We start from the raw sequence: 121,896 nt of genomic DNA on the forward strand, positions 1-121,896 counted from the left end.
CCAGGAAGCTAACCTGGCTATTCCAGGAAGTTGAATCCTTCCATATATTTTAACACTTGCTGGATGCAGGGATTAGAAGGGTCTCAGCATACAGTCTACTCTCCCCCCCCCCCAACTCATAACACTATGTATGCTTGGGGGGGGGGGTTTGGTAGTAATTACTTTGTCTTCCATCTCCCGGGGGGCAGGGTGGAATCCTGCTGACACCAATGCCTCTGCGAAAATGTACATACGAATGCACTGTTATGATCTGGAGTCTTTTACTTTGTTTCTGTTCCAATGCTATTTTTGTACTAGCGCTCTTTAAAATAACTTTTTTTTAATAAAAGAAAATCATTGTTATTCTCATGTTTCTATTCTCAGCTTCCCTGAAAGTTTTGTTTTGTTAATCTAAACAATGAAACATTGCAAGAAACAAAAAATAATAATACATCGTACCAAATCCTCTAGCGGTTCTGTGTTTTAAGGGACATGCTCCTTCATATGTTCATATGGTCTTGCTGTATGAAGTAGAGAGATCAAACCAATTCCATTTTCATTGTAATAACCTGTCCCAGGAGAATGCAGACTCTCAACGTAGCATATATGTGCCATATAAAGTATGAGCTGAAGGTTTGGTTATGGTTGTTTGTTTTAACTGATGCAGTAGAACAGCAGAGGAACTGACATACACCCACTAACAAATCATCTACTACTGTTTTATGAGGGTTGGCATACTGAAACAAACAGTTTCATAGTCTAATTATACCCTCCCTCAAGGAATAAACCTACAGGATCGGATCACATCTATTGGCCCTTGTGACAGCATAGCGAAATTAGCCATCAATTCAAAAGGGCATAGGAGCTGGACATAGCAGATGGCCAGTATGATTGTGCAGAACAAGGCTCAGAAATAAGTAATAAGGTGCAAAGCGTGAGACGGGCACAGGTATGCCAACATTCATCACAAATCTTAACCGTGTATTGTCAGCATCACAATCCCTCTTCAGTGTGGATCCCTCCATTATCCACAGATACTTCCTGTAGAAATGTAATGCAAAGGGAGGGAGACTCACATAGACAAATGGGTTCCATATATTTGCCGTGTTAGAAAAGCACAATGTTGACAACTCCTCCATTAGTCAACAACTCCAAGCCCAGAGTGAAGGACAGGGTAAGGCTGGACTACAGAATCACAACTGCATCCTGGCTCAATACCACGTCGTATTGGCATTACCAGTGATGTCATAGGCATAGCCTGATGCAGTCATGCTAAATTTCAACAAAGTCTATGTATCAAGATGCACAGTGTGAGACTGAAAACTTATGCTCCCGCATAATATAAAGCAAGAAATAAAAGAGAAAATGACAGAACGTTAGCAACGGAAAATAGGTCGCATGCACAAGAGTCTAGGCTGGGAACAGGGTTTGTAGTTCTTTAGCAGTAGTAACCTTTTTTTCCTGATAATGATTTGTAATCTTTTTAGACTTGTGTGCATGTGGTTTTGTATATTTCTACTTTTTTAATAAAAGAAATAAACTGTGCACAGGGAAACATTAAGCACACAACAAAAACAAAGTAAAAAAAATAAGCTCTGAGGACATCAGACTCAGAGAAGAGATACAAGGGTTTTGAATGAAGCACATGCTGAGATATAGAAGGAGTACAAGAACAAAGACAAGTAAAAAGAGGTGGGGGGAGAGGTAGGCTAGCCCAGAAAATCCAGCATGTCCAAATCAGTTATCTTAGACCCAGAGAAAATGCCCTTCAGGAAGACTTGGGACAACATGTTGTGGGTGGGAGAGTGGTAACATCAGCACTAAGTCCCTTTCCCGAAATTTTCAAATCTGCCCCCCCCCAACACAATTGGGGCAGCCCACAACAGTAGCAGTCAGGGATACTATCATGGCTGAACTTTGGGGAGCAGAGGTCCAGGGCCACGCTAGTAGGCAGAATGAGAAGGGGAATCTCCTAGCACAGCAGAGCTGTCTGTCTAGCTAGCTAGCTAGTGAAGAAGCACACATTACTATCTAAAGCATCATAATTGCTACCTTTCTAACTGCTCCACTGGTTATAGCCTCACACAGATTTCTGTTAGTCAGTCACCAGCACATGTATGCTAAACCTGATTCAGATGTGACTTACGTTAACTAAACTGGTGCTACTTAAAAGTGGTACAGTGGTACCTCAGGTTAAGTACTTAATTTGTTCTGGAGGTCAGTTCTTAACCTGAAACTGTTCTTAACCACTTTAGCTAACGGGGCCTCCCGCTGCCGCCGCGCTGCCGGAGCACGATTTCCGTTCTCATCCTGAAGCAAAGTTCTTAACCCGAGGTACTATTTCTGGGTTAGTGGAGTCTGTAACCTGAAGCGTCTGTAACCTGAAGTACCACTGTACACCTCTACTCTGAAGGGACCCAAAGCTTGATCTGTTTGCAGAGAGATTAGCGGAGTCTGTAACCTGAAGCGTATGTAACCTGAAGCATATGTAACCTGAGGTACCACTGTACAGCAACCACTAAGAAAAAAAGCCTCCAGCTCCAATTTACAAAGACAAGGGGAGAACAACAGCAAAACCAGTCAATCTTACATGCAGCACAAACTTGGGGCCAGTGCTCTTCAGGAATTAGGTGATCACTTGACCTTTTCAAAACTGGCCCAACCAGTTAATTAATAAACTTTCAGCAGGAAGTGGGTGAGGTGCACCTGCCAAGGTTGGTTTTCCAAAGCAGAGCCTCAGGCTACAGCCATACTATCTATTTAAAACACACAGCTTCCCCCCAAAGATCCTGGGAACTGTGCGTTGTTAAGGGTGCTGAGAATTGTAGCTCTGTGTATGTGTGTGAAAACTACACTTCCCAGGCTTCTTTGGGGGGAGAGCCATGTTCTTAAAATGTTTGGTGCGGATAAAAAAAACAACCTCAGACTGTGCCACAATCCTAGTATGCGCGCTGACTTACCTGAGAGTGAGTTCTACTTATTACAGTGGGAATTACTTCTGAGTAATAGGATTGCAATGCCAGTGACATTTGTACAGTACAATCCTCTGTGTGTCCACTTGGAAGCAAAGTGGCTTAAACCAGTCAGAGGTTTGCTGTGGAATCGGTGCTGCTCATGCACACACATGACATAATTGTCACCAAAAAGCCACTTTGTACTTAAAAAAGAAGAAGTTAACACAGATTTCCCTTTGCCGTGGAAAATCCATTTAAAGTAAAAACAAAAGCCTGTTTTGCATGCATGTTCACTGCTGTCGTGGAAGCTCTCTTTCTTTTTCTTTTGGTGGACAGTTTTATCATGTGTGTGGTGATGCTTTGGGAGGCAGTCCCTATTGGTTCACCCTTGCTTCTGTTTGCTCCTCACCTGAGCAGGACTGAGCCGTTTTTGCTTCCAGCAGCCCAAACAATACAACTATAGTAGTTCTTTAAACATATGATGCAGCACAAATGAGCATCTGCTGGTTTATTATTTTCCTTACGGGAGATGAGGTTTCCCAGAAAATAATGGTAGAAAGAATTGTAAAAAGAGATGTGGCCATATCTTGCATAAATAGCACCTGACTTGAAGATATTAATTAGATTTGTAAATAAATAAATAAATTTAAAAACCACATTTCTGTGCCTTGCCTCTAAATGATGCAAGGCAGTCAGGTTATTATATCTTAATTCAAACATGTCAGAGCCTTTTGAAAAAATATATACGCACATCTAAGAAAGGACAATCAGGATACACACCAAACACAATGCGTCTGATTTCCATTGGGTTTCCCTTATAATCTATCCACAGCCCCTTCCGAACTGAAAGCACCTGAAAGCACCAGCAATATCAGCCACAGAACAAAAGGTTAGACTTGCACTGCGGTAATATTACGTTGGCACTGCAGGCAGGCAGGCAGGCAGCTAGGCTGGTGCAAAGGTACAGGGCTGGGTGCTGCAGGACAGCTCACGTCTGTTCTCAGACGTACTGAATTCAATGGGATTTACTCGAGGTTGACTGAGCGTGCGCAGGACTGCAGCTTAAGCCAGTCAGGAGAACACCCCTCTCTATATTCTCACAGGAGACTCCGCTCGGTTCTCCGGCTGGGACATACGCAGAGACGCCTCAGAGGGGAAACAGACGCCCGGTTTGTGTTGGCTGCGACCCACACGACCTATTTCCCCCCGCCCCCTGCCCCACGAGAAGTCCCTTCACGAACCGCCCGCCCGGGTACCCCGTCCCCGGGCGCTCGCGCCGAGGCTGCCCGCCACTTCTGGGGCGCAATTCGCGCCGCTCGCTCCCTCGGGGGTCGAGGGGGCGGGGCCGTCCCGGCCGTCCCCTGCAGGGGGAGCCGGGTGGTCGCGTCGGGTTAGTCCCGCGGCGGCGGCGGCAGCAGCAGCAGCAGGTGCTGCGGCGGAGCAGCAGCCCTCGTTACCTTTACCTCAGGGAGAGGCGGAGCCGTAGGCGGGCTGTGGGTCAGGGGGCTGGGCTTTCAGGTTGCGAGGCGAGCGCTGGAAGAAAGGGCGAGACGAGCGAGGCCTCCCCACTCACCCCACCCCCTTCCCGAGAAAGGGAAGCCGGCCGCCTCCTGAGGAGAGCTGAGGCGACGCGCCACCGAAGAAGGAGAAGGCGCCGCCGCTGCGCAAGGGATTCGCCTCCTTCGGACCCTCCTTGCCGGGCGAGGGGGAAAACGCCGCCTCCAGGGCCGAAGGAGCCTGATGTGCGGCAACCGGGGCTGGCGAGAACCCGCGAGGAGCCAGGCGCCGGGTCCTCCCGCGAGCTGCAGCCGCAGTGACCTGAAAAGGACCTTTTTAAAAAAATAATACTTCGGCTAACCCTCGGCTCCAGGCCGCCCAGCGGAGTCTTGGTGGCCGGCGGGCGTGTGTGTAGGGAGCACGTCGACGGAGACGCGCGAAGGTTATCTGGGGAGGGAAGAAAGGCGGGCTGGGAGTGGCGGAGGATGGGCGCGCCTTGACGCGCGGGGAGGCAAAGGCGGGAGAGACCACCGCTGCCGCCGTCTCCGCGGCGAACCGGACCCTTATGTGCGTGTTGGCGGAGACTCCTGACGGGAAAGCCGCCTCCTCGGATCGCGCCGATCGCCACAGGGTTGCCGGCCATTGGATCGCAGCCGTCGCCGGTACGCGCGGCGCGCCGCCGCCGCCACCACCAGCAGCAACAGCACCGGCCCCTATCTTCTCTATGTGAGCTTCTCCGGATGGCGATAGACCGGCGACGAGAGGAGGGCGGCGGAGGAGGTGGAGGAGGGGGGCGGCAGCTACCCGAGGAGAACGGCTCTTTGCCGGCCGGGGAGGCGGACCCTGCGGCTGCTGCGGCGACGGCCGCCCCTCCTGCCGGGGGTCTGGCGGCGGAGATCCAGAGCCTGCCTCCGCCTCCGCCTCCTTCCGGGTCGTGCAACCCGCTGCTCTTGGATTACGATGGCTCGGTGCTGCCTCTCCTGGGCGGGCTGGGCGGCGGGCACCAGAAGACCCTCATCCTGCTCACCTGGATCCCGGCCCTGTTCATCGGCTTCAGCCAGTTCTCGGACAGTTTCCTCTTGGTGCAGCCTGTCTCTTGGTGCAAGGGCACGGATGGGCAGGGCAACTGGACGGGGCACCCGCACCTGCCCGCTGCTGCTCGGGGCCTCGCCACCAGCCCCAGCTACAACCACAGCAGCAGCTACAGCAGGGGGATGCTGGCGGCGCCAGAACTGCCCACCCCCGAGGGGAAGAACGACAGTTACTGTGACTGTAGCGAGAGGTATCACCGGATCTCGGCTGGCCTTCAGCAGAATATAGTCAGCAAGGTAAGCACTCATAATGTACATGCAGACGTCTGAAGCTGCCTTAAACTGCCCAGTAGCAGCTGGGTCAGGACTGAGACCTGTGACCCTTTTAACTGGGAGTGAACCTGGCACCTGCTGCATGCAGACTATTTGCCCTGCAACTGAGCTGTGCGCTGGAATGAGGCAAGAGGGTACAGTTTCAGTTGTAGAGCGGCAAAGGACTCCGGAGAGGGCATCTGGTGCAGGGATCAATTTATGCCCAGGTCTCAGTCCCTGAGTTGCGTTGCCATGCAAAACCACCTGGTTTAGATTGCAAAAAGTTGCCTTCTGCATGGAGGAGGCAATGTTTGGGCCAATGAGTGTCCAACAGCATGCAAAGTATGTAGTCCAGCCCCTCTGCTGAAATGCCAGCCCTGGTGAGCATGCCGAATAACTGTGTGGCGCTGGGGAGAAGGACATGTAAATGTTATGCTACTTGGGGAGAAGGCATTTTGGCAGTATCTTGTGTGGCCAATGCTGCCGTCTAAACTGGCCTTTGAATATGGGAAGCAATGAAGGGGAAAGGACCTCTGAGCAGATGCCCGGGTCTCTCTCTTTCAATGCAGCTCATCTCCTTGTGTTGAGGATTGAAGTTCTTTGATACTGTGTGTGAGAGTGTGGTGGAGATGATGTTGGGGTTGAGCAGCAGCGTGAATCAAGTGGAACCCATGAGTATAAACTTATTCTGAAGGGTGGGTTGGAATGCAGGAATATCTTTCCCTAGTGCATTCAGTGATGTCATGTAAGGACATCCCAGGGGTGTTGCTAGAGAAAAAGCAGGCCTAATCTTTATTGGCTCCAGACCATAAGATACTGCATTTGTTTTCATGGTCCTTTACAACTCCCAGTGACCCAATTTTAATACAAGTGGTTGCAACACCCTGCTTTTGAACAGCAACTGTGTTGGGTAAATGTTTTTCCCCCTGTGATAAAGTGTCTGTACTCTTACCCCCTGAATCACATGCTACTGAAACATTATTTTGCACTGCCCGTACAAGTGTGTCTAGATGTGGATTCCATTGTGTACATTTCTCAGTCAGGAGCTGCGGCCGTTGCTGACACCCATGATATTTCTGTAATGAATTACTCACAACAAATAGAGCATCCCTGTACAGTAATGTGACTTGAGGCATTTGCCAGTGGGAGGCAAGTTGGGACAAGGTTAGCTTACAATGTGAGGCAATTCAGTCCAGTAGGTCTTTCTTATGAGTAAATCTGCTTAGGGTTGTACTGTGTTGAGACAGCTTGCTATCCACAGTGCATGAGAAGAAAGCACTGGAGCTTTAGGGGTGCTAGAATAGCTCTTTTCTAGTTATGGTTGCAGCTGTATTTGCATGTAACACTAAACCATAGTTGGGTTTGTGCACTCTCAGCCCCTTATCCTCTGATGTGCTCATGTGAAGAAAATTGGAAGCTTTCACTTCCATTGTCAGCTAAATATGATAACTCATTATCCCCAAATTTGGATAAATTGTGGTTAGTGTTATCTAGTTTCACTGCTCTATAGTCAACTTCAACACGGTTACTGATCCTGGCTTCTTTTGCTAACCACCATTTCTTTCTTTCTTTTTTATAATTTTCCAATATTTACCCAATATTACCACAGTTTTGTCAATTATACAGATTCCAAATAACATCAATAATTCCAGTTAATTCAAAATTTATACAATTTAATCAAAGTGGTTTCCCATGCGCCTTGATCAGTGTTTTTTGTCCAGTTCTTATATGGCTGCGGTTCATATTTTTTATTACATTTCAGTTGGTATATTAATCATTAAGATATCAGCTGCATTTTTAGCAATTACTATGTGTGTTAATGCCTTATCTATCTTTCCATAGGATTTCAAATGCGGTGTGTGTCTGTCTGAATATGTCCAATTATAAAGTCCTTGGCCTTTGTCTGCTGTCCAGTTCTTAAAATTCCTCCAGTTGCTGTTGTCTCTCAGCGTAGCTGCGATGGGGCTATAATCCTGGAGAATCCTCAAAATATCTCATTAGCTCCCTCCCATCATGCTCTCATCTCACTGCTTGGTGCTTCCGGACAACAGCATACTCCAACAGTCCACTCTTTCTCACTATTCAGTCAACATCTAGAAATTCCCACAGCCTGAGAAAAAGGGATCCAACTTCTGCTGCAAGGGATCGTTTCTATTCTAGACATAACAAGAAACCACCGTTAGTTTAAAAGGGAGCTGAAAACTTCCAATCTCTTTGTGGCTGTGGCAGAGCAAGGATGGGGGAAGCTCATGCATTTAACACTAAACCATGGCTTGGCGTTGTGTGCAAGTCAGGCCTATAATCTGAAAATTGCTAGGGGCTGTGAGACCTCCTCTGGAGTGTGCACACATTTCTTTTGTATTTCAGTTTTTATTTCTTTCTGTCTTACATTTATATACCTCTTGATTCCCCCAAGGAGTTCAAGCTGGTGTTTATAGTTCTCCCCTACTCACAACAACCCTGTGAGGCAAGTCAGGCTGAGACACAGTGACTGGCCCAAGGTTACCCAGTGAGGTTCATGGCTGAGTGGGAATTCAAACCTTGGTCTTCCGGGTTGTAATCAAACACTCTAACCATTGCACCACACTGGCCCTAGTCAAACAGGCATTGCAGCATTTCTAAAACAATACCAAAAACCTGTTTATCAGAGCTGGAATGAGGATTAATGTTCTACACACCATGAGCAATAACTTCTCTTTCAATGACTTCTGTAACTCTCTGAGGCTGTAAGCTGGTGCTTGCGATGGTAGTCTGTCCCACTGGACTCTATGGGGCTTACTAATAAGTAGACTTGTGCAGGATTACACTGTGAATAAAATATCCTATTCTCTCATTTAAATGTATGTTAAACAGGTTGCTGTTTCATAAAGGCCACCAGCTGCAAAGCTCTGAGGTGAATAAACTGAAGTTATCAGCTGCATCATTCCCTCTATCTTGGTTGGTTCTGTATCTGTCATTATGGAATCAAATGGGGTTTGTCCAAAAACAGGATCGGAGCTTTTGCAAACTTGGAGAACTCATTGGAAGTGCATTACTTTTTGTGTCTGCCAAAGACCTATGCTGAGTGACTTTGAGGACATACAGAATAGTTCATGGTGCCTGAGCCATGAACTATTGAAGGTGTTAGTTTTGGGGGTGGGGTTGAAATGAGGCCTGCTTGAACCCCTAACAGTTTACAATATGCTGGAGAAGGGGACTAGGTTCTGAGGGATGCCATGATATTATGGCCACTTTCCAGAAGGGGTTGAAGAAAAGGACACCTTTTTCATTTCCACTCTCCAGAAACCTCACCCGACCTCTGTAGCAAATTTTTCAGGGTCATAGCTGGTGCCTGGTCCTTCTACAGCAGATGGAACTTGCAGGAAGGTGTGAAAGAAAGCTTTTCCCTTCTCTCCCATCTCGCTTCCTCCCACCCCACCCCCTGCACCCGCTCCTAGCCCTGATCAGCATTGCATGGTTCCTGTTGTAGGATGGCTGGACAGGAAGAGCATTATTGCCAAGGCTGGAGATACGCTGCAAGATTTTGTTGCAGATCCCCACTTGTATTTTCCATATTTACTAATTAGTGTAGGTGCCAGATCGCCCTTTGCCTTTGCAGACAACTCATTTGCCCTAATAATAGGTTTGGAGGGTACTTTCCTACCTATTGCCTTCCCAGTGTTACTGTAGTAAACAACTGCAGTGTAAAATGAAACTGTTACATCATCATCATCGTGGTAGTTCCCTTAATCCCAAACACCCAAAGCTCAGCAAAACTCATTCCTCCTGGAAACTCTGCGTTTGGATTAACTGTGCTGTGAACTAGGTATGCAGTAATCAAGTGACTACGGTCTTGCTTTCTCTTGCCACCAACACTGGCTGAAAACCGTTTCAGCTTCCCTTTAAAGCGTGTGAAGGGTCCATCATACCTGCTTTTAAAACAAAGGGTGTGTGTGGAAATGTGTGTATTGAGTAAGGCATCTTGATACTGTTACAGCCGCAATGTTTCCAAATGCCGTAATTGGCAGACGCCACATTCCTGCTAATCCTGCTAAACACTTTGCTAATCCAACTAATGATGCTGTTGTCTCCAGAGCCAGTGTGGTGTAGTGGTTAAGAGCGGTGGACTCGTAATCTGGTGAACTGGGTTTGATTCCCTGCTCCTCCACATGCAGCTGCTGGGTGACCCTGGGCTAGTCACCCTTCTCTGAAGTCTCTCAGCCCCACTCACCTCACAGAGTGTTTGTTGTGGGGGAGGAAGGGAAAGGAGAATGTTAGCCGCTTTCAAACTCCTTAGGGTAGTGATAAAGCGGGATATCAAATCCAAACTCTTCTTCTTCTTCTTCCATTGGCTAAACCATTAAAAAAATCACAGACGTGGTGCTTGCCAGCACAGTCATGGCAGAAAAAGATAGTTCCTTATTGACACTTATACTTATTATAAGGGATCCCCTCAAAGCCTTCATCAAATCACTACTCACCTCTCTATACACAGGTGTAAGAACATAAGAGCCTGCTGGATCAGGCCAATGGTCTATCTACTCCAGCATCCATATTACAGAGTTATAGCCAACCAAGTCGTACTCATAGTAGACTCATTGAAATTACAGTGGTGCCTCGCAAGACGAAAAGAATCCGTTCCGCGGGTCTTTTCGTCTTGCGGTTTTTTCGTCTTGCAAAGCAAGCCCATTGATGGATTAGCGCTATTAGCGCTATTGACAATTTAAGGGCTAAAAACGGCTTTTTAAGGCTTGGGGGATTAGCGGTTTTGCTGCTAAAATGCTTTTAGCAGCTTAGCGCTTCAGGAAAAGGGGTTTTGGAGCGGGGAAAAAATTCAAATTTTTTCGTCGTTTTTCGTCTTGCGAAGCAAGCCCATAGGGAAATTCGTCTTGCGAAGCGCCTCTGCAAATGGAAAACCCTTTCGTCTTGCGGGTTTTCCGTCTTGCGAGGCATTCGTCTTGCGGGGCACCACTGTAATAGATAGGTAATAATAACAATAATAAATCTCATCCCGGGGGGCGGAGGGAGGAAATGGCGCCTAGACGTTCTGTTGTGGTGACCATAACCTAGGTTTAAGGTGCCATTAGGCAATTAGCTTACCTATCTGAGTTTCTAGCACTGTGTGGATAAGACAGTCCTAAAGTAGCTTAACAAATACCCTGACTTGATATAAGACAGCTTTCTATGTTCTTAGCTTTTATAGCAAGGGTGAGGTGACTGGGGGCTCAAGCAGTTTTAGAAGATCTCTCTGTTCTGAGATCTTTCCTATCATCCTAATCCCAGATAAGGCTCTCTGAATGTGGTTACACTTTTTCCTTTGTCATTCCTCACTTATTTTAGGATTGCACCCAGGCATTCAGAACAGGTTCTTGAAGATGAGCCCTCCCACAAATTAAATTGTCACCTGCAGTCATTAAGGATTGAACATGATTAAAAAAAAAACCAAGTTACTCAAACAGATACATAGAAAAAGAGCTGACAATATGGTTTGGAACTGTCAATGGGTTTATTTAATCACAGGTCTAGGTTGAAGTCCTGACACTGCGTTATAACTCAAAGCTTGTAATGCGATGTGGCAGTAAATCTCTTGCTCTAGATTAATCTTGTCTGTGTTTCTTTAAAGAAACATTTAATTGTGTTTGGAATTACTTCTGAAACTTCATACCTTCCTTCGGCATTATATTCTTGGCCGAGGGAATGTGCTCATGGGGCATTGAAGGTTCTGGCTGTTAAACTATGCCTTTGGTTTGTAAGCCGCTTTGATCAGTATTAGAAAATGAGATGTATAAGCTAATTGCCAAATGGCACCTTAAACCTAGGTTATGGTCACCACAACGAAATGTTCTAGCCACTTTATTTCTTCTTGTTATTTGGATTTCATTTTTATACCACTTTATATTTTAAAGGAAACACCTCAAAGCAGTTTACAACACAATAAAACAAAATACAGAATAAAACAAATTCAAGCTTCAAGGAAAATAAGTGACATTTTGCTTTTCCTATATGAAATATACTCAGAGTTGAGTATGGATTTCATGCTCTTTATTCAGCTCATAGTAGTGAGGAATGAAAGTTCCCCCAAAATATCTGCTTTATATACATTATTTACACAATGGGTCGCACGTGATTGGCTAATTCTGGGATTCTCCTGTAGCCTAATCAGGTTGAGGATTCACTTCCACCTGGAGCTGGATTGGGTGGCTACTGTGGACCAATCATACTGCTGCATTGTTCTAGGACCAATCAGACTGCTACATTCTGAATCCTATTGTTCTAGGACCAATCAGACTGCTGCTTTTTGGATCCTATTCAACTCAGTACATAACACTATATTTATTCATCTACTTAATTTATATAACCTATTTACCTACTTAATTTATATAGCAGAAGTACTCTTGGAAGCCACTTAAGTCACAGCCACTTAAGCTACCTCACAGGGTCGTTGTAGAGATTAGCAGGTGGGATATAATTGTAGTAATAAGCTCTTCTGCTTACCTGTTTAAGAAGGCTGGAGAGACTAGCCAGATGTAGATGTCAGTCAATTGGACCCGTGCCAGCAGCAAAACACGTTTGGTGCCTGGCTAATTTCTAACACTGTTTGCGATTCATTTGGATGAAAAGTGACATAGAAAAGCAATAAATCAACTCTCAGAGACAAATTGTGTATTCATTAGAGCTAGCTATCCCACACAGGATTGCGGATTGATATCTTAGAGCAATGTAGAGGAAAGAGATGCTGTTATTTCTTCACTAGGAGTGAAATAGAATGACATAGGAAATATAACTGTGAAGAGATAGCAATCCATTGCTGTTGCTGTTCTACTTCTCAAGTCCAAACGTCTAGTGAGCCTAGGCCGTAGTCCTATATACACTTAGCTGGGAGTATGTCCCATTCAATTCAGTAGGACATACTTCTGAGTGATGTATAGAACTCTAGTGTGAGACCCACTGGGCATTATTATTACAGCCATGTATTTAATAAGCACTAGCCTGGTAAAGGTAAAGGGACCCCTGACCATTAGGTCTAGTCGTGACCGACTCTGGGGTTGAGGCACTCATCTTGCTTTATTGGCCGAGGGAGCCGGCGTACAGCTTCCGGGTCATGTGGCCAGCATGACGAAGCTGCTTCTGGCGAACCAGAGCAGCGCACAGAAACACCGTTTACCTTCCCACTGGAGTGGTACCTATTTATCTACTTGCACTTTGACGTGCTTTTGAACTGCTAGGTTGGCAGGAGCAGGGACCAAGCAACGGGAGCTCACCTGGTTGTGCGGATTTCAACCACCGACCTTCTTACTGGCAAGTCCTAGACTCTGTGGTTTAACCCACAGTAGCCATAGGCAAAAGAGAACTTGTATGAGTGAGTAGGGCGGTGGAGGAGTGATGGCACAATCTGGCCCTCTTCTGTGCCCAGCATAGAAACCAAGCAGCCTGCCTGAGAAGGAGATGTAGTGATCTGCTTCAGGAGGGATGGAGCTCTCTGTCCCATATCTTCCAGGAATCAGCAGGCTAGTGAACTTTACTTTTGCAGGCAGGCAACATTTTTTATTTTTGCTTATTTATAGGGCCTTATTAGATCACCAACAACAACTCTTAACAGCAGTGTATCCCACTAATGTACTTCATCAAATGAACTACTATATGGACCATTGAGGTCCTAGTACCGTTCATTGGGGTTAAATATATCAATCTATATTTTACAGAGTTGAAAATAATTTGGCATTGGGTACAGAAAGAAGATCTCTTCCTGCAGAACCTGCTGTCAGTCAGGGCAGCTGTTTAGAAGAATTGCACTTAAAAATAACAATAACCCAAAGAAGAATTGCATTAAAACAACAACAACCCCAAACTCCACTATTAAACATTTATTGAGTTCCAAGAGTACACTAGTTATTTCACAGATCATAGAATGACATGGTTCCTATCCATTGGGTTTACAATCTGAGCAACTACTCTATCATGATTGCATGACGGTGGTCGTCTTCTTCCTTCCCATAAATATTTATGGGAGAATTGGGGATTCTAATTAATTTAGAGCAACGGCATCCATTACTGCAAAATTACAGTTTTATCATATGCAAAGTAGGATTATAGATTAAGCAAATGGCTAATGACCATGAGGATGACAAGTCATATCTGTGTTGTTTTTTTAAAAAAAAGATTTAAAGAATTTTCCAGCTTTTACATGCATACGGTTATTGGCATGACAATAAGATGTATCAGTCTGAAGACATGGATTTACTGCTGAGTCCCCCTGAACACTTTGTTTTACCGTATTTGGTTCATTTCAGTCTTATTGACAGTGGGGAGCTACATGAAAGTTCATTTTATTTCAAGAGTGCTTACAGAGCTGGCACTAACTCTTTCAGGACAAAGTGCATATCAAAATATGTAATTTGTCATGCTTTGCATAGCACACATTCTAATGACTCAGTCCACAACTCAATTAAGCCTCAGTCCTGGGAATTAAAACTATTTGCAGCACTCTGTTGACTACATTTATTTGAAAGTCTCATTTATTACATTCTTTTCAGTCTTTTCTTTTTTTAAGCTAACATATAGTGAAATGGTCTTTAAAACTTCAGAGGACTCTGGCCATGTAGATTAGCTGGTCAAAGAAACCTTGTGTATTATTGCAGAGGATTCTGGGATGTGTTCTACAGCAGTGCTGTTCAATCTTGGGTCCCCGGATGTTATTGGACTACAACTCCCATCAACCTTGCCCATTGACTAAGCTGACTGGTGATGATGAGAGCTGTAGTTCTCCAACAATGGGGAACCCAAGGTGGAAGAATGCTGTTCAACAGCATTCTCAGTTTATGTAGGACAGTGGCGAGACAAAAGTGAGCTTCACAGGTGTGAATGAGCCTTGGAACCCACCCAATATTTTCCGGTAGTTATACCTTGCAGGAGAAGAAAAGCAGCGATGGAAGAAGCTTTTGTTCAGAAGATTACTGGAGGAGTAATGTGAGAGCATTACCAAGCATGCTTAAGATAATAACCTTAGTTATGTGGAAGTACATAGGTAGACAGAAATAAAACAGAATCCAGCAAATGGTTCTCTTGAACAAGCCCTCTTGAAGCTAATGGGAGATGGCCAACTTCTGTTCACTGAAATCACGTTTTGCATAGAGCAGGTGTTCATTCAGTTGCCTCCATTAGCGTAAAGAGCCTTTCCAGATAGCATAGTGTATCTTACATCAACCCTGTGACATAGGCCAGTTCTACCATCACTCCTGTTACATTTGGGAGCCTCCCCCCACAACAAATACTTAGCTGAAATTTGGACCAGAGACTTGGACCAACATGTAACCTCTAATGTATAACCAGTTCTAGTTAAGATAGAACATTCTCCTTGTGTAGGTCTGTTTCAGTGATTGAGAGTATGGAACCAACTGAGTGATAGTTTTGTCAGCACATTCAAGAACTGATAAGTCTTTTGGGCCAGTCACAGTATATTTAATAGGGAAAAATGTTTTCAGGTTTCGTGACTCCTAGAATCGTAGGAAGGGACCGCAGGGTTCATGAGCATCAGTTTAAGAGTCTCATGCTCTACCAACTGAGTTATCATTGCTATCTTGGCTTCAGAAAATTAGCTATGAATACCAAATGAAAATTAAAGTAGATATCCCATGTATGCTTTGGAGTGATTCGAATTCCTACAAGTTCACTGAGACTTACTTATGAGTGGACATACCAGATGGTTGTGCTGTAAAATGGCTTAAACTTGTCTGTCCCAGGATTACACAAAGCAGAAATCTCATAATTGGATTTCTCAAGCTGTTAGACCCTAACTTGCCTGAAAGAACCAATTCTCATCCAATTTTACTAAAGCTTCCCCTTTCTGGTCCCCTGGAAGCAATATGTTACTCATCACAGGTCACCAGGCAGCTAGCTTTTTCAAAACCTGGACTGACTAGATAGTTGTGTATGCCAAGGGCTATACCCATGATGGATAACTACCTAAGGATCCAGTTAATTCTGCACCTTCCACTGTTGTAGGAACATTGTTTGCTTGTCAGGGTACAAACATTTAGTGCAATCAAATGTTTAATGTTTTGTCTTTGTACCGGAATGTGCCCAGGCAACTGCTCAGAAAGCATTTAATTTCTGTGTAATTCAGTGGTCAGTCTTTTCCTCCTTCCTTTAATGGGGTCAGATTGTAAATATAGTGCTGGGTGATACAGCAGTATGGGTTTTTTTTAAGTGCAGTGTATGCCACGCAGCAATTATCACCCGTCTTCTTAAAATAGCCTTTTCTATTTCAGCTTGCACTTTGTATAAAGGTTTTGAGGAAAGACAGCAATTTTATCTCTTCCAAAACGTTCCTAAATAGGATCTAAATTTAGAAGATGTTGGAGTAAATGCCATTTTTTGGTCTTCAGGTTGTCCTTTTACCCTCATTTCTGGCTGCTTGGCTTTTGAAACAGTACTCTGTTCGCCCAACTCCCCCCAGTATAGTACATATGAACTCAATAATCATTTGTTGCAGGAGATTAAGGAATTTTAATACAAATGCAGCACTTCTGTTTTGGAAAAAAATCACATTTTTCTACCACTCAAAAGAATATTAATTAATTATGCTAACCTGTTGTCTTTCATGCCCCAATACCAATCAAATATTTATTGTGGTCAGCCAATGCTTAAAGAAAGGAGGAACTGTTAAAAATAATAATCTCAACCTCAGAAGAAGAAAAAGTGACAGGTTAAAAGCAGGCAACCATAGCAGGTCAAGGAGATATTACAACATTCAGATATATCACCACCTGATCAGTAATGGATTGGTTAGACCCCTTGAGGAAGATACTTAAAAGGGGTCCCTAATGATCAACTAGGGACTACCTCACGGGGGAGGGTAATTTATGCATTTTCTGACTCCTTGAAAGAATTTACAGTTTAAAAACAGCAATAACACATGGGAGACTGTTTCAGGCTTTAAATTATTACAAGAACAGCACCTGTCCTTGAAGGAAACTTTTGCAAAACTGCCACCTAGGATCTTGTAGGGTAAAATTATTCTTATCTGGGATGGCTTGAAAAGAGGACTAGACAAATCCACAGAGAATAAGGCTGGCAAAGGCTACTAGCCACGAAGGATATATGCCACTTCCATGGTTGAAGGCAGCAATGCTTCTGAATACCAGTTGCTCGAAAGCCAAGAAAGGGAGAATGCTCTTATATTTGAGTTTTCCATAGGCTTCTGGATGGCCACTGAGAAGAGGGTGCTGGACTAGAAGGGTCATTATCCTGAGCCAGCAGGCTCTGTGTTCTTAAAGCATGCCAACAAAACTGTTCTTCTGTACAGTGGTACCTCAGGTTAAGTACTTAATTCGTTCCGGAGGTCCGTTCCTAACCTGAAACTGTTCTTAACCTGAAGCACCACTTTAGCTAATGGGGCCACCTCCTGCTGCTGCGCCGCCAGATTTCTGTTCTCATCCTGAAGCAAAGTTCTTAACCTGAAGCACTATTTCTGGATTAGGAGAGTCTGTAACCTGAAGCGTATGTAACCTGAGGTACCACTGTACTTGGGTATTAGCAGCGGTGTAGCAACCCCCAGCACCTGGAGTGGATCAAACTTTTTATGTTTAGGGCAGCCACCGATTTCAGAGACAGGAAGTGGCTCCACCCCCCTGCAGCGCCCAAAACACCCAGCAACCGCCATACTGCCCTCAAGCTCTCCTGCTGCCCAGGATCCCAATCCTTGATGCACAGCAGCCACTGTGCTGCAGTACTGACCCCTGTGGTGCCCTACAGCCCCCACCACAGTGTGGACTGTCCCCCTGCCCCACTCCTGGCTAGCTACACTTCTCGGTATTGGGTACCGGTAGATATGGTTTACAGTGGTGCCCCGCAAGACGAATGCCTCGCAAGACGGAAAACCTGCAAGACGAAAGGGTTTTCCGTTTGCAGAGGCACTTCGCAAGACGAATTTCCCTATGGGCTTGCTTCGCAAGACGAAAATTGACGAAAATTTTTGGGGGGTTTTCCGCTCCAAAACCCCTTTTTCTGAAGCGCTAAGCTGCTAAAAGCATTTTAGCAGCAAAACCGCTAATCCCTTAAGCCTTAAAAAGCCGTTTTTAGCCCTTAAACTGCCAATAGCACTAATAGCGCTACTCCGCTACTGGGCTTGCTTCGCAAGAAGAAAAAACCGCAAGACGAAAAGACTCGCGGAATGGATTCTTTTCGTCTTGCGAGGCACCACTGTACATTTATTAGAGGCCAGCCAAGCCAGGCCCAGCAAGTGCAGTGAACATGGCCCAGATTGCACACCTCGTATGAGTTCTGTGGGCTGTATAAATGTTGCAGGTCAGGTGGAATAGTGCCTATGAAATCACTTCCACAGAAAAAAGAAGATCCTCAGCCCCACTGCTGTTTTTTCAACTTGGGTTTGTTTTGTTTTTGTACGTTTGAAGGTTGAGCACGATTCTGCACAGGAGAACTTGGATAGTACTCAACGCAAGCCATAGCATGCTCACTGTACCCTGCCCAGGGACAGTAGTTCTACCCATGCCATTTTGGGTTGGCTTTACCTTTTTCCAAAAACAAATTTAATCTAGTTATTTGAAGGCTCGGCTTTCTCTTTTGTTTTAAAATCCCATTATTTGAAGGCTCTGCTTTCTGTTTTTTAAAAAAATGTATATTTAAAAAAACCCAGTTATTTGAATGTTCTGCATCTGCCATACCTGTATTCACTGTTTTGTTTTGTTGTTTAAAAAGCAGCCAGTGGTGTTTTATCTGCCACTTCAAACATTAAGCCTCCCCCGACTCCATTGTGTAGGGATAGGATATTGTGTTACTGGAGCTGGAGGCATGCCAGGAAGAGAATGGAGACAATTATACTTATTTTTAAAAAAAAATGACTGGAAGGACTTGCTTCACTCCATTATGTGTTCCGTCCTTGGCACAATTGTTCTCTGCTGCACACAAAATTGTTCCTTCCTTCCCCACCCCCCTGCGCGAAACTGCATGGTTAATTAAACTTGTTAGTTTTCTGATTTCCAAAATATATCTGCAGTGAGCCTTGCTATATGCAGTTGGGAACTAAGAGAAGGCTGGGAGAAAACTCTGATTAAAAACTTGCTCCTATGGAGGAGAAGCTGCCTGCCACCCAATAGTGGATCACAGGGTCATTTCTAGTAGGCAGCCAATGACTTGCTGATTGCTAGGATTCTTATAAAGGCTGTTCATTTATTAGTTACATTAGGTAAGGTAAAAACTAAAGGACCCCTGGATGGTTAAGTCCAGTCAAAGGCGATTATGGGGTTGTGGCGCTCATCTTGTTTCAGGCCAAGGGAGCCGGCATTTGTCCACAGACAGCTTTCTAGGTCATGTGGCCAGCATGACTAAACCGCTTCTGGTGCAATGAGGCACTGTGATGGAAACCAGAGAGCATGGAAACGCCATTTACCTTCCCGCCACAGCGGTACCTATTTATCTACTTGCACTGGCATGCTTTCGAACTGCTAGGTTAGCAGGAATTAGGACAGAGCAATGGGAGCTCACCCCGTCGCACGGATTCAAACCTCTGACCTTCTGATGAGCAAGCCCAATAGGCTCAGTGGTTTAGAACACAGCACCACCTGCTCCCTCTATTAGTTACATTACATTGCATTCCACCTTTCCTCTCAAAGGAGGATATGTTGGACGAGGTGTACCTTGATCTGATCTAGTAGAGCACTTCTTGTGTTCTTGAGGAAGAGTGCATGCTAAGGATCACTGAACTCAGATCTCTAAACCGTTAAGGCAGTGTAGGGATACTTTATCCATCTGTCTGCACCTCAGGACTCTCCTTAGGACAGACCCACTCTCTGCAGGCCACACCCCTCATTGACCTTTTACATCACACTTCTGAGTGGTTTTTGCCTGGCTGGGATGTGTCTTTGAACTCTAATGCCTCTTTACTTGTCTGGATGGAGGCTGGATGTTTTGGGATTATCGTGAATGGATTTTGATGTGGAAGGGCTGTAGGACCAGCTCAGTTCTGGTGCTCCATCAGGGGTGGCTCAGGACATTTTGCTGCCTCTCACTTATAAATATGGGGCCCTCCTGCACCCATGCTGCCATGCCCCCCCCCCACTGCACTATTGTCTGCAATTGCACTCACACTGCTGCCACGATGCAGCAGCAAGGGTACAGCATGAGTGGGAAGGGCATGGGCCATGTGACAGCAATGCCAGTGGTGCGGGCAAAGCCGCAGTGCGGCTGGCAGTGGAGCAGTGGCTGGGATGAGGAGGCAGTTGGATCTGCCACCTGAGCATAGCTGTCAAATTACAGATTTGAAAATAAGGGTCCAGCAGCCTCAAAAATAAGGGATCAGCAGCCAAAATAAGGGATTTTAGTCAACCAGCTGAAATACGAAGTTAAAAGAGACCAGATAATTTGGGAGAGCAGCGCCGGTTTTTAGCCCTTCATTTCCAGAGGTTGCTGCTCAAGACACCAGCTAATGAAACACTGCAATTAAATAACTACAAGCAGCAGCCACTTTTTGTGCAAAACGAAGTCCAAGCTACGAAGATGCTGCTGCAGTTCTGTATCTTTTCTCTCGTGCTCCATCTGCAGCTCTCAGTTCCATCAAGTGGGGCAGGAGGAAGGGGGGGGGAATAGTGCCCAAAGTAAACCCGCAGATCAGACCATCTATGCTAGTCTACCACTACAAATCTATGGGGGAAGCGCTTGCGGTCCTTACTGCGCTTTCCCCCTCTATGGTTAGCCCTTGGAACACCTGCCCGCGCCTCCGCCTCCTCTCTCTGAACTGCTTTCTCTGTGGTTGCCCTCACTCTCCTCTCTAGGCTGCTCAGCAATTCATAGGCCGCGCCAGGCTGCCCATCTCATCCGGGTCCTTCAGTGGCGCAGCCACAGTACGGCCTAGTGGGAGCGGCGGCGGCAGTGACGGGCAGAGGGGAGGCCCCAGGCAGGGACGCTCAGTTCAGCAGCCGTGAGGAGCATGGCGGTGGAAGGACCCGAGGCTCCCACCATTCCCGGTGGGGAGGGGCTCCCGGGGGCCGAGGCTGGTGAGAGGAGGCCGGAGGGGGGCAGGCCGGCCAGCCAAGCAACACAGTTGGAGTTTCCCTCCTCCCTGGCTGGCAGGGAGGGAGGGAGGGAGGGAGAGGAGCTGCTTCCTTTGAAACCTGGGAAATTTAAGGGACATCATCAATAAGGGACAGCAGCGGGACACGGCGCTGGGATAAGGGAGTTTCCTGCCAAATCAGTTGACAGCTATGCGCCTGAGGCAAATTGCTTCACCTCGCCTCATTGAAGACTCCAGAGCTGCTCAGGGGCACAATGCTCTTGGATTCTAACCATATGTCTTTTTGTCATATGTCCCAGTTAGAGATTTTCTTGAAACACATAGGAGAGCCTGTCATTCTGACCTCTGCCCTTCCTTGCTTTAAGGTGGCACCATGTTGCTTAGAATGGTGCCACCCTTGATCATATTAGGGTGGTTGACATACTTAGGATACCTGACACCAACCTGGAGGTGTGCCGCTACTGCCAGAGCGGGCTAGTCAGCTATGGGGATGCCAGATCAGCTTCAGCCCTTTTGCCTCTGGTGAAAAGGCTGGGGTTAACCATGTTTCTGGAATTTGTTCAGCATATGCTTCCTTATATTGCCAAATGCAAGGAGTAAAGTCAACATCGGAGCTGCGGAAAAGCATGACTTTGCCTACTACTGGAGTACACAAATTGGTGGGGCTGGCAGCTTTGCCAAGGCTGTGTTGTGTATCCTCCTGCAACACCCCCCCCCCCCGGTGTCCACAGGAGAGAGACTCAAAATCTGCTGTAGATTGGCTGTGTGGCATTTAAATTGCTGAAACTTTGTGGCCAGGGGGGAATTCCATCGGTTACAATGTTATGAACTGTAACAAGAAGTAATATTATTAGGGCTGACAGAATGCCAAAGGGGCAGGTTATCTCATTAAATTGGTCTGCACATTTCTCTGCTGTGGCAAATAAACAAGTAAATTGAGATGGCAAATGACTTGAATTTCCGCTGTGCCTTTAAAAAAACAACAACCGCACACAACCCACTAGTAACAATGTCAAACAATTAAATATTATTTTAAAATATCTGGGAGGGTTTTCTTAAAATGCGGTGGTGGGAAATTAAATTCTGTTATGGTAACAGATTCCCTGCTTTTGTAGAGCTCTCTCCTCCCAGGCAATATAAAAATGCCTTTTTATATTGTTCTGTGATAGCTGAATCACTATTCTAACTTCATTAGATTTACAGTCAAATCTTGCGCACCTTTTCTTGGAAATATGTCCCATTATGTTCAGTGGAGTTTACTGCTGCTAGTAAGCGTGTTCTGATATTCCAGGAACTAACATTCAACTTAAACCCAACTTTGCACAAGGCAGTCTTGCTATGGGTGCAACAGGTCTTTCAAAGTCCAAGGCAGCCAGAGATCACCAGACTGGCAAAGGCTAGCGCAGAAAGAAGAAAGCCTTGTTTATGGTTGCGTCATAGCTCAGATCATGTTCTCCCTGGGCTGACTGATTGCAGGTATATGTGGGTGTTGTTGGCAGGACATTTTGAGAAGCCTTCAAGTTTCAAAGGTGAGATAAGAACGCTTTTGGAATAGCCCACTCAGCTCCATGAGTTTGGAGGGGTTATGATTGGAACAGAGGGAGCTTCTGAATAAGTACAGCCTCTTGGGGTGGATGAGAAAAAAATATAGCAGTAGGACCTTAGGAATGAGCTGCTTATAAACTCAAAGTTGGAATTTCAAAATGGAACCTGAGAGATTTGGACCACTGTGCCTAGCAATCCCCAGACTAGCGAGCCCTTCTTCAGACGGACTTTCCAGCGGGGACAAGCAATTAAGCTTCATTCAGAGGCAGAACCCACAGACACAACAAAGAAGCAACAGCAGAGAGTGAAAATATTTCTCATTGAAACTAAGCTTTTGTCCTGTGTGTTGCTATGTACATAGTGGTACGTGATTGGAAAATATTGAATGTAGGACAGCATGTGGCCATGAATCTGTTTCCTTTAAATAAAACCACACAAAGAAGGAAAGAAAGAAAAAGAAAGCTCTGCTGCATAGCTTTGCATTTCAAAATATTATTCAGTGGAATAGCCTAGAGGGAAATGAGCAACTGTGCTATGTCGTGATGGGAATGGCACCTGGCTGTTTTTGAGGGAATGAATGTGATATTGCACCCTCTGTTAAGGGTGGAAGCTAACAGGTCCCATGACACATGCAAGGCTTCGTTAAGGGGTTTCCTTTCAGGGTACAGGCTGGCGAGTTTGGGAATTTGGTTTGTGTTGATTGTGTACAGAACTAGGAGGCGTTAGATGCTCTGTCTGCACGGTCTCCCCTGGCTGCTTTGCTAGCATTCAATTCAGACATTTTTTAATAGCTGCCTTGGGGAAAGCCATTTACCTGCAAGCGGCTGCTGACAGTTCCAGAAAGGGCATTAATGGTGGCAGGAGCAGCCAACATAGGAAGCTATCTTTTGCAACCTACTTTTTGCTGAGTGCCAGCCAACACCCTGATGAGCTAAAGCAGGCATGGGAAGCTTTTTTCTCTTTGGAGGGTAACATTTGCTTGGCGGGGGCACTGTAATCTGTCAGAGGGTGCATGCTTAGTGGTGGGGTGTGGCAGGAGCCAGAACAGGGTTAGGCACCCCATTTTCTTCCTTCCTTCCTCTCTTTCTGCCACCTACTTTCCCTCTACAACAGCTGGAGTTTCTGAACCTTTTTCAGAGGCAGCCCCATGTATAATGCATTGCAGCAATGTAACTTGGAGGTTACCAGAGCATAGATGGCAGAAGTTGAGCTATCCCTGTCCAGCTGGGAAGCTGATGGAAGGCACGCCACACCACTGAGGCCACAAGTACCCCCCAGGCTGTGCACCCGCTCCTTCAGAGGGAGTGTAATAGTGTAATGCCATCAAGAACAGGCAACCACCCACCCATCTGGTCCAGGGAACCACCCACTCACAGTGTCTCAGGTCTTTTTTAGATTGATCTTCAGTTTATTGGCTCTCCTCCAGTTCATTACCAAGGCAAGTATGAGCTAGGAAAGTAACAAATGTCAGAAGTAATGCTCTCTCAGAAAAAAAGCAAGGTATAGCCCCCATGCTTGGAAATGTCTTTAGCAGCAGAATGCTGCAGCAGTAGCCAAAATGTTGTAGCTTCTACAGCAGGAGTCTGCAAACTTTTTCAGCCGTGGGCCAGTCCACCATCCCTCAGAACATGCGGTGGGCCAGACTATATATTTTTTTTTGGGGGGGGGAGGAAATATGAATGAATTCCTATGCCCCACACATAACCCAGAGATGCATTTTAAATAAAAGCACACGTTCTACTCATGTAAAAACACGCTGATTCCCAGACCATCCACAGGCCGGATTGAGAAGGCGATTGGGCCGCATCCAGCCCCCGGGCCTTAGGTTGCCTACCCCTGTTCTACAGGTACCTGATGTCTTCTTTCTATGTAATGTCTTGTTCAGAGATTTCCTATGTGAATCGGGCTAAATATGCCTCATATAATCATGCATGAATCATGCTGAAGCTTTTTTCATAAGTAGCTACCTAGCAACTCAGATCTACCTCTGACTACCTCTGAGGTTACATACGTAGTCCTCCTTTGATCTTCCAGCTCAGGTTCTGAAAACTATATCTGGGGAGGCCACATCAGGTTCCCCCATCTTTTTCATGTAGTTTGACTGTATGTACGGAGTTTAGAATCTCTTGTCATTTGCAGACCTCCTCATGCAGAAAACTGTGGTCAGGCTGTTCTTCTGTCATGAGAAGAGCTTTTGTGGAGAAACCCAGGGAAATCCTGTTAATGTGGTTTAGCCACTGTGCCTTGTGATACAGCAACTATGTGTTCCACATGCCTTCCAGCTAACATTTAGGCCTGGGAAAACGTTATCTCAGCTGTTTGAAGGCAGCAGAGGAACAGACACCCTGGTGCCGTATCCCGTTCATTCCCACTCTTGCAAAAACAAACAACAACAACAACAACAAAACCCTTAAAATAGCTTGTTGAGCAGGTTTGGATGATGAGGCTGAATATCAGACGAGTTTTCCTATCCTGCGTCATCTGTCCAAAACCTTTCTCAGAAAGTGTGATGCTCTGGTGATTATGCTTTTTAGCAGGATCTATTAAAAAGTGTTATTTATATAAGAACTTAAGAAACTGCCTTTATACTGAATCAAGCTATGACTCCGTCTGTATTCCAATATGTCTCCTGCTATTCCAACCTGGAGCAGACCTCCTGGGTTTCAATGAGAGGTCTTCCCCAACCCAACTACCTGAGAACCTTTGAACTGAAGGTGTTGTGGATCGAATCTGCATGTAAAGCAATGGCCCCTCAGACAGCACCGTGGTTTTTCATGGTGGTTTGTCTTCAGCACTGGCAGTGGAAGAGGAGTGCGGGGGGAGTGCACTGCCCCCAGCAGCGCGGTCCTGGTGGGTTGCCATCATGGCTGCTCCCCAGGATGCATGCCACGCTCCTGTGGGTGGCGCCCCATGCCAGCCCTGCCCCCGCCTTCTCTGTGCCCCACCCGGTGCCGGCACATGAAGCTCAGCCACTGGTCTTCAGAAGCACTTGTTGCAAATTAGAGATGGGGACAGCACTCTTGTGCTCAAGTCCTGCTTATGGGCTTCCAATAGCATCTGACCAGCCACTGTGAGAAAAGTATACAATTTATTTAAATAATGATGACAACAACAAGAACAAGAACAACAATAATTAGTTAGCCTTTGACCTAAACCAGCAGGTCTCTTCTTTTGATAAAACAAAGCTTGCTTAAGAGCAGGGTGGATAAAAAATATTTTTAAAAAAATTTCAATCGGGGTGTTGTTTTTTAATAATTGGATTTTAAAAATAAAATTCTTTTGGAGGAAAAATCTTTCTAAAGATAGTTTTCTATTTAAGTTACATTATAGTTAGAGGCAGGACTGAGACCTAGAGTTGTTTTGACATTCAGACCGTGCGAAGTCGCAAAAATTAGAATTAAATTGGGAAGACAATTGGAATTTTTTTTATTGGATTATGATTTGATATGCTAATTAGATGTTTTTATTGGAAAATTAGTAAACACTCTAACAAAAAAATAAAGGTACATTATAGTCCAAAGGCTAGTCATCAGGAAATAAGGATTTGTTTAAGTTTTTCATGTGTGCTAAAGCTCAGTCTAAGGTGTTTGTTTTTTTTAAAAAAAATGTTTAACCACATCAGTTAAAAAACATGAATACATATGCTATAAAGTTAATGTTTTAGTTAATAAATTGTTTAAGTTGTTATTAAGGAAATGATTATTTTTCTCCTTCCAATAAAGTATAGCTGAAAAGTTGTCCAAATATAAACAGTTAACTTATTAAACCTCACAATAATTTCATAATTATCTGTCTATGTATTTCTAATAGTATAACCAAATCAATACCGGTAATTTTTATATAATTGTAAAAACTACTCTGAAATTTATTAATCCAAAAATGAAACCTTCATCTGGTTGTAAATATTAAGATTATACCAGCAAGAATGAGTCTTTCTGTAAAAAAAAAAAGAGAAAAAAAGATTTAAATCAAGTCTTACTGACTAATGATTTAAATCATGATTTAAATTGTGATTTAAATCATGATTTAAATCTTGATTTAAAACAAATCCACCCTGTTTAAGGGGGGGGGAGTTAAATTGGATTTGAAAATCATGAATTAGGCCCTAGCTTCAATGTTAGGGCAGAATTCATTTTGTTAACTGCTAGATCAAAAATAGTCACTGATACCTAATGCAGAAGATGTTTTATTGGAACAGCTTATGATAGTAAGTGCATGAAAACTTTCCAGAACTTAAGTAAACCCAGCTTTTCTGAATGGATGATTACAGGTGACCAAGCCCTGGTGTATAATCTGGTATTCACAGCTACGTATGAAAAATACTCTGGAAAGGTGCTTTAAAAGCTTGCTCTCCAGATGTTGTGGGGCTCCAAGCTTCATCATATCCAGCCATCAGGGATGATGAGTGTTTGGCCCTCCTCTGATGGGTAGCTCACCAGCTACCCATGCTATAAGTAATTCTATTCAGGTGTATGAGTGCACATTTTAAATGCATCTTGTTTCCTTCTTCTTTTCTAGTGGGATCTTGTTTGTGATTCTGCCTGGAAAGTCCACATCGCAAAATTCTCCCTGCTTGTAGGATTAATCTTTGGCTACCTAATAACAGGATGTATAGCTGACTGGTAAGTGCAAATTCACACGGAGATTAAAAGCGATAAATATGTCTCTCTAAAGCATTATGAAACTGCTTTTCTCCCCCTTGAATGCTATTACCTCTTCCTTGGCATTCCACTTCAGTGCGTGTGTCACAAGCGCAGCGCATTTCACAACTGACTTGCTGTTGATTGATATTGTTGTTGTGGAAAATGAAGTCATTTTAAATTTTTAAAGAAGGTGCTTGAGATAACACGGGTGGCTTAACCTGATGTACTTGCACTAAAGCTGGCTGGCAGCCCAATTTTATTAAACTGCGGTAGCCTTGCAGAGGTGGCTGGACCAGCTTTCGGTCACTATGTAACAACATTTTTTTAAAAAAGGGAAGAAGATGGAGAGAGCAAGGAAAACAAAAGTGCTACTTAATCTGAAATGATACACAGTATTTCCCCAGTACAAAGATGTAATTCCTCCAGAGACACATAAATTTATTCCTGCCCAATCATGTAAGAGAAGAGAACACTGACATACAAATTATATACAAATCTGAATAGAAAAAATAGTTGTTTCTAATACTAATAAAAATTGCATTTTTACTTTTTATTTTTTATTTTTGGAAATTCTTGTGCTCTTCCTTCTTGCATCCCAATCCAAATTTAATTGTGCTTCAAAACAAAGTATTTTTACATGACCAGTTATGCAAGTATGCAGATGGAGATGTGTGTTCCATATAGAATTCCCACTCTCTGATGAGCATACCGGCGTGCATCAGATATGTGCCTTCAGTACCTGATTCTGCAAGTGATGCACATGGAAACTGATGACCCACATGGACCTACATAGTCAGGCATGTTTCATGATCAGTAAAATGAAAGGCTAACAACCTCTGGCACTACTGAATGCCCTGAACTTTATTTAAATAAAAAAGCCTTCCTAAATACATTGCATATTGGAAGTGAGCACATAGTTTTTCTTGCAACTTGTTGATACAGCTGAGAATCTTCCTAGCAGGTCTAGTTCCACGGAGAACAAAAAGAGTGAGGCAGTGGGTGGGAGGAGATGCAAAACACTGAATCTATGCTGCAGTCAGAAAAAATACCTCTCTTGGTCTTCAAACAAACAAATAAAACAAAAAAAGCTATTGTGGAAAATATTTCTCCAAGTGGTCTTACATACATGTAAACAGACCAAACTAAGAAATCCCTTGTTAGACCCCTGCTAGACCATCTTCCTGTTGCTTGGCAACCAGCAGAAACCAAGACTATGCTTTATTAAACATGTTCGCTACTTGAGGCTGGATTAGCTGTTAGGATTTTGATCTCATCTGGATAATGGCTGCAATCTATGGCACAGCGGTCATAGATAGCATCTCCACCTGCTTCTGCTTTGCTGGTTGGAAATAGTCATCCACACAGCAGGATCCTTAAGGAATAAGACACGTTATATAGATTATTGGAAGGATTTCTGTGTAGGGTTTTTGATTTCAAGGAGTGTTTCCTTTTAGCTTTGCTTTGTGGACTGAGAACTGGTGCGCAAGACGTGAATGGCACTAGAACAATTGTGTGTGTTGTGAGAGGTCTTTATTCTGAGATGTCTTGAAAAGAACAGCTCCAGTGTGTATCTTTGGCCATTTGAAAGGTACTAATGTAAAGCAATAGCGATTTCGAGAAATTCAATTTTAAGTAGGTGCTATCAGTGGCGGAGCTTCACGCTGGCTGGCACGCGTCCTGGGGGCGTGGCGCCTAGTGGAGGCAGGGGGGCAGCCGTGATGGCACCCCACCAGGATCGCGCTGCTGGGGGCGGTGCGCTCCCCCCGAACTCCTCTTCCTCCGCCACTGGGCACTGTGCATTTTGCTAGATAATAAGGACACCAAAATGTTTGTGAATGAAAAAGGGTTTGCTTTTATTCTAGCCCCCAAACCACCCTTCGAAACCAAATATTGATGAAACTGCTGAGTCTACAGTCAGGATTGGAGTATAAGAAATAAAAAAAGAACTCTAGAGAGCTTTCAGACACACCCAGTGGGTCTTTGTCCCCACCCCCCCACTGGAAAGCAGATCCTGATGCCTCATGACAGGAATGGGGGACCTGAGGCTCTCTGTGTTGTTGGACTGCAACTCCCATCAGCGCAGCCAGTACATTGTATAGCCAATGATTATGTTTGGTGGGAATTGTAGTCCAACAACATCTAGATCCGTGTTTGCCAAACTTGGGTCTCAAGCTGTTTTTGGACTACAGATCCCATCATCCCTAGCCACCAAGAGCTGTGGTTGGGGGATGATGGGAATTGTAGTCCAAAAAAATGGCTGGAGACCCAAGTTTGGGAAATACTGATAGATTGTCACAGGCCCCCTGCCCCTGACTTATAAGAAGCTGGCTTACCATTTGTTTATGGAGACAATTCAAGGAGCTGGCAAAGCCGTAATCAGCTTGGCACCAAGGATCAGCTGCTCCCATATGAGCCTTAGCACTCATCAATATTGTTATTGGAGACCCTTCTCTGGGTGCCCATTCTACAATGAACTTCACCTCTCCTTTCTATTCACCCTTTAACCCATGAAGAAACATGAACAGTATTAGGCTATCTAAGAGGAGTAGGTGGCATTTGGAGATGGGCACCCTGGTTGGAGATGGGCACCCCTCCCTAGGAACACCTGAGTGGAGCCTGCTGTTCTAAGAACATAGGTATATTATTTCAAAATGCAACACATATTGCTTGCAGACCTACTGTGTGATATTTCTCCTTAAGTATCTCCATAGAGAAATTTAAGAATCAAAGTTGTAGGGGGTTGGGGAATGTTGCATCCAGTGCAGAACTCTCATTTGAAAAATGGAGTATGGAATTTGAAATACATTTGGCTTTGTTCCTCTTTTTATTTCTGTAGGGTTGGTCGTCGGCCAGTGCTGCTCTTCTCTGTTCTATTCATTTTGATATTTGGACTATCTGTGGCCCTCTCCGTGAATGTGACGATGTTCAGCACACTCAGGTTTTTCGAAGGGTTTTGCCTGGCTGGAATAATCCTTTCGTTGTACGCACTGAGTAAGTATTGCTTTTGTAATGCATCCTGCCTACCTTAAGAAACGTATCTTCTTCCGTATGCCAGAATTTGTTGCAGACTGTGTTTCAACATTATGCAGAAAAAAAGAGAGATGAAATGTTAATTCAGCATGCATTTTCTTGTGTCGTGTTGTTGGGGAAACTAGACCGAATGCCTTGCATCTAGTGCATAACCACAGTATCAAGACAGAAGCAGTAGTAATGCAGTGTTTTCTTACTGAAATCTGTACTTCTCTATAAGAACATCAGCAGAACTCTGCTGGATCACTCCAAAGGTCCACCCAGGCCAACGGTGAGTCTCCACTTATGGCCGGTCAGGTGCCTCTGGAAGTTCACAGATATGGCATAATTATTTGTTTCCAGCATTCAATCATCTATGGTACCCTGTGTCTAATCATGAAAGCTTTCTTTGACTTCTCAGAAACTGATATACATTGAGAGAGACATTTTCCATGAATTTGCTAATGATGTTTTGTTTTTAAATGTCTGAGATCAGTGAGACCTCAATTAAAGTGAAAGCTGTGTGTTGATGCATTGGTTCATTATAAGGAGTTTCTGGTAATAATTTAGTACTGTTTCTTTATCTCAAGGAGGCCCTGAGTTGAAAAAGAAAGCCTCAGTATCAGTAGAGTGCAGGATTCTGCAATTATTAGCATGCAGTTGTTAATATTATTTTACCCTGCATGGCAAACCATCATCCTTAATAGAGTTTTACATGTTGTTGCAGGAAATGGGCGATTTGCTTCATTTGGATGTAACACTAAACTGTGGTTTAGCATTACCTGAACAAGCCCCAGGCTTGTGAGCTCCCTTACCCCCCCTCCTCTAGTACAGACACATTAAAAAAACAACCAGAATGCAACACTCTTTCGCTTGGTTAGAAATCACTCTTGTAAGTGGAGGAGGCTTTCTGCTGGTGGATGGGCATCTTTGGAACAAAGCCAATGTCAATAAAGTATGGGATATTTGCTTGTCTGTTTAAATATGCATACACTGCTTTTCCACCATAAAAGCCCTCAAGGCAGCTTGCAGAAACAATATTACACCATGCTCAAAGCATTATAGCATTTATCCAGAGATCTAATGTATTGAGCTTACCACGTTGAATAGAAAGGGATGGGGGTGGGGAAGAAATATTCCACCAAACAAGAATAATGCAGTTAATTTACAGTGCTGATACAAAATGCAATTGTGAAATTATATTATCTTTTATATTTAATCACCTGACACTGTAGCATTTCAATTTCTTTCACCATTTTTGGTGAATATGACTATTTTATAAGCTTAAGACCTATAATCTCCACTCAACAGAAATTGAAACTGAAATCTCATGGACTAATTGGTAGGATCCATATTTTGAGCCTTGTGTTTCTTCAGTGGCAGTCCCTTAATCACATGGCAAACCCATTCAGAAAATCAGCAGAGAGTTTTTTTGTTTGACAGGTTTTTTGTTCGCATTTAGATCCTCTCCACTTCCTTTGAACGCTTATGAACATCAAGTCTAAATTTGTACCTCTTAACCTCAACATGCATTGTTGCTGTGAATGCATTTTTGCTCTACCTTCACTTACCTGTCAGTGCCACTGCATTCAATGTAGCGTTCTTCTGCGTAGACTCTTATAGGCTTCTGCTTACTGTCACTCAAATGGCATGCAGTATACCGTACAAACATTGACGCCCAATAGTCTTGTGATTGGAGACAATAACATTTGGTGATGGCTAATGCTTTCAGAAAGAAAATCTTAATCTTTACTGCCATCCAGTAGCATAGTGTGGGGGGTGCAAGGGGGGCTGGCCGCACCGGGTGCAACATCTGGGGGGTAGGGTTAGGGGGCGCAAATCCACGGGTTAGGGGGTGCAAATTACTTGCCTTGCCCCGGGTGCTGACTACCCACGCTACGCCACTGCTGCCATCATAAAGAACAGGATTGAGAATCCTTTGCAAAGATACTCCGTTCGAGAAGAGTCAAGGCCAAATTAGTGAGCACCAGGGAGTTAGAACTGTCAAATCAGCCTTAAATCTGACAAGCAAGCATCCTCTGACTATGGGAGCCCTTGAGTCAAGGCTCAGCCAGTGGAAGAACTAATTGTGAAGAGTGTATCTAACCATGGGCAGATGCCTTTTTGCCCATTACCTAATGGCTAATGTGTCATATTTTCTTCTTAGAAGCCAAGGAAACTTCTCTCTCTCTCCTCCTTTCTTGTTTTTTAAAACTTCTAACAGGATCACCTAAGGACAGCAGTAGTTCTTAGCGAAATGGTGAAGTGTATAAATCTATGCAAGTGGAAATAATTTTCCATTTTTCAGGTAGATGCTCCTGTCATTTTTAACACCTACCTCGTTAAAATGCTGTGGTCCACCTCTGTGATGACCTTAACCTTAGAGCACAAAAGCATATACGCAGTGGCACAGATCTGCACACAGTTGCGGCATGTTCAGTAATTTCATGGATGGTCGAGCTAAAAATCATCTTGCAAAATTAGGAAGCATAGGCCAGAATAAGCAGGTGGCTGGACTCTGAAAATAATCTTGTTGTAGTAGAGAATTAAGTCGCCGTGCCTATTGAAAATGCTGTTGGGCTGCTTTAAAATGCGGCGAAGGAAAAATACGACGACAAAGTAACCTCTGCTGCAATTGAAACAGAGGTTTTCACATTATGATAAGCAGTCTGCTGAGCAGAGCTCTGACTGAGCTCTGACTGAGTTTGAAGATGGGAAGGGGGCTGCCACAGGTCTCCCTGCTACCACCGTGGTCTGTGTGTGCAAGGGGCAGAGGAAGATGCAGGAAGCCCTCCCTGAAAAGCAAATACTTTTAGTAGAGCAACTGTCATGGGCTGGAGAGGATGAGCTGGGGGGGGGGGGGGAGTGCACAATGGGGAGAGGATGAACCTGAGGGGGACCTAGTGGGTTGTGGGGTCATCCACTGGGGGGTGGGAGGGAATCAGAGACTGGTTTTTTCCCCTTTTTCATTTCATGGGTAGTGTTGGGTAATCGTGTTTAAGTGAATGTGTGCTTTATATAATTGATTTTAAAGGATTTCTCAGTTCCTCCCCTCACCTATGTCTGCTCAGTTGAGTTGGACCTTCACCTTTCCCACTCATAGCAGCTGTGAACATACCAGGGTGGTAGGGGCAACAGAACACAGTATCAATGATGGTGTGGGAAGCATTGGTTTTAATAGTGCTAGTAGGCGTTATCTGTCCAGAAACAGCCTCTCTTTGAAGAATGCGTGTGTTAGGTTGGGAAAAGAACTGTACGTTTCTCTCCTCTCCCCCACAGCCACCGAACCTCACGGACCTTTAGCCGGAATAGAATAAACACAAGGGGTACAAGACTATCTGGGGCCAAGGTCAAGGTTTTCAGGCTTGTTCAGTTTGTACAATTGATCTCTGCCATCTGCTGAGTCTCTAGAGCTTTGGCATTGCTGCTGCAGGAGGAGGAAAACAAAGGCACTCTGCTGTGGTTGGAGCAGAGCTCCAGACAGTAACACACACACCCCTGAAAAAAAGAAGGAAAACTTAAATTCCCCAGAGTGAGTCCAAGGATACTCTGAGAACTGAAGACGGCAGGCGCAGTTGTTTGGGCCCTGCTTCTAGTAGCCTCCCACTTGATCTATACAGAGTTGAAAAGAGACGTTGTGATGGTGCTTACCTGGTAAAGGGGGGAAAGAGAGGGAGCAGGAAGAGAGAGAGAGAAATGGGGATGGAGGAGAGAAGAGGCAGGTGGAAGCAGCTGTCTGAGGAGGGAATGGAAGAGGTCGCTTTCCGATCTGAAGTGGCCATGCATGCTGGCTCCAGTGCATCCAACCACCTCTAAAAGAAATACGGAAAAAGAATGAGAAAGGGACGTTTCATTCCCGTTTCTGCTGCTTGATAAGAAGGGGATAGGGGAATGGGTCCCTTTTTCTTTCAGTGGTGGGGGGTGGGGAAGAGAAATAAAAAAGGGATCCATTCTTATCAAACAGCCAGTGAGCAAGGATGGGAACGGATAGGTCCCTTGTCTCTCTCGCCTTCTCTCTCCTCCCCCACTCCTCACACAGGGAAAGAAGGGACCCTTTTATTCCCTTCCTGCCACTAAGATGATAAATGGGAGGATGGAGGAGCAAACAACCAGGCTAGTGTAAAGGGGGAAAGAAAATGGTACAGCGAGTTTCCTGGAGAGCATCTTGCCTGAAGCTCCCACAAACCCAGCAGCACCATTGGCCCCATGTGCCAACCCTTCTGGTGGATCTCAATGTTGGTCCAGTCTCAGGTCTTGAGAAGGTTTGTGTAGGTATAGGTGGTCCTGAAGGTAACCTGGCCTCAAACTATTTAGAGCAGTTTTCCCCAACCTGCTGCCCTTCAGGACTCCCCCCAGTCCTAGCCAGCAAGGACAAAGAGCATAAGAGTGTGCTGGATCACACCAGTGAGCCATCTAATCCATCATTGTGTTCTCATGGTAGCCAACCAGATGCTTGTGGGAAACCTGCAAGCATGACTTAAGTGCAAGAACACCCTCCCCACCTGTGCCTTCCAGCAAACTGGCATTAAGAAGCATCACTGAGAGCCATGAGAGCCAGTATGGTGTAGTGGTTAAGAGCGGTAGACTCATAATCTGGTGAACTGGGTTCGCGTCCCTGCTCCTCCACATGCAGCTGCTGGGTGACCTTGGGCTAGTCACACTTCTCTGAAGTCTCTCAGCCCCACTCACCTCACAGAGTGTTTGTTGTGGGGGAGGAAGGGAAAGGAGAATGTTGGCCGCTTTGAGACTCCTTAGGGTAGTGATAAAGCGGGATATCAAATCCAGACTCCTCCTCCTCCTCCTCCTCCTCCTCCTCCTCCTTCTCCTCCTCCTCCTCTTTCTCCTCCTCCTCCTCTTCTTCTTTTTCTTCTTCTTCTTCTTCTTCTTCACTGCCTCCAACTGTGGAGGCAGAGCATAACCATCATGGCTAGTAGCCTTTGATAGCCCTCCTCCATGAATTGGTCTAATTCTTTTTTCAAGCCATCTAGGTTGGTGGCCATCACTGCCTCCTGTGGGAGTGAACTCCATAGTTTAATGAAGCTGCACTTTCTTTGATCTCTCCTGCATCTTCCAACATTCAGCTTCATTGGACACCCATGAGTTCTAGTGTTTTGATAGGAGCTGTAGTCTCAAAATACGTATCGCACCAGTTTGGGGAAGGCTGTTTTAAGGACTTTAAAGGTGCTTTACAGAGCCTAGGACTTGCCAATCAGAAGGTCGGCGATTCAAATCCCCGTGACGGGGTGAGCTCCCGTTGCTCGGTCCCTGCTCCTGCCAACCTAACAGTTTGAAAGAATGTCAAAATGCAAGTAGACAAATAGGTACCACTCTGGCAGGAAGGTAAACAGCGTTTCCGTGCACTGCTCTGGTTCGCCAGAAGCGGCTTAGTCATGCTGGCCACATGACCCAGAAGCTGTACGCCAGCTCCCTCGGCCAATAAAGCGATATGAGCACCGCAACCCCAGAGTCAGCCATGACTGGACCTAATGGTCAGGGGTCCCTTTACCTTTACCTTACCAGAATTGTGATAGTAGCCATTGCTGCCAGTACAAAATAGTTGTTGTATGTTCTAATCAGTTGCCCTCCATGAGCAACAGGGCTGCCACAACCTGCAGCAGTTGAAGCTTTCAAACCACCTTGAAAAGCAGTCCCGTGTAGAACATGTTGCAGTAGTCTAATCTAGATGAAACCATAACATGAATTATTGTGAGTAGGTCCCAGATAGGGTCACAGCTGATGAATAAGCCACCTCAAGAAGACTATTCTTATGCTCTTACAAAGGCTTAGGCGAAAAAGGAGGAGGAGGAGGAGAAACCCACCAAAGGACAGTTGACAAATGTCTAATTCACTTTGCTTTTTGCCCTAATCTTGCTTGATGAGTTACTTTACCAAACATAATTCCTAGTTTTGGCATAGCTGCTAGCAGGCAGACCCTCCTGCCAGGATGTCTGCTCAGCAGATGGTAGCTTGGGTAGCAATGAATTAATCTGTCAGATTTGGTTTCACTCCGTTTTCTAATCTTAATGTTCGATTCAACCCACCCAAAAAATGCCTGCCCAAACATTTGTACACATTTTGATGTGGATTTAATTTTTCTTAATATAATACAGTTTTGTATGCTATTTTCACCAACGTGCACATTTCTGTATGCGTTGCTGTTGAACTGTGTTGCAAAATTCAGAGCAATACAAATTTCAAACCATAGCAGTGTTTGCTTTAGGAAGCATGAGCTAATTTCATCTCTAGACCTCATTCTGGTTGCATCTACCTCATCAAGCCAGGCTGAGGTAGGGACAGATCCATCACTTTCAGTTCTCTCCGTTTCTCATCTTTCCAACCTTAAATTCAGTTTTCCACATTTCTGCAACAATTTGCAATTTTCTTTAAAAAAAAAAAACACCAGCAAAATTCATCAACGATTTAGTGTGATTTTCTCCTAATAAACACATTTTTTTGCAAACCTTTTCCCAAATATAATGCATTTTAATGAATACTCTTCAGCTGGAGAACTGTGTTACAAAATCCAGAGAACTGTGAATTTCAAAAGATGGCTGTGTTTTCAGTTTCTTGCATTGTTTTGAGAAGTGAAAATTAGGTAGGTTTGCTGTTAGATGTGAACTGAATTGATTTCTCTCCCCCCCCCTCCCCAATCACCAGGGGAGAGTACGGAAGAGGCAAAGAGGCAGAGTCTGTCCCCATTTAGGAAGTTTGCCTCTTGGTCAGAAATAGCAAAAAGCAGGAAGAACAAGCTCAGCATGCAGCTCCATTGACAGAGATAAATGAACCAATCCTGATCCTCATTCTAAATCAGGAGTGGCTAAACTTCAGCCATGGACCATAGCCTCCCACCCAAAGGTTATCTGTGCCCACCACTCCAAAATTTGTTGTTTTATTTATTATCTATTAGTTTTTAATTATTGGCTGCTTCTTTGTGGTGCCAAAAGCTTTTTGGGAAACTCCCTCCCCAAGCCTCCTGTCAAAATCATAATGATAGCTATCAGAAAAATATATATCTGAACAAATCTAGAAATCCAATATATGTATTAGTTGTTGTTTTTTTCCATAGCCCCAGCAATATTCTTTACAAGAAACTAGGTGCAGAAGGAGTAACTTTTGAAACCGCGAAGATGACTTTCCCTGTATGTTACAGAATATAAATTAGCAGCCTAGTCATAACTTCTACATATCTGTGGCTACAGCCTCTTTCCAAAGGAAGCAGTGGATTCAAAGGGATGTCTTGTTTCCATCCTGACTATCCTGTCAGTTACCAAGATTAGGAGCTTGGAACTGAGCAAGCTACACAAATTCCTAATGCCACAGGACACACTAGATCATCTCACTTGAATCTTTTGTCAAAGTTTTCCTGTAGCCATTTTGTAAAGAGGTTTCCTGAAGAGCCATAAAGTGTCTGCAAGCAGCTTCTGTCAGTGTCTAATGCAACACACATATCTGTCCTGTTTGTGTTGAAATACATCTGACTGGGTTCCATGGGGCTTATTCCCAAGAAGTGTGTGTGCGTAGGCTAGCAGGTATAACACTGCGACTGTTTTCCCCCCTGTTGTCATTTGACGTCTTCTTTAACAGCTGCCATGCTAAACTGTCTTACTGAGATGTTTATATCATTAGCTGCCTATTAATCAGTGTGATTAAGAGGTGGAATATGAATACCTTAAATAAAATTGTCAGCGTTTTGTTTTTCAAATTTGTTTGCTGCTTGTGAGTTCCTGCACAGATCTAGAGTCAAATTGCTGTTACTCAGTTTTGCCTGATCTATATGAATCTTCCACTCCTGTTTATTTGAATGGCCAGTTACTTAACTACTTTAACCCATCACCGAGGCCATTTGGAAATGAACATGCATATGGGCTGTAGACCAGAAGATTATAGATATATAATGCTGCTCAAAATAATCACAGAAAAACTGTAAATCACTTTTTGGAGAGGGGGAGAGTTGCATATGCCATAGAATCATAGAATCATAGAGTTGGAAGAGACCACAAGGGCCATTGAGTCCAACCCCCTGCCAAGCAGGAAACACCATCAGAGCACTCCTGACATATGGTTTTCAAGCCTCTGCTTAAAGACCTCCAAAGAAGGAGACTCCACCACACTCCTTGGCAGCAATTTCCACTGTCGAACAGCTCTTACTGTCAGGAAGTTCTTCCTAATGTTTAGGTGGAATCTTCTTTCTTGTAGTTTGGACCCATTGCTCCGTGTCCGCTTCTCTGGAGCAGCAGAAAACAACCTTTCTCCCTTCTCTATGTGACATCCTTTTATATATTTAAACACGGCTATCATATCACCCCTTAACCTCCTCTTCTCCAGGCTAAACATGCCCAGCTCCCTTAGCCGTTCCTCATAAGGCATCGTTTCCAGGCCTTTGACCATTTTGGTTGCCCTCCACTGGACACGTTCCAGTTTGTCAGTGTCCTTCTTGAACTGTGGTGCCACCTTAAGCTCCTTAGAGAAAAGGTGGGAAATAATAATAATAGCACTAGTAATAGGGCTAGTTCACTAGTAAAATGTCCTCCTTATTATCTCATCCTGTGCCAGTGCTCCATGGAAACACTCTTACTGTTTGCATAATTCAAAAAACTGCTGGAAGTGCTGTTTTGATAATGGAAATATAAAAATAAAGATAACAGAAATGGTAACCCTGGGTATTTGTTACATGGGATCCAGGGATAGCTGGGAGGTTTCATGTAGTGGCCATTTGTCTCTCTGAACTTGCTGCACTGCAAATTTAAAACATTGCTTCCTTTTTATCATTTCAATTGATCAAATTTTCATTGGATTCTTGTGCACTCGTTGCAATTTTCTGCTCTGTAAGCATTATGTTTTTGACAAAGGCATGTCAGATTTTGGCCTGGGAAATTTTCTAACTCAGAGGCTGGGGGTTGTGATATAATACTTAAACTTCAAGTGCTAGCAGTTGGGACTGTGCACAGAGAAGATATTTACCGGTGAATCAGTAGAAGTTTCTGTTTAGAAACACAAAGACAGTTTGGGCTCCAAGGTAGAGGTTCAGCTGCAAGGTGCACCGGCCTCCTGGGTGAACACTGAGCTCAGGAGGAAGCTGAATAGCTAGCTGTGGCTCTGAGATCCCAAGCTCTTTTTCAAGCAGTTTTCAGATCTAGAATCCTTTTTTTCTAATGGCAATTGGGGATTTCCCAAATGGAGCATTCAGAGCCCTGCCTTTGAAAACTAAAATATCACTGTGCTATTCCAGTACAAGACTTGTGTTTTTCTCCAGTTGTTTTGATGTTCTCTCTCCTTGTTGCCTTTCCCTTCTCTTTGGACATATCTATGCTACACACACACACACACACACACACACAAACTACTGGAAATTATAGTTTGGTGAAGTGCTCAGTTTTGTTTGATAACAATTCCTTACATCCGAAAAGCAGCTTCCTCTGTTCCTAAGTTACTTACAGCTGTCACCTTTTTTTGGTTTGCAAGTAATCTATTCTAAAGAGAAATAACCTTGTGTATGTGACACAAGAAATCCTGTTACGGTGTGCCATACAAAAGTTCCAGTTCTCCTTTAGCAGTGTAGGTCATGTCTTCATAGGTCTTCTGGCTGAGGACAGTGAGAGTACCTTGATAATGTTGACCGAAAGTAACAGGACATATTTTCTAAGATATCTGAAATATGAGACTAGTTTGTATATCATACACTGTTGATGATCTCTTATTACCTTGGATGAGCTCACAGCTCCTTTATTCCCAGAAGTGCTGAGCTGATTGATGGCTGAAGAAATTCAAGACGGGTGTGACTAACCTTTCTTAACCCAGGTTTCCCTAGCTGTGAAATGTGATCATGCTGTGAAAAGTTAGGGCAATTGAAGTAGTGGTCCAAGCCTAATGAGAAACGGTTAAGGGAATTGCGTGTGTTTACCCTGGTAAAGAGGAGACTGAGAAGAGAGCCATCTTCAGATATCTATCCAAAGGGCTGTAACCTGGAGGATGGGGCAAGCTTGTTTTCTCCTGCTCCAGAGGCTAGGACCAGAACCAGTGGATTCAAGTTACAAGGAAAGAGATTCCAATTCAACACCAGAAATAACTTTTTGACAGTAAGAGCTGTTTGACAGCAGAACAGACTCTCATGAGAGGTTATGGACTCTCCTTCCTTGGAGATTTTTAAGCAGATGTTGAATGGCCATCTGTCATGTGTGATCAAGTTGAGATTCCTACATTGCAGAGGATTGGACTAGATGATCCTCAGAGCCTCTTCTAACTCTACAATACTCTACAATTCTATGATTGTGGGGATGGCATACAAAAGGCAAATTCATTCACATTTATACCTGCCTACACAGTTTATTAGGGACGCGGCTGGCGCTGTGGGTTAAACCACAGAGCCTAGGACTTGCCAATCAGAAGGTTGGCGGTTCAAATCCCCATGATGGGGTGAGCTCCCGTTGTTCGGTCCCTGCTCCTGCCAACCTAGCAGTTCGAAAGCAAGTCAAAGTGCAAGTAGATAAATAGGCACCGCTCAGGAGGGAAGGTAAACAGCGTTTCCGTGCGCTGCTCTGGTTCACCAGAAGCAGCTTAGTCATGCTGGCCACATAACCCGGAAGCAGTACACCGGCTCCCTCAGCCAATAAAGTGAGATGAACTCCGCAGCCCCAGAGTCAGTCACAAATGGACCTAATGGTCAGGGGTCCCTTTACCTTTACACAGTTTATTGGGAAAGGGAAACAAGCAGTGATGTGAACATACTGGAAGTAGATGATTTTGGCAGATCTCAGTGATCCAGTCTCTCTTCCAACTCAAGCTTAGCTGGTCATTTCAATAACATTTAGCAGATGTGTATTCTACTTACTATGGGTCTGCTTGGAGATTTATCTGAAAATTCGTAGGTTGTATAGTTGCAGAACATAATGTCATTGAAAATGTATAATCCATATTTAAATTTGTGAAATAAGACATTTAAACACAGAGACCTCATTCCAGCAAAAGTGAGCTGTTGCTAAGTCCTATTGAAAGAAATCAAACTTGCATTAGACATTACTAACTGATTCCATTGCTTTCAAAGGATCGTGCAGTGCTCTCATATTCCTATTTAATTGGAAGTAAGTCCTGCTGAGTTCAGTAGGGTTTACTCAAAGCTTAGTGTGCATAGCAGCCTTAGTTGCTTCTAATGCTCACTCAACTGGAGACAGAAAATAGAAAAGTTAACAGGTTTCAGATTGATTGATTGATTGTAAGATTTTAATACTTTGGCTTTCTTAATAAAAAGTTCAGACTGGTTGTATAGCAATTTTTTTTAAGAAAACCTACTTAAAGTTCTAATTTTGTTAAGAAAAGAGATCTATTGGTAATTACATGCCAATTGAAAACAACTTAGGAGAGATAAAGTAAAGTATGTAGTCGAAAATGTAATTTAGGAACCACAACGGAGTGATTGGAAGTCATGTTGGAATTAGTTATGTACAAATCTAAATTTTTTTTGTAATATGTATCGATTTTGGATTGTTTTTGTTGACTGTTTTGTTTCATTTTTAAAATCAATAAAGCATTTTTTAAAAAGAAAAAGAAAAAATTCTGTCTTTCAAAATGAATGGCCTCACAAACGAATGGTTTCACTGGTAAACTAACAAGACCGTTCTTCAAAACTGCATGAAGAAAGAAAGGCTTTGTGCTATGTTTGCACTACAAAGCTTATTTGAGAACTTGTATCTGAGTAGTTGGTCCAGTTGACTGTAACTGTTTAACAACAACACACAGCCCCCTTTCCATTTAATCAAGTGAGCATTTCTAAAGCATATAACAACATAGACCTATCCACTCCAAGGCCATGTCTGTATTTTAAGCAAACAAGTCAGGATTTCTTCTGGTTTTCAATTTGTGCTGAAATTTGATTGTATATTGGCTCATCAGATGCTGCACTTTTTCTTCAGCCGGAACCTTTTCCTCTTATCAGCTCTCCTACATTTATAATTCCACTTAAGCAATTCTTTTGGTGAACTGCTTTGATCAATATCTGGAACTTTTTGAAAAGGAGCAAAGGGGTACAGAATGTATTGATGCACATGCGCCAAGCAATAGCATTAAAGGCAGGACAACGAACAGCCAAATTTTGATGTAATGATGTGGATTGTCGTTATGACTTTCTGCTAAAGTAGAATGCGCTGATAATGTGTATTTTGATTCCATTAATTTAACAAGCAAGGGCAGAAGGGAAGTTGGTCATGATCAAAGTTTCTGCAAACAGAACAGCGAATCTCTTGGTTTAGTTTACAAGGTCATAAGCATGTACACTTCTGGGTTGATCAAAGAGTAAATTTCATTATGTGGATTAAAATGTGTCCTAAGACGTCTTGTATCTGAAATTGGTAACACTAGGTATTCTGCACTGCAAATGCAGCACTATCTTCAGTTGACCAGTTCAAATATTCACTCCCTGAATTTTTAGAAGCATTTGAAATTTCCCCCTATATAAAATAACACATCATGTCAAAATGCACTGCTTTGGAGAGAAGTTTTGGAAAGCATTCTTGTATTTGAAGTGGTTAGTTTAATTTGAGTCACTTTCAAACAGTTGGGATTTCCCACATTCAAACTGTGATGTGTTACAGTTCTGTACGCAGGACTGTGCTACCTTGGACAGCAAATGTTTAAACAGATGGTCATTAAAAAGAATGATAGTCCTTTTAATAGACTATCATTTAGTTTAACGCACTTGAGTTCTCCAAATGAGAAGACTATATCCAAGGGCTTTACAGCTCCCCGCTTGCCCCTCACCCCAGTTTGGTCTTTGAACTATTATTAGAGAACCAATGTGACCAGTTCTCAATTACTGGACTGTAGTCTGACTTTGTCACAAACAGTAAGCTTTTGTTAACAGCATTTCAGGAGACGCGGCCGAAAATAAATAGAAGCCTGCAGAGAGCAGATGCCAGCAAATAATCTGGGCCTTGGAGTAAAGCATTTTGTCCAGGGATCTGGCAGTCACTCTGTCCTCAGGAAGGGAAATATAAACCATCAGTTTAGCATTACAGCACTGAAGAAACACTGTGTTGATCAGGAGATTACAGTGTGGCTTCATTGCAGTTCTGTACCTTCACTTCTCTTGGGCTTATACATTAGGAGAGAGCTAATGCTGCTGATGTGCAAATGCACATTTAATAAAAAGCACAAGATTGCTGGTTTCTGCATTCTAACAGCAAAAGACAGGCCCAGAGAAAGATTAAATGCAGGGCCTTTAGTCACAGTCTCCACCTCCTCAGAGTATTATAGTTTGCATGATGGTATGCAGCAAATGAGTGCTACTAGGTTTCTTTAATGGGACAGTAAAAATGTTAATATGATTTTCAGTTAAATGTAGCTGTGTGGTGTTTATACTGCTGTGCAGTGGGGAGAAAGTCTATAATATTGAGATACGTGAATTGGAAAGAATTTCCATTGGTTTAGGTTTAGATGGGCCACAGGCTTATTAGCTGATACTCTGTGATGTAATGGTGTTGTCTTTTAGTACTTCCTGGAATCACAGAAACCTATCTATGAAATGTGGTAATTGATTAAGACTTCTCCACCCTTCCCTGTGTCCCTTACACAATGTGCTTGCTTAAGATAGTCAACAGACCTAGTAAATCAAACATTTGTATTTCAGGACTCCAGTAATGTGGTGCAGGCAGTGTTTTCATTACATGCTCAGACATTTGGTCTGCGTTTTGAAATGCCTTCAAGCTATGGTGCTTTTAATTTTCCATTAAAGCTTTCCTGACCCTCTGTCAAATCGAGTACTGTATAAAAGTCTTTTGCCCCTGCAGATTGCGTTCTGCTGTAAAGCAGCAAAGTGCCCTGGCGTTGCAAATGCTGCTGTGTTAACATTAGTTCTTTGCCAAGCACAACAGTCATGGCTCATAAATTCAGGCAGTCTTGATATACCAATTGTGTTAAGTACACCAGGTCCTTGAAACAAAGGGTGAGTAGTGTGGCGATAAGCTTAAATGTCGTTGCATTTGGGGGTTCAGCTGGGGGTCAAAGACATTTCAGTGGAGGGGTGGCAAAATGCACTGCAAGCTTCAGAAGCTTCATCTTGGATAGATCCAAAATTAAAGAGTATATTATGATAACAATTATACCTTCATAATGACTGTAGGTATTAGTGTTTCTGAGGAACAATCATGTCTGGTCTTAAAATAGTCCCTTTTCCCCAACCACTCAGCTCCCTCTGATAGTGCCCTGATACAAAGAGTGCTTCTTTATGCATGTTTATGAGTGTTTATGTATTTGTTTAGTTGCACATTTCTCCCTTATCCACCCTTTACCATAAGGTTCCATGGTGGGTTGCAGTAATACTGTTGTGCAATTGAAGCAAGTAAAACAATGCCAAACGAAAGCAGCACAGGATAGGGTAAACAAAACAGAAGAGTTAGGGCCCATTAAAATACATTTACTGTCAAAGGCCAGGCAAGGAAGTATGTCTTCAGTATTTGGTGGAAGCTGTATAATGAAGGTGCTAGGTGCACTTCTGTGGGGAGGAAGTTCCACAATTTAGGGACTGTCTCCTGGATTGCATCATGATCCTATATTGTCTCGTGCACCTGAAGATACTTTTCTGAAAAGGAATAAGATGAGTTATGTGAAAGTGATCCTAAAATAATTAGAAGCATGTGACAGTCAGTTTCCAATGTTGATCTTTCTTTCCCCCTTGTTCCTGAGCTACATCTTCCCTGGTGGGGAAGCGGGGAGGGGCGCCATTTTGGTTTCTGCCTCAGGTGCCGAAATGTAATGGGCTTGTCTTGGCCTGTTGAACACAACTTGTGTAGACTCTTGTTTTAAACAAATGCTGATTATCTGAATACTTATAGATTTGTTCCTTAGTTCACTTCAGTCAATGTAACTATGCAGTTACAATATTAAACTTAATGAATGTGTCCTTCGAGATTTCCAGAAGAAATGGTTGACAACGGTTGCTGGTCCTTTTTGTGTGTGTGGCGCACTGGCCGTGATTTCTAGATGACTTTACTCGGTTATCTTCCATTTGCTTCAGCTAGGAAGTAATCTATAAATTTATGGAATTAACTTGGAGTGACCTTTGTGCAACGCTGCATATCAATATGACCTTTTCAAAGAATGGCATTGGGAGGGATGGAAATGGCACCTAGCCGACCCCCTCTGGTATTTTGCTCCCACCAACCCTTGAGAAATCAGTGTATGCAATCTAGATCACAGTGATCCATAAATAGGGAACAGGTGCACACAGTAAGTAGCATCTGGAGTGATCTGCTCAGCAGGACCCAAGCGAACTTTGAGAGACCTCCTACCAAATTAAAAACCAAAACAAATCCCCATCTCGTTCAAAACACTCTATCTTTAAATAAATGGGTGCATTAATTCTAATTCAAAACATTCCCTTGAATGGTGGCACTGTCATTAGCAAAGCTCCTTGTGTCATGTTTATTGGCTTTGTTTATTTGGCACAATTATTCAATAAAAATCTGATGGATGGTTGGTTGTTTGCCATCATGTTTGCTGTCTGGTCTGGCAGGAGTAGTCCCCAGTGATGAAGATGCTCCAGACCGAAGAGGAATCTAATTGAAATGACAGATAATAAGCAGAGAGAGCTTGACAGTCCTATTAGGATATGTGCTCAGTGGTTTTTGTGTGTGAAACTTTAAAGGGAAAAAATAATAATAGAGACTGACACAGGAGTGATTAATTTTTAATTATTATTTTTTGAAGCTCTGATCCATTAAGTAAGAAACCAGCTCTCTGATAACAAGCAATTTCACTTGCTTTGGGGACAGAAGTTGCCCTGGTTGGTCCCCAGGCAGTGCATCCCTATTGGCTTGGTTTTTGATACTATTGGCGATACCTTTCTGGGTTGCCTGGCCAAGATGGGTCCTGGGAGCATCACTCTACCATGGTACTGGTTCTTCCTGGGAGATCTGTTTAAGAAGGATGTGCTTAGCACTCTGAGAGGTCATCCAGAGACTGGGTTGTGTTGTGAACAAACCACAAGAATAAACCATGATTTCTTTGGAGAGAAACAAACCATGAGCACTGGTTCGCATGCAGTGGTAAGCCAGAAATATAGAATCATGGAATTGTAGAGTTGGACAGGTTCCCAAGGGTCATTGAGTGCAATGCAGGAATCTTCTTCCATTGTGCAAAGTTGATTGAGCTCTGAAATCTTTTGAGACGTGGCTACTTCGATGGGGTTCAGCTCTGTGCTTGATTGGCAAATGGCTGTGTGACTTGAACAACATATACCAGCACACTTCTTTATTCCCAGTATAAGCCATGGTTTCTTTACTGTTGTTTGAAACAGACCAAGGGTTCCCAAACAATTTTTTCTCAGTTAAAATGGAAGGTGTGGTTCACTTTGTTCCCCATCCTCTCTCTCTCTATTGGACAGTGACTCAAAGGTGGGACTTTACTTTTTGAACAAGGGCGGTATCCCTGAGATTTCCCCATGCCAATAACAGCCATAGCGGGGGCTTCTTTGGGGCATCTCAGAGGCTTATTCATCTGCCCTTCAGTATGATGTTCTTACCGATACAGTGGTACCTCGGGTTACATACGCTTCAGGTTACATACGCTTCAGGTTACAGACTCCGCTAACCCAGAAATAGTACCTTGGGTTAAGAACTTTGCTTCAGGATGAGAACAGAAATCACGTGGCGGCAGCGGGAGGTCCCATTAGCTAAAGTTGTGCTTCAGGTTAAGCACAGTTTCAGGTTAAGAATGGACCTCCGGAATGAATTAAGTACTTAACCCAAGGTACCACTGTATATTAAAGGGGGCAGATCTGCTTGGGCCTCTGTTAAAGAGGAGCATGGAGAGTCAGATGCCTTCAACAGAATTGCTTAATTTATGAAGGGACACTTTGTCCCCTCTGACAGCACATTGGTGGGCCCTTGACACACAATTTGGGCATTCCTGCCCCAGCAGCCTGTCTTTTGTTGAGCCTTGTTGTGCAGTTGGATAGAAGCTCACCCTGTGTGACTTTCATGCCTGCTTTAGTGTATTCCCTCATCCTCTTTAGGACCAAGTAAAGCTTTCTGTTCCTTCTCACAGGAGTGCTGTTTATTCATTCAGGCACACACAGCAGCTGCCGTGCCTGAGTCTGAGGCACTGTAATTTTTGTGTCACGTTAAGCCTGAATGACAAAGCCCCGCTCCTCAGTTTCTCAGGGCAGGGTGGCCCTGAATTATGAAACAAGCAGCTAGTTAAAGGCTGTAATGTTACTCAAACACTGTGTGGGGTCCTAATAAACAAGCAGCCCTGGGTCTATGGAATTAATTGCAGCAGGTCAGAGAAGGGGTGGGAGGATCTTGCTGCAAGCTGTGGAGGTTGGTTGTTAGCGTCTTTCTGAGAAGCAGTTTCCGTTCCTGCTTTTCTGATGCTTTCTAAGCGTTCCTTCTGGGATCTATGCCTGAGTAGCTCATCCCCAATACCATGAAAATACTAATCATGTGTACTTCTGAAGATGGCTTGTTTCAGTATAGTGTTGCTTTGTTTGCTTTCTTGCACATCTTAACATTTGGGGAGGGGGAAGATACTGATGATTAAGGGCTGGAAATGCCACTTTGAAATGTCAGGAATGTTTTGACTTTTTATAACTTGTGGCATGCAAAACGTCCGTTCCTGGTAAATGTTGGAAATTACTGGAAATAAGTTTCTTTTGGTCCACTTGTAACAGGAACTTTGTGAGCAACCTTCAAGTGCTTTCTTTTCTGCTAACCTTTTTTATTTATATATGTTTAAAATATAACGCGGAAAACCCTCAAACCACACCATGTTACAATCAGAACAGCTTCAGGTGATGATAAAGTTCAGTTCAAATTACAGTGGTACCTCGGGTTAAGTACTTAATTCGTTCTGGAGGTCCGTTCTTAACCTGAAACTGTTCTTAACCTGAAGCACCACTTTAGCTAATGGGGCCTCCCACTGCCGCTGCGCCGCTGAAGCACGATTTCTGTTCTCATCCTGAAGCAAAGTTCTTAACCTGATGTACTATTTCTGGGTTAGCGGAGTCTGTAACCTAAAGCGTATGTAACCTGAAGTGTATGTAATCCAAGGTACCACTGTACTAAAGCCAGTTCCATACATTAAACCCGAGATAACAGAAGTCAGTACAGATATATGTTAGTACCACCGACGTATAAATTTATTTAAAGAACTAAATACAAAATAGTGAGCTAGGACTGTACCCCATACGGAAAGCTTGACAGAATCCAATTTTGCTTTTGGGTGTTATATGATTAAGAGCATTATTAATTTTGCTTGAAAGATGCATGTGCTCAATAAATATATGTTTGTCTGCTCTTCACTCTCTTTTTCCAAAATGACATAAGGCATACGGCTGTGATATCTGTTGGGACTAGAAAAGGCAAAATGGTGCCAAGCAACAACCATTTTCATGGTTGCTGTGTGAGGCCAAGACAGCTGTGATTCCTTCTGGCTTGTCTGTGCCTTTTGAATATATGTAGGCATGTGGTTCAGAGCCACTTTACACTTTGTTCATTTATATAAAGTATTTTTACCATACTTTTCAGCCAAAAAACAAAGGATTGCAATCTAAAAGACATGTCACGAAAGGAAAAGCAGTTGGGAAGGAGGAGGAAAAAAGCAAGCTCAAGCACTCATTTTTAGTTCCAGAGTTTTTTTAACAACCAGATGGAATTGGAAAAGTTTAAGGAGGAGGAGGAACCAAAGGTTTCTGCATCTCAGCTGAGCCCTACAGCCCTGTCCCTCCCTCTACTATAGCCAGGTGGAACGGCTCTGAGTTTGCCACAGTGTACTCTCAACAGGGAGCTACAACCAGTAGTACTACGGTAATTTGTTTCCTAATGGATCAAAAATAAAGGAGGAGGCATGGAGGAGAGATAAGCTACATTTTGGTTCTTTTGGGGGGAAACAACTATACACACACACACACACACACACATATATATATATATATATTTGGGGGGATCCAGTTTTAAAGCAATAAAAATCTTTTTAAGAAGGATTTTTTAAAAAAATCAATAAAATCCCACTTGCAAACTCACCTGCACGTATATGCCAAAATGCCAGTTGCATCTTATACAGTGGTACCTCAGGTTACAAACACCTCAGGTTACAAACACTTCAGGTTACAGACTCCGCTAACCCTGAAGTAGTACCTCGGGTTAAGCATTTTACCTCAGGATGAGAACAGAAATTGTGTGGTGGCGGTGCGGCAGCAGCGGGAGGCCCCATTAGCTAAAGTGGTACCTCAGGTTAAGAACAGTTTCATGTTAAGAATGGACCTCCAGAACGAATTAAGTTTGTAACCAGAGGTACCACTGTAATTCACAACTATAATTGCAGCAGAGTGATTGGTTGTACCCCGAGTTTAAGCAGGTGAAGTGAAGGAGCCTAGCTTGAAAACATTTCTCAGATACGGTTCCCTGCCCCCCCAATAAGCAAAATGTTTCTGTCTCCTGTCTGACAGAGAAGCAATATTGAAAGGAGACAAGAATGTTTATGAACTGAGCTGAATTATTTATCAGAATATTAAGACAGAAGCATGCGCAAAAGGAAGTGTAGCTGGTGCTTTCTAGGGTAGTTTGCCATGGTCTAAAAATAGGTCTCCAGTTGCTGGGAAAGACCATAGAATGTTAATTAGCTGATCATTTTGAGTGGGTTCAATGTATGTCAGCCGTTCTCCACAGAGGTGATGCCAGCCACACTCCAGGATTACACTAATTTCAGTGGGGAGAAACAAAACAACATTGGCTCTGCTTCAGACGAACGTTGCATGAGAGTCATTTGGGCCGCACACTTTAAAAGTGCATTTGCAGCAGGTATAAAACAGAAGATCTCAGTCATTACTTATTGCATTACCCCCACAAGCAGAGGAAGTTTGGTCGTTAGGAACATTTTCTTTTAATTAGGACACTGGCAAATGCTGACCATGCTTCAGAAAATTAAACATTTACTGGGGTGTAACTTGGACATAATTAGTTCAGCACTGGGCTTGTGTAATTTACCATGCCTTTCTGTAATCTGTGCTCAAGGCAGTTTTATGATCCATAATGAAATGGTTTAAAAATCAGTTGATTCAACCAGCCTGCTACTTGGAAATTTTGTCCAGCTTCCAATCAGCGATAGATTCTTTTTTCTTCTTCTTTTTCCTGATTGCAATTTAGCTTCATAGCTTAAAAATTTCAAACACTCTCAATAGTTAGCTAGCTTCTCATTTAGACTGCCTACAAGCCCACCCACAATATATTAAGGAATATAATTAGTGAGTTTCCTTTTTACCTTTCCCCTTAATTAGTGATTTATTGTTTTGCAGTGTTGTTTCTTTTCATTGCCTAGATCTTCAGTGTCGTTTCGAAATAAATTTTGTGTGCTGAAAACATTTTTTAAAATCCAACAAAAAGTATCAGTGATGAAGCCAGCTAAATAGGCCTGGAAAATAAAGTAGTATTTATTTAAGACCCAGATAGGACAGACCTGAAAGGCATTCTGCAAAAGCAGAACATAATTAGGTATCCTATAGGGATGGGTGAATCTCTCAATTCTGGTTTTCCACTTTTCCAATCTTAAAATCAGCTTACCACATTTCTGCATTAGTCCATGATTCCTTTTTTTTTTAAGGCCTCATGAAAATTCTTCAGCCTTTTAGTATGCATTTTTCCTGTTAAAAAAGAAATAATTTTTTTGCAAGGAATTTTCCCTAATGCAATGCCCTTTTGTATTTTATTTCACAAATAAATGCATTTTTAGGCGCACTTTCCCCTAATGTACACTTTTTAAAAAATTGATGGTACTTGACTCCCTATCTCCCGAGTACACTCCCAGAGGCTTCGTATAGATAGGAGACAAGATAGAGCCCTGTGGCATGTGGTCTAGCAACAGGACCTTGCGGGTTCCTATGCCCTGAAATAATTGATTAGCAATGCTGCAATAAATGGGGATGGGTTCCTTGCAAGCCACAAGCATAGAGAATGTGGGAAGAGGTTCCTTAGAACTGCCACACACTTTTTTTTCCCTTGATTGAGAAATTGGGAGAGGTGCAAATTTCAAAGGATGCTTGCATATCAGTTTTGTGTGTTTGGGGAGGGGCAAATTAGGTAAAGGTAAAGGGACCCCTGACCATTAGGTCCAGTCGTGACCAACTCTGGGGTTGCGGTGCTCATCTCGCTTTATTGGCTGAGGGAGCTGGCGTACAGCTTCCAGGTCATGTGGCCAGCATGACTAAGCCGCTTCTGGCGAACCAGAGCAGTGCATGGAAAAACCATTTACTTTCCCGCAGGAGTGGTACTTATTTATCTACTTGCATTTTGACGTGCTTTCGAACTGCTAGGTTGGCAGGAGCAGGGACCAAGCAATGGGAGCTCATCCCATTGCGGGGATTCGAACCGCTGACCTTCTGATCGACAAGAACTAGGCTCTGTGGTTTAACCCACAGCGCCACCCGCATCCTGCAAATTAGGTAGGATCATATTAAACTGCAAACTGAACCAAGTTTCTTCACCAATGTCAAAAGTCAATGTTTCTGGGGAGGGCATGCTTTGTATTCAGAAAGATATGGGTTGGGATTTACGCTAAGCAAGTGACTAGATCTGTGCATTAGTTATCATGGCTAGCAAAGTTAGAACTGTGCATTGCAACAATAAACATGCTTGTTCAGCTACTGCCACTGCTTGTAGCTGCAACATTATTCTCTCCTTGTCCATATTTAAAAATAAATAAAATAAAGAGAGGTAAGAAGATCCCCACCCTCACCAAAGTGACTACAATAACTGAATGTTATCCATTGAATATGGAACAAACGTATCTTTACATGGCGAGAGTTTAAGGAATAAGCAGCCAAAGATATCTCAGTTTAAAAAACAATAATTGTTGCAATGTAAAGGAGGAGACATAGCAAACAGAATTTCCGATTTAATTTTGCTGTTTTCCCATGTCAGTGTGAGGCAGGGATGGCAGAGTCTATGAATCTAAAATGAATGAATAAATACAAGGCTTTAATTGTGTAAACAAAGTTCCCACACTCCTATTTCCCCAAGTTTTTAAATAATTGAGGGCCAGCGCCATCACTCAGGCAAGCTGGGAAGCAGCCAAGGGCTGGAGAAACAAATCTTGAATTGATTTATGCTGGGACTTGCACTCCCCTCTTTCTTTATAGGCTGCTCAGAGGCATTTGGACAAAAGGCAATTATTGCTGGTATGTAAGGCTGAGCCAAAAAAGGAGAAAGCATATCTCACAAACATTTTCACCTCCATGAAGAGTGCCCCTATTTCAGGAAGGGTGTGTGTGTGTGTGCAAACAAGGGCAAAAGTGCTTGCGGCTCTTTTCCTAGTCTCAGTGCTTTTTGTCCTCACTCTGAATGGTCTTATGCTTTCATCATATAGCCAGTTCTGATTGGCTAAGCTGCTTTGTCACACATCCAGTTCAGGTCAGGTAACATTGCTCTCAGTTTGAATTGCTTAAGTGATGTTAACCCAGAACCAAATTTTGCCAAGCAGCTTTGTGACATCACTTTAACCACATGTACATCAATCATCTGGTACCATGACTGGAGGAACAGGAAGAAGCACTTAAACAGCAACAGTAGAGAGGCATTGCAAATACTAGTGAGCAGGTGTTAAAAGGATTAAATATGGAAAGCTTTATGGTAATGTTTCAACTCCACAAAAGCTTCCTTTTTGTGCAGACAGTATTCACATGAGAATATCCAGTGCAGCCTTACTAGTATTTAATTGAATCTTGCCCGAGGCCCAGTGCATTATTATAGGGGCTTTCCTATAATCAGTGCCTAAGTGGTTCTTAATACAATATTAATAAATAGACGACGTGCCGGAAGATTTGTGGTTCCGAATACAATTCAGAGTTGTTTTCCCAGCAATAATTGAAACTTGTTAATTTGTTGGAGCCATTTAAGTTATGCTTGTAAAAAATAAAAGACTGAATCAATTTAATACTTCAATTTAATACCTCAGCTTTTTGTGCTTCAGGCTGCAATCCTATATACACTTACCTGAGAGTAGGCCATGTTGAACTTGGTGTGGCTTACTTCTGAGCATACCAATTGCACTCTCAGGTCTGCAGTATCTTGTTTTGTTCTGATTGGCTCTTTCTCCCTCTACCCAATTCACATTTACACTTGCAGTCTTGTATAGCATATTTTAAATGTTCACACACTGGGGGAAATACACAAGCAAAGGTTAAGCTAGGACTGAAAAGATAAACAGGGGCAGTAAGTAAATTCTTCATGGACGTAGCAGTAGTGTGGTGCAGCTGTGCTAGCGTTCTGGATTGTGTTGCATATAAAGAAACCGAGAAGATGTGGACTGTTGTGGCAGTCTGCATTAATCATTAAACTAAGTATGATGTAAGTCCCAGCTAAATGGTGAGTCCTGTTGTAGTATAACTTTGCAGAGTAGTTTACAGCGGAGATGGGGGAATCTGTTCTCTTCCATATGATGTTGTACTCCAGCTTCCATCAGACCCAATAAGGATGGCCAGTGATGAGGGATGATGAGGATTGCAGGATCTGGTCACATTTCAATACAAAGACTACAATACAATACAAAGAGCACAGTTCAAAGTGTTGGTGCTGACCTTTAAAGCCCTAAATGGCCTCGGTCCAGTATACCTGAAGGAGTGTCTCCACCTCCATCGTTCTGCTCGGACACTGAGGTCCAGCCCCGAGGGCCTTCTGGCGGTTCCCTCACTGAGAGAAGCCAAGTTACAGGGAACCAGGCAGAGGGCCTTCTCGGTAGTGGCGCCCACCCTGTGGAATGCCCTCCCACCAGATGTCAAAGAGAAAAATAACTACCAAACTTTTAGAAGACATCTAAAGGCAGCCCTGTTTAGGGAAGCTTTTAATATTTAATAGGTTATTGTATTTTAGTGTTTTGTTGGAAGCCGCCCAGAGTGGCTGGGGAAACCCAGCCAGATGGGTGGGGTATAAATTAATTATTATTATTATTATTATTATTATTATTATTATTATTATTATTATATTACCCATGTACCAAACCACTAGGAAGCACCAGAAAAGAAGTCCATGATTCAGGCAACAGTTTCTGGATCACACTCAGTGGCCAACATTTTTTTTTTATTAAAAAAACAAAACACCCCAGCAAACTTGAATGGAGAATGCAAGCTATTAAACTGACTGGATAGAAACTGAAGCCATTGCAAATGGAAAATGATAGATATGGTTGTGCTTCTTTCAGGCTCTGATTTGCCACCAAGGAAGTGCATCCTGTTTGGTTCTTGGTCATTAAGAAAGACAAAGAACAGCTGATGTAGTTGCTTGTGGGGCTAACCTTTGTCTTCTCTAGCATCCCAGGTCCTCTTCCTTGAATGGTTGGACATCTGGGGCCTGAGAAGCTGAGGGACAACTCAAAACCTCTGTGACTTGCACTTGAATACTGCTCCCCCACCAAGATGTATGAAATGTCCTTTTACCTGAGCACTTCGGACAGTGCATGTATCAATGAGGTCTCTCTTGAGTATTTAGTGTGGTGTTTATTGCACACGAATCAGCACTGCCATTGTTCTGTCTGACCTTGGGTGTTTTCCTTTGGTGATTCAGGTATTGGCTGTTGATAAGGTATCTTAAATGCCTCATGGCTTTACGCTATCATGTCTATCCTGTGATCCATGCCCATCTTGGCTAGTGGTTGCTTGCATTCATAAGATCTATAATGCTTGCTTTTGTGAGGACATCTTCCGCATAGCTCAATGATAAAACTTCTGCTTTGCATGCAAAAGGTCATTGGTTTGATCCCAGGTGGGATTAGGAAAGATTTTTGCCTGAAATCCTGGAGCGTCTCTGCCTGTCAGAGTAGACAATACCCAGCTAAATGGATTCAGTATAATTACTTTTTTATTAGGATTTATATGCCACTTATTCATCAAAACATATAAGCTGCTTACATAAAACACACAAGACAGCTTCCTATGTTTCTATGTTCATTTGCATGTTAAAGGGAGACTTTTGCTTTCTGATTCCGTGTCAATTGCTATATGGGTTCTCCTGGAATCCAGTGCTATATAATAGCCATATAAAGCTGCTGGGAAAGTTTGTCTAAAGAGATGGGTAAAGTTTCCTCTGTATACTGATAACGTGCAACTAAATTTCTCCTTTCCATCAGATCCAGGTTTTGTAATGAAGTCTCTGAGAGCTTGCCTAGAGTTTATAATGGATCAGATGAGGAGGATGAACTGGCTTTCAACTCCAATAAGATGGAGTTAACTTACAATGCAAGGCTAAGGATTCACCTGCCCTATAGGAGGTCATGCTAAAGGGCAAGACTTGCAGCTTCACAGTGCTCTTGGATAATGCTTTGTATCAAGGCTATCTGGAAGCTTTGGCATGATTTTTCCCCTCTTCGGTTTCAGCTGTGCTCCTTTATCATATCACTGTGCCCCAGGCTCCGGCTACTTTTCAACAACTGCTTAGTGCATTCTACATGGGATAGAACTATAGTGTTGGAAGGGACCACAGTAGTGGTCATCTTGTCCAGCCCCTTGCAATGCAGGAATCTTTTTGCCCAACGCGGGGCTAGAACCCACAACCCTAAGATTAAGACTCTCATGCTTTACCAACTGAGCTATCCCAGAAGAGCTAAGACCGTTTAGGGTATTCACTGGTCTAGAATGTGAAAGTGTGGCTTTCATCTATCTACAGGGAACATATGATACCAGTGCATGAGAGCTTCCAGTTGATTTCTGGGCTAAATTCCAATTGACCATTTAAGGCCCTAAACAGTTTGGCTCATCTATGGCCCCAGCTCCTAAATTGAGGCCTGGGTCAGATATTCTATTATGCAACATCACTGTTAGAGGTAAGGCCAGCCTTCTCCAGCCTGGTGGCTTTTAGGTGTTTTTGTACCACAATTTCTATCATCCTTGACCACTGGGCATGTTGGAGGGGGCTTATCAGAATTGTAGTCCAAAATCTATGGAGAGTACCATGTTGACAAAGGGTCAGGTGGCATTGGACATCTTTTGGTAGACATCTGTTGGACATCCATTGGACATCCACAAGACACATGTCACTCTGTCCCTTTAGAAGGTCAGCTAAGATTTCATAGGTTTTGTTTATTGTTTTCTCAGGGTTTCATTTTGCTTTTAGTCCTTTGCTGCTGGAATTATATTATCTCTTCCAAGTTATGATTTCACTGATCATTGTATTTAGTAAGAGTTTTTAATTGATCTGAGCTCATGTTCCTTCACTGATCATAGGGAATGAGCTGATCATATGGGAAACCTGCACAATCCTTCCATTTTCTACAATGATGGGGACGAGGAGGTAAAGTGAGCTCTGTTACGGGGTTTTCCCCTTATGCAGTTGCTGTTCCTGCGGTGGATTGGATCAGACTCCTAGTATTTAGTTGTCTCTTATTCAGCTTTCAACTTTCCCAGGCAAATAGGCCGGTCAGCAAATATATCAGCCTTTGATCCCATAATTAGGTGAAAGGTATCTGGATTTTGCAATGGGAAACAGGGTGTTTTGGGAACACAAAAGAGTGATCTCAGTTTCTGGAGAAGATTAGAAGCTTTCAGAAAGATGAATGTGGGTTTTCCCCCTCAGGAGGTGTGTTGAAATCTATCCTATGGTGGGTATTAGCCTAGCAATTGTAATCTTAGATCCAGTTGAAGCAGTTTTCATGAGCCAGCTTTGTTCATTCGGAGGTGTGAGGTTCTTGTAATTTGTTTGTTTGTTTGAATATGCCTCGACTGCCAACACTCTGCTTATGACTCGGCATGCCTGTGAAGGTAGGCTGGTTAAGATGGAGAATGTACAAGTTCCCAGGCAGAGAATACATACTGCAAAAAGTCTGTTATACTATGGACAAGATTCTATCATTCAGCACCTCCATGCATTTGGCTAAATCTCTCTTCGCTCTCGCTCTCTTTCATCCTTGTGCCAACTTCTCCAGAACTAGGGAAGCACCTCCTCCAACTTACCTGATCTTGGAGTGTAGCTTTTCATAGGACAGTTTCTCCTGGGTAATGCCATATTGTAAGCTGCTTCTCTGAGTAAAATTATTGCGTTTTCCTTTTGGTTGAAAAACCTGGATATTATTATTATTGCTGTTATCTTACCTCTTCATTTTATGGATTTATATCCTGCAGAAAACCTTTCTAGGCTGTTTTACAAAGCAGTAATATATTACTGCTTTGTAAAACAGCCTAGAAATATAGAAGGAGGGCACCTTATTTGCCTGATGCAATGTGCATTTATTTGGAGCTTAGTGTCTCAATCTGATTTGCAATAGGCATTGGACTGCTTCTTGAGATACTTTGTAAATCGGATTGAGACACCAAGCTTCAGATAAATGCACATTACATCAGGCACATAAGGTGCCCTCCTTCTATATATCATGGTTTTTCTGTTCATGTAGGCCCACATCTGTTCCTGTTTGCAGCTTGCGAGTATTTTAGAGTGAAAAAGCTGCAGTTTATACACATTAACATTTCTTTGTACTGGCACAGTGTTTGCCCTTCACTCAGATATCTGTGCCTTAAGGCCCAATGCTGACCCAAGGCATTTTTCTGCGTGAGGTGGAAATGGTGCTCACCCTGAGCCTTATCAGGATATATAGCACTTGGTGTTAGTCAAGGTATTTTGGCATCTGAGGCAGAAAATTTCACAAGTTTCTCTCCCTCTTCCCTGACACTAAGATAATGAATAGCCATTTGCTGCCCTTTCATGACAACCCAAATTAGCTGGTTGAGGTGGCTGCTTCACCCTGCCTAATGGTAGAGCCGGCCTGCTTGGACCACGGTTCTATACCTTCTTATCTGGGATTAAGCCAGATCTTAATGGGACTTACTTCTGAGCAGACATATCACTCCTGATATGAATAAAGAATTAAAAAAAAAAACCCTGTCAAATGCTCATATTGGTTGTGTGTTACCTTTTAGCACGCCTCAAATTTCTTTGGATGTGAGGTCCATGTTCTTGCAGATATATTTACCTTTTTTTAAATGGAAGAAACTTGGCAGTGGCTGTGGGTTTTTCTTGACTTAATATAACAGTGGGCAGCACAGCAGTGGTCGCTTGTTGCAAATAAAGCCTAGAACTGTTGTTCATTGATACAGCTCGATCAGGCTTCTTTCTGCTTTTCCAGCTTCTGTTGCCAGGAATTCGAGCAGCTGCAAGCTGAGCTCCCCATTCCTGTTTTGATTCGGCATGCATACAGGAATAGAGCCTAGAGAAGCCTGAAGCAGGTTGAGCGTAATTGTACCAGATGGTGTGGAAGGCGAATAAACTGACAGCTCCCATCTCGGGAAGTCTGTAATCAAAATGATTGGGGAACAATCACAAAACACAGTTTTCTCAGACAAGGTTTCAGTCAAAGTCCTTTTGTATATCCTACATCTAGGGAGCATTTGGTATGTTTTTCTTCTTCTTCCATGTATATCTTTCCTCTTCTAGCAGCAATGTATTTCATAAACAGGGCATCTTGGCTGCAAGCCAAGCTAAGATACCATGTTAAAAGGCTACTTCAGGTTTGTCAGCCACAGGCCAAAGGAAAAACAATATTATAAAGTGTTGCTTAGTTAAAACAGTATCAGAACTTGTAACATTTTAGAGATAATTGTAACAAAGCTTTTCCTCTAGGAAAAAACAAAAGGAGGGGCAAAATTGTCATTTTCAGTGTGGATGGAAGGATGTATGTGTCTGTGTGATGAAAACAGAAACATTTGAGAAGATGCTGAATAAATTATATTCGTACTCAACTAATATTCGAACCACAACTAATGCAACAGATGCTATCTGATAAACTACTATTTATATTATAATAAATGCAGAAATAAAGAGGCAGGTACAATACTCCCAAAATCATAGTGTCTGCTTATGCCTTTCACATCACTGATTTCCAATTTTTGTTTTCACCCAGAGGATCTAGCAATATAAATTAAATATACTATAATATAAAAGCCACTTCTTCCCCTCACAAATAAACTAAGTCCTTCATTATCTTCCTGGGCTACATAGGCTCCAACAGCAGTGAAGCATGGACGTCATAAGCAATTCACCACACAGAGCAGAGATGTTTCTCTTGCCTTTCAAGCCACTGGGGTACCCTCAAAAGGTTGCAACTTTGCTCATATCTTCTCCACAAGGAACTGAGGAAATTGCAGTTTGTGGGTGTGCTAAAATTCTGTCAGCTGGTTAGTCTCTTTCTGAATTAGAATTCTCTGCACTCTCATAGCTGTGTGCACATGAGAGAGAAATGGCCATTGCTTCCAGTACAGATCAGTGTTAGCATTCAGTGTCAACAGTGTACAGTGGTACCTCGGGTTACATACGCTTCAGGTTACATACGCTTCAGATTACAGACTCCGCTAACCCAGAAATAGTGCTTCAGGTTAAGAACTTTGCTTCAGGATAAGAACAGAAATCGTGTTCCGGCGGTGCAGCAGCAGCAGGAGGCCCCATTAGCTAAAGTGGTGCTTCAGGTTAAGAACAGACCTCCGGAACGAATTAAGTACTTAACCCGAGGTACCACTGTATAGGGCAAGGAGGTCCAACATTCAGCCTGGGGGCCACATGCAACCTTCAATGTCTTTTTGGTGGCCTTTGGCAACATCTGGTGCCCCCCCCCTCACTGCTTTCCCAAAGCTGGGTAAGCAAGGCTTTTGGAATGAGACATGATGCTCTGACAGAGTCCTAGAGTCCTCCCACCTCCTTCTCAAAACCTAGTTAGCACTTTCCCAGCTTTGGGAAAGAGGTGGAAGGGCTCTGGGACCCAGCCAGAGCCTTGCACCTCCTTCCCAAACCCTAGTGCCTCACTTAGCCAGCTTTGGGAAGGCAATGAGAGGGCTGGGAAGGGGTATCAAATTTTGGCCTCGCTCCCTAACCCCCTGCATGACAAGGCAGTGTGTGGCCCACGGGTTCTGTGTCAAAGTACTCTTGCTGCCCACTTGGTATGAAAAGTTGGACCGCCCTGGTATAGAACCTTAACTGCTCTGTAAAGACCAAAGGGACGTTCAGCCCACTCAATTCTTAGCTTGTAGAAAAGTGGAAAAGAAAATTCTGCCTGCTGCAGGAGGATCTTCACACAAACGGGTTACTTCATTCTTCCCCCTCTCAAGGTGTTTTGTGCCTCGGCTGAGGGTCCTCTCACATAATTTGAGAACCTAAATGAGTGTTTAACAGCAGGATATTTGTTTTAAAGCATTTTGTTAAGACTACTGTGGAGGGAGAGGAATCCTTCACAGATGGGTGAGGAATCAAAACTTAACTGGATTTAGAATAGAAGCTGAAACAGATGGCTTTGTTTCTCATCAAATTTTATTAATATTCATGGAACATCACATCTCTATTTGTGGAGACACTGAGTTTTCCTTCCGTAGATTCCTTAGTTACCTGATCTGCAAAACATTCCCAGCTCTGGGTGCTTAGCTAACTTGATATAGCAAGCCTTTTTCTTTTTTCTTTTTAAGAAGATACTCTTGTGAAATGATACCTGTGCAATTGAGACCATGATCCGATATATGCTTGCTTGAAAATAAGTTTCACTGAACTCATTTCATTGAACTTTACTACTGAATAAGCATACTTAGGACTGAGCTGATATGGATAAGAAACAAATGTCCCTATATTCTTTGAGTTTATTTATTGCATTTGTATGTACGATAAGAAAGGGTCCTGTAAATGAAGGATAGTCAGAAACCCAAGTGGAGGAATAACATTCTGGGTGCAGTGCCTTTTCCAAGGCTAAGTTGTTGTGACTGTTTAACAGTGAGGTTTTTTGAGAGCAGTGGTGAAGCTAGCTTAGAGATTCTCAAAATTTTGCTAACAGAAACTACTTCAGGTCAAAAGCAAGCCCCAAATGACTGACATTGGGACACATGGGCAGACCATGTGTGTGTGTGTTTTATAGAACTACTAATTCTTATGAGCTTGTTAACAAGGGTGTGGTTACTGTGAACTGGTGCAAAAATTGAGGGGCTGTTTACACAGGCTATATCCAGATATTATGGAAAAGCTGGTGGGAAGAGCCCACCCTGAGCCTCCTAATCAAATCATTACAAAAATGAGAAAAGTAAAGGAAGGAACATGCTCCTCCTGAAGCACAGAAGGAGACATCTGTGTTTTGACCATCGATCCCATATGGTACTGATAACACCAAGGTTACAGGTTCGATCCCCAGACGGGACAGCAGCATATTCCTGCATTGTAGGGGGTTGGACTAGGTTGGACACCCTCAGGGTCTCTTAAAGGTAAAGGGACCCCTGACCATTAGGTCCAGTCATGACCGACTCTGGGGTTGTGGCGCTCATCTCGCTTTATTGGCCGAGGGAGCCGGCGTCCAGTTTCCGGGTCATGTGGCCAGCATGACAAAGCTGCTTCTGGTGAACCGGAGCAGCACACGGAAACGCCATTTACCTTCCCGCTGGAGCGGTACCTATTTATCTACTTGCACTTTGACGTGCTTTCAAACTGCTAGGTTGGCAGGAGCAGGGACCGAACAACAGGAGCTCACCCCGCCACAGGGATTCGAACCACCGACCTTCTGATCAGCAAGAACTAGGCTCTGTGGTTTAACCCACAGCACCACCCGCGTCCCTTGCAACTCTACAATTCAATGATTCAGTGCTTATACAGCCACCACAGTACAGACTTCTTCAGTCAGAAGAGCAACTAAAGTCAGAGGGAGTTGGATAGGGATCATGATGTTCATTTATTATCTACTGACTTTTCTACATCAGGAAAAAAAGGGGGATCTGGAAATCCACTCTGGCTTGATGGCTTAAGCACTGGATCCACATAGGATATGCTGCAGTTGATAAAAAACAAAACAAAACCCTGGACACTAAGCTTGAGGAATTAATCCACTGTAGCTCATATTCCCTTAGGGTGACTAATCTAAGACATCACCTGCACACTACTTAATACCTTGTTAAGAATGCAAAGGGCAAGAAGGGGAATGGCGAGGACATTCCAAATGAAGGTGTGGGCGAGGAAGGAGCCAGAGGGTGGGGAGTGTTCGAGCTGTCTTGTTACACGAAGAGTTGGAGCTGGCTCTCTGCGGATGTCTTCAGAGTTACCTTCAGAAGTCTCTAGAGAGCATGGGTTATATCCAACTTACGTTTTATGCAGGGTAAAGCTAAAGGTACCCTGCCCGTACGGGCCAGTCATGTCTGACTCTAGGGTGGTGCGCCCATCTCACTTAAGAGGGTGGGAGCCAGCGCAGTCCGCAGACACTTCCGGGTCACGTGGCCAGCGTGACGAAGCTGCTCTGGTGAGCCGGCATCAGAGCAGCACACGGAAACGCCGTTTACCTTCCTGCTATAAAGCAGTACCTATTTATCTACTTGCACTTAGGGGTGCTTTCAAACTGCTAGGTGGGCAGGAGCTGGGACCGAAAGGTGGGAGCTCATCCCGCCGCGGGGATTCGAACCGCCGACCACACGATCGGCAAGTCCTAGGCACTGAGGTTTTACCCACAGCGCCACCCGCATCCCTTTATGCAGGGTAAACCCAATGAAAATAATGGGCCCGACTTAGCCATGTTATTAGTTTCAATTGGTTGACTCTGAACACGGCTGGCATTGGCTGCAGCCCTATATTTCTAGTTTGCTGGCATTTTCTCCTTCGAAATGCCATGTGTAGTCTGAGCGCTGTATGTGTGACTGACAGATTGAATCTGGAAGCCTATCTGCCGTCAGTTATCTCAGGATTTTTTGTAGCCTCTCTCCACCTGCCAAAGCATTTGCAGTGTGTATGTTGAGAGGGATTGTCAAACTTTAGAGAGAGCTTTCCTTAAATTTTAATTTTAAAAAATCCCTGCGTTCAGATGTCAGTAAGGAGGTTAGGCTGCAATTCTTCTTCCAGACAGCAAGTTTTCTATGTTGTTGTTTAGTTGTTTAGTCGTGTCCGACTCTTCGTGACCCCATGGACCAGAGCACACCAGGCACTCCTGTCTTCCATTGCCTCCCGCAGTTTTCTATGTGGATGTATATATTTTCCCCTATTTTTATGGAGAAAAAATTATTTTATGCAAGTTCTTACCTGCAGCCCAAAGTGGTTCAGGTCCCAGGCACTGGCTTACCATCTCAACGTGAACTGGGTCTGTCACAGGTCAGAGGAGAGACAGATTAAAGACATGGAGGAAGCCTACATGATGATTTATAAAGTCCACAAGAGATATATTTAGGAAAGTGAAAAGGTGGGTGTAAGTGGGAAAGGATACCCTCTTTTTCCTTTAGTAATATCAAACCCTGTAACAAGTAGAGCAGTATATAATCTGTAAGATGTCCATCAGCTTGTTCAAAACCAATGCAGGTGTGTATCTACCTTTTGGACTAATGGGAAGTTCACTTTCCCTTGCAGCTCATGCCTCACCTAAGAATTCCTTATTTTATATTAATAGCTATGGACCTATATTATTTGCAAAGCCAGTTGTCATCACTTTTATGAGAAAGTTAAATTATAATTGAATGTCTTCTGTCTCCTTTTCATTGGCAGGACTTTTGAAATATGCTACCTTTAATAGAGCCCTTTTCACAGCACAACTCCTGCTAAGGGGGATTTGCCAGGTTACATGTGGCACTGGCCTGGCATGTTCATAGTTTATAGTTAGTGAAACCTTGAATATGCCCAACCTTTAGCTACATACATCTGGGGGAGAAGATAAATGGGAACTTGTCGCTTTAAACAGAACAGTGATTTTGGCACTGGGAGCTGCTGCAAAGACCACAGCAAGCAAAGCATCATGACCTATAGTGAGCATTTTGCAAGTCACTATATATTCCATTCTCAGATGCCCCAACTCTGTATCCCTGGGAAAATGACTCTGCTGCTGTTTCCAGGGCTAGTTTTGCCGAGACAAAACAAAAGCCAAATCAAGAGCCTGTAATTATCCTCAATGCTCCTATTGCTTTCAGCTCTCTTCTGATCAACACTCTGTGAATGCATAATCAAATTATATTGAGGAAGATTATGAAGCTAGTGACTTGGGATAATTGGTTGTGTAAACAATATATTGTTTTTACGAAACCCGTTTATTATTACCTGCTTTCACGTGGCTCTCCCACAGAACTCCATATTGAACAGAGATATGGTTGTGATTATGACATCTTTCCTAATGTCCTGTTGTTTCACTCCTAGAATATGGAAGGGAATCATGTTCAGTAGTACCAGTCATGCCCCCACCAACCCTGAGCCCACCCTCAACCTCCATGCATTGAAGGCGGCTTCTAAGTATGCTTGGCTGAATGCTCTTGGAAGCCTCCCTGCAGCCAGAAATTGCACAACATGAGGGTTTCCAGCTGTAAGGGAAGGTTCCCTTCAGACCTTTCTACTCAATGTGGGAAGACTGGGGGTGCAGCAGGTTCGAGATGGCATGCACCCCTCTTGATGCCCCCACAGGTTCCTTAAAAAAACAACACACAAATCCACAGGTTCCTTGAACATAGAGCTTGTTGCTACTTGGGTAGCTTGCATAGTTCAGTGTGGGAAAGCAGCCAGCACCCTCCCACATTATTTTCTTCCCCATTTTGTGGACTCCCTGTGGCATTTGCACAGCAAAAGCTACTTGCAGAAAAACCCACAAGAGCATGGCCCATTTTCAAACCATGGCAGAGTTGCTGTTGCCATTGCTGCCCAGGTATTAGCAAACATTATTTCCTGTCAAGAGTCACTGGAGGTTGGAAAACCAGGAACCTTAGGCTCACCTGTGGTGGTTTGGAACCACTTCCTGTCAGTGAAGTATTTTCAGGCTCTAGCTCCAACCACCCAGATTGACTATTGGGTAGTTCTAGATTGTTATCGTTTAGTCGTTTAGTCGTGTCCTACTCTTCGTGACCCCATGGACCAGAGCACGCCAGGCACTCCTGTCTTCCACTGCCTCCCGCAGTTTGGTCAAACTCATGTTGGTAGCTTCGAGAACACTGTCCAACCATCTCGTCCTCTGTTGTCCCCTTCTCCTTGTGCCCTCCATCTTTCCCAACATCAGGGTCTTTTCCAGGGAGTCTTCTCTTCTCATGAGGTGGCCAAAGTATTGGAGCCTTAGCTTCAGGATCTCTCCTTCCAGTGAGCACTCAGGGCTGATTGCCTTCAGAATGGAGAGGTTTGATCTTCTTGCAGTCCATGGGACTCTCAAGAGTCTCCTCCAGCACCATAATTCAAAAGCATCAATTCTTCAACGATCAACCTTCTTTATGGTCCAGCTCTCACTTCCATACATCACTACTGGGAAAACCATAGCTTTCTATAAAAGACTTTTCAAAAGCAAGATAGCTCAGCCGGTAGAGCATGAGACTCTTAATCTCATGAGATTGAGCCCCATGTTGGGAAAAGATTACTGCATTGCAGGGGGTTGGACTAGATGACCCTCATGGTCCCTTCCAACCCTTTGATTCTATTATTCTAACACTCTTCCTTGCTCTGGTGTGTGTTTTTGGCTCAGCCTTTGGTTATAACTTCCCAGTGCAACTCTTGCCTCCTGGTTTCCAGCTCCCAGATGCTGGCTCCCTACTGACAGCTGTCTATAACTAAGCCCTGGGGTTTCCTTGCCATTTGAAACTAAGCTCAACCCCTTTGTACATATTTACCTCCTCGAACCAGAGATTTCTAGTGCCACAAGGCTTTAACTTACTGATGCGCAAATACTTCATTATGAACTGAAGTATAAGTCTGTCAATGGTTACTAGTGATGGTGGCTATATTATGTGGCTTCTGAATACCAGTTTCCCAGTTTCTGGGGAAGTTTAGTGGGGAAATCTCTGTTGCACTCGTGTCCTGCATGTGGACTTCCCGTCGGCATCTGCTTGTCTGTCATGAGAAAAAATTGCTAGATAGGCCTTTGATTTGATCCAGCTGGGTCCTTCTTATGTTCTTAACCAGGCATAGGCAAACTCCGGCCCTCCAGATGTTTGGGACTACAATTCCCATCATCCCTAGCTAACAGGGCCAGTGGTCAGGAATGATGGGAATTGTGGTCCCAAACATCTGGAGGGCCGGAGTTTGCCTATGCCTGTTCTTAACTCCTCACTACTGCAGCGTTTTTGTCTTTGCCTATTAGCATTGACGCAATCCGACAGAACAAAGGTGAGTGCACACAGAAGGCAACAGGCAATATTTATGCTGTCAGGATCCCAGTATTCTCTTGCCTTTTCAGCACACACTTATTCAGACACATTCAAGGACCTTCTGAAGAAATAATTGCACCTGCAAGGTGGTCAAATGTGAACTCGTCTTGAGCCGCGTATGCTTAAATGAGTGTTTAGTAATTCATGTAGACCCCTTGATGCCATCAGCTGCACAGGAGTGGATCAGTCTCTTCAGCTCAAGCACAATGCCTTGCTATGTGAAGCAAGTCTGCAATTGAAGTCATATGCCTCATCCCAGTTATTCGTTCCATATGATCAGATACAGCTTCTGATACCATTTTCAGAATACAAGACATGGTGCTGAATGATTTCGATCTTTCCATTTCTATTATTCATTTCTTATTGGCAGTGTTTTGCACTATTCGTAATGTTATTTTTTTTGGGGGGGGGGGGAATTAGCGTTTGCTAAAGAAAACACATTACCACTGTCAGCTAGCCATCCCCAAAGGAAAAATCAAATTGTCTGTGTGTGCGCACACATGTACACGTATGCATATACTCACTCTCTCCCCTTTGTTTTCATGGAAATTGATGAATACCAACCAATTTCTTTCATACATTTCAAAACTAGTCTGTGCTGCAGTAGTGGGGTGTTGTTGTTTTTTTGCCTCCCCTTCCTTGTAGAGGTTCCTCCATTTTTACCCCATGCGTCAAATAGCAGATATGGATGAAGGAGGAGGAGGGGAGATTTTAATGGGAAAGAATGTATGAGGGGAAAACTTAAACCTCCATTCCATTTCTTTGGTTACAGATTACCTTCACCCCCTCCAATTCAGCTGGTATTACCTCTGTGACAATATCCTCGTTATGTATCTTTACTATCATGTACTGTATTTTGGGGGGGACGCGGGTGGCGCTGTGGGTTAAACCACAGAGCCTAGGACTTGCAGATCAGAAGGTTGGCGGTTCGAATCCCCGCAACGGGGTGAGCTCCCGTTGCTCAGTCCCTGCTCCTGCCAACCTAGCAGTTCGAAAGCACGTCAAAGTGCAAGTAGATAAATAGGTACCGCTCCAGCGGGAAGGTAAACGGCATTTCCGTGCACTGCTCTGGTTCACCAGAAGTGGCTTAGTCATGCTGGCCACTTGACCCGGAAGCTGTACACCTGCTCCCTCGGCCAATAAAGCGAGATGAGTGCCGCAACCCCAGAATCAGTCATGACTGGACCTAATGGTCAGGGGTCCCTTTACCTTTACTGTATTTTTATTGTCTGTGGGTGCACATCAGAGCAGGGAAACGCTTTCCCCCCTAGACCTCTTGAAAATTGCTTAAAATTGTGGTGGATCACTTAATGATTTTTTCCCCACCTCTGCATCAGCATTATGATCAAAACAAACACCATATATTGAAAAATGATGAGTCCTAGGCCAGGCCACTTGGAAGGGCCCTTTTAGCTGACAAAATTTTATGGGGAAATTAGTCAGCTGTACCAATGACGTGTTGTGAAAATCACAGACCATAGGCCAAGAGGGGCTTGTTAGTAAATTACTAAAATGGTGTTGATCTCCATAGTCATTTGGGGAAGGGCCATAGCTCAGTGATAGAGCATCTGCGATGAAACTGCTAGCACATTTGCAAAGCTAAGCAGGGTCCAGTGTGGTTTCAAATTGGATGGGGGACCACATGTTGAGATTCTTGCATTGCAAGGGGTTGGACTAGATGGCCCTCAGGGTCCTTTCCCAACTGTACAATTCTACGATTCAGTAAACCTTACTTCAGTCTTCTCTTAGTACCCTTCAGATATTGCTGCCCTGAAACTGTCACCAGCCTCAGTCAGCATGGCCAATGGAATCAGGGCTGATGGAATCTGACAACATATGGTGGGAATCTGGTTGCAGGCTGAATATTTTACAGCAGAATCAACCCCTCTTGTCTCATGTTTGCCAGCAAATTAGTAATCCTATTGGGGGAGTTTGAGCCAGAAACCTATTAAAACTTATCCCATAAGTGCACTTGCTTCTTGAATAGACTTGATGCCCAGAGACACTAGCTGTCACAATTTTTTTTTACAGCCCCACCAGCAGGCGAGAGGCAATCTCTAATTCAAAGATAGTTTGGAAATGCTTAACAGACCTGAAACAGGTTGATGGTGGTGGTGAAAAGCATGCCATCTGGCTGAAGGCATATGCGTCCCTTTCTCTTTTCTTTCCGTGTGCAACTCGCTGGAACAGAAAGTGACAGTAATTGAAATACACAGAGGAGGACTGATGGGGAGTGACACTTATTGTTGAAGGAACACCAAATTGCCATGCGGATTTCATAGCTTGTGCGACCTCTGCTTCTTCCACCATGCTAGGCTATTACTAAATTAAACATGCCACTGTCTAAAAAGGACCACTTCTTTCTATCAACATTTTTGCCCTTATAACTAAGGTCCTGCTGAAACAGAAACTGGGAGCATTACCAAAATGTTTAGTGTTTGGTTTTATTTTACTTTTGGGGGCTTGTAAACACCTGCTTGCAACGAGGCAAGGAAACATTCTGAATGTTGTGAAACAAAGAAGTTGAATTCGTGCGCCAGGCAACTGGCCTTGGGAGGGAAAATGCCATGGACTAGTAACTTGTGTGGATTTATTTAGCAAGGTAGTTCTGCAGGTACGGCTGTTTTACAGATGCACTTTTAAAGTTATGCCCATATAAAGCATTTTATGTGTGCACCTGGAGATGTAATGTGAGTGTGCCACAATGTATTTCCAACGTTAACTTTTCATTCCAATACATGCCATGGGGTCAACAGATGCAGCGTATTTCATAATGGCCACAATTTGAAAACAAACCTGGTGGAGCCAATAGCCCCTGGAGGTGATAGTGGTAGAGACACAGCAAGCGACAGGGAGGAATCAAACTCCCCTTCACACAGGTAGGAGCATAGGGCAAGAGCTGCCTCTAAACCCTTGAATCAAACTCCTACCTACCCCCTGAACAGCCTGATTTCAGAACCAATTAACTCTGCCCTCCCAAATGAAGTGCCTTGTCTTTCATTCTTCTCTCTTGGCAATTGAAATTCTCTCTCCAGGGGGAGGGATTTAACTGGCTGACTCCCTTGTGATTTTGGGGAGGTATTTTGCTGATCAAGGTGGAGAAGATATGGTGGTCGTCACCACCACTTAAAAAGTGGAGAAACAGGGTGCTACTGGCACAGAAATGGAAACAACAAGAAATACCGACAATGGAAGATTGGAGATCAAAGTTATTAGACTATGCTGAATTGGACAAGATGACTGGAAAGATTAGATACCTAAGAGACCAAAAGTTTACAGGAAACTGGGGAAAATTTGTTGATTATCTGGAAAGTATAAGTGAAGGCGAAATAATGCTAGAAGGTTTTAAAAGAGCACTGTGAGAATGCGAGGGATATTGTTAAAAGGAAATGAAGGGAAAAAGATTTAAATAATGACAATATAAAGGGTAAGAAATGCGTAAATTAATAAAGACTACGAAAGATTTATGGAAAAGCTGAAGGAAGTCCAAAAAAAGAAAGACTTTGAATATTTGAATGTGAAAATAATGTATGTTTTGTTTTGTTTTGTTGTAAATTAATAAAAATTATTTTAAAATAAATAAATAAATAAATAAAAAGTGGAGAAACTTCAGAGAAGCTTGTGAAAAATGGGAGTCACTGTGGAATCTGCGAGTGATCTTTTCCACAAGCTCCCTTAGGTGCCTGTGTATTCTGCTTTGTTTATTGCACTGCTCTGGTTCTCTTTTGGGTCCTGCTGGCAACAAAGGGGACTGCATGAGTATGCCTTCTGCTTAAATTTCGCCAGGGATAAATGCAGATAAGCTAACTCAAAAGTTGTGCTCATTGCAGGGAAATAATAATGCAGCCTGACTGATAACATCCAGAGCAACTGTCTGGATTTGTGTCTGTGACCTGGTTTTAGAAACGTCTTGTAAATAAACCAATTTTAATCTAGTTCAGCCATTCACTGTGTCAGTGGGACAGGTCATCAAGGACTTTATTGTGACCTCATTGTGTTCAAATGGATATTTCGCAGTTTAAAGCAAACTTTCATTTTCTGTGATGGCTACAAACAAATAAATATTTGCCTCTGGTTCTAGTGCAAATGGATGCAAATATAGTTAGTCATAACCTAAGTCCCATTGAAAACAATGAGTTAGTTGTTGCGTTTAACTGGTTTTGATGGGATTTACAGTGCAATCCCATATGTATCCACTCAGCTAAGTCCCATTCAGTTCAATGTGGTTGAACCAGAGGGTCAAACGGTATACAGTAGCATTTAGTCACGACTTGCTTTCATTGGATTGCATTTATTTGCATTTATTTGCAGTGAATAATGGAACCACATTAAACACAACTAGGTTTAAGTTAATCCCTTTTCTGTTTTAATTGCTGAGAAACTAGGCACCATGCCATCCCCTCAGGTGTGTAATCTTCCAAATTTTAGGTTCTGTTCTGTGGTTTGTGGAGAAAATGAGAAACCCTTCTCACACAGTGGATGTACCATATTGGCCTGAATATAAACCTCACTCCCCCCCCCCCCGAATTCCAACCGTAAAAAGATAAAGTGCTACCTTACAGTATGTAGCCAGGAGCATGGGGCAAACAGTGCCAGAAGCGCGGCAAAGTGGGGCCTGCCCCATGAGTAGTCCCCAGTCCTCTCCCCCAAGGCCAGGAAGGGAGAGAGCAAGGAAGGAGAAAGGCCGCTGGCAATGCAGCACAGCTTCCCCCTCCCACCGCCCCCACCCCCAGTACGCAGCCAGGAACAGTGAGGAATGGTGTGGCTTATATTCGGGGGGGTTCTCCCCCCTCCAATTTTAAAGGCTTATATTCAGGTGTGGCTTATATTTGGGCTAATACAGTATATTTAAGTATATGATTGTTGGGAGAGAACTAATGAAATAGAGGAGTGTTGTTAATGTAGACATGGCAATGACTATTTTGAACCATACTTGTGGAATAATATATATGTATTTTCTAATGTCTTACGAGGTGTGTGCCCTGTTAAATAACCCATAGGATTATTATTATTATTATCATCTGAAGCTTCATAAGCAACCAAGAACAGCAATTCCAAAGAGAACTTACTTGAATCCTTGCCCCCTTCATCATTACTCATTTCACTCTCAACTCTTTCTCTCTCTCTTTTTTTCAGGAATAGAACTCTGTCCTCCTGGTCACCGTTTCATGATAACGATGGTGGCGAGTTTTGTAGCAATGGCGGGGCAGTTCCTCATGCCGGGTTTGGCTGCCCTCTGCCGGGACTGGCAAGTTCTCCAAGCCGTCATCATCTGCCCCTTCCTGCTGATGTTGTTGTACTGGTTGTAAGTATTTGCCGTTTCTCATTTTTCAGAAATACTTACTGATAAAGCTGGACATGTTGGGCCAAACATGGGTTCCCAAGGCCATGGTTCCTAATGTGGTGACTCGGGACATTTGCATAGGATAATTACTAGGCAGGAGTAGGTGCTTAATCCTTTTCCTAATTGCAGCTTCTCCCCTGCAAATGGCAGGAGAGGCTCCAAAATGAGGCATGAGTGAGACAGACTTAGTGGGAAGGGAATCAGCTGGCAGAGGGGATGTTCTGTTTATGGAGTCTCCTTTGTGAATGCCCCCTATCCCTTGCACCTCCCTTTATCTCAGCAGACATGGGATTGAGACCGTATATTTGCCACATGGGCCTGATGGGACCTGCAACTTAGGAATGCACAGTAGTCATACCGTGGGTTACAGACACTCCAGGTTGCGTTTTTTCTCAGGTTGCGCATTGCACCGAACATGGAAGTACCAGAACGGGTTACTTCCGGGTTTCAGTGCTCGCGCATGCACAGAAGCACTAAATCATGCTTTGCGCATGTGCATAAGCGCTGAATCGCAACCCACACATGCGCAGACACGGCGCTGCAGGTTGCAAACGTGCCTCCCACACGGATCACATTCCCAACTCGAGCGCCCCCTGTAAAGTGCTTTGGAGGCATTTATTTGTGGGTGCCTACCATTTGCCATATTTTTCTGTCTATAAGACGCCCCCATGTATAAGGCTTTTTGGGGACTCCAATTTAAGAAAATGGGGGAGAGAGATCTATCCGTGTATAAGACACCCCCAAATGTTGGACATTATTTTTTAGGGGGGAAACCTAGTCTTATACACAGAAAAATACAGTAATTGCCATGTGTTACATTGGTCACATTATATTGGCCACAGGCAATGTAACATATGCTAGAAAACTGTGTGTTCCCCACCCCCCTGGTTTCCAATAAACATTATCAAAAGTTTGACTTGTTGTTAATTATTATCAAAATTTCTATACCACCTGTCAGCTGTAGATCTCAGGGTGGTTCACAACATAAAAATATAAAACAGTTGCCAGTGAAACATTAACTCTTTACGCATATTGTTGCAGATGGATTTTTTTATTGATACTTTCAGAGAAAACAATTCTCTTAAATTACAAATGAATTCTTGAGGATGCAAAACTTGTTACATCTTTTAAAGAAAAAGCATTTAAACTACCAGTGGCATCATCCTTGATTATTTTGGAGGAAAGATCAATCCAGTAAGCAAACGGTTTAATGTTATTTGGAGTTCAAATAACAAAAACAAGGAAGCTTACAACGGTTATATTGGCCGCTACAGAATTACTTGGTAGCATTTATCTCAGAAAGAAGTTGCAACCCAGATTTAGTATGGCTTTTATATCTTTTTTTTAAAAAGGAAATGTAAAAATGACCGTACTTTAGAAACAATATGTTAGTGTGCCTATTACCCCTTTAGATTTCACACACACACACACACACACACCTGGAATAATAATATGGCATGTACTGAATGCCCCTTCCTCTTCATCTCCATCCCCCATCACTGTTACTTCTGGAGTGAATCAACAAATTCTGCCCTTAAAGATAACAGCTAAAAGATAAGAATATCTGTTGAGATTGCTGGGGGAGGTACCTGTTTGTTCCTTCTGAAAAGGATTGGGGGCAGGGAATCAAAGTAATTTTAGTATGGCTCCAGCTTGCGGTTTTCTAAAGTAGAGGTACCTGATGATTTTGTGTATTCAAAGCACATTTTCCTTTCTTCACCTGCATTTCTCTTCCCATTTGCATTGCGTATGCTTCATTCCACTTCTCCTGTATGTTTATGTCAGGTCAGCACTCTCCATTGGGTTTCTATTGCCATGTCTTGCTGCTGCTGATAACAAAGTTAAAAGAGCGTATATCCCTCGCTTCTCTTCTCATGTTGATCATCAGCAAATCTGGGAGGTCAAGAAAGAGATAAAATTGACTTAACAGGGGTATATCTCCAGGAGTTTCCTCCACTCATAAGACTGGCCAAATAAAGTATTCTGGCATCAGTCTATTAAAGGAAGGAGTCTCCATGGATAAGGATGGATTTATTTATTTATTGTCATTTCTGGATGCAGGTGTGTGGCTGCACATAGAGATTTTGCAAATGCACACTGTCCAAGCGATGGGTATTTCAGCTTAGGAAATCTACGGAGACAATTTTAGAATACACACTGGCCACATCTACATATTTATTTTGGTTTTATGCCAATCTAACTATTGTGAAGGGACACGGGTGGCGCTGTGGGTTAAACCACAGAGCCTAGGACTTGCCAATCAGAAGGTTGGTAGTTCGAATCCCCACGATGGGGTGCACTCCCGTTGCTCGGTCCCTGTTCCTGCCGACCTAGCAGTTCGAAAGCACGTCAAAGTGCAAGTAGATAAATAGGTACCGCTCCAGCGGGAAGGTAAATGGCATTTCTGTGCACTGCTCTGGTTCACCAGAAGCGGCTTAGTCATGCTACCCACATGACCCAGAAGCTGTACGCCGACTCCCTCGGCCAATAAAGTGGGATGAGCGCCACAACCCCAGAGTCGGTCACGACTGGACCTAATGGTCAGGGGTCCCTTTACCTTTAACTGTTGTGATGTCCCCCAAACCCAAGAATCCTGGATGTTATTGTTTTTGGTCAAGGCACTTCAAAACTTGGTTAGCTACCTCTAGTCCTCTTCCTCCACTCCCAGCCTAGAGTTCCCAGGGCTCTCTTTGGGAAAGAGAGTTTTGTCTGTGGTGTAAATCATGGCCACTGATATTCCTAGCCTCTTTGGTGGCATCTGTCTCACCTCTTTGTTCTGAAAAATCTACACTGATTACCGGTACTTATTCTTCCATGCTATCGTTCCCCATGTGAATAATGCCAAAAGCACTCTCAGCATTGGAACTGGTTCTGATGCCACATGCATCAAAGTTCAAATATTGTTTCCTTGGCTTAAAATAAAGTACAGCAAACTTCCCTGAGAGTGTCTGATTTCATGCAGGAAATGTGCATATCAGCTTCATTATTGTACTAGCAGAGTCATCACTAGTTGGATATCCAGTTTAGCTTAGGGGTGGTCCTCCTTATTGGACTACAACTCACATCACCCAGACCATTGACCCTGCTGGCTGGGGCTGATGGGTTTTGGAGTCCAACAACAACTGGAGGAACATAGGTTCCTGCTTGCTTTAGTTCTTTGTAAGCCTCCACTAACACATTTTTTTTTTCATCTCTAAAGTGTTTTCCCAGAATCCCTTCGGTGGCTGATGGCCACCCAACAGTTTGAAGCTGCAAAGAAGCTCATCCTTCACATCACTCACAAGGACAGGACAAGCACGGAATGTGATATCAAAGGAGTCTTGCCCGGTGAGTGTTTGTCCCTGGGACAGGCTATGAAAATACAAAGATATGAATGGTTTCTACTCTAATAGAACCTTTGGACTTCAACAGAGTGAAATATTATGTTCTTTGGCTTCCTTTGCTTTTGGGAAGGTAACTTATTTCACTCTGGCTTACGAATACGTTCTCATGATTTCATTGGAAGTTTGGGCTTTTCTGCAGTTTGACTTCAGAATGTCCACACAACAAACACAAAGGAGTGAGGGAAACAATGGTTTGGTCCCTCCTCTGAAGTTTTGCTTTAGAGATAAGGTACCATTTCTGAATAAGAGGGATCTGCTTCCCCTATTCTGGTGACATTTTCCTTGATTTTACATTGTTGCTGTTGTTGTTGTTATTACTACTACTTTTTTATTTATATGCTTCCCATCTGACTGGGTTGCCCCAGCCACTCTGTGTGGCACCCAACAGAATATTAGAAACACAATAAAACATCAAACATTAAAACCTTTCCAATACAGGACTGTCTAAGGAAGCCAGGCTTGTTAACTCCCACCTACAGGAATATTGGCTCACTTCTCAGTTCTTAATCTTCTTCTACAGGAATGCAAAGCATCCCAGATATATACTTCTGTGTTGCTAGTTGCAATTATTTTTTGTTGAGTTACTGTTAGGAAACAGGACACATCTGTTTCTGTATTCTTACTGAAGCCAATTGTGCTTGTTCTTTCCCTTCACCTCCAATTTATTAGGCCATCTCAGTAACCCCATATATTAAGCATTTTCCTGTCTGCACTGCTGTAGGAATTCATTGGCAGGGTGGGGGGAGGCATGGGAGGTGAACATAGTAGTGCAATGGGCAACAAACATATTGGATTGCCCCCATCCAAAGTTTGCTAAAGTGAATACTGCACCATCTCATATGAGGAGAGGACAATGACAAATCGCTGAAAGCACATGCTGACTTAAATGTAGATGGCAGTGCATCGCTTAGAAAATAGGAAATAACATTTCTGTTCAATGTACGAAGTAGAAATGTAATATAATGGAGGGGGAAAGTGCTTGCCCACAAAAGGATGGGAAGAAAATGATGACTTCAATGCAGGAAAAAAATGCATAATTGCAAATCACTCTATATTCTTTACACTTTAGCAATTTAATAAGTAAATCACTTGACTCACTATTGAGCTCACCTTCAGCTCCCAAATGGTGTGTTAAACTGAGGAGTACTGCATATTCACTAGTGCAAATTGACCAAGCCCCATCTTTTCCGAAGCAGAAATGTGTACCCCTTTAGCTTCTCTTACAAAACAACCTTACACACCCCAAACAGCTTCTGACACATTTTTATCAAATTTGGAGCCAATTTCTACTGCCCTCATTGGTATGATGACTTGTTCTGCATTGTAGTTTAGCCACAGTGAGGTGGCTTTGAGAGTAAAACTCCCACCACAAGCAATTCACTCATATTTTGGGTACGGCTATGAATTGAGCTACCATGTGTAAATGTTGTAACCCTTAAATGGTCTGTAATAACCCACAACTCACCTCACTGAAAGTGATTGTGCGAATTGGTCTGATGTGGTAGACTTGGATAATGCAGCTCAAATGTTGGATCGGTGGCAGAACTTAAGTAAGCTGCTACCCTCAACAGCACCTGTTTGTTTTGCTTATCGGTTACATTTGTACTCAGCTCTTCCTGCCAGGGCACTCAAAGTGGTATTTTGGGTGTTCCTGGGTGAGCTCCCATCTAAATACTGCCTGGGCCCATTTTGTTCCGGAGATGGCAGCACATCACATGCCTTCATGTGATTATTTGAGTCCATAAATAACTTCCTAGAATCCAGATAATTTTAAATAAGTTCTTAGCCTTTGTGGTTGTAGAAAGAAACTGAGTAAGTCACAGTAGCTTGGTAGAGAGAAGATAAGGATGACTTGGCTCACAGCCTTGCAATCCAAGAAACTAGCAAGGTGTCAACATAGTTTGTGTGCTTGGATGTCCTATGGCCCATGGGACTGGATTCATTGAGTTGGAGGGGGAGGCAAAACAAAGTGGCCTAGATGAACATGGCTTAGGTAGGAATGTGCATGTTGCTTCTATTGTTTTCTGGCAGGCTGTGACAATGCTGCTAAGCCTTTGCTGACACCTCTCCCTCACTTATTTGACCAAGCTCCATTGACCTGTTTGGTTGGCTCCCCATCACAGGCCAGAAATGGTTCCTCATGCCAGGAAGTGACGAACAGGACAACCCGTCACAGAGCGCTAATGGCTTTGCTATCAGGGCGTTCCAGATTGGGGATGAGGGAAGCAGCCAGGCTGGAGGTAATGTATAAGCCCATGTTCTCCAGGCTGCAAGATTACAGAAGTTCTACAAAAGCTCTAGAGGAGCTCACCCTCAAACCCAGGCTTCATGATCAGCAGTCTCACTTGATTCGTTTGTGAATCAGCTGTATCTCTTCAGGCTGCACCGGAGGTAGGGATCAAATGATTGAAAGCTCCCCCGTGTCAAAGGACGTATCCTGCACATGCAGATGGAAATGTAATGAAATTAGAGTTACATGAAAATACCCTTATGTGCCAGGGATAATGCTAGGCTGGAGATTTGTTCCATCGCTTGCTAACTTTTGTATGTGGAGGGGATGTTTTCTATATAGGGAGCACTCAAATATTTGATCCCTTACCTGCAATAAGAAGAAGTAACAGTTCAGCAATCAGGCTGCTTGGCAAAGGAGGGGGTATACAGTGGTTCCTCTTTTGCCTCTAAGGCTGAATTGTCTGATCCACTGATACATCCTCTATGCACAAACACATGTGCACAGGAGAGGGCTGTGGGCATATTTTTGAACAAGCTGCCTCTCTGGCTACATTGATGTGCCCTTTGTTGATATATTTTTCATCTGTGCTCCGTAAAATTGCCTTCGGTTTCCGTCCCACTGGCATCGACAGATACTTTCCCTGCAGATTGTGATGTTTATAATATCAGAGGCACTGTAGGAATTCCTCACCTGCTGGCTCTTGCAATACCTGCCTGTTCTTATCTCCAAACGAGAATCTGATCTGGCAAGACACTGCTAACATTCCAAGAAGCAGACTGGAAATAACTTAGAAAATGATATTGGTGTGTAAGCAACCTTCGGAGCAGCTTGCTGAATAAATATTGAAAAGAGGCAGGTGGAATGGGTTAGGCAGCCAACAAGGTGTGTCCATAGTTCATGTAGATATAATGGAGGCATGCTCATTAATTGTCCATTCTTTAACCTATGGATGCATACTGTCTCTGGGAGCGGATGCTACGGAATACCAGTTTCTGGGAATCATAGGTGAGAGTGCTGATGTCTCAGGTTTTGCTGGCAGGTTTCACATTAGCATCTGATTGTCCACTGTGGGATCCAGCGGGTTCTTCTTATGTTCTTATGCAATTCAGCACATATAAAATACATTTTAGCATCAGTCTAGGTAAAGCTAGGGCTCTAAACCTTTGTAGAGGCTAGGGCTCTGAATTTTGCCTCCTCGACTTGTGGCAGCACAAGACCAGTGTCTCAAATGCAGGCAAACTACAATATAAGAAGAGTTCTATGCACGACTCTTTAACAGTGAAGCTATCCTCCTGAACCATTCAACTTCTGGAGCTCTTCCGATTGTACAACTTTGGTTGTGAAATGGATAAATTAATGGATATAGGCAGTGCTTTTTTTCTTTAAAAAATGTTTAGGGGTACTCTCATTTTCCTACTCATATTGAAATACTGTCCCTCAATGAGGCCAAACTTAGATTCACAAAATGTTTAGGAGTATGCGTACCCCCCAGAAAACAACAACACTGGATATAGGTACAACACATCTTAAGGCACAGGTTTTAAGCTTTTGATGAGCCTTGCCAGGTGATATGTAATGTCCAACATCTCCAAAAAGGAAAATAATAGAACAATTAACAAATTGCACTGGAAGTGGGGTTGTTCAAAACATTATAAATTTAAAAGCAGGTCTTTTTTTAAAAACAACCTCCCCTTCTGCAATTCCAGTTTGCTCGGTTGTTTTGCTAATACCTAGCTATGCCTTAACAGCAGTCGATCATGAGAAATCCAGTGGTGACTCCTCTAAGACTCAGCTGAATTTTCTATTTTATGTTTACAAGGCCTTAAACAGTGGAAGGAATCTGATGAGGTGTGCTTGACAATTAGAGATGCACTTCTTTGTTTATGTTGATGATAAGACCTCCATTGTACTAGTAGAATGAATCTACTGTACTGCATGGCCTGAGCCTCCATGATGAAACAGTCTTGCCGAATCTAAGCAAGTCTAAGTCTGGGGTGTGGGTGGTGCTGTGATCAGAAGGTTGGCGGTTCGAATCCCTGCAACAGGGTGAGCTCCCGTTGCTCTGTCCCAGCTCCTGCCAACCTAGCAGTTCGAAAGCATGCCAGTGCAAGTAAATAAATAGGTACTGCTGTGGCGGGAAGGTAAATGGCATTTCCATGCGCTCTGGTTTCCATCACGGTGTTCCGTTGTGCCAGAAGCGGTTTAGTCATGCTGGCCACATGACCCGGAAAGTAGTCTGTGAACAAACGCCAGCTCCCTCTGCCTGAAAGTGACATGATCACCGCAACCCCATAATCGCCTTTGACTGGATTTAACCATCCAGGGGTCCTTTACCTTTACCTTTAGGTCTGGTCAGTGCCTGGATAGAAGACTGTTGGTGGAAACCCCTGTATGTTGTCCTGAGCCCCACAATGAAGCAAAGCAGTGTAAATGTAACAAACAGATAATATAATAGTAACACATGCAACATACATAGGAATCCTGACCTTATTATTTTGCCCCTATGACTGTCATTGTTTTACACTCTGGTTATGAGAGCATCCTCCTCCTGTAGTCTATTTGACACCGGGTCCCCCACCCCACTCGGGGGACGTGGGTGGCGCTGTGGGTAAAAGCCTCAGCGCCTAGGGCTTCCGATCGAAAGGTCGGCGGCTCGAATCCCCACGGCGAGGTGCGCTCCCGTTGCTCAGTCCCAGCGCCTGCCAACCTAGCAGTTCGAAAGCACTCCCGGGTGCAAGTAGATAAATAGGGACCGCTTACTAGCGGGAAGGTAAACGGTGTTTCCGTGTGCGGCTCTGGCTCGCCAGAGCAGCGATGTCACGCTGACCACGTAACCCGGAAGTGTCTCCGGACAGTGCTGGCCCCTGGCCTCTTGAGTGAGATGGGCGCACAACCCTAGAGTCTGTCAAGACTAGCCCGTACGGGCAGGGGTACCTTTACCTTTACCCCCACCCCACAATATATTTGAGTGTTTTTAAGATAACTCTTCTACAAACTCTGTTCCGGTACCTCCTACTTAATTATAGAAATTCTGAATGCAACCCTTTGAGGGTAACAGGGTAAGTTGTGTGTTTGCTTATAAAATGAGCTTTCTTTGCCCTACACTTCCACAGCAGTAAAGATAAAGAATAGGTGCATGTGTGTACTGATGACTCCTATGCTATTTGGGGCTTCTTATTTTGCAGCAAATGGTATGGTTTATCTGTATGATAGTTTTCCAGCCGCGTCCTCAAATTTGTGCGGTTACAAAGAATGATGCCTGCGGTGTACAGGAAAACCTTCAATAAAGTTTGCAAGAAGATGAGTAAAACATCTTTTTTCCCTTGGGGGCTTTTCCTCACATCACGTGAAGGGGAAATGTCAAATGGAATTTCCTGTGTTTGTAGTGGGGTAGTGGAATTTGACTAATTTACTCTGGGAGAGACTCGTCTTTCTACGTGTTACAAATGTCAAGGAAAAAATGCACAGGGACGGTAAAGCAATGTATTTCACAGGACCAATCAGTTTCACAGGACCAGCCAGTGTGGTGTAGTGGTTAAGAGCGGTAGTCTCGTAATCTGGTGAACCGGGTTCGCTTCCTCACTCCTCCACATGCAGCTGCTGGGTGACCTTGGGCCAGTCACACTTCTTTGAAGTCTCTCAGCCCCACTCACCTCACAGAGTGTTTGTTGTGGGGGAGGAAGGGAAAGGAGAATGTTAGCCGCTTTGAGACTCCTTAAAGGGAGTGAAAGGCGGGATATCAAATCCAAACTCTTCTTAATAAGCTTTGGGGTTATGTTTCTGTGTAAGGGCATGGTGTTAAGCTGACTTTGCAGTTGTATCAGACTTAGGGCAATAATGGCAAATCCTAGGCATGCTAATTTTAATATAGTGCAAAAGAACTCTGGTTACACCAGCCTTCCCCAACTTGCAAATCACTTTTCATATATTAAACAATCTGAGTTACTGTAAATAATAATAAACCCAAGATAGAAGCTGAAGACAAATATTGGGCATCCGTTTGCTAAGGTGCTTTAAATTAAATTCCCCCAACCTGGTGTTCCCCCCACCCCAGATGTAGTTGGACTACAACTCCTATCAGCCTCAGCCAACATGACTGATCGGACTTGTAGTCCGAAACACCTGGAAGGCACCAAGCTGGGGAAAGCTGAGTTACACAAAGGGATCCAAGGAAAATTTATGAAACATCTGCATTTCAAGATAGAAAAAAATACCCCCTCCAAAAAAAATAATAAATCTAATTCCATTGGACTTTCTTAAAATAATTTGAAAAATAAAATCAGGCTTTGGTTCCTTTTACTCCCATGTAAGTCACTGCACAGGGGGGGAAATCACACTGTTTCAGGTGTTTTCCTACCTATATTTTATGGGATCAGAATGTCATTTCTTTTCACCACAGTGAAAGGGGACGAGCAGTTACATGTCTCTTAATTGAGTCAGGTCTGCCTGCCCATCCACAAACTTGTATTTCCCACTGCAAAGAAAACATTTATTGTGTATTATTGCTTAAGGTAAAAGCACAGGTGTTGAGAATGTACTGTACTGCAAATAGGTTAACATTTTTACTTAAATATCTCTACTTGAGATGAAACCTGAGATGAAGGTGAAGGTTACAACTTAGGTGGGCCTGACAAAAAAACCTTGGTTACAGTTACTAGGGAAGGAAACACCTCTGGCAGTTAGCAGTGCTGAAAGTGAATGTCACTGATATAGTTGCACTGATCAGGGGCCTTTAGAAAGGACTAATACGGTTGGAGTACTGAGCGTTACTCAAAAGTCCATACTAGTCTTTGGGTATTTGGGTAAAGACCATTACAGTGGTACCTCGCAAGACGAATACCTCGGAAGACGAAAAACTCGCAAGACGAAAGAGTTTTTCGTTTTCTGAGTTGCTTCGCAAGACGGATTTCCCTATGGGCTTGCTTCGCAAGACGAAACGTCTTGTGCCTTTTTTTTTAAACCGCCAATGCATTCCTATGGGAAACCGTCAATACACAGTGGTGCTTCGCAAGACGAAAAAACTCGCAGAACGAAAAAACTCGCAGAATGAATTAATTTCGTCTTGCGAGGCACCACTGTAAAAGGGGATCCTGCAAGCTGTCTACATATTGGTGGTCAGACACAATAGCCAGCAGAGTAAAAGACCAGACAAAGCACTGTTGGGAGTCAAATGAAACTTGAGTCAGGCAGAGAAGAGCCTTGCAGGTAGAAAGTTGCCAGCCTGAACAACCAAAACAAAACACTTGTCTACCTTCTTTCTCATACAGAAGCCCTTAAAGTCAGGGGAGGATACAAAATTGTCTCCTGGAGAGTTCTAAATGTACAACAAGGCAACTGGGTATTTACAAGCTTACCCTAGTTCTTAATTCCTGACTTATTTCCAATTCTTACACATGCCTACATGCCCGTGCAAAATATAATGAGAGAGAGAGCATCTAATCCTCAAGTTCTGTGAGACTGTAGCTATGAGGACATGGGGGGGGGTACAATTAACTAAGAGTGCAGTCATCGGATCAAGATTAAAGGAGACATACCAAACTCTTCTTTATATTGCACAATCGCCAGACCTGAGAGGTCTATAAGGACTCGAATAGAGTTCACCGTATTATGGAAGTGATGGAGAATCCATATTAGAACATCCATATTGCTGGGTTGCTCTGCCTCATTTCAAAATTAATGATTATTTTCCCCCTGAAAAAGTAAATTGTTACTTTTGTTTCAGAATTGGAGAGAGAACTTGGCAGGAGGCCGAAGAAGGTCTGCATTGTTAAAGTGGTGGGAACCAGGAACCTGTGGAAAAACATCGTTGTGCTGTGTGTTAATTCGTAAGTACAACCATATTCCTGTACAGCGTGTAACATATTGGTGCCCATGGGGCAATGAGGAAAAGGTGAAGAATGCTCTACCTTTTAGCACACAAGCCCAGTGGGGTGATCTCCAACTTAGAGTAGACCTATTGAAATCAGTGGACTTACTCATTTCTATGGATCTTCTTGGAGTATGGCTACAATTGGGTACTCCCTACTGTCTTGGATTTGAGCTCTGGAAGTGAAAATCTGGTTGCTCTTCATTCTCCCAAGTGGTTAGTTCGCCCTTGGGTCAGACTCAAAAGAGAACTGAATGTTAACACCTGCAGTTGTCGCCACCTCTTCGTTGGAATGGGATGTTTTGCAACCGTTCAGAAGAAGCCCTTTCCCTGCCTTCTGTTTTTGCTTTCCAACTCCCTCTCCACCAACTGCTTTCTCCCACTGTTCCATGTTTGTGGTGGGAACACTGGAATACAACTCTAACTGGGGGGAAAGCAGCTTTGTGGGAGGGTTTAATCCACCCTCCCACTGTCTCCAGGTTACATGCTTCCAATACTGCTTCATGGTGGAGAGGCAACAGGAGGGGTATTATTGCAGATTCACACTTTTCCAGTGCATTTTCTGGCGGTTTGTATTATTTGTTAGCAAGTATCACAAAGCAATTTTTGGTGTGTGAAAAACACCGTACATTCAGTGCTGTTAAGGTGAACAGAGCATGATACAAAAAATCAATGGATGTCTCAAGGGGGCAGAGGGAGGGAGTACAAAACATCCAGATCTTCTTGTTAAAAGTGAAGACATCTGTGGGAAATGTTCACCATGACTAAAAGCATTCAAGTTTGCCAAAAGTCTTTGTCACCTGCAACTGGAGCAAAACATTTTGAAATAAAGCAGAGAAATCTCTCATCTCCTCTGGAATTAAAAATTAAAATTCCCATGCTACAGCAGTAAACTAGCTTAGGGGCTGCAGGGCAGACCACGTTGTACACCTTTCTAGCCACTTTCCACCACTCAGGATTTGCCACCTGAGACAGCTGTCCCACTCTGCCTCATGGTAGGGCCGGCCCTGGCTTACACTCAGGGTTGTGTGTATTCTGCAGTCTCATGCAAGTGCAGAAAATGAACTGTATTGGACACTGTGTGTTGAGTCTCTGCTTGCTTTTTTAAATGCGGGTGCCTTCCCTTATTTCGTTGAAGACTGGCTTCACGGTGATATAGTCAATGTCCAGTGAAATATTGCTGAAGAACAGGTCTAGGATTTCTTGTTTTCAGAGGACATGGCTTCAGTATCTTACATAGTTCCTTGTCCTTTGCACCAAACTAGTAAGACTGTATAAGCTGTGCAAAATCAAGCAATTATGTATAAAATAAATTTGTATACCATGTACAGGTCACATAATTGTGAAGCATAACATTTCACAGCCCTGATTAATATTTAACCTAGTACCAATGGTACATTTGATGTTGTATAGAACACAAAAGGTGATATCACCCTAGCTCTCTCATCAGTGGTTGCTAGTTGATATTGCAGCTGCCCTAACCATATGTATGGAACCTGAGCCGCGGTAACAAAACAGTTTCTGTGTAATGTATAAGCGACTCTTCAAGGCAGTGTCCACGTTTGCCTAGCTGTGGCAAGCTACTCTGACCCAGTGGCTTTCCTCTCCACACTCCACACTCATGGATCTTTGAAGTTGCAGGGAAAGTTTATTCAGTGGCAGCGAATACTCTTTGGGGGATCTGTTACTGGCGTGGAATCTCTCCATGCAATACAGAAAATCCCCAGGGCAAGTCACGCTAGATGTTATGGCAGAGCCCTGACGGTAACTGCTTGGACGTGGTTTGCCACAGTAATGTGTAGACCAGAGATGGGAACCTATTGCCCTTCAGATGATGCTAGACTCCACTCCCAACAGCCCCAGCCAGCATGGCCAATCATAAGGAATAATGATAACAACTTGTGAAAGGTCACAGGTTCCTGATTCTTTATATAGACTCTTCCTAAAATCTGACGCTGGCATCTAGAGCAAATGGGAGGAAGAACCATGTTTATCAGATGACTGATAAATGTAACAATAAAATAAGGTAACGGTAAAGGTACCCCTGACCGTTAGGTCCAGTCGCGGACAACTCTGGGGTTGCGTGCTCATCTCGCTCTATAGGCTGAGGGAGACAGCATTTGTCCACAGACAGCTTCTGGGTCATGTGGCCGGCATGACTAAGCCGCTTCTGGCAAACCAGAGCAGTGCAAGGAAACGCCATTTACGTTCCCGCCAGAGCAGTACCTATTTATCTACTTGCACTTGATGTGCTTTTGAACTGCTAGGTGGGAAGAGCTGGGACCAAACAACGGGAGCTCACCCTGTCACGGGGATTCAAACAGCCAACCTTCCGATCAGCAAGCCCTAGGCTCTGTGGTTTAGACCACAGCGCCACCCGCATCCCTAACAATAAAATAAATTGATGTGGAATTCAGATTTTCTCCCTCTACTTTTTGTAAGAGCAAAGCATTTGGGACTAACCTAAGTGTTTTCCCCTCCCTGCATTCCAGCTTTGTGTTGTATGTCATTATCTAAGAGCGGTAGACTCGTAATCTGGTGAACCGGGTTCGATTCCCCGCTCCTCCACATGCAGCTGCTGGGTGACCTTGGGCTAGTCACACTTCTCTGAAGTCTCTCAGCCCCACTCACCTCACAGAGTGTTTGTTGTGGGGGAGGAAGGGAAAGGAGAATGTTAGCCGCTTTGAGACTCCTTCGGGTAGTGATAAAGCGGGATATCAAATCCAAATCCAAACTCTTCTGTTCATCCTTGTGTTTTGTCTCCCAAAGGCTGACTGGCTATGGGATACACCACTGCTTTGCAAAGAGTATGATGGGTCACGAAGATAAGATGTCACTCACCAACAATTTCTATGCGGACTACTATACCATGGCAGGGATAACGCTGGCATCCTGCCTAGCCATGTGCCCTGTGGTCGGATTCCTTGGGCGAAGAGGGGGATTGCTGCTCTTCATGATCCTCACTGCTCTGGCTTCACTTTTACAACTAGGTCTTCTCAACTGTGAGTGCAGGCATCCAATTACTGCATCCCTTCTGTGTGCCTTGGGTTCACTTTGCAAAGCACTGTGTTTCTGATTTGTACAAGGTTTCAAGCCTGCTGCTATTCTCAGCTGTAGGTGGGGAATTCACTTGTAGGGAAGTATTGAGAAAACAAAACAAAACAAAAAAACTAGCTGTGCCAATCTGATTTGGAGAGAGTGAAGTCCTAAACAGGGAACAATGAAAACAAAAATACATGTTGGCCCTTTGTTCCTTTCCCCCCTTAGGGTGGGATTGTCCACATTCCAGCTTTGTCATTGCAGCTGATTGTCCTCCTCTCCACTTTAATTTTTTAGCACTGATTTGCCATGTGATTCTCACCTATTTCATGGAGTGAAAATAGTTCCCTGGAACTCTGAGCATCCAGTATTGCTGAAGAAACTGTCTGTGTGATGAAAAAGTATCATGCAGTAACTGGCACTAGAAAATCCAGCACCTTGGGGTGCAGATATCGTATTGACTCATCCTTGTTACAATAAAACTAATGGCTATAGCAAGGGCCTTTACATTGTTCCATTTTCTTTGCTTGCTTCCTATGCAAATACATTCGTATTGACCAAGCTCAGAGTTCATCAGGTTTGTTTGAGTGGTTTCTTTTTTAAAGCAAATTACTATCTGGCAATCCAATAAATTATTGGTATTGATTAACTTCAGTGCAAGCATCCTAGAACCTTTTCTCCTTTGATTCAAGGCCATCGCTCTCTACATTTGAACTGCACACTTTGACTGTATTCACATATCACATTAAAGCCATAGTTAATGTTTACAATGGTTTAATACAAATGAATGCCATACTAGTGCTCGGTGCATAGAAGTCCCCACTTGGCGGCGGCACTCTTGCTCCTCAGCATGTTGGAACCAACAAACAAAAACCTTGGTTTGCCATGTGATCTGAAATAGTGCTCTTGACTTTCCACTCATTGTTTCTTTGTGGGGAATGAACTGCAAGCCTGAATTTGAATGTTCTGTTGCTTCTGGTGCAGGGAGGAGCAGAGCGAGGACTTTGGAGTAGCATGCGCCAGCACCTGCTCATTCACATTCAGACATAGTCATAAGAAGCTGAGATAGCTCAGTCGGTTGAGACTCTTAATCTCAAGGTCATAAGTTCAAGCCCCAGGTTAGGCAAAAGATTCTTGCATTCTGTGATTCTACGGAACGTGTGTTGTGGTTGAACATGAACCACAAAATTGACCTTTGTTTCTACAAGGTCTGCACACTGGGCAGAGACAGTGTAGGAAAGGAATCCAATTCTTTAAACTTAAAAGTTTTAAGGGTTGCACAGAGAAGAGAAGGTTGGCTGGTGTGCCTTTTTTCCAGCACTGCAAGTAGAAATCTCCCAAATCCTGAGGATTCTGCTGCTGCAGGAGTAGGTTGCATCAACCAGCTATAGGAAGGGAGAACACCCCTGGGCCATTTGAATGCCCCCATAAGGATTGGATGCAGAGGCAATGTCTCTTCCCAGAGTACAAAAAGCACCACTGGGAGCAAACTACTACCAGACTACTTTTACTATGTTCCCTACTTTTAGCCTAGCACTCTCTCCCTTTCAGATGCTAAAAGTGCACCAACTGTGCCTTATGGAAGTTCCCTCAGAGTCTTTAGCGCCTGTTCAAGAGAAATCTGATTGTGGTTGAGGCAGGTCTTCCCAAATGACTGCATGTCTCATGGAGCTTCCTATAGTGTGTCAAATGCATTTTCTTAAGCACAGCTCTTTACATGATTAGCTTATGTGGTACACATGCAGGCTAAAAGACATCTAAAAGCTAAAAACAGCGATGGGGACCCTGTGGCCCTCCATATGTTGTTGGACTCTGCTCCCAGCCTCCCCTCTGGCACGGCCAATGGTTGGAGATCATGGAAGTCGTTCAGCAACAACTGGAGCCCCAGAGATTCCCCATCCCTGCTTCCAAGTCTTATATCTGCTCATTGTGTATATTAACAGTTCGTATGGAAATTGCTCAAACATGCAGAAAATGGAGGGAAAGGCATGGAGAGGAGGATCCCAGTTTATGTTTCGAATCCTGAGATTTACAGTACGACTTCCAAGTGGGAACCTTTGAAATTCTGTCAAGTAAAAGTTTTCAGAGTTCCTGGGTGCCAGGCTTATGCAAAAATTAAAGTTCCATTCATTGTTCATATTGGACGTGCGCACGCGCTTAAATAGCTGATGAATAGTCTTTTGATCTGTTCACTCATTGTTGAGCTTTGGCACAGACAACTTAGTGGGAGGGGGAAAGATTCAGGGTTTTGCTTTCTAAGGAACCCCCTCTGAGAATTACAGCTAATTTTGACTCTTTTTAAAATTCTCCCTTCATTATCAACATAAAGGCCTTTGTTTGGTTTCTGCACTAATTTCAGGCCTAGAAAGCTTCAATAGCGTGCCTTCCATTGTTGTTATCTCTCATTAGAATTCAATCTTTCCATTGGGAATCGGACAGAAAATTGCATGTCCTGTCATGTTGGGTGGAGAAATGGGCTATTTTATGGTGTGATTTGCTTTTTACTTTTTAAATAACTGGCATTTAATTGCCATGTTTTTCTATGCATATTCTTGATGGTTTGTTTTCTTTTTCTCTCTCCTGTTTTAATACATTTGTGCTTCTGAATCCAGTGATAGGAAAATACAGTCAACTTCCAGACTCAGGTATAGTTTTCAAGTCCATTTTCGAATGTGATTTATTTTTGTTGAGCCACGATATTCTGACATTACTTCCGTCCCAACCACAATGCATCTGCACCTCAGGCTCACACACTTCTTTCCTCCCCACCCCAGCTGAATGTCTGAAGCAAGCAATCCCACATTTAGAGAACTGGAGGCACCTCACTAACACTGACAATCAAAACTGTTAGGAAATAATGTAAAATTCATTCATTGAAAAATAGTATGTTTTGAGGTTACAGAAGAAAATGCAAAAGAAATGTGTCTTGGATGTTTTTTTAAATCTGTGATAGCAGATTTGCACACATGCCCCGGTCGATCCTGCAAATATCAAGCAATGGACATGGTTGTGTGAACCAGCCTTCCACAGGCTTCTATATAGGCCAGTAGTATTCTTACACGGGTCTTAAGTGGTGGATAGGAATGAATCAGTCTATTTCCAGTCTGTGTTCACCCGTAAGTCCATTTTACATTAATTTGCAAAAAGCAAAAAAACAAAAACCTGTTAAAAATTGCCCCAAAATTACATTCATATTTAAATATTTAGTTTTAGGCATGTTTTCTCTCAAAATATGCATGTCTAAACCATTTAGATACATTTTATAAGTTGAGAACTGCATTGGAACATTGGGAAAGTCTGGTGCATAGCCAAGTTCTGAGCCACACATTAGACTGGTTGATGCATCTGTAATTGTGGCTGTGCTTCAGTTGGCTAAGGAAAATTGAATATAATATAAACAAAGCTACACCAAGGAAAACATTTCTCCTGCCGTTCTCCATCCCTGGGGAGGGCTAGGTCATCCAGTGGGAGGCAGGTTTTGCCTTCCCTTCAACAGTGTCCAAAAACATGGCACATTACCCTCTCAATAGGAATGAATGGCTACAGTTTACTTATGTGAAATGGTGAAAAGGTTCACATAGGGAACCACTAGTATAATAGTTGAACCTGTTCTCTGTACAGTGGTGCCCCGCAAGACGAATGCCTCGCAAGACGGAAAACCCGCTAGACGAAAGGGTTTTCCGTTTTGGAGGTGCTTCGCAAAACGAATTTGCTATGGGCTTGCTTCGCAAGACGAAAATGTCTTGCGATTCCTGGGGTTTTTTTCCCCTCCCCCCCTTTTTCCCAAGCCCCTAAGCCGCTTAACAGCTGTTAGCTAAGCCGCTTGACAGCTGATGGCTAAGCCGCCTAACAGCTGATCTAAGCCGCTTATCAGCTGATCTAAGCCACTAATAGCCTTTTAGCAGCTAATCCGCTAATCCCTTAAGCCTTTAATAGCCACTAATAGCCTTTTAGCAGCTAATCCGCTAATCCCTTAAGCCTTTAATAGCTGCTAATAGCCGCTAAACCGCTAATAGCGCTAATAGCGCTAATCCGCTAATAGGGTTGCTTCGCAAGACGAAAAAAACCGCAAGACGAAGAGACTGGCAGAACGGATTCTTTTTGTCTTGCGAGGCACCACTGTATTACTGTCTCCTGCATTGTTGTTCTGTGCTGCTGTTTCGTTTTGCCATTGGTTATTTTTGTGTTTTTATACAGTGATTTTGTTGGAATTTGCATGTGTCGCCTCCAGTGCTTGTCCTACTCAGAACAGACTTACGGAAACTAATAAAACTAAGTCATATTCCTTAACTTCAGTAAGCTTGCTTTGAGCAGGACTAGCATTGGCTAGAACCGTATCTGTCTTAAACTGACATACTTTTGCAAACTGCCCTGAGACCAGCCAGTGATGGGAGTGCTATAACCAAAACTAATACTGTAACTAAATGGCTGGTTTTATTTGGACATAATAATAGTGTTTGGTGGAGGGGAGCGGCTTTAAAAGGCCACTACGTATTGATCATGAATGGGATGGAGATTAAGCTTTTTTTCCCATGTGTCTCAAAGGTATGAGCGACACTGTAAAGGACAAATTCTCTACAGCGTTTTCCATCGTCGGTATGTTTTCATCACACGCAGTAGGAAGTCTCAGCGTTTTCTTCTGTGCAGAAATCACACCAACAGTTATAAGGTAAGGCCATGAAAAGCTCACTCAGGCTTGAGGAGACGTTCTGAGGTCTCTTGTTTTTGCATAAGGCAGTCCACTGGTACCTTTTTGGGGTAGTTTTTGGGGATGGACACTTTGGAACCAACTCCATTAAATGATACTTTAACCCTCCCCAATTAGCAGTAAATGGTAGCTTTTGCAGGGAAGGTTCCATCAGTACTGCAACATGGGACAAAAAGAGCTTTTTTAAAAAAAGATATATCCCCATGTGCTGTTTTCTGTTTTCAGGATGCACAGCTGAGTGGGAAATATTTGGGCCAGTTGCTGCCCTCCTATCCCAGGGTTGATATGAGGATGCAAAGGCAAATGGGACTTTGTGCCCAGATCTCTGGATGCATGTTGGGATTCTGTTTTAAAATAATAAGAAATAAAATAAAGGTGGGTTTGTATATTTTTGGTTATATCACTAGAAAAGCAAGCCGCTGAGCACAGCATGGTCATAGAATCATAGAATTGTTGTGTTGGAAGGCAGCTTCCTGCAGCCAATCAAAAGCCACACTTTGGTTTCCAAACATTTTGGAAGTCGAACGGACTTCCAGAATGGATTCCGTTTGACTTCCAAGGTACGACTGTACAGGGGCAGTAATAATAGTACTGTTCAGCCTTCTAAGATTGCTGCAAGGATTGTCGAGATTGTGAACTACATCAGTAAAAACATAAATTAATTCACTTGTTATTGTTTCCTTTTTGTTGCTTGCCACCTTGAGCTCTAATAAGAAAAGGGTGGTATATTAATAAATAAGTAGCATTTTTTTCTCTGTATCAAATTAAGTTGTTCTTACGGATGTTAATGGGATGCAGGTGGCACTGTGGGTTAAACCACAGAGCCTAGGACTTGCCGTTCCGAAGGTCGGCGGTTCAAATCCCCGCAACAGGGTGAGCTCCCGTTGCTCGGTCCCTGCTCCTGCCAACCTAGCAGTTCGAAAGCACGTCAAGTGCAAGTAGAGAAATACGTACCGCTCCGGCCAGAAGGTAAACAGCGTTTCCGTGTACTGCTCTGGTTCGCTAGAAGCGGCTTTGTCATGCTGGCCACATGACCCGGAAGCTGTACGCCGGCTCCCTTGGCCAATAAAGCGAGATGAGCGCCGCAACCCCAGAGTCGGTCACGACTGGACCTAATGGTCAGGGGTCCCTTTACTTTTACCTTTACTGATGTTAATAGGAAACACATTATTGACCTTTAGGTTAATTTTGTGCATCAACTTTGTTGGATTTTTACGAGTGTCGTAGCTCAAGATGAAATTAATAGAAATCTTACCAGCACACATAGTCTTTTCAAATAAAGCAAGAACAAAAAGAAAAATGTAGAGGATGGAGGTCAGTCAATAGCATTTATTAGAACTTCTACTTCCTTTGTCACAAGCAAAAGTCTGGTTGTGGACAGCTCCAAATTCAAGCATCCGGAGTGTGTTTTGTCTCCCAAAAGCTACAACACTGAGAGCTGCAGAATGGAGGCTCCTTGATATAACAGCATTTAGTATGCCGATGCCTTAGTTTTGGTTGGTTCCTCTGGTCCCATGCTGCCAAGTACTTTAGGCATCATTGACGACTTCTAATTCTTTATGCCAAGGAGTTCATTTGTAAAGCTTCTTTCGGGCACTTAACAAAATGAAACTCCTAACCCTGCCACAGTAAACTTGTTGACGAAACAGCTGTGTGTGTTCTTGCTGCTACAAAATGGAACAAGAGAGGGTTTTTTTATATAGAACAGGTTAATTTCGGGAAGAGTGAACGAGCAGGGATGCAAGTTGGCAAAATGGTGGCGGTATTTTGGCTACCTAAGCAGTGTCACTCACAGCCTGAGCATTTGAAATAGAGATAAGGATGTGATTGAGCCAAGGCAGCTAGCAAGAGCTTGGGGATGTGCCCAAAAATGCTTTCCCCCCCCCCCCTTTGTAAGTAAAGAGGAGGAGTTTTCTCAGGAATCCAGTCCTGGGAAGCAGGTGCAGCCCATGTACAGATGTGTACTGTGCCATTGTACATCACTTCTGGGGGCTGGCCAAGGGAGGGGAAGGCATATGCAGCCTTCATCTACCGCAGCCAGATGGTGAATGAGGAGATGGAAGAGGCCTGCTCTGTTCAGCGCTGGCACAACCTGCTATATTTATGCAAAGGCCTCCAGTCATCTGCATCAAACAGTGACATAATTTATTTACATTGGCAGCTCATTCTGGGGGCCGCTATTTGGACTCACTGCAGGGACCGAGTGCTTGTGATGAAGTCTTTGCTAAGCACAAGTCCTTCGTACTAGAAGTACCACAGTGCTTACATCTGTGTATGCCAGTGGAACGGCAGCTCTCAGAATCTGCATTGGATAGCCATTCATGGATGGACTCTCCTAACTGGGACTGGGACAGACAAGAACAGGATAGGGTAAAATAAATCTGGATGCAGTTTTTATATCCGTAGGGATTTCCAGAGTGTGCCGAACTAAGCAGTCTTACGGCTCTGTCAGACGTCTGAGCCCACAGCAAAAAATAAAATAAAAAATGAAGTAGGCTTGAAATGCTCTTCTTGCAGAAAAGAAGGGTGGGTATGATGTTTGTGGGTCTGATTTCTGAGCACTGAAGTTTCTCTTGGCAGGATTGGCCCGGGGGGGGGGGGGAGCAGTGCCATGCCTCCACTCTCCCAACAATGGTGTTGCTGCCATCTCTGTAACAGGAGGTGGCGGCATAGATAATGGTGAGGTTGGGCCTGCTTGGGTGTGCCAGCAGGAGCGTTGGGTTGGCTTTGCATAGCCCTGCCTTACCATCACCCTGCAACGCCCCTGTACTATCCTGGTAAGCAGCCACCGCTCCTGATCGAATGGTTTCATTGTTAGGTCTTCAGTTTTTAGTTGATTAATCCAAGGAATCAGCTGGAAAAAAAATAACAGCATTTAGAGAGAACCTGTTGGCATATTCAGAGCTTTTGACAAAGTTTATCTTTTAATCTATACAACTGTACTGCAAGGTCAAGATGAGCATAATAATAATAATAATAATTTATACCCCACCCATCTGGCTGGGTTTCTCCAGCCACTCTGGGCGACTCTCAACAGAATACTAAAAACACAGTAAAACATCAAACATTTAAAACTTCCCTAAACAGGGCTGCCTTCAGATGTCTTCTAAAATCAGACAGTTGTTTACTTCCTCAACATCTGATGGGAGGACATTCCACAGGGCGGACGCCACTACTGAGAAAGCCCTCTGCCTGGTTCCCAGTAACCTCACATTTCGCAGTGAGGGAAATGCCAGAAGGCCCTCAGAACTGGACCTCAGTGTCCGGGCTGAACGATGGGGGTGGAGACGCTCTTTCGGGTATACTGGGCCGAGGCAGTTTTTCCCCATATTGCCTATGGCCAGCGTTGCACCTGAGACAGTGGTTTCCCTGATGCCATCTAACGAATTTCTGACAGAGAAGTGATTCACACTGGGCACTTTTTGTAGATAAGATGCAGCGCTGTACCAGCTCTTGGATTAATTGGGGAGAGATATTTTAAGCACTATATTCTTTTAAAAATGTGAAGCTACCCAAGCCATGGGTGGCAGACCCCATTGTAGAAGTGGTATTCCTCCCTCTCACACATGGAATGGAATGGAATGCAGGATGGGGCCTGCCGTGACAGGAATTTGTATCATCTGAAAACAAAGTATGATTCCTTCATCTGTAAATGTGTTCAGATTTCATTAATCAACTAAAATTCACCCAGTTGGTCAGCTGAGAGTTCTTTACTCTGATGGCACCCTGTTGACTGACTGAATGATTAACTGACAGGAAGAGAAATATTCAGAATTTTAGAGAGGGAGAATGATAAAGAACCTTCACTAAAAAATGTCTTTTTCAATCACTGTGGTTCCTCATTATTTTTAAGTGGCTCTGTATAAATCTGAGGAAAGCCTGCTCCCTAGTGATGACAAAGGAGAATTTCACAAGTTAAGATTTTTAGCGATCTGGAAATAGAAAGTAGACTCTCGCTCATGAAAGCAACAGATGGGCAATTATAAGTGGTTGCCCTTTGTATATTACAGCCTAGCATAAGTTTCCTCCTTTTCCATCACTGATGTTATTGAGCGGTGTTTGGTGAATTGCTGCAAATTTAAACTAGGCAACATATCCACACTAGTTTCACAATTATAAGACTTCGTTATTTCTGCTTATTTTTTAAATGGCCAGGGTTGGGTTGTGTGGGGTAATTTTTACTCAAAGCATGCAGAACTTGGATTTTCAAGGGCATAAAAATTGATCCTTCTGGATTTTTTCCCCCAACTGGGTGTGAAGGGTAGTAAATATCTGGGGCCATTGAAATGGCCAGGTAAAATCTGAGTAAGATGATGGGGTATAATTGACATGAAATTAACTCTGGCAGAACTCTTAGTTTTTTCCTTCAAAAGTGCAGATAACTTTGAGGAGTACCAATTGAAGTCTAACCCATTTTCATTCTTAGGTGCCTTTTTTATAGCCCTTGCCACCCCTAGGAGCAGGGCCATCTTACCCATAGGTGCTAGGGGTGCGGGGCAACCGGGCACCGGACTCTCAGGGGTGCCAGGCCGAGAGTCCAGGGCCCAAGAGTTGAGTGCGGGGGAAAAGCCTGCCTGTCAGTTGGAGCGCCACAGCAGGCTCTTCTGCTGCGGGCAGCTCTACGCTGCGAGTTCAGGGGCGACCGAGCCAGCAAGACGCTGAGGCGGCCGGTCGGCTCTGCCCTCCTGCGCGCCTGGGACTGGGCAACCTGGGGGGGCACCGGGCGGCTCTTTGCACCCTGGCGCCACATATGCTTAAGACAGCCCTGCCTAGAAGGAGGAGGAGACTAGCTGCTTAGTCCAAAATCTGAGCTATGTCCCATCATGTGCTCCCCCTGCCCCCCCCTAAAGATGGGCAAAATACATTCACAGTAATAATTATATTAGGAATGGAAGGCGAAGAATGTTAAGGTTGGATGGCTGGGGAGCCTCCTTATTCCAACAGGGAACTTAAATTATTATTATTATTATTATTATTATTATTATTATTATTATTATTAATACCCCAGCCACATCTTGGTGGCTTCCAACAGAATATTAAAATACAATAATCTATTAAACATTAAAAGCTTCCCTAAACAGGGCTGCCTTCAGATGTCTGAATCATTTGGGGCTACGGATTGCCATTTTTGACACAGTTTAAGCTTGATTAAGTTGCCAGTGGGATTGCCCTTTCTCTATTGAAAGGATGGAGGAAAGAACTACTTTACGATGCTCCAGGAGAGAGAGCATGATTTTGGAGTCTGGAGCAGCAGAAGGGACCCAATCCTGTGGAGCTTGCTAGCACAGTAAAGTCGGACCTTTCTGCTTTTTGAGGTTCATTTAAGACCTTTCAGAAGTATACACTATGAAACATGTAGAACTGTTGCTGTTGGTGTTTTAATCGCGATGTTTTAATTGTTGCAAACTGCTTTGGGTTTCCTTATTAAAAAGAAGTTGGTGCATAAGCGAAGCGAATCGTTTCAAAGGCGATTCCGCCGTATGGGCAAGCACACATACAATTCTGATCCGTTTATGATGCAAACTGGTAAATCTGTAACCAAACTGATTTTTGTTACCCAAATATATCTATCTGCATGCTCCTTTCCACAGGGGTGGTGGGCTTGGCCTCGTCCAGGCCAGCGCAGGCTTTGGCATGCTCACGGCACCCATCATGGAGCTCCACAACCAGAAAGGCTACTTCCTCCACCATGTCATCTTTGCCTGCTGCACCCTCATCTGCATCATCTGCATCCTCCTCCTGCCCGAGAGCAAAAACCAGAACCTGCCGGAGAACATTCCAGACGGCGAACACTACACCCGCCAGCCCCTCCTGCCGCACAAGAAGGGGGAACAGCCTCTGCTTCTGACAAACTCCGAACTCAAGGATTACTCTGGCCTCCACGATTCGGCCGCCGTGAACGATGGAGTGACCGAGAGCGTCACGGCCAACGGGATGAAGGCGATGTAGCTGGCCGGCTGGAGGAGAAGGCACTTTGGGTGTGGCAGTGCTTTCCGCAAGAGGTTTACAGACCAGTGAAATGAAAGGGACAGATAAATGGGGGAATTGGACTCTGCTGCTACAGCCACTTCTCGTAGGAATCTTTTGACTGGGGTGCAAATCGCTTTGGAACTAGTAATGGGAGGGGAATGCATCCTCAAAGCAACTGGCTGGAGACAAAACTGCCTGTCGGAACTTTTCTTTTCTTCCTGCCATGAAATGTTTCTATTTATTTTAATGATTCTCCCCGCCATGAAGCACTTTATTCCCTTTTCTCCTTTGTTGACCACAAACATGAAGCAGCGTTGTTCTCCGTAAGAGCAGACATTCCAAGATAGAAATCATGAGATTCGTTTTGCTTTTTATTGTCTCTCTGTGCTTTTTGTTGGAGGAATGAAGCATCTCCTTGCTGCGGCAAAGAATTCTTTGACTACTGACGCTTTAGGTTCAACCAATTTTCTTTGTCTCTCCAGATAATCCAGTCCTCCCTACCACCAACCCCGTCTTGCGGTTTACCTACTGTATAAGTGTGCATACAAAGCTCTCACTTAAAATTCCAACTCCGTTGTAGGCAGCAGAAATAGAATTTGGTTAGGGAGCTGTAGTCTGTTTTTTAAAAAGCTGTTTTCTAAACTTGAAAAGTTGCAGTTTCAAGCCTAAAAGAAACCACTGCACAAGCAAACTACGGTTTTTCGAATGGAGATCAGGCATGTGGATTGAAAAGAGGATCATGTCTCTTTATAAGGAATTCTTACAAGTGTTTATTATTAACAATAACAACAACAATAAGCAATTTCAAAATTCGGTACTCAGTGGTAAACAAGGCTTTACCTAAAGTGGTTCTGACCTAACAAAGGTTCTAGGGACTATAAGGTAGTGCTTTTTCTATGAGAATATTTCCAATTTGGGAAGGGAAAAAGATGGCCAGAAGGGTTTAAGACTTGAACATGCTTGGTCCAGAAGTGGCTAGACTGGAAAGTTCGGTCTATCCCAACACTGGCTCAGCTGCGAGCCTTCCCTGTCCCCCAAAGACTGATTTTAACGGACTAATATGAGCGATAAGCTGTAAATGAAATGAAATATGATAAATTAATGCTTCAGATTAGGGGAAGAGGAGATGGGGAGATGGGGAATAATAAACCAGATAGGCTCTTTGGATGTTTAATGGAGACCAGAGTGGTTTCCTTATGAGATTTGTAATAGTGTTTTTCCAAGAATAGGTTTGCATATTATCAGCTGGCTGCCATTTTCCAACGTGAAAGCTTATGGGAAATGGCCACTTGAAGTGCACCAAAATAAAAATCCCAAGTGCTCTTGTAGGATTTCTCCTCCCCTCCCCCCCCAAATGAACAAATGCATTGGCCCCATACGGTTCACTTGGCTGAAAACAGACGTCCCCTGATCCTAAATGTATTTAGACACTGAAATTCAACAAAGGTTGCTCCTGCTTAAAATGGGTTTAGGATCAGGATGTCAACGAAGCAAAAAGAAAAAGAGCAACCCACCAACAGCCCTCTTCCTTCCTCTTCCACCAAAAGCTAGCAACGATTTAAATGTTCTTAACACAAACAGATGTTTGTTGCGCAAGAGCCTTGCAGAGCCAGCTTTGTGCAAGGAGTTCTGGAGTTGCAGCTACTTTGCTTATAGTTAACTATCCCCTTCCCTCCCCTTCCACTCAGACCATGCATTTGTGATTGCCCAGTGGTACAGCCATTTAAATGAGTGCCGCAGCCAGATGTGTGGTGACGTGTAGATCCATCCATTTGACTGTCACTTTGTTTGATGTGCACCTTGCATTTGTGGGTGAAGGAAAGGGACTCTTTTCCCCCTCGTGTGCTTTCCTCCCTGCCGTGACCCTTCTTTGCTCTATATATTGTCTGTTAACTTGCTTGTGTTTCTTCTTCCTTCCTCTGCTGTCAGGCTGCCTTTTGCGTTCCTGCGACCAAGCCCACAAAGCGGCTTGTCGTGTAGCAAGTTGTGCAGCGTTTCAGTGCTGGCTTTTTGCTAGGAGGGCAAAATTGGCCTGATCTAAGAGGCAAGAATGTATGTACTTGAGAAGAAAAAAATGACGTTGTTGTAAAGCTGGTAACTTTCACACAGAGGATGAGACACTCGGGGAAATCTTTCTCAAGCCCCGTTGAGGGAAAGACAACAACACTGAATAGATCAGTGGTTTATATATGTGTGTGTGTATAATTTCCCCCCAGAAGTGCCACTACTGCATTCACCCGAGTGGGACTTGAAAAAGTGCGAGCCCCATCTTTCTTACACTCTCTAATAAACTGTCTGGCTTCAACCACAAAAAGGCCACTTCTTCCTCTCCATTCTTCTTTTATGTTGAGACTATTACAAACTCGCAGTGAAAAAATAAGGCCTCTTTGAATTGTGCAGTATTCATGTGCCAAATTTGTGTGACGCCTTTTATATAATGCTTGTTAGCAAGCGACCTATCAGTAACATCCTAGCATTTCAGTAAAATCTATGAAGTATAAAAAATTTTCGTTGTTTTTAAACTAGGGTGGGGCCCTGAAAAGCATTTGAGAGAGAGAATTTGGTTATGGACGTGCAAAAGTCCCCAGGCCAACAGACAGCACTTTTGCAATCCTTGTGGTACAAAACAGATTTTTAATTCCCCGTCTCTGTGCATATAGTCTTAGAATAGTGTAACAAATCATGTGGACCACATGCCAGCCTGTGGAGTTCATTGCATTTTAACGCCATTAAAGTCTTTGTTGTGCTCATTTCTTTCGCCTGCTGCGCTTTCTACTTTCCTGTTCTGATGTGATGCTCCTTAACTTTACAAACAAGCAAAAGCAAGAGAGAGGGACTTTCTCAACATATTTAATGGACTGCGTAAGGTAATGGGAGCACTTGGTGATTTTTTTTAAAAAAAATTATATAAAAATTAATCTTTCGATTTTTCTCCCCTTTTATTTATATCGTTGGGAATCTTACTTTGTGAGTCAGTACTTCACATTTTGTTTCCACCTTATCTTACAGTTTTCCCTTGGTCCAGAAGCAAATGTTCATTTCCCTTCACAATAGTATTTTCGCTGAAGATACTTTAAACATTATTTTGATAGCGTCCAGTACCTCACGGTGCTTAACAGATTCAAATCAGCTTTTGACGAAGGGACAAGATTGGCACTAACTTACCACCCGAGCAAAGAGCACTGCTGAATTCACTGCACTACAGTCCTGTATAACTTGTGAAAAGTACTTCTCCACTGTGCTCTGTTCTGGAAGTCTCAGGCAACCCAGGTTTCTGGAAGCCCCGATATCTCCATAGCATGTAGCTGTACACAGCTCACCACCTAAACCGGTTGCAAGTTGTTACAGCCTTACAGTAATGTGATGTTGACATCTCCATAGGAACCAGGAGTTTCTGGACTGCCCCATTGTTAGCTCCTCATTCGCAAATCCTTTTTGTCCTTAAGACAGGCCTGTCGGCTGCATATCGAAGCTTGTCAGCCATTTGAGTTGGCTTTCTGTTTTCGCATCTAGGCCACAGTCCTCATTGTGTAGGCATTATGTAGTAGGCCTCTATATGCAACAAGCATGTGCGCACTGCCAGGGGGTTGGAAGTTTGACAAGCCCATCTTTGAGGAAACACCGGTTTCCATTTCACTTTTTAAGGCTCTGCAACAGTGTACAAAGGAGGCAGGCGATGTTTTGTGGAAGGTTGTAGGGGCACCATTGACCATAGTGTGCACATTGTTCTGTGAACCGCCCTGAGACCTCCAGGTATAGGGCAGTATATAAATTCTATTAATAATAATAATAATTCAGCTTGCAACCAGTAACTTTTGCACTTACTGCAAACCTGTTTTGAGCAGAGATGAAAAGGAACGACTGTGCACATCACAAGCCTTGGCCGGGGAGGGTGGGGAATAAATAAAATAAATCAAGCAAGCATCCTCTGTTGCACCATCTTCATCTCTGCTTAAAAACAATCTTCTACCTCCAGGCTGGTCCTGGTCAGTTCTTCCTTAGCAGAAGAAAGGCTGTTCAAAGATCACCCTCATACGAGAGAGGGAACCAGATCATGCAACCATGCCTTCATTGGTAATGTTTGCTGTTTGTTCCTTGTTCAGATAGTCCCCTTCATAGAGTCAGTGAACACTCCATTAAAAGTAATAATTTGACATTGGCCAGATATCTGGTGCCATTCCCCCCCCTGCCCCCTCCCCGCTGGTAAACACAAGGGAAAAGTTCATGGGACTGTAGCAGTCACTGCAGCCTCAGCCTGTAGCAGTTGTGGTTTTCAGTCGCCTCTACTGACTTCTAGCTGTGACTGAGGTGAAGGAGCTGAGTGCTTGAGGATATCTTGTGCTCAGGTCAGTTTCCACTATGCTACCACAAGCCATACTAAACATGTCAGTGGGTCTGTGCCAAAGGCTGGTTCAGCCTATAGCAATGCAACTAAAAGACCAGCTTTGGCACACAGGCTGGCTGAAGAATGTGGTTGCTGCAGGATGATGACTGAAAGTTGTTGCTTGCCAGGTGATTCTAGATGGACGCATAACATTCAGTATGGAGTGGAGGTCAAGAACCAAGGCAGCCAGTCATCCCAATTAAGAAACCTCAAGTAATTGCCAGGTCTGAAGATAACAGAAACCTCACGTTGAGTTCATCCTAATAGGGAAAGCACTAGGAATCAACTACAGTCATGCCTTGGCTCTCGAACGCCTTAGTACACTTACATTTTGGCTCCCGAACGCCGAAAACCCAGAAGTATCCCGGTTTTCTAATGTTATTTGGAAGCCAAACGTCCGACACGGCTTCCGCTTGAGTGCAGGAACAGGCTCCCGGAACAGATTAAGTTCGACAACCAAGGTACCACTGTATAGACTTCAGTCATTTCCCCATTTTTCTATGAGCCAAGATTGGTCAGTTTGTCTAGCTTTTTCGTTTTTAAATTTAGCACTGAAATATTTTACTTAAAACCCATTTTAATAGCATTAATCAGGACTGGTTTTTATTCATTTATTTAGGTTTCCTGTATCCATTTCTGTTACCAAAACTCTATAAAGATGGGGTAGAATGCAGTTATAATGATGCATCCCCTATATGAGACGGGGATGTTTTGAGATACAGGCTGCTTTATTATTACTAATTGGAAGTATTTCATTTATGTTGCCAGTTCCGAAAGCCAAATAAAAAGGGGGGGGGGGGAAGAATCACCAAACTCAGAAGTGCCATTATAATGAATTCTGAATGTGATGTCAAGTTGCATCTGTAGCTGGGACAGAAAGAAACCAGTTAAGCGTGGCAGATCTTCCACACTTAATTTCTAAAAAAAAATGTTAACGAAACCTCATTTTTAAATGTACTGTGTGAAAGCATTTTCTTCAGAATGGAGTAGTGTGCTTATGTCTGTAGTGGGTGAGATTTCCTTCCCCTTCCTCTCAGTTTGATGAAATTCTACTAACTAATTGTTGTTACTCTACAGTTGTTTTTTTAATTAAAATAAATAACGGGTGGTTTGGTGGTGCTTCATAGCACAAGCTTAAAAGTCAACTACTGAAGAACCGTCCTAAAAGCTAAATGTCTGCATGATGTCACATCCGTTGTACCTGCTGAACAACTTTGTATGTAAACGAACAGGAATAAAAGACATTGCCCCATTAGAAAAAACAAACCCCACGCTTGTCTGTCTTGCCAGTGGTATACACTATCAACCTCTCTGCTCAAGCGCTCCTTTAGGCAGGTACCTTATTATTATTATTATTATTATTATTATTATTATTATTATTAACTGAAATATTTAAATATACCTGTGTCTAGTGTCAAGGCAGCTTATAGGCATCCATAAAAGTGTGTTAAAACATTAAAAATAATGTCACACATTAAGACCTGCTCTCCACTGGATCCATCCCATCAGTTTTAAGTGTTGTAGCTCACTAACAGAGTACATGCAACCCTGATCCAATCTCCAGCATTTCGGGGATATGTCTGGGAAAGAGATCTAGTCTAAGAACCCACAGCCAGGCACTGAACACAATACTGAGCTAGATTGGCCCCACAGCTTGAATTGGTCATAAGGCAACTTCCTATCAGAGCCACAAGGCACTGCCATCCCTGCGAAACGCCAACCTATTAAAACTTTTCAAACCGGGAGAGCCTTAGTCTTCATGACTAGTATCTCATTAAGCTTTCCTCCCGCATCCATGCTCACACAGGAGAACTTCCCGTTTGGGCTGTGCACTTCTTGCATTATCCATTTGTTTAAAGCAGCCTTCCCCCCTCAACCTGCTGACCTCTGGCTGTAGCTGGGACTACAGTTCCCACCATCCTTGGCCACTGGCTATGATGGCAGCAGCTGGTGGAAGTTGTAGTCCAACTACAGGCCACTAGGTTGGAGGTGCTGAATACACCCTTCAGATTTACCTCTGTCAGGGGCACTGACTTGGGCTCCGGGTTATGGGCGCCCAATGGCACCCGTGACGCGTCGTGACTTCATGACCTCACGTGGCGGCGCAGCATCACTTAACAAGGCCTTGCAGAGTCTCTCAGAGGTTATGTCCGAGGTCTTGTGAGGCCTCCAAAATGACTTCCAGTTTCTACCAGAAGTCACATTCAGAGGCCTGACAGGGCCTCTGACGTCCTCTGGGAGTGTTGGGGTTCTGACGTGACTTCCAGTAGAAGCTGGAACTCACAGGGACAAAGAATTATGAAGCAGCAGAAAGGCACAGCGGAGAGGCTGCTGCCATAGTCGCACGTCACTTCTCCAGCCGGGAGAGGGTCGCGGGGTGCTTCTTTAGCCCCGCACACGCTCTCCCGGCTGGAGAGGTGACGGGCGGCTATAGAGGCTCCTGCCATAGCCGTGCGTCACCTCTCCTGCCAGGAGAGGGTCGCGGGGCTATGGCGTCTTCGCTCCATAGGACGCACACACATTTCCCCTTCATTTTTGAAGGGGAAAAAGTGCGTCCTATAGAGCGAAAAATACGGTAATTGAAGTATTATGATTGGATATATTAATTGGATGTTTCTTATTGGAAAATCAATAAAAATGATTTAAAAAAAGAAAAAGAAACCAGAACTCGTGTATGAGGTGCTAAGGTGCAGTGCATATGAGGTGCTAAGCACACCCACCCCCCCAAAATTGTGGGTGTTCTAGCACCCAAGGCCTCCTAAACCTGGTGCCTATGGACTTCATTTTATTAATGCCCAGATGCCGTAGTAGCTCCAATAGTTTATTCCTGTTGTTCTTGTGGGAAAGCAAGATTACCGCCCTCTCATTTAAAAACAAAACGAAACCCACAAAGAATAGGGAACTTGTTAACAGAATCACAGCAAGAAGCACTAAATGACTCCACTAGATTCATGCCAGCAGTACTTCCTCTTACAGATGCAACTCAATATATTTACTCCTTCCCTATTAAGACAGGGCTGTTTCTCGACTGCAACAAATGCCGATGAAGCAGTAAACCTGTTATAGGCCATACCATTTAAGACTGCAGGGGAGGCTCACATGATTGAACGTTCTCTCTACAATAAAATGCAGTACCTCCTTGCACAGAGGAAACTGGCAGTCAGCCCTTCTCCTTGCCATGTGGTTTTTGATAGGTAGGGATTTGTTTTTCTCAAGATAACTGGATTACCTGAGTCCCCCATGGTTGAAGTGGTACTGCCCTGGAACAAGTTAGCCTCATAATACACTAGAAGCGAGAAGGAAGCCATAGTGGGAAGAACACAGATTGTGTTGTCATGTGTGTAGTTCCCAGCACATCCAGTAGATGGCACCCTCAGCCAAACCTTACAGCTTCTAGGCCTGATACAAAAAGCAAATGAAGTTCACTCAGTGACAGAAAAAACGCATGTCATCCCATTCATTATTTTAAAAACAAACAAACAAAAAAACACAGAAACAAAAATGCAGGCACGCCACAATGATGCAAAGCTAAAACTTGTCTGGAAACAGTGTCATTTCCTCCTTGATTCGGTTTTCCACAAGTAGTGTGAAGCTGCTGTCTGTATTTTGAATATTATAGCTGACAAAAATCTGCTTTTTCGTCTTGCTGGCTGAAAGAAAAACAGATGCAAAGACTGAGCAAAAAAAAATGAAGGATCTAATGTTGCAGCAGTAATGAAAAATACATTTTTGTTGTTGTTTAGTCGTTTAGTCGTGTCCGACTCTTCGTGACCCCATGGACCAGAGCAGTTCAAATCCCACAGGAGGGTCAGCAATTTTTAAGGAGAGGAAGAGAGAAAATACCGTATTTTTTGCTCTATCAGACTCACTTTTTCCCTCCTAAAAAGTAAGGGGAAATGTGTGTGCGTCTTATGGAGCGAATGCAGGCTGCGCAGCTATCCCAGAAGCCAGAACAGCAAGAGGGATTGCTGCTTTCACTGCACAGCAATCCCTCTTGCTGTTCTGGCTTCTGAGGTTCAGATTTTTTTTTTCTTGTTTTCCTCCTCCAAAAACTAGGTGCGTCTTGTGGTCTGGTGCGTCTTATAGAGTGAAAAATACGGTAATCTAATGGTATCTGAAGTAAGCTACCTGCATTGATGCTGGCATCCTTCTGTCTCAAGAGGTGAGGTCAAACTGCTGTGCTAGCAGCACCAAAGTGACTTCCCTGGGGTGCAAGCCAGGGTGGTGTATATGGAGGTCCTGTCCTGCCCAGGGGACAAAACCACTCTCTTGTCCTTGCTGAAATACGTTTGGCACCAGCTTGGCTGCAAGAGTTGCCGGAAGGAGGCGTGCAAGGCGCCATCCAACCATCTTAGGGACTCCACTCCCAATTTGTGTAGGGTTTACTCCTTAGCCTTTTCTTCTCCCAAAGATGTCTTGCAAGGCAGCAGAGGTTTAGGATCAAGAGTTTTCCTTCTCCTAGATGGCTACCTTCCCAGGTGGATCTGCCGCTCGCTTCCCTCTACAGCACGTGCAGAAACTGCCTTCTTGACTGTTGCACACAATATTGGTCTCATCCATTCAATTTGCAGGAGCCTGTCTTCGCATGCAGTCCCTAACTCGCCAAGGGTTTGAGATCCATCGACTGCCCTCCCCAGGTTTAGCTGGGCAGTCAAAGCCATTTCCTGGGTGTGTCCACTGTCGCATGCTGACAGCTTCTCGGAGCCACAGGTGACAGCTGAGTGCAGGATGGGGACCAAAGGTAGGCAAACTACCCCAGAAGGAGCATAACGTGTCCCCTACCAGAGGTACTACCCCTCCCTTCCCCTAACACCCCATGCACCCCAAACTATCTGAATAACTCAGAATGAATAAGATATTTTAAAAAGAGCCTACACTGCCATGGGCTTATTTCTCTTCGGTTGTGCTACAGGAAGAGCAGGGAGCCGTTTTCAGCCTTAGGGCCACAATCCCTTCTAGGGGCCACATCCCCGTGCCAAAAGTGGATGGTAAAGGTAAAGGGACCCCTGACCATTAGGTCCAGTCATGGCCAACTCTGGGGTTGCGGCGCTCATCTCGCTTTATTGGCCGAGGGAGCCAGCGTACAGCTTCTGGGTCATGTGGCCAGCATGACTAAGCCGCTTCTGGTGAACCAGAGCAGCGCATGGAAACACCGTTTACCTTCCTGCTGGAGCGGTACCTAGTTATCTACTTGCACTTTGACGTGCTTTTGAACTGCTAGGTTGGCAGGAGCAGGGACCGAGCAACGGGAGCTCACCCCGTCACGGGGATTCGAACCGCCAACTTTCCGATCGGCAAGTGCTAGGCTCTGTGGTTTAACCCACAGCACCACCCGCATCCCTAAAGTGGATGGAGCAATGGATATAAATGTTAACCTTTGGACAGTAAAATCGTTTCGACACATGCCGCTCTATATCCTCCATCTAGGCAAGCAAGCAGCACAACCAGAGTCCAAGAACCCATTCCAGCTAGGCAAATATACTCAAGGCAGATGCAAAGCAGAGCTGGTGAAGGGTGAGACCTAGGCAGAGGGTGCCATGCATGGGAAGAGTCCCTAGGGAGGCCGGGGGGGGCACATTTGACCTCCACGCCTACAGCTCCCTGCTCATGTGTCGGGGGCAGGCCAGCAATAAATCACACTGACTAAGTGAAGTTAACTCTTCAAGGACGCAAGGTCTGCTCAGGAGTGCCAGGCCTAATAAGCACAGCAACTCTTCTTGGAAGGGCTTGCCCCTGTGTGGCAGTTGCAGAGATTAAAGGTCCCCCCGCCTTTCCATAGCTCCTACCCAGGTCCTTCCCAAGCAATCTGAGACTGTGCCTGCATGAAGCTAACCTCTCCACCCTCTTCATGCCTCTCCTGGTTCTGGTGGACCGGGGGCAGGGGGAGAGAGAGCGGAGCTAGAGGAGGGGGAGACACATGACTCTTCACCAGCCAGACTCATCTTTGCCTCTTGGCCTCCCTCCTGTCCTGCTTCTGCCTCTGCCTCTGATTCTGGACTCCTCTCTGCCACAGACTCTCCCAGCTCACTAAGCCCTGTTACCTCTTCAGCTTCCAACACTTCCTCCTGCTCCCAGTCTTCTCCCTCTGACCCACCACCAATCTCCAGGTTCTAAGCCTTTTTTCCTTGGGGGTTCCCCAGCTGGTGCTTCCCGCCAGTCCTCTGCATCCAGCCAGACCACGGCAGGTTTAAAGGTGCACACAATTACGTACCTAATTTTTGGGCTAGTGAATTGGAGGTGCTGTTGGAGGAGTCGCCAAAGAGTAAGGTAGACGCTGGAATGGAGTCCTGGAAAGAAAGCAAAAAGGGGTGGTGAGTTTTTCTCCATCCTCCAGAAGTGACTCTCTTCTTATCTCATAAAGATACGAGAGAGAGAGAGAGCACAAGAGAGGCTTGGGTCATGGCAATTTAAAACAGATCACAGACACAAGTAGAGCCATCAGAGCCTGGCCTAGAAAAATGTTTCCATGCTTCTTAAATAGCTGGACAAGACAACTTTAAAAGTCTGTCCTGAGGTCCAGCTAGCAGAGAAACCAAGCCTGGTTTTGGAGGGAGGTATACAGAAGCATTTTACTCAGTACGTTTCCGAGCACAGTTCAAAGTGCTGGTGCTGTCCTTTAAAACCCTAAACGGCCTCGGTCCAGTATACCTGAAGGAGCGTCTCCACCCCCATCGTTCTGCCCGGACACTGAAGTCCAGTGCCGAGGGCCTTCTGGCGGTTTCCTCACTGCAAGAAGCCAAGTTACAGGGAACCAGGCAGAGGGCCTTCTCGGTACTGGCACCCACCCTGTGGAACGCCCTTCCACCAGATGTCAAAAAGAACAACAACTACCTGACTTTTAGAAACATGTGAAGGCAGCCGTGTTTAGGGAAGCTTTTAATGTTTGATGCATTACTGTATTTTAATATTTTGCTGGAAGCTGCCCAGAGTGGCTGGGGAGGCTTGCAGCTTGATCTAAAGTGTGTCATAACAGGAGCACTACCACCATGCAAATACGTGCAAAAGATTAAGAAGCAGGGCCCCAGGTGCATGTTTAGGTTAAAATTGGGTCCTGTGTCTGAGAAGGTTGAAGATACCTGCTATATATCATTAACCAGAACCCAACAGCAGTGCCCCAATATCCCTTTGGGGCTAGAGTTATGTCACTTCTGTGCTATACCTGTCACACAAACCTGTTCAAGATTAGCCGGAGAAGGGCTCATTCACTCCCTGGCTATGGAGTATTTTGCTTCGTATCCTACTTAAGGAAAGCTCAGCAAGCAGAATTCAAAATAAACAGAGCTCAAGAGGAACAGAAAAAGGCGAGAAACAGAAAAGAGAGAGAGAGAGAGAGAGAGAGAGAGAGAGAAAGATGCACTTGCTTGTAATAACTATTGACCCTGTAATGTCAGAAGAGAAACTTGTGGAAGAACCACTCAAGCAAACTTCACCTGCAAACTAGCCAAGGGTGTCCGACTGGACCCAGGAAATGAATCTTCCTTCAAATACGGTGAAAGGTACAAGCCATTACATATCTAAGAAAGGGAAGGGGGGGCATGCAGTTGCAAAAGCCCCTTGTTCTTTTTGCATTTCATATCCCTCTCACCTCCCCTACATCCTGCAGCTCCCACAACTCACTGTGTGTGTGTGTGTGTGTGTGTGTACAGTGTTTTTATCTGGGGGGACGCAGGGGTACTCATACCCTTAAACATCTTGTGAATCTAAGTTTGGTCTCATTGAGGGACAGTGTTTCAATGTGAGTACAGTGGTACCTCAGGTTAAGTACTTAATTCGTTCCAGAGGTCTGTACTTAACTGAAACTGTTCTTAACCTGAAGCACCACTTTAGCTAATGGGGCCTCCCACTGCTGCCGCGCCGCCGGAGCCCGATTTCTGTTCTCATCCTGAAACAAAGTTCTTAACCTGAAGCACTATTTCTGGGTTAGCGGAGTCTGTAACCTGAAGCATATGTAACCCGAGGTACCACTGTAGGAAAATGAGAGTACCCCTAAACATTTTTTTTGGAAAAAAGCACTGTGTATATGTGTGTGTGTATAATGAAGTGGACCATGAACCAGGAAAACTTATACCTTAATAAATTTGCAAACACCCCATGCATTTACAGCACCTGCCTTTCCCCAAAGGATCCTGGGAACGCTATAGTTTGTTAACTGTGCTGCGCGCTCCTTTGTTAACAGTTCTAGGAATTTTCCTTCTGCAAGGGTAAACTACAGCTCCCAGGACCCTTTGCGGTGAGTGGAAGACTCATCTGCTTTAAATGTCTAATGTGTCAGCAGCTGCGCTTTCCGGATCTTAAAACACTCCCATTAACTGATCCTATTAGGAGAATAGGATGGTTGTGGACATCACCATCATCAAAGCCTCTGCATGCTTCTCCGGGGAGACGGAGAAGCCCGATTTGAGCCCGGGGAAGCTTTTCTCCGCGCACGCCCTCTCCAAACCGGGTAGCACCGTGGCTCCCTTTCCGTTTCCAGCCTGCAAAGAGGGAGGCCAGTGGTGCGACGGCGGGACGGGGGAACGAAGGAAGGAACGAATATTTAATTGCATCAGCCATAGCAATGCGATATACAAAGAATAGAAATAAAAAGTCACATTATATAAAACACATTTGAGGGGTTTGAATCCATAGTCAAAGAGTGGATCTGATTGCCCCAGCTAAAAACCTTGCAACCTTTGCTGTCCCCTGCTCATCTTGACCTGCCGAGAGAAAAAGGACAGTGTGGCAGTGGCTGGGCGACCCGGAATGGACAATAAAAGAGGGAATAACCTCCATTCCTCAAGTCTTTTGTGCATGCGCCACCGATCCGCGACAGGGAGATGCGAAGTTGCAAACAACGCATCCTCCCCGTCCCGTCCCGTCCCCCGGTCCCCCCCACCCCCCTCCTCCAACACCGGGGTTCAGAGCATCCGAGAGAGAGGACTCACGCGCGGGGTGCACATGGCCACGGCCAGGTTGCCGAGTTTGGGCTCTTCCCCGACCCAGAGGAAGAGCGAGTCCCGCAGGCGCATGGCGTGGAAGTGCACCAGCTGCTCCGACAGGCGCCCGCAGAAGTTGTGCACCGAGATCCGCTCGCCCGCCGCGGACGCAGCCGAGACCGGCTCGGCGGCCTCTTCGCCCGGTTCCGGCAGCTCCTCCATTGCTGCAGTTCAGCTGCCGCCGCCGCCGCCGGCAGGCCAAAGCAAGCGATCCCCGAGCCCTTCCGACAGGCTTTTCACTTTCAGTTTGTCAAAGGCGGCCAAGTTGGGCTCGACTCCCCTTTTATATAGATGTGTGCCCGTTCAGACGGCGCTGAAGGGCGGCTGGTTTTAGAGAGGAGATCAAGCCCAACCTCCTTTCCTTTTGTCGGAAGGCCAGGATAATGGGAGCTAAAAAGTCTTCACTGTTTACAGGGCTGGATTTAGGTTTGATGCGGCCCTAAGCTACTGAAGGCAATGGGGCTCTTTATATGTCCAGCTGTCCTTTGTCAAAAACAAGTTCATAGAATCATAGAGTTGGAAGAGACCACAAGTTGTTGCTGTTTTTTGTGTTGAATATATGCTATATGTATGGACCTATTGAATATATGCTATATGTGTTGAATATATGCTTATATGTATACACAAAACGCTGTATATGGGTTTTATTTTATTGGGTTTTTTATCTTATATTTTGGAAATGTACATCCAGGTTTTTTTCCCTTTAAATTTTTGTGGGGCCCCCAAGAGAGTGGGGCCCTAACCTATAGCTTGTTTAGCTTATATGTAAATCCGGCACTGACTGTTAACTATTATATCCTAATGGATTATTGCAGTGCTTTTTTTAAAAAAATATGTTCAGGGGTACTCTAATTTTGACTCCAGAAAAATCACCATTTTGTAGTTCAAAGTGGGGGAAATAAGAACAGCACGTGGACAAAAGTAAAAAAAAATCATAAAATGTTTAGGGGTATGCGTACCCCTGTGTCCGTCCCCCCCCCCCCAGAAAAAAGCACTGGATTATTAAATATTGCTTTATTTCAGGGGTGCACAACCTGACATCCTTCAGATGTTTATTGGACTACATCTCCCATCATCCCTGATCACTGGCTATGCTGGCTGGGGCTGATGGGAGTTATAGTCCAGAAACATCTGGAGGGCCACAGGTTGTGCATCCCTACTTTATTTGATAAAAGTTGTTTATTTTAAAGTTATTGTGACTTGGGTCAGATTATTATGTGTTGGAAGCCACCCAGAGTGGCTGGAGCTACCCAGTCAGATGGGCGGGGTACAAATAATAAAATTATTACTATTATTATTTCCAGTGGGGGAGGGGGGTTGAGGCTTGCAACCATGTGAGGTCTCCAAAAACAAGGGAAGAAAGTGTGTTTGTGTCATAGGCTTTATGGACTTGCTAAAGTTCAGGTGCAAGCTTTGAGTTGCATATAACTCTCTTTCCAGGATATACCTGCTAAGCAAAACATGAAGATGAGATCATAGATTTCCTAAGTGTCTGGACTAGATGAAAATCCAGTAGTTAAATGTTTACAGGAAGGTCTAAACTGTGGTTCTGACTGTGCTGGCTGTGGGGTGTGTGCTCTGCATTATTTTATGCAATGAGATCATCTGAACATAACCCTGTATGGAAAGTTTTAAACGTCTGGTGTTTCGTTATGTTTTTATATTCTGTTGGAAGCCGCCCAGAGTGGCTGGGGCAACCCAGTCAGATGGGCGGTGTATAAGTAATGAATGATCATCATCATTATTATCATCATTATCATCATCTCCAAAGGTGTTTTGCGGCAGAGTTCTAATTACACAAACAGTACAGGTAGTCTTGTTGGTCCAGTTAAAACAACAACAACTCAAAGCTGAATGCTTTTTATTAGACTAAGCCTAATGACCCATCTCATGAGCTGAAGGAAAAGTACTGGAGAACACAAAAGACTGCTCACAACTTTGTGACATTCTGGTTGGCCCTAATAGGGTATTACCCTATTGTGGTTTTTGAGTTTGTCCTAAGTCTGTTTTACTGAGAAGCTCAATGGGATTACTCCCTAGTAAGTGGAAAGCCCCTGTGTGCAAATACAGCCCTTTCCTATACATAGTTAGAATACACCTAAGCCTTTTTACACAATCCGCTTCATAGGTGTGAGCTGGACGTGTGCACGGGTTTTCAGATCTTACAAGGAAGTAAGTTGTTCTGGGTTCAGTGAGACTCACTTCCTGGAAAATTTGCATAGGATAACAGCTTTAATCTGGTAACTTGGCAGTAGCTTTTCACAAAGAATGGTCCCCCTCCCTTTTTTAATTAGCTATCGCCCACCAAAGCAAAACTAGCAAAATGTGGCTCACTTTTTAAGACTTCTTAGGTTATCCATGCTGTAGTTCAGACCATCTTGCAGCCTAACCTACCTCACAGGGTTGATGTGAGGATGAAATTGATTATATATATAATCTGTTTGGGACACGGGTGGCGCTGTGGGTTAAACCACAGAGCCTAGAACTTGCCGATCAGAAGGTCAGCAGTTCCGGTCTCTGCTCCTGCCAACCTAGCAGTTCAAAAGCACATCAAAGCGCAAGTAGATAAATAGGTACCGCTCCAGCGGGAAGGTAAACGGTGTTTCCGTGCGCTGCTCTGGTTCGCCAGGAGCGGCTTAGTCATGCTGGCCACATAACCCGGAAGCTGTATGCCGGCTCTCTTGGCAGGGGGTTGGACTCGATGGCCCTTGTGGTCTATTCCAACTCTATGATTCTATGATTCTCTCAGCCAATAAAGCGAGATGAGCGCCACAACCCCAGAGTCAGCCACGACTGGACCTAATGGTCAGGGGTCCCTTTACCTTTACCTTTTTATAATCTGTTTGCTTACGCGCCCACTGGTTTGCTTCCTTTCCTGAAAAAAAATGGCGGGGGGAGAGATCTGCAACAAATCAATTGGTTCTGTGGAACATCTCAGAGTGTAAATGTCAGACAGGCACCAGCGACCTAGAGGAGTGATGTCTCATCTGACCACTAGATGGAGGATATTTCATATTCCTGTCTGGGGTCTCTTGTCTGTTATAAATATTAATGAGGCACCCAGGAGTTGCTGATTCAACTTTTTCTCTGTTCCTGTGTGCTGAATTTAAAGGGGAAACGTGTCTATTTAAAGATGTACCCTTGCTTGAAAGAACAATCCTGTAAAATTGGCACTACACAGACTTAACAGAAATAGGCAACAGTTATTTCTGCAATCTCGATCCTCCTTTTTCCAGTGGCTGTGGTTTTGAGATTTGCCATGATTCAGAAATTCACCTTGTTCACTGTGTCTTTTTCTTTTTAATTGCAGGGATGTGCCTTCGTGTACGTTTGTGCAGAGAAAATAAACAGAGCTTGCATGTGTGAGATGTCCAGCAGAATGGGAGGGGAACAAGCTACTCTACAGAACAGGGTGTAAACTCCTGAGTCGTGGGTGCTCTTCAAGCTGGCTGGTGGTCCAAACTAGAGGTCACCAGCCCTTTGCATGTCCAGGGGCACATTTGGAAGTCTAAGAAGTGGAAGCCAGTGTGGTGTAGTGGTTAAGAGCGGTGGACTCGTAATCTGGGGAACCGGGTTCGTGTCTCCGCTCCTCCACATGCAGCTGCTGGGTGACCTTGGGCTAGTCACACTTCTCTGAAGTCTCTCAGCCCCACTCACCTCACAGAGTGTTGGTTGTGGGGGAGGAAGGGAAAGGAGAATGTTAGCCGCTTTGAGACTCCTTCGGGTAGTGATAAAGCGGGATATCAAATCCAAACTCTTCTTCTTCTTCTAGGAAACTCAAGGACACCACAAAATACCTATTTCACAGAAGTAAAAAGCTGGGGAGACCCCCACCCCAAAAACACAAAAAACAGGCAAAACATCAACACTCCCCCTAATAAATAAAGCTAACAAAAGGAAGCCCCTTCCCACAAAAAAAAAAAACCTGTCACAGACCCAACCAAAAACAACAAAAGCAGGGAGAGCTCATTTTAAACAAAACTAAAAATTTGAAAGCACAAGGAGTCTCGAGGGACACTAGGAGAGTATTTGAGGGTTCCATAGTGCCCACAGGCAGTGTTTCTCCCCCCACATGGGGGTACTAAATGGTACTCAGTACCGGCACCCCTTTTTTCTAGAAGAAAAGCACTGCCCACAGGCACCAAGTTGGGGACCCAGCCACTAAACCAAAACAGCTACGTGTTTTCCTCGCAGGGGAAAATGTTGAAAGCAATTTACATAGTTTAATAGCTACTGACTGAAAATTCCTGTTAAGCTGGGTTGGTCTCCTTATGGCTGGAGAACTCAGGTTTGAGCATGAGATACTCAGCAGAGCATGGAGAAGGTGACTCTTCGGACTTTGGGGGAAGGGAGCAGAGCAATTTGAATGGAGGAATGCAAATTAGTAGCTGAAGTCCAGTGGGGGGGGGGGAGCGGACTCCATTGTTTTTTGAGATTCTGCTGCTTGCTGTATGTAGGGTGCCTGTTTGCTCCCACTGTGCTCTGCTTACACATGTTTAAATAAAGCAAAGACCCCATAAGTCCTCAGTGCTTTTTTCATCCTGGCTTGCTGGAACTTCACACCAAGTGGAAGTGGACTTCAATTCTAGAAAAGAAAGTTTGGGAGGATATCCTTGCCACCCTTGTAGCAAACTAAGGCCCGGGGGCCGGATCCGGCCCAATCACCTTCTAAATCCGGCCCATGGATGATCCAGGAATCAGCGTGTTTTTACATGAGTAGAATGTGTCCTTTTATTTAAAATGCATCTCTGGGTTATTTGTGGGGCATAGGAATTCATTCCCCCCCCCAAAAAATATATATATAGTCCAGCCCCCACAAGGTCTGAGGGACAGAATAAGTTTGCTGACCCCTGGCTTAGCCCCACCAGTTCTTGCTGTTGTACTCTTGCCACATTTCTCGGTCTTGTGCATGAACAGATTTCTACAGAGAGGTCATTGTCTAAACCGAAAGAATCAGGCGGATACACATGTTACAGCACTTGCGGTACCCACCCATCAACAGATGATGACTGTTGCCATCTTTGATGTACTGGTCACCTGTTTTGTGGTCAGGAGAGGGGAATGGGGGACTGCTTTGAATTCAGCACCTGTTCTTCCCTTCCTCCAACTGGCGATCAGTGCTGTTGTAAGGGGTACTAAGATAACCTATAGAAAGGAAATAAAGTGCTAATGGCGCTATCCTATCAAAGACAAGTCATGCTGAGTTCAGTAAGGCTTGCTCCCAGGTAAGTAGGTACAGTACAGGGTTTTTTATTTATTTTATTGAATTTATCTACCGCCCTATACCCAGAGGTCTCGGGGCGGTTCACAGAAAAGATCATGATATATAAAATCAAAATAAGAACAATAACACACACACAGAGAGAGAGTCACATTTTAAAAGGGTATAGGATGTCCGTCAGGTAAGCCAAAGAACTGGTTAAAAAGAAATGTTTTTGCTTGGCACCTAAAGGTGTATAATGAAGGCACCAGGCGAACTTCCCTGGGGAGAGCATTCCACAGATGGGGAGCCACTGCAGAGAAGGCCTGTTCTCGTGTTGCCACCCTCCGGACCTCTCAAGGAGTTGCAGCATATGTAATACAGTCATACCTCAGGTTGAAGTAGCTTCGGGATGAGTATTTTTGGGTTGCGCTCCGCCATAGCTGTCAACTTTCAGATTTGAAAATAAGGGATCAGCAGCCTCGCCTGTTCCGGAGACAGTCTACGGGATATCTAACAATCCGGGATAGCAGCGGGAAGTAGCAGGAAACGGCACTGGAATAAGGGAATTTCCCGGAAAAAAAGGGAAGGTTGACAGCTATGCGCTCCACAGCGACGGAGCACATTACTTCTGGATTTCACTGCTCGCGCATGCGCAGACGGTCAAAATGACGTCACGTGCATGCGTGGAAGCAGCGAATCGCGACCCGCGCAGACACACGGACACGGGTTGCGTTCACTTCAGGATGTGAACAGGGCTGCAGAACGGATCCTGTTTGCATCCAGAGGTACCACTGTACTGCTATTACTTAAGTCATAAACCACTTTTATGATATATGTCCAGAAAATCTGTCAGTTCTGACTGACCTGGATAAAGCTGATGGTACAAGGACTTTACACAATCACTTTTGTGCCTGGTATTTGAAGATTGCAGCCATGTGTGTGACGAGGAAAAGACAGCAAAATTAATTTGGTCTGTAAGTTGATTTTAAGCCAACTTTCAAAGAGATGTCTTTTTTTCAATGTATGTGAGAAATAAGACAATTCTATATTCTTGGCATAGCAGCTAGTCTTCATATTCTCTGCTTTTAAGCAAGGGAAGAATGCAGCCAAGAATGAAAAGGTTACAGGGTGTTGGGTGGCAGAGATCCTGTTTTAAATGCAGCTTGTTTCCAAGACTAGGCTGGTTGCCTAGGAAACTGCAGAAGGTGGAATTTGATGGCCTGTATGGCCAGACTGAGCGTCAGAGCTGTGGGAAGAGTTTCAACGTAGGAAGGAGGGATGTCTCTGTAGAAGTAAAAAGGAGACCTCGAAAAAGGAAAGTGGGACAAAAATTGCGAACCATGAAGATTTATTGCCCAACAGAATTTTAAAAATGTGCAGTGGAGAAACAATATCAGTTTAAATTACATATACAAGAGGAATCAGTAAGACCCAGTGAAATATCTTATTTGAGAACAATGAGGAATATGATGGTGCATCTTCTCAACATATATATGGAAGTAGTGCTTGTTTCCTTTTAAGAGCACATTCCATTTCCAATCAGTTCCCCCAGAAATAGGGAGGAAATTAGGATCTTTTAAATGTGACTCTGCTGACGGCATGCAGAAAATTAAACCCACCTCCTGCAGCTGCATTGGCTTAGGAATACAGTGAGTGTTGGGAGTATAGGGTGTTAGGGGAGGGGTAGTACCTCTGCTGGGGGACACGTCGTGCTCCTTCTGGGGTAGTTTGTCCACCTTTGGTCCCCATCCTGCACTCAGTTCTTACCTATAGCTCCTAGGAGCCGTCAGCACGTGACAATAGCCACACCCCAGGAAATGGCTTTGACTGGCCAGATAAGCTAGGTGAAGGTAGCCAATGGGTTTGAAACCCGCAGTTAGGGACATCCCCTGCACACAAAGACCGGCTCCAGCAGATTGAGCAGACAAGACCATCAGTGGGTTCAACAGTCAAGAAGGCGGTTTCTGCAGATGCCGCGAAAGGAAGTGAGAGGCAGACGGGGCTCGTCAACCTGGGAAGGTAGCCCTTCTAGGAGAAGGAAAACTCAGATCCTAAACCTCCACTGCCTTGCAAGACATCTTTGGGAGAAGAAAAGGCTAAGGAGTAAACCATGGGTAGGCAAACTAAGGGGCGGGGGCCGGATCCGGCCCAATCGCCTTCTCAATCCGGCCCACAGACGGTCCAGGAATCAGCGTGTTTTTACATGAGTAGAATGTGTCCTTTTATTTAAAATGCATCTCTGGGTGTTTTTACATGAGTAGAATGTGTCCTTTTATTTAAAATGCCTCTCTGGGTTATTTGTGGGGCCTGCCTGGTGTTTTTACATGAGTAGAATGTGTGCTATTATTTAAAATGCATCTCTGGGTTATTTGTGGGGATAGGAATTCATTCATTATCAAACTTGACATGAGCCAACAGTGTGACGCGGCAGCTAAAAAAGCCAATGCAATTCTGGGCTGCATCAATAGGAGTATAGCATCTAGATCAAGGGATTTAATAGTGCCACTGTATTCTGCTCTGGTCAGACCTCACCTGGAGTACTGTGTCCAGTTCTGGGCACCACAGTTCAAGAAGGACACTGACAAACTGGAATGTGTCCAGAGGAGGTCAACCAAAATGGTCAAAGGCCTGGAAACGATGCCTTATGAGGAACGGCTAAGGGAGCTGGGCATGTTTAGCCTGGAGAAGAGGAGGTTAAGGGGTGATATGATAGCCATGTTCAAATATATAAAAGGATGTCACATAGAGGAGGGAGAAAGGTTGTTTTCTGCTGCTCCAGAGAAGCGGACACGGAGCAATGGATCCAAAGTACAAGAAAGAAGATTCCACCTAAACATTAGGAAGAACTTCCTGACAGTAAGAGCTGTTCGACAGTGGAATTTGCTGCCAAGGAGTGTGGTGGAGTCTCCTTCTTTGGAGGTCTTTAAGCAGAGGCTTGACAACCATATGTCAGGAGTGCTCTGATGGTGTTTCCTGCTTGGCAGGGGGTTGGACTCGATGGCCCTTGTGGTCTCTTCCAACTCTATGATTCTATTATTTTTTCCAAAATATAGTCCGGCCTTCCACAAGGTCTGAGGGACAGTGGACTGCCCCCTGCTGAAAAAGCTTGCTGACCCCTGGAGTAAACCCTACACAAATATGGAGTGGAGTCCCTAAGATGGTTGGATGGTGCCTTCTATGCCTCCTTCCAGCAATTCCTGCAGCCAAACTGGTGCCAAACATCTTGCTCTGCTTTCCTTTGGACCACATCAGCGAGGCCAAGAAGGGGGTCATGTTAGCTTGGCAGCCCAGGACCTTCATTCACGCTGCCCAGGCTTGTGCCCCAGGGAGGCCGCTTTGGTGCTGCTAACACAGTGTTTTGACTTCTCTCCCGGAGGCACACTCCATTGTCTCTCGAGGCAGATGGATGCCAACAACTCTGGGTGTCATCAAAGTTGCACTGTTAATTATATAATAAGCCTTTTTGGGAGTGGTGGTGAATCCAGGACTGCAGTTTTGGGTTTGGCTGATCCTTGCCGCCACCAAGATGACAGGCCTGGAAAGTCCAGTTTTTTAAAAGAGGCGACCTACACAAACGAGAGCGGTATAGCGCTGCTTTTGCTCAACTCTCTTTCAGACTGCAGGTGGTTAAATGCTCTTTCAGACACTCCCTCCCTTTCTTTCTCCTACAGAAAAACTTCTGCCTACATGTGCATGTGTTGGGAAGGCAGTTTGTCAGGAATCCCAGCACATTTGGACACAGCAAAATACAACATCCATGGAGTGCTATTCTGTGGTTCCCTCATATATCTAGAGGAAACATGTCAAACAGAAGACGTGTGTATCGCAATAATAGACCAAAATTGGCTCATATGCAGCAGAGAGCATCCTATGCTGTCTGTATAATCAATATTTGACAGTGCTGTATTGAGCTATATAAGGCAAGGCAGGATTACTCTGTTCCTTGGAGAAGGAATAAAGAATATCGTTGACAAAATTCTATGCTCAGGTCTAAAGATTTGCTTTGCAAATAAAACAGCAAAGTCTTGTCTCACAAATATGGAAAACATAGAATCAGAATAATAGAATCATAGAGTTGGAAGAGACCACAAGGGTCATCGAGTCCAACCCCCTGCCAAGCAGGAAACACCATCAGAGCACTCCTGACATATGGTTGTCAAGCCTCTGCTTGAAGACCTCCAAAGAAGGAGACTCCACCACACTCCTTGGCAGCAAATTCCACTGTTGAACAGCTCTTACTATCAGGAAGTTCTTCCTAATGTTTAGGTGGAATCTTCTTTCTTGTAGTTTGGATCCAATGCTCCGTGTCCGCTTCTCTGGAGCAGCAGAAAACAACCTTTCTCCCTCCTCTATGTGACATCCTTTTATATATTTGAACATGGCTATCATATCACCCCTTAACCTCCTCTTCTCCAGGCTAAACATGCCCAGCTCCCTTAGCCGTTCCTCATAAGGCCTTTGACCATTTTGGTTGCCCTTCTCTGGACACATTCCAGTTTGTCAGTGTCCTTCGTGAACTGTGGTGCCCAGAACTGGACACAGTACTCCAGGTGAGGTCTGACCAGAGCAGACTACAGTGGCACTATTACTTCCCTTGATCTAGATGCTATACTCCTGTTGATGCAGCCCAGAATTGCATTGGCTTTTTTAGCTGCCGCGTCACATTATTGGCTCATGTCAAGTTTGTGGTCAACCAAGACTCCTAGATCCTTTTCACATGTACTGCTCTCAAGCCAGGTGTCACACATCTTGTATTTGTGCCTCTCATTTTTTTTTGCCTAAGTGCAATACTTTACATTTCTCCCTGTTAAAGTTCATCTTGTTTGTTTTGGCCCAGTTCTCTAATCTGTCAAGGTCGTTTTGAAGTGTGATCCTGTACTCTGGGGTGTTAGCCACCCCTCCCAGTTTGGTGTCATCTGCAAATTTGATCCGGATGCCCTTGAGTACAACATGAGGTTGTACATGCTGGTAGGTGTCTCTTGATAATACTTTTATTTTTACACTTGATTTTAGCCAAAAGGCCGAGAAGCTGTGCTCCTTCACACTCCCTTCCTAATAATAATAATAATAATAATAATAATAATAATAATAATTTATACCCCAGCCATCTGGGTATAACCTTTTAACCTTTTGTCCTTGTTTCTATCTTTTTAAGTATGCATGATATAATCACCTTTTAATTACTAGTTTTTTATCCCTTACCTGTTTTAAGTCTTATGTGTTCAGTTTATCTGTTGTTGTTTTTTTAATCTTATACTGGTCTGTGACTAAAATAAATTTGAATACTGATACTTTTATTTTTCTTTCAGTTTCTTCCAAATTATTTAGAAATCCTGCAGTCTGGGAGTTGTGTTACTTATAAAAGGAATATAAGGGTTTAAAAAACAAAACAAAAAAACCCAGCCTGGTGGTTTAACAGAATATCTGGCACTTTTTAATTATATATTGCTCTATTCCACTTTTGAACGCTTGTATGTGTTTTGAGTTTTATCTGCTTTAAAACTGCATTTTCTATTTGTTGTAACTTGCCCTGGGACTTCCTTGAGAAGGGTGGGTAATAAATCTTATAAATCATAACCAAGAATTGAAAATAGTGAATACTCAAGGGATAAGAATTGGTAATTGGCTCCTTAAGTAGTAAGGAGGAGCATTAAATTTCACCCAATTTTATTTGAAGGTCAATTCCACTTATGTTCAGTGAGGCTTCGCTCCCAAGCGTAATCTTGGATTTGCAGTTTCGCTTGTCTTGTTTCTTCGGAAGGAAGACCCACTGTGTTCAGCAAGGCTCACTCCTAGGTAGATAGTTTTATGGGAATGGGAAATAAGCGCTATTAAATTCGGTGGATCTGCCTCACCCCCCCCCCCCCGAGTAAACATACAGACATGATCGAAACGTGATACAGTTATAGTTCTAGCTGGCTAGAAAACAAAGGGGGAAAATAAGCTGCTTCTTTTAGCCACTTGCTTTTGTTGCTGTCAGTTTGTCTGCTGAGCACACAGAAACAGAATGAAACGCGTTGCTGCTGCTAATAGCAGGTTTGAGATAAAGCGCTGCTGCGATCAGCCACTCAGGCTGCGTTGCGAGGAATATGGTGTGATACAATTCACGCCCTCTGCCTTCCCTTCCTCCACAGGCACAGCAGCAAAATATGCAAGAGAGCAAATGCCAAACTGTTACCCCCTGCCTTGGATCGTTTCATCCTCTTTGCAGGGAGGGAGGGAGGACAAGGCGGAGTTCCCCTCCCAGTGACGATCTGGCAGAAGGCAGCCGGCAGCCCTGAGTCACCCCCTCCCGATATTATGTTGCTCGAAAGCAGCTCCGTTGCCAGTTTGAAATGTAGCCTCTCTTCCCTGGAAGATGGCAAGCTGACCTCATCATTGTCTCTAGAACACCGGGCAAGGCGTGGACGGGAAAAGAGAAGACACCGATTAGCAACAGTGTTTATTGGCTGGGAAGGAAGGAAAGAAGCGCTGCGTCCTCAGAAAAGACTTTAAAAATGAACCCAGAACCTTCTGCAGCCTTATTTGCAATCATCATCATCATCAATTTTTTAAAAAGCCATGGCGGTGAATAACATAACATCAGCAATAAAATTATACCCACGAATCGCACTGCAAATCAAACGAGACTGATGCATCTACATAGCTGAATCGCTCCTCAGGGAAATACTGGGTGAGCCGTTTAGATAACTCAGGTCATGTAAAACGCTCCAGACGGAGCAAAAGATCTTCTTGAGACTGGTGGGTGAATTG

The 121,896-nt window shown here is 44.0% G+C and overlaps 2 protein-coding genes and 1 long non-coding RNA gene across 9 annotated transcripts; 1 reads left to right on the forward strand and 2 right to left on the reverse strand.

The window, feature by feature from the left end:
• Positions 1–3,917: 3,917 nt before the first annotated feature.
• On the forward strand, positions 3,918–114,460 carry SLC22A23 (solute carrier family 22 member 23; the record flags this gene model as incomplete). 7 transcript variants are annotated; one of them, XM_083449453.1, is made up of 11 exons in its annotated part: positions 3,918–5,758; positions 26,844–26,947; positions 29,805–29,959; positions 71,175–71,343; positions 74,582–74,709; positions 76,889–77,005; positions 82,721–82,823; positions 85,634–85,866; positions 88,516–88,548; positions 90,449–90,572; positions 113,251–114,460. In XM_083449453.1, exons 1-11 carry the CDS (start codon positions 5,171–5,173, stop codon positions 113,285–113,287), a joined length of 1,791 nt encoding a protein of 596 aa, XP_083305579.1. In that variant the 5' UTR covers positions 3,918–5,170. The 7 variants fall into 7 exon arrangements, with proteins under 7 accessions (XP_083305579.1, XP_083305576.1, XP_083305577.1 ...); XM_083449450.1 differs by lacking the exon at positions 113,251–114,460 and adding an exon at positions 96,203–99,331 and having other exon boundaries at positions 3,934–5,758; XM_083449452.1 differs by lacking the exons at positions 3,918–5,758; positions 113,251–114,460 and adding exons at positions 24,916–25,225; positions 96,203–99,331.
• LOC310681750 lies at positions 82,859–90,428 on the reverse strand. The gene is made up of 4 exons (XR_014513582.1): positions 90,021–90,428; positions 86,685–89,514; positions 85,576–86,617; positions 82,859–85,377 (listed from the first exon to the last, which is right to left on the reverse strand). It is a non-coding gene; the product is annotated as an uncharacterized lncRNA (long non-coding RNA).
• On the reverse strand, positions 103,541–110,145 carry PSMG4 (proteasome assembly chaperone 4). Its single transcript, XM_083449719.1, has 3 exons — positions 109,890–110,145; positions 107,177–107,252; positions 103,541–104,615 (listed from the first exon to the last, which is right to left on the reverse strand). The coding sequence occupies exons 1-3, from the start codon at positions 110,100–110,102 to the stop codon at positions 104,494–104,496; spliced, it is 411 nt and encodes a 136-aa protein (XP_083305845.1). The 5' UTR covers positions 110,103–110,145; the 3' UTR covers positions 103,541–104,493.
• Positions 114,461–121,896: the final 7,436 nt, after the last annotated feature.

The sequence above is a fragment of the Podarcis tiliguerta genome (assembly GCF_965153285.1).
Source record: "Podarcis tiliguerta genome assembly, chromosome: 7".
Classification (NCBI taxonomy): Eukaryota; Metazoa; Chordata; class Lepidosauria; order Squamata; family Lacertidae; genus Podarcis; species Podarcis tiliguerta.

What these genes read in the sequence shown, in the direction of transcription:
- PSMG4 (XM_083449719.1), bottom strand. Translation starts at nt 110,102, where the DNA reads ATGGAGGAGCTGCCGGAACCGGGCGAAGAGGCCGCCGAGCCGGTCTCG. An exon ending in TGGCCATGTGCACCCCGCGC is followed by an intron (nt 107,253 to 109,889) that starts GTGAGTCCTCTC and finishes CTTTCTTTCCAG; the next exon opens with GACTCCATTCCAGCGTCTAC. An exon ending in TTCACTAGCCCAAAAATTAG is followed by an intron (nt 104,616 to 107,176) that starts GTACGTAATTGT and finishes TTTTTCTTTCAG; the next exon opens with CCAGCAAGACGAAAAAGCAG.